The sequence below is a fragment of the Triticum aestivum genome, chromosome 4D (assembly GCF_018294505.1).
Source record: "Triticum aestivum cultivar Chinese Spring chromosome 4D, IWGSC CS RefSeq v2.1, whole genome shotgun sequence".
In the NCBI taxonomy this organism is placed as follows: Eukaryota; Viridiplantae; Streptophyta; class Magnoliopsida; order Poales; family Poaceae; genus Triticum; species Triticum aestivum.
The window spans coordinates 277474182-277618360 of record NC_057805.1 but is presented as its reverse complement, the minus strand read 5'-3'; the positions used below and the strand labels follow the sequence as shown (position 1 = coordinate 277618360).

Here is a 144179-nt window from a genome sequence, read left to right as displayed (position 1 = left end):
GTTTTCGGTTAATACAATTCGAGCGTAAATAATAAACATTTATCATGATATAAGGAAATATAAATAACAACTTTATTATTGCCTCTAGGGCATATTTCCTTCATTCTCCCACTTGCACTAAAGTCAATAATCTAGATTAGATAGTAATGGTTCTAGCACCCATGGAGTCTTGGTGTTGATCATGTTTTGCTCGTGAGAGAGGATTAGTCAATGGGTCTGCAACATTCAGATCCGTATGCACCTTGCAAATCTCTATGTCTCCCTCCTTGACTTGATCGCGGATGGAATTGAATCGTCTCTTGATGTGCTTGGTTCTCTTGTGAAATCTGGATTCCTTTGCCAAGGCAATTGCACCAATATTGTCACAGAAGATTTTCATTGGACCCGATGCACTAGGTATGACACCTAGATCGGATATGAACTCCTTCATCCAGACTCCTTCATTTGTTGCTTCCGAAGCAGCTATGTACTCCGCTTCACATGTAGATCCCGCCACGCCGCTCTGCTTGGAACTGCACCAACTGACAGCTCCACCATTCAATATAAACATGTATCCAGTTTGTGACTTAGAGTCATCCGGATCAGTGTCAAAGCTTGCATCGACGTAACCACTTACGACGAGCTCTTTGTCACCTCCATAAACGAGAAACATATCCTTAGTCCTTTTCAGGTATTTCAGGATGTTCTTGACCGCTGTCTAGTGATCCACTCCTGGATTACTTTGGTACCTCCCTGCTAAACTAATAGCAAGGCACACATCAGGTCTGGTACACAGCATTGCATACATGATAGAACCTATGGCTGAAGCATAGGGAATGACTTTCATTTTCTCTCTATCTTCTGAAGTGGTCGGGCATTGAGTCTGACTCAACTTCACACCTTGTAACACAGGTAAGAACCCTTTCTTTGCTTGATCCATTTTGAACTTCTTCAAAACTTTATAAAGGCATGTGCTTTGTGAAAGTCCAATTAAGCGTCTTGATCTATCTCTATAGATCTTGATGCCCAATATATAAGCAGTTTCACCGAGGTATTTCATTGAAAAATTCTTATTCAAGTATCCTTTTATGCTATTCGGAAATTCAGTATCATTTCTGATCAACAATATGTCGTCTACATATAATATCAGAAATGCTACAGAGCTCCCACTCACTTTCTTGTAAATACAGGCTTCTCCAAAAGTCTGTATAAAACCATATGCTTTGATCACACTATCAAAGCGTATATTCCAACTCCGAGATGCTTGCGCCAGTCCATAAATGGATCGCTGGAGCTTCAACACTTTGTTAGCACCTTTTGGATCGACAAAACCTATCCATTAAGGAATGCAGTTTTGACATCCATTTGCCAAATTTCATAATCATAAAATGCGGCAATTGCTAACATGATTCGGACGGACTTAAGCATCGCTACGGGTGAGAAGGTCTCATCATAGTCAACTCCTTGAACTTGTCGAAAACCTTTCGCAACAAGTCGAGCTTTGTAGACAGTAACATTACCGTCAGTGTCAGTCTTCTTTTTGAAGATCCATTTATTCTCTATGGCTTGCCGATCATCGGGCAAGTCAACCAAAGTCCATACTTTGTTCTCATACATGGATCCCATCTTAGATTTCATGGCCTCAAGCCATTTTGCGGAATCTGGGCTCATCATCGCTTCCTCATAGTTCGTAGGTTTGTCATGGTCAAGTAACATGACTTCCAAAACAGGATTACCGTACCACTCTGGCGCGGATCTTACTCTGGTTGACCTACGAGGTTCAGTAGTAACTTGATCAGAAGTTTCATGATCATCATCATTAGCTTCCTCACTAATTAGTGTAGGAATCACTAGAACTGATTTCTGTGATGAACTACTTTCCAATAAGGGAGCAGGTACAATTACCTCATCAAGTTCTACTTTCCTCCCACTCACTTCTTTCGAGATAAACTCCTTCTCTAGAAAGGATCCATTCTTAGCAGCGAATATCTTGCCTTCGGATCTGTGATAGAAGGTGTACCCAACAGTTTCCTTTGGGTATCCTATGAAGACACATTTCTCCGATTTGGGTTCGAGCTTATCAGGTTGAAGCTTTTTCACATAAGCATCGCAGCCCCAAACTTTAAGAAATGACAACTTGGGTTTCTTGCCAAACCACAGTTCATACGGTGTAGTCTCAACGGATTTAGATGGTGCCCTATTTAACGTGAATGCAGCCGTCTCTAAAGCATAACCCCAAAAGGATAGCGGTAAATCGGTAAGAGATATCATAGATCGCACCATATCTAATAAAGTACGATTACGATGTTTGGACACACCATTACGCTGTGGTGTTCCGGGTGGTGTGAGTTGCGAAACTATTCCGCATTGTTTCAAATGAAGACCAAACTTGTAACTCAAATATTCTCCTTAACGATCAGATCGTAGAAACTTTATTTTCTTGTTACGATGATTTTCCACTTCACTCTAAAATTCTTTGAACTTTTCAAATGTTTCAGACTTATGTTTCATCAAATAGATATACCCATATCTGCTCGAATCATCTGTGAAGGTTAGAAATTAAGGATACCTGCCGCGAGCATCAACACTCATCGGACCGCATACATCAGTATGTATTATTTCCAACAAGTCTGTTGCTCGCTCCATTGTTCCGGATAACGGAGTCTTAGTCATCTTGCCCATGAGGCATGGTTCGCAAGTATCAAGTGATTCCAAAAGCCCATCAGCATGGAGTTTCTTCATGCGCATTACACCAATATGACCTAAACGGCAGTGACACAAATAAGTTGCACTATCATTATTAAACTTACATCTTTTGGCTTCAATACTATGAATATGTGTATCACTAGTATCGAGATTCAATAAAAATAGACCACTCATCAAGGGTGCATGACCATAAAAGATATTACTCATATAAATAGAACAACCATTATTCTCTGATTTAAATGAATAACCGTCTCGCATCAAACAAGATCCAGATATGATGTTCATGCTTAACGCTGGCACCAAATAACAATTATTCAGGTCTAAAACTAATCCCGAAGGTAGATGTAGAGGTAGCGTGCCGATGGCGATCACATCGACTTTGGAACCATTTCCCACGCGCATCGTCACCTCGTCCTTAGCTAATCTTCGCTTAATCCGTAGCCCCTGTTTCGAGTTGCAAATTTGAGCAACAAAACCAGTATCAAATACCCAGGCGCTACTACGAGCATTAGTAAGGTACACATCAATAACATGTATATCAAATATACCTTTCACTTTGCCATCCTTCTTATCCGCCAAATACTTGGGGCAGTTTCGCTTCCAGTGACCAGTCCCTTTGCAGTAGAAGCACTCAGTCTCAGGCTTAGGTCCAGACTTGGGCTTCTTCACTTGAGCAGCAACTTGCTTGCCGTTCTTCTTGAAGTTCCCCTTCTTTCCTTTGCCCTTCTTCTTGAAACTAGTGGTGTCGGGGATATACCCCACGGCGTAAACCGGCCGGAGGTATAACCCGGCCGGACTTGGCGGTTTACTTCAGACCCGGCTAAGACTTGACGATTCACTGAAACCTGTTTGGACCTGGCGGTTTACGATTCATTGGTAATCCGGCAGGCGGGTCAGAGGAGCGACAAGACCCGGTGGCCCAACGGGCGGTTCATGAAGGCCGGTTCATACTATGGTGGGTCGGTTTAAGAGGAAAGGCATGAGGAATATTTACCTTACAAGGAGTTAAGACCAGGACTTGTATTCGGTTTGTATTAGAGATAGACTAGTCCGAATCCTAGCAGGACTCCACATGTAACCCGCCCCTTCAACTTATATAAGGAGGGGCAGGGCTCCCCAAAGAGGGACAAGAGACAAGCAAAAAGAAACAATCTCTAGGGCTAGACACAAAGAGCCGGTTTACCGGTGACTCCCTCGTGATCATAATGAGACCTAGCCTCAAACAGCATGTAGGGTTGTTACCGGATGATGTTTCCCGGGCCCCGAAGCTGTCTAAATCCTCGTCTTGTGTTGCGTCTCTCGATTCCGCTCAACCCCTCTCAAGCTACTACATAGATGCGTTGGCCTCACGACTAAGTCCTGACACTAGGACATCTGCCGTGACAAATCCACGACAAGTGGTCTTGTTGACCATCAACACTTGATGCTCCTTCTTGATTTCTACATCTGCAGCCTTTAGCATCGCGAAGAGCTCGGGAATTGTCTTATCCATCCCTTGCATATTATAGTTCATCACGAAGCTTTTGTAGCTTGGTGGCAGTGATTGAAGAACTCTGTCAATGACACTATCAACCGGAAGATTAACTCCAAGCTGAGTCAAGTGATTGTGGTACCCAAACATTCTGAGTATATGCTCACTGACAGAACTATTCTCCTCCATTTTGCAGCTGTAGAACTTATTGGAGACTTCATATCTCTCAATCCGGGCATTTGCTTGAAATATTAACTTCAACTCCTGGAACATCTCATATGCTCCATGACGTTCAAAACTTTGTTGAAGTCCCGGTTCTAAGCCGTAAAGCATGGCACACTGAACTATCGAGTAGTCATCAGCTTTGCTCTACCAGACGTTCATAACATCTGGTGTGCTCCTGCAGTGGGTTTGGCACCTAGCGGTGCTTCCAGGACGTAATTCTTCTGTGCAGCAATGATGATAATCCTCAAGTTACGGACCCAGTCCGTGTAGTTGCTACCATCATCTTTCAACTTAGCTTTCTCTAGGAACGCATTAAAATTCAATGGAACAGTAGCACGGGCCATTTATCTACAAAAACATAGATATGCAAAATACTATCAGGTACTAAGTTCATGATAAATTAAAGTTCAATTAATCATATTACTTAACAACTCCCACTTAGATAGGCATCCCTCTAATCATCTAAGTGATCACGTGATCCATTTCAACTAAACCATGTCCGATCATCACGTGAGATGGAGTAGTTTTCAATGGTGAACATCACTATGTTGATAATATCTACTATATGATTCACGCTCGACCTTTCGGTCTCAGTGTTCCGAGGCCATATCTGCATATGCTAGGCTCGTCAAGTTTAACCCGAGTATTCTGCATGTGCAAAACTGGCTTGCACCCGTTGTATGTGAACGTAGAGCTTATCACACCCGATCATCACGTGGTGACTCAGCACGACGAACTGTAGCAATGGTGCATACTCAGGGAGAACACTTATACCTTGAAATTTAGTGAGAGATCATCTTATAATGCTACCGCTGTACTAAGCAAAATAAGATGCATAAAGGATAAACATCACATGCAATCAATATAAGTGATATGATATGGCCATCATCATCTTGTGCCTTTGATCTCCATCTCCAAAGTACCGTCATGATCACCATCGTCACCGGCTTGACACCTTGATCTCCATAGCATCGTTGTCGTCTCCCCAACTATTGCTTCTACGACTATCGCTACCACATAGTGATAAAGTAAAGCAATTACATGGCGGTTGCATTTCATACAATAAAGCCACAACCATATGGCTCCTGCCAGTTGCCGATAACTGTTACAACACATGATCATCTCATACAACAATTTATATATCATCACGTCTTGACCATATCACATCACAACAAGCCCTGCAAAAACAAGTTAGACGTCCTCTACTTTGTTGTTGCAAGTTAGACGTCCTCTACTCGTGCATATAACATCTACGCATAGACCTGGCTCGGATGCCACTGTTGGGGAACGTAGTATTTCAAAAAAATTCCTATGATCACGCAGGATCTATCTAGGAGAAGCATCGCAACGAGCGGGGAGAGTGTGTCCACGTACCCTCGTAGACCGAAAGCGAAAGCGTTTAGTAACGCGGTTGATGTAGTCGAACGTCTTCGCCAACCGATCAAGTACCGAACGCACGGCACCTTCGCGATCTGCATGTTCAGCTCGGTGACGTCCCTCGAACTCTAGATCCAGCTGAGGCCGAGGGAGAGTTTCGTCAGCACGATGGCGTGGTGACAGTGATGATGAAGTTACCGACGCAGGGCTTCGCCTAAGCACTACGACAATATGACCGAGGTGGAAAACTGTGGAGGGGGGCACCGCACACGGCTAAGAGATCAACTTGTGTGTCTATGGGGTGCGCCCTCCCCCGTATATAAAGGAGGGGAGGAGGGGTCGGCCGGCCTCAAGGGGCGCGCCCAAGGGGGGGGAATCCTACTCCTACTAGGAGTAGGTTCCCCCCTTTCCTAGTCCAACAAGGAGGGGAAGGAAGGAGGAAGGGGAGAGAAGGAAGGAGGGGGCGCTGCCCCCACCCTTGTCCAATTCGGACTGGGGGGCACGCGCCACCTCCTGGCCGGCCCTCTCTCCTCTAAGCCCCATGGTGGCCCATTAACTTCCCTCGGGGTTCCAGTAACCCTCCGGCACTCCGGTTTTATCCGAAACTCTCCGGAACACTTCCTGTGTCCGAACAACGTGGTCCAATATATCAATCTTTATGTCTCGACCATTTTGAGACTCCTCGTCATGTCCATGATCTCATCTGGGACTCCGAACAACCTTCGGTGCATCAAATCACATAAACTCATAATACCAATCGTCATCGAACGTTAAGCGTGCGGACCCTACGGGTTCGAGGACTATGTAGACATGACCGAGACACTTCTCCAGTCAATAACCAATAGCGGAACCTGGATGCTCATATTGGTTCCTACATATTCTACGAAGATCTTTATCGGTCAAACCGCACAACAACATACGTTGTTCCCTTTGTCATCGGTATGTTACTTGCTCGAGATTTGATCGTCGGTATCATCATACCTAGTTCAATCTCGTTACCGGCAAGTCTCTTTACTCGTTCCATAGTGCATCATCCCGCAACTAACTCATTAGCCACATTGCTTGCAAGGCTTATAGTGATGTGCATTACCGAGAGGGCCCAGACATAACTCTCTGACAATCAGAGTGACAAATCCTAATCTCGATCTATGCCAACTCAACAAACACCATGGGAGACACCTTTAGAGCATCTTTATAATCACCCAGTTACGTTGTGACATTTGATAGCACACTAAGCGTTCCTCCGGTATTCGGGAGTTGCATAATCTCATAGTCATAGGAACATGTATAACTCATGAAGAAAGCAATAGCAATAAACTAAATGATCATAGTGCTAAGCTAACGGATGGGTCATGTAAATCACATCATTCTATAATGATGTGATCCCGTTCATCAAATGACAACTCATGTCTATGGCTAGGAAACATAACCATCTTTGATTAACGAGCTAGTCAAGTAGAGGCATACTAGTGACATTCTGTTTGTCTATGTATTCACACATGTACTAAGTTTCCGGTTAATACAATTCTAGCATAAATAATAAACATTTATCATGATATAAGGAAATATAAATAACAATTTTATTATTGCCTCTAGGGCATATTATTTCCTTCACAATGCATGTTTGATGACGAACGGGAGATAGCTTCCTCTTATGGCCTTCAAAAAATTTCCTACGTTTAACGTGCACTAATACAACTGTCATGTGAAAATTTGGAAAATTTCAGGGGTCATTTGACCTTTTAAAGACATTTAAGTGATATTCTAACCATTTAATGACCGTAATTAAAATTTGAACTACATCTACATGCAACGCCTAATCATAACGGTTTGAAAAATCATATTTTTGTGTACTTGTGTGCGAGTTAATTCCATGTGCAGTAAATTAGAAGGAATTTTCAAACATATTGGTCTCAAGGCATGGGCACATGCATGGAGTGCCATGGCATTTTAATTCCAAAAAATAAAAAAATGATGAGAAAAACATGAAACCTTGGTTGGTTTAATGTCATGCCACCAAGATGATGTGGTAAAGAAATTGGCATGTTTGACGAACGTTTGGACACACACTCCTCACAAACCGGAGCAACTCGCTAGAAGGTTCATGGTTCCGAGAGGGAACAATGCATGTTTGATGACGAACGGGAGATAGCTTCCTCTTACGGCGTTCAAATTTTCTCCTACGTTTAACGTGCACTAATACAGCTGTCATGTGAAAATTTGGAAAATTTCAGGGGACATTTGACCTTTTAAAGACATTTAAGTGATATTCTAACCATTTAATGACCGTAATTCAAATTTGAACTACATCTACATGCAACGCCTAACCATAACGGTTTGAAAAATCATATTTTTGTGTACTTGTGTGCGAGTTAATTCCATGTGCAGTAAATTAGAAGGAATTTTCAAACATATTGGTCTCAAGGCATGGGCACATGCATGGAGTGCCATGGCATTTTAATTCCAAAAAATAAAAATGATCAGAAAAACATGAAATCTTGCTTGATTTAATGTCATGCCACCAAGATGATGTGGTAAAAAAATTGGCCTGTTTGATGAAAATTTGGACACACACCCCTCACAAACCGAAGCAACTCACTAGAAGGTTCGTGGTTCCGAGAGGGAACAATGCATGTTTGATGACAAACGGGAGATAGCTTCCTCCTACGGCCTTCAAATTTTTTTCCTACATTTAACGTGCACTAATACAACTATCATGTGAAAATTTGGAAAATTTCAGGGGTCATTTGACCTTTTAAAGACATTTAAGTGATTTAATTCAAATTTGAACTGCATCTACATGCAACGCCTAACCAAAACGGTTTGAAAAATCATATTTTTGTGTACTTGTGTGCGAGTTAAAAAATAATCTGAAGATGTAAACATCTGGTGTTCAAAAAAGAAAATGTAAAGATCTAGCAAGGCAACCGGCCCCCACACGATTGGCACTCTATCTCGCGGCTCAAGGTTTGGTAGGTGAGTGGCGGGGATCATTAATCAGACATGGTTCTGTATTGGAAACCGTCAGCTATTATGTTCACACACGGATTTTGCTGCGGGAATCGTGTGTAATTCGAACTACAGTACTCGTAAATTCCGGCGATCGGCGTGTGTACTGTCGCCGTCGATCTAGATTTCGCTCGCCAATAAATACTACCTTGCTCACGTCGTCCCACCTGCATTCTCATTTACATCCTCCCCTCGCTCGCCCTCTCTCTCTCTCAAATCTCTTCCATGGCGCCGTCGGTCTGCCCATGCGCCGACGAGGAGTCGCCGCCCCCCGAGGACGCTCACTCGATTAGCAGCGACGAGGACCCTACGCGCCGCCTGACGAGGTTGCACCGGACCCCCCAACTTTTGATTGGTTTTCGGGCCAGTACAATCTTTGTCTGTGGAAGTCGCTGCCGCCGGCTGCGAAAGCCAGGCAAGTGGCATTCAAGAAGGAGATGGCGGAGGAGGAAGCCAGGTACCAGGCGGCCTGTGAAGCCCGTGATGCCGCCTGGAAAAAGGAGACGGCAGAGCTTTGGGGGCGGGCGTGTCGTTGTGCCGAGGAGGTGTACGAAGATGGGTACTTCGCGAGGAAGGTCATAGGCGCTGGGCACCTCATCGCTGCATGGAGGTGGGCCGATAAGCTCCAGCGTGCCACCGACGAGGAGCTCCAGTGGGCACCCAATGATATGGCAAGATCAGCCGTGCGCGTCCGCCCACAAGAAGCAGATCGGTACGTCAAGCACTGCGAGGTGGAGGAGGCGGAGTACTGCCTCCGCACTGGGAAGACGCCGCGCACCAGGGAGCTGCTAGCGAGGGGCTCCGGAATACTGGCCCCAGGAGGGATTATTAGTTTTAGTATTGTTCGTTTTCAATTTTATGCATTGTACCTAGTAGTTAAGTATCATCACGTATATGTGATGATATTATATATATATATATATATTCTGTGATGAACTAATGAACAATTAATATATATATATATATATTATGAATTCCATTTTCTATCTGTTTTTGTATACTAATTTGAATCTAGCTGTTATCATCCACATATACAGAATGGAAAGCGTATATACACACATTGAAATAGAACATATAAGAATGGAAAACAGAGTACACACATTGAAATAGAGCAATAAGCAGAGCAATACTATGATTGCTGTGAATACATCGCTATCCACGTTGAAACGACTTCTCAAAATAAAACGCGTCCATGAGACCATGACCAGCAGCCCTTGCCTACGGTAGCTCTTGGCTCTGCCTGAACTCGTGCAGGCGTTCGTCCAAGCGGTCGACACGCTCGCGGTACATCTGGAGATCACCAGCTCGAGGATGCGACATCGTGGGCCAATACAAGATCTGGGGGAGCAAGGAGCATGAGAAGGACTCACTGGTTCACCTCGTCGAGGCCATCATCGACCCCTACTACAGAGACATGAAGGATTCCTGCAACAAGGACTAGCGTGTCTGGCACTCGGCCTAGATGGAGATACTCGACAAAGCTCACGTCGTGTATGCAGCCAAGGAGACGTACACGAGCTACGACATGTACAGGCGGATTGTTGACATGAGGATGTGCCTCCTTCCCCAAAACGGCCAGGGATCCAGCCAGAAGCAGAGCAATGGCAAGTGTCGTCGCAACAATAAGTAGATGATTAGATCCTCGTTTCTCCTAGTTTAGTATGCATGTAATTGCTTACTTTGGTGTGTGGAAATGTTATGTGTGTTGTCACTTGTGTAATTGTATGCTTAATTTGGTTATGCAATGCTGTCTTTTTAAGTATATATGTTGATGCTCTGTAGACAGAGCGTAGATGTTGTGCAGACAAAGAATATCACATCGCACACAGACTAAACAATGGAACCCATCGGTGATGTTTTCATTAATCACTCACAAATGTATACCAGAAATCATTTGCTCACACCACACACGGCTTGTTAACAGGAATCGTATGTGTTGTTATAGGTCTTCCCACACGTTTCCGATTACAGACCTGTTTGCTGCGTATCACACACATCTTGTTATATTGAACCATTTCTGTTCTTTTAGCTCAAAGCAAACAGTTCATACGAGTGAACCGCATGCCGTATATCGCACACATCTTGATCTAGCTGACCGTTTCTTTTGTGTTGCCTAATCACAAACAGTTCATCCGAGTGAACCGTATGCTATGTATTGCACACACCTTCACCTGGCTGCCCGTTTCTTTTGTTCCTCCTCATTGCAAACAGTTAATTGAACTGAATCATATGCCTACATCACGCACGCAACTAAAATCTAAACCGTGTTTGATGCATCCGCCATCGCAAACGTTTTGCACCTTTCTTGATGGGTTTTTTACGCCACCTTTTGCGATTATTGCATCGCACATAGTTTCATCGAAGGGTCTCTGACCGTAGTGTCGCATTAGCGGCATCCTATAGTAGTGCTCCTACTTATCCACTAGAACAATATTTGCTAGACCATGAAAATGATATGCATATGCATGAAAGAAATGAAATAGATAAAAATTTCTTTGAACAATGACCTCTGCTCAAACACAATTTGTCTATTGAAACTCTAGGAGGTCTTTCTCCACCTAAAGGTGATCCTGTGTTTGAATTAAAACAATTGTCTGACACTTTCAAATATGCTTATCTCGATGAGAAAAAGATATATCCTATTATTATTAGTGCTTACCTTTCAGAATAGGAAGAAGAAAGATTATTGAAAATTATGAAGAAGCACCGTGCTTCTATTGGATATACTCTTGCTGACCTTAAGGGCATTAGTCCCACTCCCTGTTAACACAAGATTAAATGGAACCTGATGCTAAACCCGTTGTTGATCATCAACAACGTTTGAATCCTAAGATGAAAGAAGTGGTAAGAACTGAAATATTAAAACTTCTCGAAGCAGGTATAATCTATCCCATGGATGATAGTAGATGGGTAAGTCCCGTTCATTGTGTCCCTAAGAAGGGAGGTATTACTGTTGTTCCTAATGATAAAAATGAACTTATTCCACAAGGAATTGTTACTGGCTATAGAATGGTAATTGATTTTAGAAAATTAAATAATGCAACTAGGAAACATCATTACCCTCTGCCTTTTATTAATCAAATGTTGGAAAGATTATCTAAGCACACACACTTTTGCTTCCATGATGGATATTCTGGTTTTTTCTCAAATACCTATTTCACAACCTGATCCAGAGAAAACCACCTTTACTTGCCTTTTTGGAACTTATGCTTATAGATGTATACCTTTTGGTTTATGCAACGCACCTGCTACCTTCCAAAGATGTATGACTCCTATATTCTATGATTTTTGTGAAAAGATTGTTGAGGTTTTCATGGATGATTTTTCTGGTTATGGAACTTCTTTTGATGATTGCTTAAGCAACCTTGATCGAGTTTTGCAGAGATGTGAGCAAACTAATCTTGTATTGAATTAGGAGAAGTGCCATTTTATGGTTAATGAAGGTATTTTATTGGGGCATAAAATTTCTAAACGAGGTATTGAGGTGGATAAAGCTAAAGTTGATGCAATTGAGAAAATGCCATGTCCTAAAGATATTAAAGGTATTCGTAATTTCCTTAGCCATGCTGCTTTCTATAGGAGATTTATTAAAGACTTCTCTAAATTTCTAGGCCTCTTACAAATCTTTTACAAAAGGATGTTCCATTTGTTTTTTATGATGATTGTGTAGAAGCCTTTGAAACACTTAAGGAAGCCTTAACTTCTGCACCTATTATTCAACCACCTGATTGGAACTTGCCTTTTGAAATTATGTGTGGTGCTAGTGATTATGTCGTTGGAGCTGTTCTAGGACAGCGATTTGATAAGAAATAAAATGTTATTCATTGTGCTCCCAAAACTCTAGACAGTGCCCAAAGAGATTATGCTACTGCTGAAAAAGAATTTTTAGCAGTTGTGTTTTCTTGTGACAAATTCAGATCCTATATTGTTGATTCCAAAGTAATAGTTCACACTGATCATGCTGCTATAAAATTTCTTATGGAAAATAAGGATGCTAAGCCTAGACTCGTTAGGTGGGTTCTCTTGTTGCAAGAATTTGATTTACATATTACTAATAGAAAAGAAGCTGAGAAACCTATAGTTGATAACTTGTCTAGGTTAGAGAATATTCTTGATGACCCACTGCCTATTTATGATAGTTTTCCTGATGAACAACTAGCTGCAATAAATGTTTCTCTTAATACTCCTTGGTATGTTGACTATGCTAATTATATTGTTGCTTAATTTATACCACCTAGTTTCACATTCCAGCAAAAGAAAAAAATTCTTCTATGATTTAAGACATTACTTTTGGGATGATCCACACCTTTATAAAGAAGGAGTAGATTGTATTATTAGACGTTATGTACCTGAGCATGAACAGGAACAAATCTTACAGAAATGTCACTCCGAAGCTTATGGAGGGCATCATGCGGGAGATAGAACTGCTCACAAGGTATTGCAATCTGGTTTTTATTGGCCTACTCTCTTCAAGGATGCTCGTAAGTTTGTTTTATCTTGTGATGAATGTCAAAGAATTGGTAATATCGGTAAGCGTCAAGAAATGCCTATGAATTATTCACTTGTTGTTGAACCATTTGATGTCTGGGGTTTTGATTATATGGAAACTTTTCCTTCCTCTAATGGGTATACACATATTTTGGTTGCGGTTGATTATGTTACTAAGTGGGTAGAAGCTATTCCAACTAGTAGTGTTGATCATAACACTTCCATTAAAATGCTTAAAGAAGTTATTATCACAAGGTTTGGAGTCCCTAGATATTTAATGACTGGCGGTAGTTCACACTTTTCATGGTGCTTTCCGTAAAATGCTTGCTAAATATGATGTTAACCATAGAATTGCATCACCCTATCATCCTCGATCTAGTGGTCAAGTTGAACTTAGCAATAGAGAAATAAAACTAATATTACAAAAAACGGTTGATAGGTCCCGAAAGAATTGGTCTCGGAAATTGGATGATGCACTTTGGGCCTACAAAACAGTATATAAAAATCCTATGGGTATGTCTCCCTATAAAATGGTTTATGGAAAAGTCTATCATTTGCTTCTTGAGTTAGAACATAAAGCATATTGGGCAATTAAAGAACTCAACTATGATTCAAACTTGCTGGTGAAAAGAGGTTATTTGATATTAGCTCATTAGATGAGTGGAGAACCCAAGCTTATGAAAATGCCAAATTATTTAAAGAAAAGGTTAAAAGATGGCATGACAAAAGAATCCAAAAGCGGGAATTCAAAGTTGGAGAATATGTTCTTTTGTACAACTCTCTTTTTAGATTCTTTGCAGGAAAACTTCTCTCTAAATGGGAAGGACCATATATTATCGAGGAGGTTTACAGCTCTGGAGCTATCAAGATTAATAATGTCGAAGGTACTAACCCGAAGGTGGTCAATGGGCAAAGAATTAAGCACTATATCTCAGGTACGCCTATTAATGTTGAAAGTGATATTATTCAAACCGTGACACCGGAGCAACACATAAAAGAAACCTTTTGGAACACTCCAGAATCTTGAAAAAGAGGAGGTACATGATAGGGTAAGTAAACGTACTCCGAAAAATCCGCAAAAATATTTTTTGTCAGTTTTGGAATATTACAAAAATTGGGAAAATAAGAAATAACCAGGAAGGCAACCAAGGAGGGCACAAGACACCAGGGCGCGCCTGCCTTGCCTGGCGCACCCAAGTGGGTTGTGCCCACCTCAGGAACCTTTCGGACTCCGTTTTTCTCTCGTTTTCTTGTTTCCCAAGATAAAAAATCTTTATATACCCCATGAACGTATTGACCACCGTATCACGGAGAAATCTTCTGTTCTTCTTTCTTGTTGTTTTCTGTTAGATCAGTCAAGCCAGGAATCATGTCTTCTCCCTCCTCCAACAAAGTAGAAGACGGTTCTTGGTTGATGAAGATAGAACTAAATAGAGAGGAACCAGAGGAAACCATCAAGGGTGATAAGGTCAAGAAAGTTGAGGGAGATCAAGCTCCAGCAGTAGGGCAGGCCGTTCCAGCAGCAGAAGAAGAAGACATCCTTCAACCATACTATGGTCATCTTACCCCTACTGAAATTGAAGCTTTTAGGACCATTGAAACGGTTCATGCACAAAATAAATATCTCGCTCGTGAAAATATTTTGTTGCAATAGCAAGTCATCGCCCTCTGAAGCGTCATTCGTAGATTGGAGTACCTCGCCTGAAGTGTGACACTACCTCATCACCACCACCACCATCAACTTCCCCACCAAAGGATACTTGAGTACATGGTATGGGCACTCCCCTTGGCTTGTGCCAAGCTTGGGGGAGGTGCCCCGGTATCGTATCACCACCACTATCTTTGCCTTTATCTATTTTTAGTTCAATCTTTAGTTATCCTATGATCTAGTTGAATAAAAGTTTAGTTCGATCTATTTTCGAGTGCTTGCTTAGTGATCTATCTATCTATGTAATCGTGTGCAAGATACATAATAAAGAGTGGTTTGAGTTTTGTTTCTTTACTCTTATGTTTCAATAAATAGAAAGGAAAATAAATGAAAAGGATCATATGCTAATTTTACGATAAGTAATGGCATCGCATAAGGAAAAGTATAAGTGGTCAAATTTATTGGAGATTGACAAACATAACATTGGTCAATGATACAATTCATGAAAGAATTAATAAGGGAAGAGAATATTCACATGCAAATACACTATCTTGGACATCTTTTATGATTGCGAGCACCCATTAAATAGTATATGTCAAAATTGTTGACGTTGGACAAGGAAGACAACGTAATGATTTATGTTTGTTCATATTCACATAGAAGTTATATTGTCATGGATCCTTCAACATGTGGTGCTTGCTCAATATCTTTGCTAGCCAAAAACTCCGCACTAAGTAGATATACTACTTATGCATCCAAAACCCCATAAACCCAAAAAAAATATTTTGAGAGTCCACCATACCTACCTATGGATTGAGTAAGATCCCTAAAGTAAGTTGTCATCGGTGCAATAAGGCAATAAAAAATTGCCTCTAAATGTGTCGGATCATTTAGTGTAAGAGAAAATTGAGCGTTGTACAAAATTGTGATGGCAAACTAATAAAAGCGATGGACTACATAATAAAGGTTGCTATCATAAGGGTAATAAAACGTGACGTTCTTTTGCATTAAGGGATTTGGCATACAAACAAAAAGTGCATGGCAACCTCTGCTTCCCTCTGCGAAGGGCCTATCTTTTACTTTTATGTATTTACTTTTATGCAAGAGTCAAAGTATTCTTTCCTATTCCTTTTTATTTTCTCTTTTTGCAAGCATCATGTGGTGAGGAAAGATCTAGGCACATATATCCAATTGGATATGAGTGAGCATGAGTTATTATTGTTGACATCACCCTTGAGGTGAATATGTTGGGAGGTGAAACTATAAGCCCATATCTTTCTTTGTGTCTGGTTGAAACTTTTTGCATATGGGTATGCTATGAGTGTTAGCAATCATAGAAGGTTAAATGATGGTTGAGTATGTGGACTTGCCTAAGGGCTCTTGACCCTTCCTGAAAATATGATGAATTGTAGTTGCAAAGTTGGCTGAGAACATAGTTTGTTGGTTTTCAATAGAGTTTATGCTTTATATTTCAATGTTGTAACAAATTGTTACTTGTTCATGAGAAGTTATATGATAAAAGTTGTGTGATAAAGTTTTGTTAAAATTCTTTGCTGTTATAATAATAAGCATGATGCTTCTATGTCCGTATTTTGTTTTTATCGACACCTCTCTCTCTCTCTAAGCATGTGGGCATGTTTTCCGATATTGGTTTTTCGCTTGAGGACAAGCGAGGTCCAAGCTTGGGGGAGTTGATACGTCCATTTTGCATCATGATTTCATACTATTATTTATAATGTTTTTATGCATAATAATGCTTTATGGAGTAATTCTAATGCCTTTTCTCTCATAATATGCAAGGTTTACACAAAGAGGGAGAATGCCGGCAGCTGGAATTCTGGACCTAAAAAAGCTATGTCAGAGTTACCTATTCTGTACATCTCCAAATGAGCTGAAAATTTACAGAGAATTATTTTGGAATATATAAAAAGTACTGGAGCAAATAACTATCGAAGGGGGGCCACCTGGTGAGCACAAGACACCAGGGCATGCCAGCCCCCCCCCCCAGGCACGCCCTGGTGGGTTGTGCTCAGCCCAGCCCACCTCCGGTGCCCATCTTCTGGTATATAGGTCATTTTGACCTAGAAAAAATCAGGAGAGGACTTCCGGGACGAAGCGCCGCCGTCTCGAGGCGGAACTTGGGTAGGAGCACTTTTTCCCTCCGTTGGAGCGATTCCGCCGGGGGAACTTCCCTCCCGGAAGGGGAAATCGAGGCCATCGTCATCACCAACAACCCTCTCATCTTTGGGAGGGCAATCTCCATCAACATGTTCAACAGCACCATCTCCTCTCAAGCCCTAGTTCATCTCTTGTGTTCAATCTTTGTACCAGAACCTCATATTGGTACCTGTGGGTGACTAGTAGTGTTGGTTACATCTCGTAGTTGATTACTATATGGTTTATTTGGTGGAAGATTATATATTCAGATCCATTATGCTATTTAATACCCCTCTGATCTTGAGCATGATTATCATTTCTGAGTAGTTACTTTCGTTCTTGAGGTCATGGGAGAAGTCATGTTGCAAGTAATCATGTGAACTTGATATGTGTTCGATTTCTTGATGATATGTATGTTGTGATTCCCTTAGTGGTGTCATGTGAACATCGACTACATGACACTTCACCATATTTGGGCTAAGGGAATGCATTGTGGAGTAGTTATTAGATGATGAGTTGCTAGTGTGACAGAAGCTTAAGCCCTAGTTTATGCACTATTTCGTAAGGGACTTATTTGGATCCATATGTTTAATGCTATGGTTAGATTTTATCTTAATACTTTTCTTGTAGTCACGGATGATTGCGAGGGGGTTAATCATAAGTGGGAGGCTTGCTCAAGTAAGAACAACACCCAAGCACCGGTCCACCCACATATCAAATTATCAAAGTAGCGAACGTGAATTAAACCAACATGATGAAAGTGACTAGATGAAATTCCCGTGTGCCCTCAAGAACGTTTTGCTTTTTATAGGAGACCGTTTTGGCCTGTCCTTTGCTACAAAAAGGATTAGGCTACCTTGTTGCACTTTATTTACCGTTACTGCTACTTGTCTATTACAAATTATCTTGCTATCAAACTACCTCTTGCCGACTATTTCAGTGCTTGCAGTCGGGTGCTAGGTAATTAAATCGCAAACGTTTTTTATTAACCGTATGTGTACGTGTCATTTCATCCTCCTCTTGCACGTCTTGTCACCCCGGTGCCATAGAAGGCTTCGAGTGCAAGCTTGAGCACCGCACAGGCATTCTTTCGACCAAATGGTGGCTCAAAGAGGCGCCAATGAATCGTTGGTGAGCCTGTTCCCGCGCAACCACGCAGGTTCCCGCGCACAGCCGCGCAAACTTTCCGCTCGACTCGGCGAAATCCCCCAAAACCTCAATGCTTACCAGCCTGCTATATAAACCCTCACGGCCGGTGAGTCCTGTATCGCATTTCCCCTCCCTCCCCGTAGCTTATCTCGTCTGCTTCTCAAACAATCGCCAATGCCACCGGTCCATCATCGTCGCTCAGACACTCCGCCGTTATCAGAGGACAGCTCCAGTTGGGAGTCTACACCGCGGCGGTAGAGCAGTCCTCGGTGTCGTGTACTGCATGTAGCGTCCCTATTGGGTGTGCGCACAACACCCACCACACGCTCCGCCGCGCTACCCATCAGCAGTTGTTGCCGCCACCCCACCGACAGTCGTCGTGGCCGCCACACCACCGTCGAAAGCCAGGGCCATCACCCGCTCCGCCACCGCGACCTGAAAGTGGGAGGTGGCCATCATGGCCGCCACCCCACTATCGACCACCATGGCCATCACCCACTCCGCCAGCGCGGCCTGAAGGCGGGAGGTGGCTGTTGTGGCCACCAGCCCACCATCGACTGCCAGGGTCATCACCCGCTCCGCCTCTGCGGCCTGAAGGCGGGAGGTGGCTGTCGTGGCCACCACCCCACCATCGACTGTCGGGGTCATCACTCGCTCCACCACCACCTCCCGAAGGCGTGAGATGGAGGTGGAACCCTGCATGTGCGTCAGCGACCTTGCGCGCTACATCGAGTTCCTCCGGGAGGAGGAGGAGCGACTGGTCGAGCACACAAAGAGTCTTACCGCCGCTGTGGCTGCAGCACACGGCACCGCAGAGGCACAGAATGCTGATATCTACGAGGAGTCTTGCTGCTTCAAGAGGAGTCTCGTTGCTTCATGGGCATCTTCAAAGGTGCAGCAGCGACAGGCACCAGATTACAGTTCTCCATCTCGTCGGTAGGCTCCTCCTCTGCCTCTTACTGAGCGCGCTCGGCGGAGGAGAGGCTGCTCGAAGTAGCACAAAGCCCCTCCATAGTAGTACTGTTTAGGGATTATTTTGTTTATTTCATCTAACTATACATATGGTTGAACTATACTATGTACTTAAAATTAGCTAGTATGTATAGTTGAACTAGATATTTCAGTACGTGGTTGGCAAAAATTCGGGGAAATTTTGTTCAGTTTAGGTGTCGAGTTGAACTATTTGTATAAAGAACGACTACTTAATCTATGAATGAAATCTATGCTTACTGAATTTCAGTTGCAAATTAGACAGTGCTAGTGATTTTTAGCTGCAAATTTTGAAACATGGCAGTGTTACAAGGTGGACAAATGACAATGTTACTAGCTCGACAAATGCTAATGTTTCCAGTTTGACAAATGGCAATATACCCAATATGACGGATGCAAATCTTACCAAATTGTGTGTACGTGGTTGCACACGGTTCATCATAAAAAATCGTTCACGATGAATGGATGTACAAATCCTACGTGCCAGATTTTCTCTTGGCTTAGTGGCGAAGGAACCATAGCTCTCGCTTTGCATATCGTGTTCACTTTGAACTGTTTATGATGAAGAGATGCACAAATCCTGCGCGGCAAATTTTCCCTTGGCTTACTGGGGAAGGACCATAGCACTTGCTTTCCATATGGGTATTCTATCTAAAATGTTTACGATGAAGAGATGCACAAATCCTGCGCGGCAAATTTTTCCTTAGCTTGTTGGGGAAGGACCCTAGCTCTCGCTTTGCATATGGGTGTTCTATCTAAAACGTTTGCGATGCGTGTTTTAAATTTAAAGAACATTGATGTTTTAAAAAAATCCTTTGATAAGTCTGTACATTCATAGAGAAAAAAATGCAAGTTTGTTCAAACCATAGGTTTCATTCTGTCACACTGTGACTTTGCACTCATATGATCGAGATACAATATTAAACCCAAAAAAACTAATTGCGGTGGCGGTGGAGGCGCAGTGTTGCGCCGGTGTTGTCGCCCTCCGGGACGCCGGTGTTGTTGCCCTCCGGGACGCCGTTGTTCAAGTCTTCAAGCTAGGCCAGTTTGTTTTTGAGTTGGAAATCAAATACCCTGTCATCGCGTGATCGACGGGCGGGGCGCGGGAGGACGGCGGCTCACAGCGCTGCGAGGTAGCGGTCGACGGCACCGTCCCATGACGCTGAGGGGGGCGCTCACAAGAGCACGGGCGCGACGGGTGGCGAGATGCTTGCCAAGTATAGTGCGATGGATGCCATGAAGCCCCTTCCCCAGGAGATCGTCGGGCATGAACGGGACATGGAGGAGGTGGCGAAGATTGACGAGCGCCAGCCGGAGTAGTACTCTTTGTTTAGAGCGTCGGTCGTTTGTTAGAGTAATGTCTAGGTCAGCTAGCTCTGTTTAATTGCTGAACTTGCCCGATTAAGAAGTGTGGGTGTGTTGTAGGCTCTTTTGTGTAGCCAAATTATGCAATGACGTGGATGACCACTATAACCAGGGAAATTCGGACCGAAATTTGCGTGTTCAAACTCATCATGCACGGTGTCGTGGAATTGTCACGGCAGATGTCCTAGTGTGAGGACGTAGTCGTGAGGCCAATGCATCTATGTGGTAGCTTAAGAGGGGTTGATCGGGATCGAAAGACGCAACACACAAGACAAGGATTTAGACAGCTTCGGGCCCCGGGAAACATCATCCGGTAATAGCCCTACATGTTGTTTGTGGCTAGGTCTCATTATGCTCATGAGAGAGACGCTGCATAAGCCAGCTCTCCTCTAGTTGTGTCTAGGCTTAGCTATTCTTTTTTTGTCCCTCTTGGGGTGCCCTGCCCCTCCTTATATATGTTGAAGGGGCGGGTTACATGACTAGTCCTAGTAGGATTAGGATTACTCTATTACAAGTGGAGTCCTATTCCTGCTTCCTTTGTAGGAGAATATTCCTTATGCCTTTCCTCTTAAGCTGGCCCACCGTCATACGAACCGGCCTACTGGGCCTTGGGCCTTGTCGTCCATCTGACCCGCCTGCCGGGTTACTAATGAGCCGCCAAGATCGGGTGGGTTACCGTGAATCGCCAAGCTCCGGGCAGGTCACCAGTGAGTCGCCACGCTCCAGTCGGGTCATACATCCGACGGGTTACACCGCGGGGTATATCCCCGACACACGGGGTATTGGCCAGTGATGCAATTCATGAAAGATTAATAAGGGAAGAGAAGATTCAGATATAAATATACTATCTTGGAACTCTTTTATGATTGTGAGCTCCCATTAAATATTTTATGTCAATTAGTTGACGTTGGACAAGGAAGACAACATATTGAGTTATGTTTGCTTATATTCACATAGAAGTTATATTGTCATGGATCCTCCAACATATGGTGCTTGCTCAATATCTTTCCTAGCCAAAAATCCGCACCAAGTAGAGATACTACTTGTGCATCCAAAACCCTTAAACCCAGTTTTATATCTACCTATGGATTGAATAAGATCCTTCAAGTAAGTTGTCATCGATGCATAAAGCAATAAAAATTACTCCTAAATATGTATGATCTTTTATTGTAAGGGAAAATAAGCTTTGTATGATCTTGTGATGGTAAAGAAATAAAAGCGACAAACTGCATAATAAAGGTTGCCATCACAAGGGCCAATATAAAGTGACGTTCCTTTACATTAAGAGCTAGGCACGGTTGGATATGAGTAATCATGAGTTATTATTGTTGACATTACCCTTGAGGTAAATAAGTTGGGAGGTGAAACTATAAGCCTGTATCTTTCTTTGTGTCTGACCGAAACTTTTGCTCCATACATATGCTGTGAGTGTGAGCAATCATAGAAGATTAAATATAGTTGAGTATGTGGACTTGCCAAACAAAATCTCTTATATAATATTCTTCCTGAGAATATGATGAATTGTAATTGTTTCGTTGACTAAGAACATAGTTTGTTAGTTTTAAAGAAAGTTTATGCTTTATACTTCGTTATTGTGATGAATTGTTACTTGATCATGAGAAGTTTTATGATGATATATTGTTGCTATGATAATGATCATGATGCTACTATGTCTGTTTTGGTTTTTATCTACACCTCTCTCTCTCTCTCTCTCTCTCTAAACATGTGGTCATGATTATCGATTTCGGCTTCCGCTTGAGGACAAGCGAGGTCTAAGCTTGGGGGATTTGATACGTCCATTTTGCATCATGTTTCCTACTGATATTTATAATGTTTTTTATCATTATAACACTTTGTGATGCAATTCTAATGCCTTCTCTCTCTTAATTTGCAAGATTTACATGAAGAGGGCGATTGCCGGCAGCTGGAATTCTGGACCTGGAAAAGATACATCAGAGATACCTATTCTGCAGAACTCCAAATGACCTAAAATTTCACGAAGAATTTTTATTGAATATGTAAAAAATACTGGAGCAAAGAAATGCCAGAGGGGGGCCACCAATTGCCCGCAAGGCAACAAGGCGCTGGCACCCCGTGGGCGCGCCCCGATGCCTTGTGGGACCCGCAGCTAGCCTCTGGCCCCCATCTTCTGCTGTATGAAGGGTTTTGACCTAGAAAAAAAATCAAGAGAGGACTTTTGAGACGAAGCGCCGCCATGTCGAGGTGGAACCTGGGCATGAGCACTTTAGCTCTCCGGCGGAACAATTCCGCCGGGGACACTTCCCTCTGGGAGGGGAAATTGAAGCCATCGACATCAGCAACAACCCTCTCATCATGGGAGGACCAATCTTCATCAACATCTTCACAAGCACCATCTCATCTCAAACCCTAGTTCGTCTCTCGTATTCAATCTTTGTCTCAAAACCTCAAATTGGTACCTGTGGGTTACTAGTAGTGTTGATTACATCTCATAGTTGATGCTAGTTGGTTTATTTGGTGGAATATTAGAGCAACTCTAGCAGACCCCTCAAATCAGGCGAACCCGCAAAATTCCAGTGAGTATACGGGCTCGGCCCAATTTTCTGGCCAGAGCAGAGCCCGTATACCCGCCCGGCCTATAAAACTATTTACGGTGGCCCGCAAACCGCCCTTGAAGTGGTATATGTACGGCTTTGCGGGGCAGATAAGGGTCAGAACCCTATCCCCCTGCCACCACGATTCCCCAACCCCACCTCCCATTTGTCGCCGCCGGCGAGCCCAATCCCGCCGCTGAACACTACCATGTGGGGCCGAATGTGGAGGTCCGACCGCAGCTCCGGTGGGAGCGACGACCTCGAGCGCCAGAGGTGTGTCCGTTCTGACGACGCAAGGAAGCGCGCGGCCAGGAGGTACACCAACAATGGCCTCCAGCCGCCGGATTCGCTCCTCCGCCACGAGCAGAGGAGTACGACCACCGGCACGGGCGTATCATGAAGCGAATTCAATGATAATATGCAGCATAAGATACGTCAGCCTGTGGGGAGAAATAGTTATGAAATAGAAGCAACATATATAGTAAACATAGTTACCAAATTTCATCGTACCGAAAGTAATTAACTAGAGCGCAGCACCATTTACATCTAATAGTTTCGCCGTACTGAGACATTTGAAGTTTCGTTGTACAGAAAGTAACAAGTAACTAAACATACACATTGTTTTTAAGTAGTGCACTCTTCCCATCTGTCCATATCCGGGAGGGTGCACCCAAGCTTAGTGAAAGGCGCCATGCCCTGACGCTGTAGGGCTATGTGGGTTCGGACGTTAGCTCATGATATTGGGCCGCCGTAGAACATCCCATCCTCTTCGAGGACATCTTTCATGATTATGGACGCAATTTCCTGCTGGATCCGGTAGAAATCATTTCGAAGTTGATTATCTGGCACGGCTCCAAAGGCTTCAGCCCATCTCTGGATATGAGTATCAGATGAAGATTTCATGCAAAGTGATTGCACATCCCTTCTGTACTCCATCATTAGATGGATGACGTAGAATCCATCATTCTCACTTCTTGCCGGTTGCTGGATGCAACAGAAGTGAGTCTTGTGGCCGAAACACAACCCGGCCATATTTGTTTCTTGCATTGGATGTAGCCACCCCGCATGCTGAAGCCCAGGAGATCTTTGTCCAGAACATAATTTATGTGTGTGTAATCTTTCTTCTATATGTTCTTCGACGGGTCCAAATATAGAGCGCAGGAGTAACGCGGGTAAAGAACGATGAGAACGGCACAACACCCCCCGCTGCACAAAATACACGATCAAGTTAGCCTCCATGCGTGCAAAGTAATTATTGAAATGCATGAAAGGATGTATGTGTTATAGTGGCTATCCGGGGATGACTTACCCGGGATGTTAAGGTAGGAGAATCATTTCTTTGTCCTTATTGCTGACCAAGAATTCTTCGATGTACTGACTCGCATGTTGACAGTTGGCTTCGTTGATTGACAAGAAGCCCTCGTGCATGTAGTATGGGTCCGCGACCGCAAGACCAGTGACTTGCTCTGTCCTGACGATGTAGTTCATGTGTAGCGCATACAGGAGGACGAACGTAAAATCGAGTGTCCTCATTTGAAACATCTGGAAGATGTAATCAAATCGCAGGAAGAAGAGGTCCGCGGGGCATGTGTGGACGTACATCTTGCAACTACTCGACACATGAACCATATAAAGTGGGTATCCTGGATCATCCGAGGCGAGGAGGCTTCCCTCTATCAAAAGCACATGGTCATGGAGTCTCCTAAGATCCCATGTTATGGCAGCTAGCGTATTCGCCGGTACCATTGGCTTTCCCACGACATGGATTAATGGCGCATGTTTCATCGGTACACTGTCAACCTTGGTCGAAGGCGGTTGGCTGCTAGAACCAACATTGGCAAGTTTATTGGATTTTCTCGCTGGTCTCTTCCTCTACTTCTTCTTGGTGGGCTTAGGTGCTGGTGGGTCTGTCAGACCCTCCCTGAGCACCACCCCTAGTGTTGTCGGGCTTAGCATTGGACGACTCTGGCTAAAATGGTGAGCTAGGGTGGAACCAGCATCTGGAGGCGTGTCCTGTGAGGATTGCATGAACAAAGACTTCTTGCACTCCCGAGGACGTTCTGGCTCTGGTACATGCATCTCATATTCATATGGTTGACTCATTGTTACTTCATTGTCAAAGGCGGTATTGAGATACTGGAGAGGGTCATCCTCCTCCATGTCATGATCCATATCCTCTTCCATGGGGCAGATGGCATCATCTGCCGGAACGGTTGGCCTCCTTCCTCGTGTCTCTCAATCTCACCAAGCAGCACAGACGATGGTTGTAGTTATGTAGGTGGGCTTGTGGTCATACCTTCCTGAGGTCCCGTTGGTGTGCTCCCGGCCACCTCAACACGAAGAATATTTTTCGGCCACAGGATCGGCCAATTTTTGCATTGGCCAAGCTGCGTGGGGGTCTTATCATCCTATCCATCGGTTTGTATCGGACGAGGAAAACCCTCATAGCCCGCTTTCACACTCGCCGACCCTTAAGGCGTTACCAAGGATCTGTCGACGGTGGAACAATCAATCCTTGGGCTTCACTATAGTACCCTTCCCCACATCCACCAACCCTCCCTTCATGTGGTAAAGGAGGGTGCACGGAGTGGAGTCGGCCTGCGAAGATATTTACGTGTTGCGTCACAGATCCAAAAAGAACGGCAACTGAAGATTAATTAATTAGTTGTGTTGATGAGGGTGCGACACGTATTTACCATGAGGGCATCGAGCTCAGCCAATGTCGGCGGCCCGACATTCAAGCCAAAGACGGAGCTAGGGCTACTGTGAGAGCTGGGTGCGGGAGCAGGTGCTAGAGTAGGTGCGGGTGCGGTTGCCACAGTAGGTACGGGTGTGGGTGCGGTGTTCATTGAGTTTCTCCCGGTGAAGCTGAGCATGGGAAAATCAGTTGGTGCCGCGTTTGGATTTTGTTGCACCCAGCTGACCACAGTTGGAATCAAGCTTGTAAAGGCAGCTGTCATATCATTTCTACAGGAAGCTACCGCTTCCAGGATTGCCTCGGCTTTGGTATTAGGTCTTGTTTTCTCGATTGCCCGCGCCACCTTCTCGTCGATAGTCACTTGATTGAACTCCTTTCTCTATGTTTTGGCCTCGGGGTCCTTGTTATAATAGTACTTCCACGTGGCGGCGTCCCCGACGCCATGCACACGTCCATATTGTGGCCGCTGGCCCGACGGGTGTCCCATCATTATGTTCATGGCCTGGTTTAAAGCAGTGTCCCACTTGTACTTCGTCGACGACTGAGTCGACGAGTCGCTTTCGGCCGCAAGCTTGTGTTGCTCTCTCTACAAAATGGAGCGTGAATCGTTTACGAATGTGACTAGAATGTAGTAGACTTCATTGATCAAAAGCTAATATATAAGGTGGTAAAAGGATAATTACCAGTAATCTCATGAATTGCCTAGTCGGCCCGTTGGTGAAAAAAATCTTTTTTGGGTCCCACAAGAGCCCTGATGAAGTTGTGCTCCTGCTGGTCGGTGAACTCAGCCAATGGGTCTGGGATCCTTTGATGTTCACGTTCTGCGTCCTCCTTACCCACACGGGCCTCTTTCCCGTGTAACCACGACTTCCAAGGCGGTGGTTCCCCATGTTCTTTGCCTGCAGCTGCTTGCCTCTCTCCGACTTGGCCTTGGTAGCTTCTTCATTGCAAGTCTCCTTGAACTTTTCAAAGTCCTCTATCGTAATTTTTTATTGTCTGCAACAATCTCGGTGTAGATTTCATGGTCTACTTCAATCGCCTTTTTCATCCTAGTTTTCCAAGCACTCAATGCATTGTTGAACTTCCCTAGGGCTTTGTTGTTGATTTTTTTCATGACATCATCTTCCCATGGGTCGACATCGTCATTCTGACCGAGGAACAGAAATCTTGCGTGCAACCTAGTTAGGAGCAGCTTCTTCAAATGTTCATTCTTCCGTATTTTTGTGGTGTTGATGTTAGCGGTATCCTGTATGATGCATGCTAGTTGGTTGCCGTAACACACTGCACTTCCCGCGGCTCTGTTGGCTCGAACTCGCCAGGGTGCACCGCCGTGACCACCCGTCTTCCGTTGTCGAGCTCATTTGGGCGTCGTGTCCTCTTTGCCCTCTTTCCTTCACTGGCTTGGGAGGTCCCACCTTCCGTGTTGTCGTTAGCAACATCATCAGGGCCCGTCTTAGTGCCGGTGTTGGTGGCATCAATGTTGGCGCCGGCGCCACCGCCGTCGTCATCCGTCATGACAAGGGGGTCCTGACACCCAGCTTGTCTCTCCTGATCCGCCAGAATGTCGAGGTAGGCGTGTGCTCGACCTTCTTGGGACTGAGAACCTCCGGCCTCATCAGTGTCGGTCATGTTTCCAAGGGTTCAATGTCGTAGTCGTTTAATTATCGAGCTTTATATAATAAAGTGAATAATGACAAAAAAGTGACCTTTGTTTTGCCTGAATGTGGTTTCATTCTCGTCGTGACAAATCTCGAGCACTCGATATGTCCAACTTCCTAGCACAAGTCATGCCGAAATTCACGAAAAATTTCAGCATGACCTATGCTAGAAAGTGCACATATAGAGCACCTGAAATTTGTCAGAATGGAAATGAATCAACATTTCTAGCAAAACATAGGTCACTTGCAATTGGTTTCCCTGCAAATGACAATAAGCACTATGTGCTGAAGTAGCATTTCACTAACAATCACGAAGATGCGGCCCTCACAAGAAAATTTGATAAGTCCAGTGTAAACAAGTGTGAGCATGAGCATACTCATCTGCATGTCAAGTGATATGTGTCATCACATGCATGTTAGGGTCGGGTTCGCCGGGGCTGAGGAGGTCGGCATCGTCGGTGTTGAGGACATCGGTGTCATGGTCGGTGTCGCTGGGGCTGAGGGGGTTGAGGGCGTCCTTCTCCTCCTCGCCGAGCACCTTGCGGATGGAGGGGGTTGAGGGCATCCTTCTCCTCCTCGCCGAGCACCTTGCTGATGGAGGGGGTTGAGGGTGTCCTTCTCCTCCTCGCTGAGCCTTATCGATCTGCAGACCAAATTTGGTCAGAGAGAGAGAGAGAGGGAGGGAGAGAGACCTGCCGGCGGTGAGAAGATGGCGCCGATGGTGGGGAATGCACGGGGGAGCGGCGGCACGGGGGGAGGGGGAGGGCCGGGGGACGCCACAGGGGGTGGGGGTGACGGGCGGCCGGTGGCCGGTGGCCGTCGTCGGGGTCGGGGTTGAGGTCGAGTCTAGCGTCGGCGGCGACATGGGTGGTGCAGCGTCGGCGGCGGCGTGGTGTGGGAGAGAGAGGGGGATTGACAGAGTGATAGGAAGAGTGTGGCTCGACAGGGCCAGCCGGGGCTGTAGGCAACTTAGCTATAGTGTGGCTGCACAACACGCGCTATAGCTAAGTTAGCTATACTGCGGCGACGTAGAAAACGCACTACTGCTACAACATTTTTTATTTTAAAATTATGTGGTCAGTTAGCTGTAGCGCTTGTTCTCCCGAAAAGCGCTACTGATAGATTTTTGTTTTTCTTATTTCTTTTTCTTTATCTTTCATTTGCATTTTTCTTTTCTTTTTATTTTTCATTTTTCATTTTTATCTTTCATTTGCATTTTTCTTTTTCATTTCCTTGTTCTATAAGTTGTAGCAGTGTTATAGCTAGGGTTTGGTCTGTTGGAGCAATAACACCGTTTACCCTCCGGATAATAATTAGTGTATAATATATATTACATCATTTGACCGCTAATAGCGGTATACAAAATAGATACACACAAATTATATGGATTAGTTTGTCAGCTTGGCGACGACGACGCTTCAGACTGATCTTCTTCCCTCTTTTGTTTGTTGTGGAATAATTGAGCCCATGGTCATGACTTTTCCTTTTCCAGGGATTACAATCTTTCGTAGGTAATGTAGTCTTCATTCTTATTTTGACGTATGTTTCATCATCAGCAGCATCATTTTCCCTCATCGGATCACCGTACTGGTCGTAGTCTTCCCTGTTGGCGACTCCATCCATTCCGATGATGCTCCTTTTGCCTCTCCTCACGACAACATGGCTGGGATTGCTCGGGTCGGTTATGAAGAAACATTGTGTCACATGTTTAGCGTGTACCCATGGCTCATTTTTGGCGGCGGTGTTGACAGTACCGCTATCAGAGTCGGGTATGCACATGGTAGTGAAATGTCGGTTTTCTCTTTGTACGTTCTTAGCCCATCTGACACGGAACATCATCGCGCTATGAAATCCAGAGAAGTTAAGCACCCAGATCTCTTCGACCCTTCCATAATATCTTTCGGTTACGTTCCCGGTCATGGCTTCCATCATCACCCCTGAGTTCTGGTTATCACTATTTATATCTTTGTCCTCTGTGTAGAATCGTGTATCTGTTGATATTGTATGCTTGATAAGTCACGAGGTTGGTCGACGGGCCATGTGCTAAGGCGTATATGAGCATTCCGTCCAGACAGCCCTCTTCCGGGGGATTAGCCAGTCGCTCTTTGAACCCATGCAAGAAAGTGGAGTTGTGCTCTCTAATAACTTCAGCGTCCGTCCTGTGCACCCCACGGTCACTGTACTTCTTTGTGATGGTCTCTTTGTGCAATGTCACAAAATCTTCTAGCACATCTAGGTGTTGTAGCACTTCTAAGTTTGCCCTCTCAAAGTCGTTTTGTCGGCCCGAGCAGACCACATTCACATCCCTATGACCGTTGGTGTGACCTTCGCTTCGAGCCTTCCACAGTGCTTGTTGACGGGCAGACCAACAACAGGGTCTCCGGTGCCTGCTAGATAACTCTCACAGAAAGAGATGCACTCTTTGGTCAGATAACCCTAGGCTATGCTTCCATCCGGATGGGACATGTTACGAACGAATCCTTTGATGACCCCATTCATCCTCTCGAACGACATCATGTTGTGTAGGAATGTCGGCCCTAGGTCGATGATGTCGTCTGCTACCTCTTGAGCACTGCGTTGGTTTTCCCTTGAAGAGGAAAGGGTGATGCAGTAGAGCAGCGTAAGTATTTCCCTCAGTTTTTGAGAACCAAGGTATCAATCCAGTAGGAGGCCACGCACGAGTCCCTCGCACCTACACAAACAAATAAAATCCTCGCAACCAACGCAATAAAGGGGTTGTCAATCCCTTCATGGTCACTTACGAAAGTGAGATCTGATAGATATGATAAGATAATATTTTTGGTATTTTTATAATAAAGATGCAAAGTAAAATAAAAGGCAATGAGAATAGCTAAGTGTTGGAAGATTAATATGATGGAAAATAGACCCGGGGGCCATAGGTTTCACTAGTGGCTTCTCTCGAGAGCATAAGTATTACGGTGGGTAAACAAATTACTGTTGAGCAATTGACAGAATTGAGCATAGTTATGAGAATATCTAGGTATGATCATGTATATAGGCATCACGTCCGAGACAAGTAGACCGACTCTTGCCTGCATCTACTACTATTACTCCACACATCGACCGCTATCCAGCATGCATCTAGAGTATTAAGTTCAAAAGAACAGAGTAACACTTTAAGTAAGATGACATGATGTAGAGGGATAAACTCATGCAATATGATATAAACCCCATCTTGTTATCCTCGATGGCAACAATACAATACGTGCCTTGCTGCCCCTACTGTCACTGGGAAAGGACACCGCAAGATTGAACCAAAAGCTAAGCACTTCTCCCATTTCAAGAAAGATCAATCTAGTAGGCCAAACCAAACTGATAATTTGAAGAGACTTGCAAAGATAACCAATCATACATAAAAGAATTCAGAGAAGATTCAAATATTGTTCATAGATAAACTTGATCATAAACCCACAATTCATCGGTCTCAACAAACACACCGCAAAAGAAGATTACATCGAATAGATCTCCACAAGAGAGGGGGAGAACATTGTATTGAGATCCAAAAAGAGAGAAGAAGCCATCTAGCTAATAACTATGGACCCGAAGGTCTGAGGTAAACTACTCACACATCATCGGAGAGGCTATGGTGTTGATGTAGAAGCCCTCCGTGATCGATGCCCCCTCCGGCGGAGCTCCAGAAAAGGCCCCAAGATGGGATCTCACGGGTACAGAAGGTTGCGGCGGTGGAATTAGGTTTTTGGCTCCGTATCTGGTAGTTTGGGGGTACGTAGGTATATATAGGAGGAAGAAGTACGTCCGTGGAGCAACGTGGGCCCCATGAGGGTGGAGGGCGCGCCCAGGGGGGTAGGCGCGCCCCCCTACCTCGTGCCTTCCTGGTTGATGTCTTGACGTAGGGTCCAAGTCCTCTGGATCACGTTCGTTCCGAAAATCACGTTCCCGAAGGTTTCATTCCGTTTGGACTCCGTTTGATATTCTTTTTCTGCGAAACTCTGAAATAGGCAAAAAACAGCAATTCTGGGCTGGGCCTCCGGTTAATAGGTTAGTCCCAAAAATAATATAAAAGTGTATAATAAAGCCCAATAATGTCCAAAACAGAATATAATATAGCATGGAACAATAAAAAATTATAGATACGTTGGAGACGTATCATCGTCCATGATGTGGACACATAGATGCACCATGACATCAAAGAACGCGTGCGGGAAGTACATCTCTAGCTCATTTAGTATGACAACGATCTCTTCCTGTAGCCTATGGAGTTGCTTCACGCTGATCGACTTTCGAGAGATAGCATCAAAAAAGTGGCATAGGTCAGTAAGCGTCTCACGGACGTGTGTGTCCATAATCCCTCTAAGTGCAACCGGGAGTAACTACGTCATCATCACATGACAGTCATGAGACTTCATCCCGCTGAACCTTTTTTTCTTAGTGTCTAGATATCTGCTTATCTTCCCACAGTATCCGGAACTAACTTTCATTCCGGCAAGGCACTTGAACAATTGATCAACCTCCTTCAGATCTAAGGTGAAGCAAGAGGGGGGCAATATTGTTCTTCCTTCTTGTTTACTTTTTTGCCCCTATCTTCTGTCTCCATCTCCTCTGACAACTTTTTACCGGGCATTTGGAGATCTTTCCTGATTTTCAAAAATTCCAAGTCTTTTCTTGCCTTCGGCCCATCCTTGGTCTTCTCCGGCATGTTCATCAATGTTCCAAGCAAACTCTCGAGGATATTTTTTGTGATATGCATTTGATCAAGGCTATGAGGCGTGTCGAGTTTGGACCAGTATTCCATGTCCCAGAAAACAGATCTCATCTTCCATACCTTCAGCAGCGACTCCGGCGCCTTTTTCTTCGTCTTTCCCAGTGAGGGGCACTCTTCCCAGTTCTTCAATAACTCATATATTTCTACACCGCTCTGCTTACGTGGAGGACCTCGATGGTCAGCCTTACCATTGAATAGATGTCCACGCTTTCTCCACGGGTCATCCTTCTCGAGCCATCTTTGATGCCCCATGTACACGATTTTCGAAGACCCGCCATCTTTCGATAGCTACAGAGAAGTTGTATCATCCATGCACCTGGTGCATCCGCAATATTCGTGGCACACCTGGCCGGAGTGATATCCATAACCGAGATAGTCCTGCACCGCCGTGATCAACGTGGCTCTCATGTAGAAATACTCTCCTTTGCTTGCGTCCCATATCTTGGTCGGTGTTGTCCATAAGGTCTGTAGCTCCTCTTTCAGTAACCCGAGATACAGATTTATATCATTTCCCAGTTGTCTCGGCCCTTGAATAAGCATAGCCATGTGTATGTATTTTTCCTTCATGCACTTCTAGGGGAGGTTGTACATCCATACAAACACGGGCCATGTGCTATGATTGGTGTTCTGGTTGCCAAACGGATTCATGCCATCACTACTAGTGCCAAGCATGATGTTCTTGCGAAAAAATCAAATTCAGCGTTTAATGCTCTCCACTGGCTAGCATCTACGAGGTGTCTCAGCTTCGGATCATCTCCACCATCTGGCTTCACCCTCTCCGCGTGCCAGCGCATAAGCTTTGCTTCCTTAGGATCTACGAAATACCGCTGCAGATGCGGAGTGATCGAAAAGTACCATACAACTTTCTGTGGAGCTTTCTTTCCGGCCTTCTTATATCGTGAAGCATTGCACTTTGGACAGATGTTTTTTTCCGCATGCTCGTTCTGATATATGATGCAATCGTTGATGCATGCATGATATCTAATGTGTGGCAGATCAAGATGGCACACGATTTTCTTTGCCTCCTCGACTCTAGTAGGACACAGGCTTCCCGCATGAAGAACCTTCTTTAGATACTTCAGAAGATCATCCAGGCTTGCATCCGTCCATTTGTTTTTTGCCTTCGTCTTTAGAAATTCTAGCGTGAAACTCAAGCGGGTCACCTCAGGATCGCAACCATCATGCAAAGGAGTCATCGAGTCTACCTCCAGTTGCGCCAGTTTGGCCTCCTCTCTAGAAGCAGCTCTATCACTAGTCATCTTCTTGTGAAGCAGGCCTCTAACATGCGGGCCCCGCATGGCTAAACTTAATAGCGACGAAGATGGCGGCGTGTCCTGTCTTCTCCGCCTTGTACTGCCTCTTCGCCATCGCCATTTCCGAGGTCGTCTTCTTCTTCGGGCCCATAATCGGTCATCTCTTCGTCTGGCCCCATGTCGTTATTTCCTGCCCCCGTCAATGTCCTCATCATCATCATCATCTTCACTTATCCACTAAGCATGGCCATCCATGAAACCATGCATGAGCAGGTGCGCCTTGAATTTACCACCCTTAAAGGGGTCGAGCCTGACTCCTCCTTTGCATTTTCGACACGGACATCCAACATCCTTCAGTCTTTTTTCATACATGTCGTCCACCGCGGATTGCCAGTATCTTTCCACCATCCTTCCATTGACCTTCATGATCACCTGCGCGCGGAGCAAAATATTATACCTTCCCTAACCATAGGACATACTGAGTTTGCCGGAAATTCCCCGAAACGGAATTGAATTGACATTTTGGCAAAACATAGGCAACTCATGTCACCCACATTTCAACAAATACACAATATAGGCAACTCACATGCCACACACAATTTGGTATATTCTCATATCACGCATATATATATATATATAGTTTCGGTCCTATTGCACACACACACTTTTTTTTGCTCACCTGTGTGTCGAGAGGGATATCGAGCACCTTCTTAATTAGCTAGTAGCTCAAGATATAGCTCTAACTAGCTAGGGAAAGAGAGGGCTAGGGAGAGAGAGGGAGGAGAGGGAGGGCATTAATGGAAGGGGGTGGTGGAGGGGCAAAGAAGAGGGGGGAGGGCATTAATGGAGGGGGTGGTGGAGGGGCAAAGAAGAGGGGGAGGAGGGGCAAAGAAGAGGGGGTGGAGGGGCAAAGAAAGAAAGAGGGAGGAGGGAGTGCATTAATGAGGGGTGGTGGAGGGGCAAAGAAGAGGGGGAGCATTGAAAGGAACAAGCAAGTGCAATGAGAGGGGGAAAAGGAAGGGGGAGGAAGAAGAGGGGAGGAAGAAGGGGGTAAAGGTGGTAGGTATTTTGGCTGGCGACCATAGTAGTAGTGCTGGTCACCAATGTGCGCTACTGCTATGGTCGCCAGCCAAAATATCTACTGCTAAGTTATACTAGCTATAGCGCGGGGTGAAAAAACACGCTACTGGTAAAAGTGTACACATAGAAGAAATAGCAGTAGCGCGTTTCTTACAATAGGCGATATAGATCCTGAAGTAACAGTAGCGCTGGGTAGACGACCGGCGCTGCTAATATTTATTGATCTGGTGGTGTGGTGTGGCACACTTACCAGTAGCGTGCTCAAAGGAAACCACCGCTGCTGCTAATCATACCAGTAGCGCTCTTTCTACCCAGCGCTACTGGTAACTACTAGTAGCGTGGGGGCATAAACAAAAGCTATTGGTAAACTTCTATGTATAAGCATTTTCCTAGTAGTGGGAGGAGGAGAAGCGGCGCCGGTGAACTCTTGCCGAACTCCACGACGTCCTCCTCGAGCAGGGGCTCGCGAAGGAGAAGGAGTTCCTCGGCAACGAGGATGCGAGGCACCGCGAGAAGAAGGCGCAGGGTGTCATCTACGTCGACCTCATCTCCGATAACGGCAACTGATGATGTCCGCCGCTGCAGCGTCACCACCGCACCCTGATGGCTCCGATGAGCCTAATTTTGGCTTTAGGGTTACGGTGGCCATCGCCTATCCTCGTCTATTTAGTGTAATTTGTAGTGTATGTATGAACTATGTATGCTGATCGCTATGTGAACAAGTTCTATTTCTCCCGCGAAGTCTTGAATTCAAGTTTTATAGTTTTGTTTACGGTTTCTGATCTTTCGCGGTGGTTTTTGGTCCGTTTCCGAGGCAGTGAGCGGACTATAAACTGAGTTTACAGGTCCGCGATTTGAGGGGTCTGCTAAAGTTGCTCTTATATGTTTAGATCCTTGATGATATTCAATACCCATTTGATCTTGAACATGAATATGATTTGTGAGTACTTACTTTTGTTCTTGAGGACATGGGAGAAGTCTTGTTATAAGTAATCATGTGAATTTGGTATTCGTTCGATATTTTGATGATATGTATGTCGTTGCTTCCTTTAGTGGTGTCATGTGAACGTCGACTACATGACACTTCATCATACTTGGGCCTAAGGGAAGGCATTGTGGAGTAATGAGTAGATGATGGGTTGCTAGAGTGATAGAAGCTTAAACTCTAGTTTATGGGTTATTCCATAAGGGGCTGATTTGGATCCATATGTTTCATTCTATGGTTAGATTTATCTTAATTCTTCTTTCGTAGTTGCAGATGCTTGCGAGAGAGGGTAATCATAAGTGGGAGGATTGTTCAAGTAAGAACAAAACCCAAGCACTGGTCCACCCACATATCAAATTATCAACGTAGCAAACGCGAATCAAACAAACATGATGAAAGTAACTAGATGATAATTCCCATGTGTCCTCAAGAACACTTTGCTTGATATAAGAGAACCTTTCGGCCTGTCCTTTGCTATAAAAAGGATTGGGCTACCTTGCTACTCCTTTGCTACTATTATTACTTGTTACCCGTTACGAATTACCTTGCTAGAAAACTATCTGTTATTGATAATCTCAGTGCTTGCAGAGAATACCTTGCTGAAAACTGCTTGTCATATCCTTCTGCTCCTTGTTGGCTTCGACACTCTTACTTATTGAAAGGACTAAGATTGATCCCATATACTTGTGGGTCATTAATGGATATTTATGTTGGGTGACATTCATCATATAGTAGTCATAACCTCGAGCGATACACAATAGCTCCAATTCATCAATGTAATGTAGGCATGTATTCCGTATACTGTCATACATTATAATAAGAAATTGCATGACATCTTTTGTCCTACCCTCCCGTGGCAGCGGGGTCCATAAGGAAATCTAAGGGATATTAAGGCCTCCTTTTAATAGAGAAATGGAACAAAGCGTTAACACATAGTGAATACATGAACTCCTCAAACTATGGTAATCACCGAAAAATGGTCCCAATTATTGTCACCTTGGGGTATGTAGATCATAACACATAATAGGTGCATACAACTTGCAAGATAGGATCAAGAACTCAAATATATTCATGAAAACATAAAAGTTCTGATCTGAAATCATGGCACTCGGGCCCTAGTGACAAGTATTAATCATAGCAAAGGCATAGCAACATCAATCTCAGAACATAATGCATAATAGGGATCAAGGCCTAACAAATTGACTCAATTACATGAAAAATATCATCCAACTTCATCACCGTCCAGCAAGCCTATGAAGGAATTACTCACTCCCGGTGGTGAGCATCATGGAATTGTTGATGGAGAAGGGTTGATGATGACGAAGGCGATGATTTCCACCCTCTGGAGCCCCGAACAGACTCCAGATCAGCTCTCTCGATGAAGAACAGGAGGTGGCGTCAGCTCCGTATCCTAAAACACGATGATTCCTTCTCTCTGATTTTTTTCTCCATGAGATGGTACTTATGGAGTTGGACTTAGGGTTGCCGGAGGCTCCCAGGGCCCACAAGCCTGGGGGCACGCCTTGGGGGGGTAGGCGCACCCCCTGAATTTGTGGCTCCTGGGTGGGCCCCTCCAGTAGTTAACTTTGCCAATATTTTTTATATATTATGGAAATATTCTTCGTAAATTTTCAGCTCAATCTGAGAACTTTTATTTCTGCACAAAAACAACACCATGGCAGTTCTGCTGAAAACAACGTCAGTCCGGGTTAGTTCCATTCAAATCATGCAAATTAGATTCCAAAACAAGAGCAAAAGTGTTTGGAAAAGTTGATACATTTGGGACATATCAGCAGCCTGGGTCGATGTCGTGGAGCTTTAGACGTTGATCCATTGCTGCTTGCTTCTTGTCTTCTCAGCTGCAACTCCTTTCCCGTGTCCCGACGGTCATCGGCTTCGTCTCTGGCCCCTCTTTCTCCTTCTCATAGGTCCGACCTCGCCTCCGTTTCTCTGGTGCAAGCCATCGGCCATGGCGCCCCGGGCAGCCCACCGTTCTCACCGGGGGGTCCCCTAGCGAGGGGGGCCAGTTTTCCTTCCCCTTCACCCTTGGTCGGGGGAACGATCCTCACCATAACACCGGATAGGACCACAGGGGCCGTCGGGGCGGGTTTGGCCCCCCTGTCGTGCCGTTTATTGTGCCGATGCATTAATGGGCCTGGCGACCCCCTCGGATGCATGTGCTCGGGCCGCTGCCTCGCTACCCCGTCCATCTCCGTGATTTCTCGCAACCACGGGCTTAAGGGAGATTGGTCGTTGACATGCACCAGGGGATGTAGGATGAAGGCATGGGAAGCAGCTAGGGTTGAGGCCGGGGTCATACGCCCGACATATGTGCAATCGACCGAATGTCCGGTAATTGGAAGTCGGTCAGGCTGGGGATGCCACAGTTTTCAGCATGGCTACCCCCCTCAGGCGGGGGTAGCCCGAATCCTCTATCGAGTGGGTAGTGCCTAGCCACCCCTTGCCAAATCTGAAATTTGGGTGAGCTGATTCCTAAGCCTTAGCCCCCTACCTGGCGCGCCAGATGTCGGAGGGCGATCTCTAGACACCAGGGATCAAGGATGCCCCGTATTTGTTAGTTCGACCAGGGACTAAAACACCAAGCCCATCAACTCTCAAATGTAGCAAAGGAGGGCACGAACACAAGAAGATTTATACAGGTTCGAGCCGCCCTTATGGCATAAAACCCTACGTCCTATTGGTATTTCATATAAGCTCAAGGATACAAAGTGTTTGGGGTGTACAAAAGAGGTGGTCGTGGAACTAGCTAGAGTGCCCGAACACCTTTTTATCTTCTCTCTCCACCCTCTCTCTTCTACCAGTGCTCGTATGAGGGAATGGGTTGCTAGAGTATGCAAAGGTTGTCCTTCTATTCGACCACGGCCCTCCCCTTATATAGATCCGGGGGTGGCACACTTGGTCATGTTAATAAATACAATACACTGTACAAAGGAGGATATTCATCGCGCTTCGTCCACTTGCCTCTGTCGGTCAGTCAGGAGCCTGACACTGTGCCGGATCAGGCACGTAAGTGCCTTCCCCGACGTGACGCACTGCATCGCCCTCATGCCTTTATTTATGGCCATCGACTCGTCTTGTCTCGTGCCTCCCAGGTCATCATGATGATGGCACTGAGCCTAGCCCTGCACCAGGCTAAGCTAGTAGCCTGGCCAGGCATTCAAAGCCTGGTCGGTGGAGTGTGCCGCAAGGCCAGCTTCGCTGGCTGACGCATGTCCTGCCAGCTCGGGGAGGCAGCCCCCGTGTGCATCATGGATGATGCCAGGGCCCTCCTCAGGGATCTTCTGTGACAACTACTTCATTGTCACCTATAAATTTTACATCTTTGGGTTCACCTTTTTATCATGACATCGTGACTTTCTTTTTATTGAACCACATAATGTATTCAGGGTCGAGCGGGCACATACGTTCAATATATTGATCATACCCTGTATTTTAATACTCCGTCAGAATTCACCCATCGAGATGTGCTTGTTACAATCCGAAGTGGGGGATGTGTCCAAATAACATCTTGACCGACACTGGTCCTGATTGTCCTACCGCAGGCCCTATCCGTCGCGCAGGGTTGCCTCGATAATTAAGATAATGAAATCAGACAAGAGCTTTGGGCGTGACTACACCTCATGAATCCCCAATGATTGGATCCATGTTACCCTACTGAACCTTACTGTCACCGGTGTTCGGTAACACTTCATGTTCTCCTTGCTCCTAGCCTCATCGGTGCTCGATCTCCATGATCTTGGGTACCTGCAGGGATAAAGATCGCGGACAAGACAAGATACATCTACGAAACAACTTTATTTCACACACATAGGATGTTAATTCAAAGCCCTTCCATTGATTCCCACAACAAATACAGAGGGTTGCAAGGCTTATGCCTCAACTCATACCTTACCAAACTACTCACACATGGAGATCAGATCACGAGAAATAAACGTTGAAGAATACATCTTGAAGATATATTGACTACAAATATGTCTTACAATGGATGCCTTGTGTGATGTGCAATTACAAGTATGAACTAGATGAGGAAGCATATGGTGGTGATGGTGGCTATGGAGATGGAAATGGCGGCGGCTAGGGTTTGTGAATGATGATTAAGATGGTTCTATTCTAGCTTTGTTCGACTCTCTCCTCTTGACATTTCGATGGGGTCCCCTTTATAAAAGTTGCCCAGGTATATGACCTACCTTGCTTACGCCCGTATGGAACACCGTCTTTTGCCATGACTTCGTAGGTTCGCCTCCTGGTGATTTCTTATTTCTTCATCTCCATTCCCTTGCATATTCCCACATGATTTCTTCCCTTTTTAGCCCATTTTCCATGGAAACACATCAAAGATAGGATTTGTGGAACCTTTGCATTCATTAGTCATTAGTAGCAATATCGGAGTGAATATCTCTTTTTAAATGAAATATCTCGGTTTAAACAAGGGTGAATGAGTGTAAAAATATCACTCATCAATGTCCAACGTGTATAACCATCATCAAAAATCCTCTTCACCAAATGATATTTCAATTCTTCTTTCATTCTGGCCATTCTCATGTTGTCACATCTATGACATGGACAACACGACATTCATTTGCCATTCACCTCCATGTGTTGGATGGTGAACTGAAGAAACCATTCAACCTTCTCGACAAAATAATCCATCGCCTACTCTCACACATTAATCTTCATTCATTTTACACCAAAAATAAAAATTAGCACTTCCATAGGTAGAACAATATTTACATGGAGAAAAATGACGGTGCCATGACCGACCTTCGACGCACATGCAATTTTTGTTTCTGAGATAATGCACTAATAAAATTAACAAGCTTCCATCAATATGTTTTGGAGAGGCCTTCTGAACCAAGAGTACACCAAACTAACGGGACACAATAACCTAGACAAGCAACTCACCTCCTTAGGAGCTGGTAAAACTGGTCCGAATACACATGGATGTTCTAGAAAGACACACACACACACATAAAGGCTGACTAGCAAAATACATAGTCAGAGATAACATTAGTCACTCCAACATTTTGACAGTTCACCCATCACGTACTGACTTCAAACACATGCACTTATAGTGATATAATGTATAACATTGTCTAGTCAGTGTGAGCACATGACATACTATGACTGACCCCTTGGCTCATCACGGACCGGCCAAAATTTATCTGTGATAACTACCAAGCCAAAGCTTCAAAGCCTTATCACTGACGCACCTATCGTGGCTTCTCAGTGAAGAGCTTCATCTCTGGTTGGTGGCTACGTGTTAGGTGGTGATGAGGGGTTAGTGCAATTCATGCGCTACAGTAGTGCGCAAACCCCATCCACACACTTCTCCCCCACAACTCCACCGCCGTGGCATACCACCACACATCCACTCGCAACAATTGGCAAGAAGACAAATGTCGAGAAGACCGGGGCGTGGTGGCTACCATTCTGACCAGTCGCCGCCACGCTAGGATAATAGATCTGGGTGGCGCTCTAGATCCAGTTTGCACTATCTCCCATGGTCGCGGGACCTTCATTGTCCACGACTTCACCCCCCGTGAAGGCGAAGCTGATCTTGTCGAACGACGAGGAGCAACAACCATTGTTACTCGCCAGAGCTGCCCGATCGGACAATGAGTTCACAAAACATATGGAGGATGTTGTGCTGATCGTTGATCGACCAGGATCTAGCGTTGCCATCCTCTTCACGCAACTACGACGTCTAGACTGGACGTCGCATCAAGGAGGAGCCACCGCCCCCTCCGCACAACCATGGCATCCAGATCGGAGGTCGCGTTAAGGAGGAGCCACATCCCCTCCGCATCATCAGCCAAGCATGCAGTGGCGGCCGGCCCTCCTCTCCGTCAAGAAGGAGGAGCCATCCTCCTCGCCGCCGAACGACCACCTCACTTGCACTACTAGCTCAAAGGGACCGGCGCTGATGGCGTGTCGTCGTCGAAGTGCAAGTCCAAGGCAGAGGAGTCTCACCAGAGCGGCGCCGGGCGCAATGCAAGGCACCCAGGTGGCGCAGTCTAGGTGCTTGCGGACCTCGCGCCCATAGAGGCATGGCCCTCGGTCGGTCCAAAACCACCATCGAGTCTGACGCCCGTAGACGTCGCTGTCTCAACACCCATCTCTTCCAAGCGGGGCTCGCAGATTTTGAGGGTGCCATCCGCTTCCAAGCCGAGGACAAACGACACAATGCGGTAGGGGACGTGGCCGGGCGGCTGCGACATGAGCGCGCTGCGACAACCCGGGAGGGATGCTGCAACGCGTGGCGGGTCTTCTGCCACCGGCGTGACGACGATGATGCTAGTTTGGACGACGACCGAGGTGCCCGTGGCCTTGGATGCCATGCCCACGGGGTCGCCATCCACTACTTGAAGGAAACATGCCCTAGAGGCAATAATAAATTTATTATTTATTTCCTCATATCATGATAAAATGTTTATTATTCATGCTAGAATTTATTAACCGGAAACATAATACATGTGTGAATACATAGACAAACATAGTGTCACTAGTATGCCTCTGCTTGACTAGCTCGTTAATCGAAGATGGTTGAGTTTCCTAGCCATGGACATGAGTTGTCATTTGATTAATGAGAACACATCATTAGGAGAATGATGTGATTGACTTGACCCATTCCGTTAGCTTAGCACTTGATCGTTTAGTATGTTGCTATTGCTTTCTTCATGACTTATACATGTTCCTATGACTATGAGATTATGCAACTCCCGTTTACTGGAGGAACACTTTGTGTGCTACCAAACGTCACAACGTAACTGGGTGATTATAAAGGTGCTCTACAGGTGTCTCCTAAGGTACTTGTTGAGTTGGCGTATTTCAAGATTAGGATTTGTCACTCCGATTGTCGGAGAGGTATCTCTGGGCCCTCTCGGTAATGCACATCACTATAAGCCTTGCAAGCAACGTGACTAATGAGTTAGTTGCAGGATGATGCATTACGGAACGAGTAAAGAGACTTGCCGGTAACGAGATTGAACTAGGTATTGAGATACCGACGATCGAATCTCGGGCAAGTAACATACCGATGACAAAGGGAACAACGTATGTTGTTATGCGGTTTGACCGATAAAGATCTTCGTAGAATATGTAGGAGCCAATGTGAGCATCCAGGTTCCGCTATTGGTTATTGACCAGAGACATGTCTCGGTCATGTCTACATAGTTCTCGAACCCGTAGGGTCCGCACGCTTAAAGTTTGGTGACGATCGGTATTATGAGTTGTTGTGTTTTGATGTACCGAAGGTAGTTCGGAGTCCTGGATATAATCACGGACATGACGAGGAGTCTCGAAATGGTCAAGACATAAAGATCGATATATTGGACGACTATATTCGGACACCGGTAGTGTTCCCAGTGGTTTCGGAGAAAAACCGGAGTACCGGGGGGTTACTGGAACCCCCCGGGGAGTTAATTGGGCCTCATGGGCCTTAGTGGGAGAAGAGGAGGGGCGGCCAGGGCAGCCGCGCGCCCCCTCCCCCTCTAGTCCGAATTGGACAAGGAGGGGGGCGGCGCCCCCCTTTTTCCTTCTCCTCCTCTCTCCCTTCCTTCCCTCTCCTACTCCAACAAGGAAAAGGAGGAGAGTACGACTCCCCCCTTGGCGCGCCCTCCTCCTGGCCGGCCGCCTCCCCCTTGCTCCTTTATATACGGGGGCAGGGGCACCTATAGACGCAGAAGTTGATCTATTGATCTATTCCAGCCGTGTGCGGTGCCCCCCTCCACCATATTCCACCTCGGTCATATCGTAGCGGTGCTTAGGCAAAGCCCTGTGTCGGTAACTACATCATCACCGTCATCAGGCCGTCGTGCTGACGGAACTCTCCCGTAAAGCTCTGCTGGATCGGAGTTCGCGGGACGTCATCGAGCTGAACGTGTGCTGAACTCGGAGGTGCCGTACGTTCGGTACTTGGATCGGTCGGATCGTGAAGACGTACGACTACATCAACTACGTTGTGCTAACGCTTCCGCTTTCGGTCTACAAGGGTACGTGGACAAACACTCTCCCCTCTCGTTGCTATGCATCACCATGATCCTGCTTGTGCGTAGGATATTTTTTTGAAATTACTATGTTCCCCAACACTACTATGCCTATTTTTAGCTTAGTTTAGGTTAAGTTTATTTCAAACTTAATAAATTCCTTTCGTTTGCATCTGAATTATCAAAAATTGTTAATTTGGCCCACATTCCTTGTCCTATCCGTTTAAACCACACAGACGTTTGGTGACTCCAGGTGGATGGCCGGCGCCTCCACATCATTTGTCAGCTGATGAATAAAATGAGAAATCCAAAGATTTTGTCGAAAATTGCTCGTTTGGAAATTTGCAGAGGTAATCTGCATTGGAGATGCCAACATTAGAGCATCTCTAGCAGTTCCTGCGACTGGCCGTCTTACAAAACTTTTTTACAGTACCGCGAACCCTCCAACGAAACAGACCCCGTAAACCGCGTTTTACAAGATTTGTTCCGCGCCGGAGGGCTGGTGGTACCGCGAATTTTGCATAACTTCATAAATTAGAGATTTGAACAAAGAAAACTGAATGGAATCATAATATAAATTAAACAAATGAATATAGATGGTCTGAAAAGCTATTCACAATACAACAATTGGTATCATTACAACAAACGTTTGAGTTCGAGTTATTATTACAACACCAAATTATTTAATCACACTAATAAGAAGGGAGAATGTACCCCCCATAGAGTTGCCAACGATGCTCAATAAGATCATGCTTGAGTTGGTTGTGTGAATCACGGTTCTTGATCTTCCAGTAGGTGTCAAGAAATGCAGTGATCTCACCTGTGTCCCTAGCAGGCTTCACACGGCTATCAACATAGTCATAATTGTACTCCAAGTTCAAATCTCTCTCATCCTGGACGATCATGTTGTGTAAAATTACACAAGCATTCATGATGTTTCTGAAGGATTTTTTATCCCAGAAGCGAGTAGGACCTCAAACAATAGCAAACCAAGCTTGCAAGACACCAAATGCCCTCTCAATATCCTTTTGGCAAGCTTCTTGTGCTTCAACAAAAAAAATTGTGTTTGTTGATTTTGGGATCACTAATAGTCATCACAAATGTTGACCAAGAAGGATGGCCATTGATGGTATAGTTGTAAGCTGGAACTTTGTTACTAGTTAGCAGAGCAAATAGATGAGACTGTTGCAGGACATTGATTTCATTGAGAGACCCCGGCAAACGAAAGAAACAACGCCAAATCTATAAATCATGTGAAGCCACGGCTTCAAGCACAATGGTGGGTTTTCGTTGTGGCCGGTGTATTGCCCTGCCCAAGCCACCCGACAGTTCTTCCACCTTCAATGCATGCATCAATACTACCTAGGATGCTCGACCATCCCCTTTGTTTGTTCATTGCCATGAGCTTCTTTGTGTCTTATTCGTTTGGAGCACGAAGGTACTCCGAGCCAAAAACTCGAATAATTATCTTGGCAAATACACGGGCACATATGATGGTGGTATCTTCTCCAATGCGGAGATATTCATCCGCGTAGTCGACCGGAACACCATATGCAATCATTGTCGGCGTTGCCAATATTTTTTGATATGCACTAAAGCCAAACAAACCGGCAACATTCCTACGTCGAGTGAAAACGACAATTTTGCTCGCAAGCTTCAACGATGCGCATGGATAGGGACCTACGCATTCGATATTGCCTACAAAAGAGGTGAGCCGGATATGTCAGTACCTCAGCGAAGTAGTCCTTCATGAGCATCTTGTCGCCGAGAGCTGGGTTGGCGGGAATGCATAGCCGGTCGACCATGGAGCCGTGCCGCTTTTTCTTCAGGCCCGCGTCAATTTCATCCACGAGATGCACCAACACAGGTTGTCGACATCGTTGCCGAGGAACATCTCTTCTATGTCCAAATCATCAAACGAAGATGACGAGGATGAACTCCAATCCATCCACAAAATGCACCCGAATCGCCCATGAATTTCACGCGAACCTCAACTGAGCCAAATCGAACACAATTCCACTGGCGTTGGACATATCTCGCTCGAAGCCGTTCGCCGAAGCAAAGCCGTGCCGCCCCTTCTCCCCCGCCGGCCAAAGCAAAGTCAGGCCACCCCTTTCTTCTACTCGTCACCGAAGCAAAGCCGCGCCGCCCCCTTCCTCCGGTGCGCGCGGGCGAGGCCCACCGATTCGGAGGCTCTCCGGCGCCGGAACCAACCTGATGCGCCTGCTACAAGGCCGCCTGCGAAGCTCCAGGGTGGATCCATGGCGTTGGCGCTGGGCGCGAGGCCCCAGACACAAATGGGCACCCCCACGCTGAAACTTGGTGTAATGGATGCTGCGTGGGGCGAAGGAGCTTTCAGACGATGGGGGAAGCCATGGGCAACAAGAACGAGAGGGGATGTGCGGCGGCGGCAACAACGACGAGTAGTGGAGGCGCGAACAGAAGCGAGCGGAAACTGGCAAAAACAGGCGCTTCTCCCGTAGTTTTGGAGGATCCCACAAAAAAATTACTGGAACGACCGAATTTGCAGGATCTGTTCGGACCGGCAAAACGGTTTACGTCCCACAAACCGATGGTTTTTTTGTCGGATGGCCCGGGTTTGCGAGATCTATTGGAGAAGCTCTCACACAATTTTTTTTAGTGTTTTAGAGCATCTCCAGCCGTTGGCTCCCCCAGGACGCATAAAAATCGCCCCCTGAGGGCGAGCCGGCGATACAATCGGCGTTGTGGGCGGTTTTGCGTCCAGCCGTCGCCCCAGGCGCCGATATTGGCCCACTTTTCGGCCCACTTTCGGCGAATAAAGGGCCCATATGGGCGAGAATAGGCCCATATTCGGCGTGGTTCGTCGTGGCTCGGCGTTCAATTATCAACATAAATATTTTTTATCACATAGTTCATCACAGAAAATCAAATAGTTCAACAAAATAGTGCAACAAATAAAAACTCACATTTCATCACACGTCATGCCCGGCGTCGCCCTTGAGCCTCCATAGGTGCTCCACCAGATCCTACTGCAGCTCATGATGCACCTGTGGGTCTCGGATCTCCTGACGCATACTGAGGTAGGCAGTCCAGGTTGCCGGTAGCTGGTGATCAACTTCGGCTAGAGGACCCTGCCTGTAGTATGGTTCAGTGTCAAACACTGGGTCTTCTTGCTCGCTCTCGATGATCATGTTGTGCAAGATGACACATCAAGTCATGATCTCCCACATTTGATCTTTCGACCAGGTCTGAGCAGGGTACTGGACAACAGCAAATCGAGATTGGAGCACACCAAAAGCCCGCTCGACATCCTTCCTGCAAGCCTCCTGACACTTGGCAAAGTAGGACTTCTTGCCTCCTGGCACAACGTTTGAGATAGTCTTCACAAATGTAGACCATCTCGGATAGATGCCATCAGCTAGGTAGTACCCCTTGTTGTAGTCCCGCCCATTGATCTCGAAGTCCACCGGAGGAGAATGACCTTCAACAAGCTTGGCAAAGACAGGGGAGCACTGCAACACGTTGATGTCATTGTGAGTTCCTGGCATACCAAAGAAGGAGTGCCAAATCCAGAGGTCCTGTGTGACCACCGCCTCAAGTACCACACTACAACCGCCTTTGGTGCCTTTGTACATCCCCTCCAAGCAAATGGGCAGTTCTTCCATTTCCAATGCATGTAGTCGATGCTTCCAAGCATCCCAGGAAATCCTCTTGCTGCATTCTGTGCTAGGATCCAAGCAGTGTCTTCCGCATTGGGTGTTCTCAAGTATTGCGGTCCAAACACTGCCACCACTGCCTGGCAGAACTTGTAGAAACACTCTATGCTGGTGGACTCGGCCATGCGCCCATAGTCGTCGAGTGAATCACCGGGAGCTCCGTATGCAAGCATCCTCATCGCTGTCGTGCACTTCTGGATCGAGGTGAATCCAAGTTTGCCGGTGCAATCCATCTTGCACTTGAAGTAGTTGTCGAACTCCCAGATGGAATTCACAATCCTGAGGAAGAGCTTTCGGCTCATCCGATAACGTCGCCGAAATGTTTTGTCGCCGTGAAGTGGAGCATCGGCGAAGTAGTCGGAGTAGAGCATGCAGTAGCCTTCGAGACGATGCCGGTTTTTTGCTTTCACCTGCCCCAGCGCCGAGCCACCTCGCCGCGGCTTTTCATTGCTCGCCAGCAGCTGGGCGAGGGCGGCGAGCACCATGAGATGCTCTTCTTCTTGGACGTCGGCCTCGGCTTCCTCCACCAACAGCGCAACCAGCGCATCCTCGTCATCCGAGTCCATCGTCGGGGCAGGCGAAACGCCGAACACCTTGCGCCCACCACCCGCCGCTAAACTGCCCCTCCACGGCCGGAAACGGCGGCCGAAAACAGCGGCCGGAAACGGCCAGCTGCTGGTGGAGGGGCTGCCTCGGCGAACCTCTGCTATTTTTTCGACGGGGATTGGCTTATCTAGCGGTGAAGGGCGGTGGGCGGCGTCGGGATAGCTAGTGGCGGCCGAGGACGCGGGGGGTGGGAGGCGAGTCGGGGAAGAAGAACTTGACTTTTTCACCTGACGGTGTGGGCCAGCCGCGCTTTTCCCTTGCGCCGGAGCCCCCGGTCGCCCCCAGTGTGCTGGGTTCGGCCTGCGACCGTTGGACCCAAAAACAGACAGAATCGGCGCTTTTCAGCGTCCTGCGCGACTGAGGGGTGGCGCGGCTGGAGATTATACTCGCGGCACGGGAATGAAATCAGGCTCCATGCGTCCGCCCCCCTCTGGGCGTGCCAAGTGGAGGTGTCGCCATGACCCGGCTGCGCAGCCGCCGTGCGCTCAGCCGCGGCCTTCCCCCCTCCCCGCGAGGTGTCGCCGGAGATGGTGGGCCTGTGCTTCCGCTGCTTCCAGGACGGGCACTACAGGAAGGATTGCACCAACGACATCGTCTGCTTCAGGTGTGGGCTGTCGGGTCATGGATCTCGGGACTGCAAGAGGCCCCGCAGCCCATCATCGCCGGAGGAGCTTCGGAGGCTCGTCGTCGAGAAAGTGGCTCGCCGGGGCATGGGCTCTGCTCCTGCTAACCGCGGTCTTGGGGGGGGGGGGGCGCGACACCTCCCTCGCCGCAGCCTCCTGCGTCTGCTGCTGTGCCGCCGGTCTGGCCTCGCCTCCCTTCCCCGCCTCCGTCGTCGCCCCTAGGCCTCCGGTCTGGCCCCGTCATCACCCGGTGCCGCGTCCGGTGCTTCCCGTGGACGAGGAGTTCGACCCGTCGGAGCTCTGCATCGTGCGCCGCTCTCAATCCATGGAGGGGCTTGAAGGCCGGCTGCAGCTATCCATGGTGCCTTACGCGGCGGGTGCAAGGAAGGATATCTCGCCGGAGTTCATTCTCGAGGTGCTGAAGGCAAGGTGGGCATTGAGCCGCAGTGGGTGTCTGTGCATCGTTTCCGGCCGGAGGATTTTCTCATTTTCTTTGCGCGCCCGGAGCATAGGAACAGACTCTGCGCTATGCCGGTGGTGGATCATCGTGGGGTCAGATTGTTCTTTCGTCAGTGGAATCGGCAAGCCCAAGCTGTGCATTCGGTGTTCAGATCCAAGGTGTGGATTGAGTTGGAGGGCATCCTGCCGCACGCGTGGGAGCTGGAGGTGGTGGAGCGGATTCTGGGATCGTCCTACCTGGTGGATGCGATGGCACCGGAGACAAGCTCTTGTGCGGACCTCTCCTCCTTCAAGGTCACGGCGTGGACGGCCGACCCGGAGGCGATCCCGACGCTCCGGTGGCTGGGGGTGCCCGAACCTGGCCTAGGGGTGCGGCCCTCCCAGCCGGTGCTGCTGCAATACAAAGTCCTCGTTCATCTCGTGCAAGTTCAGGATTTCGCGGAGGCGGAGGAGCCATGGTTTCTTGGGGGCGGGTCTTCTAGCAGTGGTCAGAGCGGTTTGCCGGAGTCTGAGGGCAGCATGGATGGGGGCGGTGGAGCCGTCGCTCGCCGCCGGTCATGGCAGTTCGGTGTTCGAGACTCACGGGGTGGTCCGAGCTCGAGGCGTGGCGGCTTCGGAGTGAGTGCTGCCGGCAACGGCCGTGGTCCGGCAATGGCGGCCACGGAGTGGAAGCTGCTCGCCATGGAGGATTCGCCGGTGGTGGCCCCGGCGCGTCAGCTAGGCCACGTAAGCGACCGTATTGCGGTCAGGACCTCAGCCTTTGACCGTTTGACTGGGCTGGCTCAGGATCAGGATCAGGTTCAGGATCAGACAGGCGCAGCTCGCTCGGGGCCCAGAGAACTTTCGCCAGACGCTTTGGTAGTGGATCGTGGCTCTGCGCATGTGGGCGTTTCGGTTGTGGAGGAGGTAGAGGGCCAACGGCAATAGCTGGCTTCAATTATGGTGGTACCCGAGGTGACCTAGAACATGGCCCCCGCCTCGGATCCCAAAGACGCGGTGGTGGGAGCAAGCACGATTCAAATCCCTGTCCAGGCGGATGCGACCAACACTGGGGGCGAGGAGTAGGAGCCTATCCAGTGCACTCCACAGTCGCAGGAGGGCCCGGCCGCAGTGCTGGCAGATTCGGACAGGGACAAGACGGAGGATAAGGTCGTGGATAGGGACCCATTGGTGCATGCCCCCTCTGCATGCACCGGATAGCATCCATGCATGGTGGGCCAGGACGTGATCGGCCTATCACCCCTGTCTGGCAATGATTGCCAGCATGCTTCTGCTGGAGGCGCAGACCCACCTGCTGGCTCATCGAGGTGCGAGGTAGAGATGGCTTCACTCCCATTGGCGCATGCCCCTGCATGCCTGGAGATGCGGGACGTGGCTGTCTTATCACCCATGCATGGCGCTGGTTCCCACCATGCAAACGCACAAGGAGGGCAAGTTGAAGCTCAGGGCGCTACGGATGTGGCTCTGCAGTCCGCGGTGCATTTGGAGCAGGACTCCTCGAGAGCCAAGGGAGTTTTGCAGCAGGAGGAGGTTGCGTATGGACGGATGAAGACATTCTGCTCTAACATAATCAAGAGGTTAGCACCACCCATCCTAAAGGAAGTTCATGCATCGTCCCTTCGATCGGAGGCGGAGCCTTTCACCCCCCGTCCCACGACCAGAGCTGCCAAGAGGGCCGGGATGCATGCTACATCAAAGGCGACGCCGGCGGAGAATGTACTGTTGAGGGCACTTGGCTTGGTTCCGGAGGACCTGGAGCCAGATGAGGCGGTTGTGGAGGAGCTCAAGGAGCTGTCTGACTCACCACTCCGTGAGCAACATGTGCGCGTGATTGCTGCGATCTTCGGCAAGATGTTACCACCACGGCCCGAGCTTGAGGGAGGCAACACGTTGGCATTGGCTGTGTAGTCTTGTCCAATCAGGCAGATGGAGTTTCCACATGCTTTTGAATGGATCCAAGCCCTTCGATTACATGTTGGAACGTGCGAGGCCTGAATAACCCGGCGAAAAGGAAGGCGGTGAGGGAGTTCATCTCATCGGTCAAGTGTAATATGGTGTGTCTCCAGGAGACGAAACTGGATGTTGTAGACCAATTTACTATCATGCAATGTATCGGACCATCGTATGATGGCTTTGCTTACCTTCCGGCGACTGACACCCGTGGGGGTGTGGTCTTGGCGTGGGATTCGACCGTGGTGCAGGTTGATCATGTTGTGCTGGATACACACGCTCTAACCGGTCAGGTGCATAACCTTGACGGGAGCTTATGGTGGATCACAGTAGTGTATGCTCCGCAAGGAGACGATCAGAAGCTAGAGTTTTTGCAGGAGCTGCGGCATCGAAGGACGGCATGCCCCGGTCCCTGGATGCTTCTGGGAGACTTTAACATGATTCTCAGGGCCTCGGAGAAGAATAACTCTAACATTAATCGGCGCACCATGAACTACTTCAGAGCTTTCGTGGATGATCTAGAGCTGAAAGAACTGTACATGCATGGGAGGCGCTTCACGTGGTCTAATGAGAGGGACAACCCTACTCTTACCAAAATCGACCGTGTCCTAGTCTCTGTGGATTGGGATCTTGCGAACCCGGATTGCTTTCTCCAGGCGCTGGGAACAAACGTCTCGGACCACGCCCCACTTCACTTATGTATGCAGGCCATGTGCACCCCCAAGCGGAGATTTAGATTCGAGATGTATTGGACTAAGCTGGACGGGTTTGAGGATGCTGTCCGAGAGGCCTGGGTGTGTGATGAGGCCATCGTGGATCCCTTCAAAAGACTTGACGCCCTATTTCGGAACGCGGCCATGTCTCTGCAATCATGGGGGCAGAGGAAGACGGGTAACATCAAAGTCAGGTTGGCAGTTGCAAACTGGGTGATCTTAAGGCTAGAGCAAGCGCAGGAGTCACGCACCCTCACCGCGGAAGAGCTATGGTTGCGGAGAACCTTGAAGATGACTGTGCTTGGGCTGGCATCGCTTGAGAGGACGATTGCCAGGCAACGCTCGAGGATTAGATGGCTGGGTGCTGGCGATGCCAACACCAGACTTTTCCAGGCGGTGGCTAACGGTAGGCGCACCAAGAACTACATTGCGCATGTCAAGGAGGGCGATAATATTATCACTGAGCAGCATCAAAAGGAAGAGGTGTTCACCACTGAATTCAGGAATAGAATGGGAAAGTACCAAGCCAGGGATTTCACCCTTGACCTTGATTACCTTGAGATGGAAGCTGTGGATCTCCATGAACTAGACGCCATATTTACGGAGGAGGAGATTTGGAATGTAATTAAAGACCTTCCGGCTGATCGCGCGCCGGGGCCGGACGGTTTTATTGGCATGTTCTACCAGAAGGCATGGCCTATTATCAAGCATGATATTATGGCTGTCATCATGAAGCTTTATGTCGGAGACAGCCGCGGGTTTGGCAAGTTAAACAAGGCGCTGATCACTCTCATTCCTAAGCGCGCGGATGCTGATTCTGTGGGAGATTTTCGCCCGATTAGCCTGACGCATAGCTTTGCGAAACTCTTCGCCAAGGCGCTGGCTCTCAGGGCGAGGAGACGAATGAAGGAAATTGTCCAGGCAAATCAGTCAGCTTTCATCGCCGGAAGATGCTTACATGACAATTATCTCCTGGTCAGACAGATCGCGAGGAAACTTCACGCAAGAAAAACGCCCGGAGTGTTCCTAAAGCTCGACATTACGCGGGCGTTTGATTCCTTATCCTGGCCATTTTTGTTCCAAGTGTTGAGAAAGAAAGGCTTTGGGGAGGCGTGGATCAGGTGGGTGGCCATTCTGCTTCAGACAGCTAGCACTAAGGTGGTGGTGAACGGATGTCCGGGACAGAGCTTTGTTCACGCTTGCGGCCTTCGCCAAGGGGACCCAGTTTCACCACTACTGTTTGTCATCGCGATGGAAGCCCTAACGGTGATGTTCAGGAAAGGCGCTGAGGAAGGTGTGGTCAGCAACCTCACTGGGATCTCCCCGACTCAAAGGTTATCAATCTACGCGGATGACGTTGCGTTGTTCATCAAGCCAATGGAGATGGACTTGATTTTTGTCAAGCAAGCGCTAGCAAGCTTTGGACATGCATCAGGTTTGGAGGTGAACTATAGGAAATCTAAGGCGATTTCGATTCGGGGCTCGGAGGACGACCAACGCAGAGTTGCCGCGCATCTGCAATGTGACTTTGGGCAGTTCCCTTGCAAGTATTTGGGCATTCCCTTGGCGATCCATCAACTGTCCAGAGCGGATTGGCAGCCTCTCGTCGATCAAGTGAGGAGTTTCTTCCCATCCTGGCAACGAGGTCTTATTCAACGGCCAGGGCGTCTTGTTCTCATCAAATCAGTGGTGGCGGCGAGACCCATCCATCAACTAATGGTGCTTAATGCTCCTGATTGGGTGTTTGAGGAGATTAACGCCTGGATGCGGTCGTTCTTTTGGGCTGGGAAGGACAAGGTTAACGGCGGGCAATGCCTTGTGGCGTGGAACATCATATGTCACCCAACAAGGTTTGGAGGCCTCGGTGTTAAGAATCTGAAGCTGCAAGCTATGGCACTCCGGGTGAGATGGGAATGGTTGAGGCGAACGGACTTGGATAGACCCTGGCAAGGCATACCGTTCTTGGTCGATGAAGAAGCGAGGCAGCTCTACAACCAACTCGTGCAAATCACGGTGGGTGCTGGCAACAGAGTGCTCTTTTGGAAGGATCGATGGATGAACGGCTTGGCGGTTGCAGACATTGCGCCGGCCATCTTGCCTTTGGTTCCCACCAGAGTGCAAAACAAGCGAACAGTCGGTCAGGCCATGGTGGATAGCACGTGGGAGATGGATATCAATGGAGAGCCACCTTTCATGGCCCTTATACAGCTCATGCATCTCAGAGTGGCTACTATGGATGCTTATCATGACCCTCAAGCGCCGGATACGTTTACATGGCCTTGGGACGCTTCGGGGCAGTACACAGCTCGGTCCGTGTATCGGGCTCTGCATCTTGGGCTTGCGACCTCTTCAACGTATGAGTGTATTTGGAGGAGTGGGGCGATCCTCAAATGCAAAATCTTTGCATGGCTAGCGGTGCAATATAGACTTTGGACCTCGGATCGGCGAGCTAGGCACGGCCTGCAGGATAGTACGGCTGCTTGCTACACATGCTTACAAGAAGAAGACACGGTCGATCACATACTTCTCCATTGCCCCTACGCTCGGGAGGTGTGGCATCTATGCTTCACACAGATCAGTGTCACCGTGAGGCAACCGCAACCTGGTGATTCACTTGAGGCATGGTGGCTTCAAGTGAGGAGTGCAATTGTGACAAGGGATAGAAGAGGTTTTGACACTATTGTCATATTCGTCGCTTGGTCATTATGGAAACAAAGAAATGCCAGAGTCTTTGGGCGGCTGGAGCAACAGAGGAGGCCGAGCCAATTGGTGCATCAAATCTTCGACGAGCTTAGAGAATGGGACGAGGCCGGAGTCGGAAGAATACACCGTTTTGTGAGAAGTTAGATCTTCTTTTTCCTTTAGGTGTTGAGTGGGTTCTGCTAGCATGATGTTCGCATCTATGCCTAGCCTCCTGTAATTATATTTGCTCTCTTTTATAAAAATATGGTACCCATTGACGTACTCTTGAAAAAAAATCAGGCTCCATGCGGCGGCCACTCCTCCCCCTCCTCCCACAACCCAACTCCCATCTGCTCCGCCTCGCCGCATCCTCTCCAGTCCTTGCCTCCGCCGCCCCCGGCTCCGCCCGCCTCTCTGCGGCCGCGTCCAAAGACGGCCACGGTTATTACGACGCCGATATGACCATCATGACTCCCGCCCCTCTCGAGGTACGCGCGCATTCACCCCCACCCTCCTTGCCATTGCCCGATCTCCCTTCCTCGCGGCTGCCCCGTGGCCCCGCCATCGGGTGGGGCTACTGCGCCTCTAGGGTTTACCTAACCCGACTTGCCGTTGTTTCTCCTACCTCGCAGGAGAACGACGAGATGCTTGTTGCCCACCAGGAGCTAGCCACCGCCGATGCAGACACTGCCCAGCCCATGGAAGGTATCATGTGCTTTGCTTCATCCTGATTCGTAGCATGATTCGGGAATGTGTGGTGCTGGGTATGCCCGTTTGGATTGTTCGTAATCCGGGGCTTCTGATGTCTATGGTAGCAGTGGTGGCACAGACGGAAGCGGCAAGCACAGCCGAGAGCCAGCCTTCTGAGGACCCACAGACATCGCGGTTCACTTGGACAATCGCAAGTTTTACCCGGCTCAACGGGAAGAAGCACTACTCTGATGTGTTTGTTGTCGGTGGGTACAAATGGTGAGCTCCTATGTCTCTTCACGTATTCGGCTGTGTTGGCATTGCGGTGTATTATGATAACCCAGCCTACCCAACCAGCTTTTGCCTAGTTTGGTGTTTGTTTAACTAACTTATCTCTAGTTCCATGTATTTTTTGCACAGCCGATTATAAAATACGCCCAGTTCAGCAACCACAAACCGAGCCTTATACTAGCTGCAGCTGCTGCGACTTTTCAGAATGTTTTAACTTGGTAACGTCTGTGGCTTTGATGCAGGCGTGTTCTTATTTTCCCCAAGGGGAATAACGTGGAGCACCTGTCAATGTACTTGGACGTCGCTGACTCGGCCAATCTCCCATATGGTTGGAGCCGTTCTGCCCAGTTTAGCTTATCTGTTGTAAACCAGATTGATCAGAAGTATACGACACGAAAAGGTGCATTCCTTCATGTTGTACATAACCCTGCATTACGTAGATTTACACTTAAACTTGAGTGAACTGTAAAGGAGTGCTAGCACTATTCTAGTCTCCACTAAACTGTCTCTGTATGCAAAACTACTACTCCTATTGAAGAACTTCAGGGTTTCGTAGCATAAAATAGCAATCAATCTCATTTAGACGCTGTTCTGTCTTAAACAATGAATTCCTCACAGGCTCACAGTTTCAATTTTAGTCTAGCTTTGTTTAGGTTTACTGTTTGAACACTCGGTCACATGTTGCTTCACTCCCCAAAATTAAGTCTGGGTTGTGACCCCCATGCTTTTAAATGCCATGTGACATCTTTGTTTGTTCATCTTCATAGCTGAAAATAAGGTGCATCAGTTATCGTGCAAGTCAAACTTATATATGTTTGACAAATTTTATAGAATAAAATATCAGCATTTACAGTACAAAATAAATAAAATATGAAATACTTTTGTGATGGATCTAATAGTTTAAATTTGGTACCGCAGATATCGATACTTATTTTTATAACTTGGTCAAACATGCATATGTTTGACTTCTGAAAAACCTAATACACCTTATATTTTGGAACGGAGGGACTAATTAGGAAGGATATTTGAACTTGATCTACTGATTCTGAGTACTGCTGCTTGCTCTTCTTTCTGTTTGCCAATGTATAATTTCTATGGTATAAATGCATCTCTAATGCACTATTCTTCTCTGTCTGGCAGATACTCAACATCAATTTAGTGCACGTGAGAGTGATTGGGGTTTCACTTCTTTTATGCCTTTGAGTGAGCTATATGATCCAAGTAGAGGTTACCTTGTGAATGATACTATTGTTGTGGAGGCAGAGGTTGCTGTCCGCAAAATGGTTGACTATTGGACATATGACTCAAAAAAGGAAACAGGTTATGTTGGTTTGAAAAACCAAGGAGCGACCTGCTATATGAACTCTCTTCTACAAACATTGTACCACATACCATACTTCAGAAAGGTCTGGTTTATGCATTGTAACGTTCTAGGCATTATTGTTTTCTGTACTAGTCGACTAACTGAGGTTTTCTCGCAGGCTGTGTATCATATGCCAACCACCGAAAACGACATGCCATCTGGAAGTATTCCCTTGGCGCTGCAAAGCCTTTTTTATAAGCTCCAGTACAGTGACAACAGTGTAGCTACAAAAGAGTTGACGAAATCTTTTGGATGGGACACATATGATTCCTTCATGCAGCATGATGTACAAGAGCTCAACAGAGTTCTCTGTGAGAAACTTGAAGATAAGATGAAGGTAATGAATTTAGTGTAAGGCTTCCTATTTGGAGCACACGGGCTTCTATTAACTTAGCTTTCTCCCTAGGGAACTGTTGTAGAAGGAACAATCGAGCAATTATTTGAAGGTCACCACATTAATTATATTGAGTGTATAAACGTGGACTATAAATCTAACAGGAAGGAGTCCTTTTATGGTACGTAACTACACATTATCTTGGTACCAGGTTCCCATTAGCTGTGTTTAGCTGAGATAATGCTGTATTATTTCCTTGCAGACCTTCAACTTGATGTCAAAGGTTGTCGTGACGTGTATGCATCGTTCGATAAATATGTTGAGGTTGAGCGTCTCGAGGGCGATAACAAGTATCATGCAGAGAATCATGGTTTACAGGTACACACACCACATATTGTTTTTTCCATTAAGCTGTAATCTGAAACTTGAATTGGTGCTTTTACGAAGATCTTGATTGGAACTGTGTCATGTGAATCTGCATACCATACACAACCTCTGTTCAGAAATAGATGACGTTTTGGAAAGAATGCATTTACTTGTCTCTAACATACAGAAATTATTTAGATTGTTCAGATGGAAATAGTAACTATATTTTTCATAAAATATGTTCATATTTTTTTATAGTTTTGTTAACATATTCACATTAAAAGAAACTGAAAGTGCGTTATATCGACTAGAGGGGGTGAATAGGCGATTTTTATGAATTTTTCACTGAGGAATTTGCGGGTGAGGAAATTCCTTAGCGAAGAACTACTTGCAGCGGAATAAGTACTCAAGAGTAAGCATAGCAGAATATAGGCATGGTCATCATGATGAAATGAAGACAAACACAGAGTATAGAAAGCGTAAACACAGGATAGCACAGGATGAAGACAAACAGACTGAAGAAATTGAACTGAGGAAATTGAGAAAGTCTTCAGTCAAAGTCTTCAAACACAGATATGAACAATTGCACAACACAGTTATGAGGAAATGAAAGAGTTGAGGAAATAGAACCAGTTGGCTTGGTGAAGACAATGATTTGGTAGACCAGTTCCAACTGCTGTCTCAGTTGTACGCCTAGTTAGGGCGGCTAGATATTTAAACTTGAGGACACACAGTCCCGGACACCCAGTCCTGAACACGCAGTCCAGGACACTTAGTCCTCACCGTATTTCCCTTGAGCTAAGGTCATACAGACCTCGCCCAATCACTCGTGGTAAGTCTTCAGGTGACTTCCGAACCTTCACAAACTCGGTCATTCGGCGATCTATAATTTCCTCTTGGATGCTCTAGACCATGACGCCTAACCGTCTGGAAGAAGCATAGTCTTCAAAGGTAACAAGCGTCGGATCCACGCAAGATCAACCTCTTCAGTGATGCTCAATCACTTTGGGTTTGTAGGTGTTTGGGTTTGGGTTTTTCCTCACTTGATGATTTTCGCTCAAAGTCCTCGGAGGATGTGATGCTCTCAAATGACAAGTGTCAGTTTCTCTCGGAGCAGCCAACCAGCTAGTGGTTGTAGGGGGCGGCTATTTATAGCCTAGGGAGCAGCCCAACATGATAAGACATAAATGCCCTTCAGTGATATGACCGTTAGGTGGGTAGATATTTTGGGACAGCTGGCGTATAGCACAGAAATTTGAGTATCAAATTCCTTAGAGCTATAATGTTTCTCACTGTGTAGGCAATTCGCACTGGCGAATTCCTAACTCCTCAGTCAGAACAAATTCCTCAGAGACCAGAAGAACTTCGTCTCTGTCACTGAAGAATATGACTGAACTGTATGAGATTTCCAATGGCTTCACTCGACGGGATTGGTAGGTGTAGGATTTTGAGTTGAGCATCACATGGAAAGTTTTCCTTAGTATTTCCTCGACCCCCTTTAACAGTACGGTGTTTCCTATGACTCAAGAAAGAGAAAATGAAACTACGAAAACAAAAGTCTTCACGCTTCATGTTCCTCAAATGAATACCAAGTCTTCAAGGTCACACCAATTTCTTCACTTTCAAAGTCTTCAGAAAGTCTTCAGAAATCCAAAATCTTCAGTCGAAGAACTTCATTTTTAGGGGTCGACTTTCTCTGTAAATATCAAACTCCTCATAGACTTATAGACCTGTGTACACTCGTAAACACATTAGTCCCTTAACCTATAAGTCTTCAATACACCAAAATCACTAAGGGGCATTAGATGCACTTACAGAAACAGCCACAATCTCATGTTTGAGACACTTCATATGTCTAAAATGTCATCTATTTATGAGCACGGGGGTACCTTCCATTAGCTTGAGAAGTGCAGTTTCTCTTCTTCTCTAATTTATTTTGGTATTGTCTTTCTTGCTCTATCAATCACCATCTACATTAGATATATCTTCTGAAACTTTTTTCAAATCCAAAAGTTCAGTACCTTCCTACAAATTAGTAAGGGGGTGTTTGGTTCAGGGACTTTTTAGTCCCAGAGACTAGAAAAAGTCCCTAAAAAGTCCCTAGAAACCAAACGGGAGGGACTTTTTTTACAGGGACTAGAAAAAGACTCTACTAGAGAGTCTTTTTTGATTAGTCCCTGGGACTAGAAAAAGTCCTAGGACTTCTGAACCAAACACCCCCTAAATTAGGAGAGGGGCTCTTTTGTGTAGAAAAATAAAAAGCAGGGCAATCTTTCAAACTTGCATCCGAAATGTGAAATATTTATACAGGTGACTGGATTTCAATCTTGATATTTCAGGATGCAAAAAAGGGTGTTCTCTTCCTCGATTTCCCCCCTGTTTTGCAACTTCAGCTGAAGCGTTTTGAGTACGATTATATGAGAGATACCATGGTTAAGGTTGGGACTGTCATATCTTGCTGATTCTTTTATCTATTATTTTACTTCTATAGTTTTCTACGTATTGAAGCGGTTGCATATTCTTTACATTATTTATGTACATAATACCTGCTTTGTGAAAGTAACAAATGATGTGGTTTGGATATTTTTTATGGAAGACTGGAACCGTAATAATCACCAATTGTTTCCATAAACACATTATCTTTGAAGCAGCACAAGGTTGTGGAGCAGCTCCTCCACCTTTGTTGCTAGAAAGTGCACATCACAAGTGTTGAAAGAACTACTTCAACTTGGTGCACTAGATATCCCTCTAGAGGTGAATATAGTCTGATATGGCAGCAGGTCAATAAAAAACTCCCAAAGCACAAGATGTAGTCCAAGATCTTAGACAAGAACACATAGTTCTATTATAGGTAATGGGTACATAGGCCGAGTTATTACAAACTAGAGGTGTGGACCTCTATTTATAGGGCTTTGGAAGCCTTCACATCTCAACTTCTACTTATAGCTAGAAAACATTACGTGAGATTCAACATTCTACTCATAGCTAGAAGACTCTAGAAAACAATAGCCAGGGCTAAGAAAACAAAAGCAAATACTAGACAGAGGAGTAGAAGTATCTAGAAGTAGTCAAACAGATTTGACTTCTATTTTTTCTTCTTCTTTTACTTCTCTCTATTGTTCCTCATCAATCTTGCATTAAATTGTTTATGCATGTTCATGTGTTTTCACCCTATTGCTGTACTAAATACTTTGGAGCTATTTTCACACAGGGCTGCCAGTGTGCAACATTTGAGCTAGGTCAGGTAGACTCAGCTTGAGCTCGAAACTATACTGACTTCGATCTTGAGCTTGGCTTGGTAACTCACATATACTAGTGGATACCCCAAGCGTTGCAACAAAAAGTTGAGCAAAGATTTTTCTATAAGAATAACAGCTTAACAAATATACCACAAACATGATTGAAAGAAAATGAGAACATGATGATTTAGGTTATGCACATATCATTTTTTATACAACGGATGCATAACAACACATAAATGAATGTCTCCACTGTTGACATTTTGCATGTACATCTTGGCAGTGATTAAACACTGTTCTGAGTTAAGAACCTTTTTTACCACCTTCCCTAGTCTCCATTAGGTATGAAGGTTATACCAAAAACAAATTGCAAAGGAGAAAAATTGCAAGACCTAGTCATGCTAACCTCAACCTGTAGGTGCCCCTAAAATCAGAGGTACAATCGGCAGGTTGGATACTTGAGTGTCATAGACACATTATCTAAAGCACCCAAATAACCTAACCAATTTATTTTCACTGCCTCCAAATTTCTTGTCTAAACGCCGCACTAAATACGAAAAGTAATTAGTCAGAGTTTCGTAATCAAGCAAAAATTAAAATGTTACCAGCAAAGTATTTGGGAAAAGCTTCCTCTTATAGTATTTCCTTTGGCTGCTACTTGTGTCTCCTTCAATTCAGCTTATGGTTGCTGCATACTCCCTCTGTCCGGAAATACCTGTCCTAAAAATGGATAAAATGGATGCATCTATATAACTAAAATAAGTCTAGATACAACCATTTGTAAGACAAGTATTTCCGGACGGAGGGAGTATACCCATTTGAAAAATTTGATGAAACAATATGTTATGTGATGGGCCTTGGAGAAACACAAAGTCCCAACAAAGTACATGAAGAAGCACAAAGGTTGTGGAGGAGCAACTCTTTGCTGCTACAATATGTACATCACAAGTGTTGAAGGAACAACTTCAACGTGCTGCGCTAGATATCGCTCTAGAGGCGAATGTAGGCCGATATGGCAGCAAGAGTTCAATCCAGAACTCCTAGAGCACAAGATCTATTCCAAGATCTTAGATAATAACAACAAGTTCTATTATAGGTAGGGGGTACATAGTCTGCCTACAAAGTAGAGGTGAGGACCTCTATTTATAGGGCTTTGGGAAGCCTTCACATACTTCTACTTATAGCTGGAATACTCTAGAAACATTATTTAAGGTTCACCATTCTACTCATAGCTACTCACAACTAGAAGACTCGAAAACAGTAGGTAGGATAGAAAAGAAAAGAAATACTACACTAGAGTGGAAGTATCTAGAAGTAGCCAAACAGATCTGGCATGTCTTTTTCTTTCTTCTCATCTAGTGTTTCTCATCATTCTCCCCTGGTTGTTTGGAACTCGCCCTCGAGTTATCTTCATAGAGCGCTTCTTCTGGATGGTAGAGAGTCAAGTCCGCAACATTGAAAGTGTTGGAGATACCCATATCGCTTGGAAGATCTATCACATAAGCATTATCATTTATCTTCCTCACGATAGAGAAGGACCCATACCTTCGCTGCCTAAGTTTCCCTTTAACACCTAAAGGCAGCCTCTCTTTTCGGAGGTAGACCATCACCTTAATCACCGGCTTGGAATGATTTTGGCCTCCTTTTGCAATCAGCAAGTTGTTTATATTTCTGATTTTGTGCTTCCAAAGCACCGCGAATCTCTTCAAATAACTTGGTGTAATTATCAACAAAGGACAATGCTGATTTTGAGTTTCTCCTTGATGGTAGCTTCACCAGGTCCACCACATGTGATGGAACTTTAGTGTAGACAATGGAAAAAGGGCTCCTTCCTGTGAATCTATGCTTGGAGTTATTGTAGGAGAACTCTGCAAGAGATAAAGCCAAATCCCATTGCCCCTTTCTTTCTCCACAAATGCAACGGATCAGATTACCCAAATACGTGTTCACCACTTCCGTTTGTCGATCTGTTTGTGGATGAGCAGTGCTAGAAAATCTCAATTCAGTGTTGAATTGCTTCCACAAAGTGAGCCAAAATGCAACAAGAAACTTGCTATCACGGTCCGAGACGATGGACCTTGGAGCTCCATGAAAGACTGGCCACTTCTCGAAAGAATAGGTTTGCCACATGATGAGCATCCGTTGTCTTGCGGCATGGAATGAAATGAGCCATTTTAGAGAATTTGTCCATGACCACAAACACAACATCACTTCCTCATTCTATTCTTGGCAAACCAAAGACGAAGTCCATAGTGATATTCTCCCATGGAGCAACAGGAACAGGCAAAGGCATGTATAATCTTGTGTTCTGGACTTGTCCTTTGTAGGTTTGACATATGGGGCACCGCTGAACAAACTTTCCTGCACCTCTCTTTAGTTGTGGCCAAAAGTAACGAGCCTGTAGGCTAGCGATAGCCTTGTCGTGTCCAACATGGCCACTAAGATCACTTGAATGGAGCTCTCTAACCAGCTTGTCACGTAGAGAACTTCTTGGAATGCACAAACGATCATTTTTGAAGAGATATCCATCTTGCATCAAATAGTCATCACCTAATGGTTGGCCCCTTGCGTGCTTTACCCAAACATGGCCAAAGTCTTCGTCACCCTCATACAACTCCTTTATTTGATCCATGCCCGGAAGTTCAGCTTCAAAAGTACTCCCTCTGTATGCTCTTATATTATGGGACAGAGGGAGTAGTCAAGAGGCATGCACGACGACTCAAAGCATCGGCCACTCCGTTAGTTATTCCAGATTTATGCACGATGAGATAGTTAAACCTCTCCAGATATGCTGCCCATCTTGCTAGCATGTGGTCAACATGCTTTTGATTTCTAAAATGCTTCAAGGATTGATGGTTGCTATAAACAATGAACTCTTTAGGCAGCAAATGGACTTCCCAAGTTTTCAACGCTCTGAAAACGGCATATAATTCTTGCTGATAGGTACTCCATTTCTGTCTAGTTTCACTTAACTTCTCACTAAAGAAAGCAATGGGCTTCCTTTCTTGAGATAGGACAGCTCCAATGCCTACTCCACTTGCATAACACTCCAACTCAAAAGTCTTGTTGAAATCAGGTAGCACCAAGACAGGAGCTTGTGAGAGTTTTTGCTTGATCTCATTGAAACTAGCTTCAGCCGCTTATGTCCATTGGAACTTGCCTTTCTTCAAGCACTCGGTAATTGGTGCCATGATAGTGCTGAAATTCTTCACAAATCGTCTATAGAAAGATGCAAGGCCATGAAAACTTCTTACCTCAGAATGGTCTTCGGAGTTGGCCATTCTCGGATTGCTTCAACCTTAGAATCACCAACACGAATGCCGTCACATGTTATGACGAATCCTAGGAAAAGAAGTTGTGTTTGCAGGAAAACACATTTATTCAAGTTGACGTAGAGCTCATTTTCCCTTGGTACTTCTAGCACCTTCCGAATGTGATCAAAGTGTTCATCCTCATCCTTGCTATAGATCAAGATGTCATCGAAATAGACCACAACAAAGTGGGATAAGAAGGGTCGAAGGACTTGATTCATTAAGTGCATAAAGGTATTTGGTGCATTTGAGAGTCCAAATGGCATGACTAGCCATTCAAACAACCCTTCCTTTGTCTTGAAGGCGGTTTTTCATTCATCCCCGGATCTGATACGGATTTGATGATAGCCGCTTCTTAAATCTAGCTTTGTGAACACCCTTGCTCCACTAAGCTGATCCAACATATCATCCAGACGGGGAATCGGGAATCTATACCTTACGGTGATCTTGTTAATGGCTCTACTGTCCATACACATGCGCCAAGATCCATCTTTCTTTGGCGCGAGTAGGGCTGGTACAGCACATGGGCTAATACTTTCTCGAATGTGCCCCTTTTGCAACAATTCCTCCACTTTCTCCTTCAATATATCATGCTTTTTTGGGCTCATTCGATAGTGTGGAAGATTAGGAAGACTTGCTCCCGGAATTAAGTCAATTCTATGTTGAATTCCTCTCATCGGTGGCAAGCCTTGTGGCTCTCCAAGTATGTTCTAAAATTCTGCCAATAAACCACGTACGTTTGCTGGAATTTCAACAGTCAGGTGCTCTTCTCCCTTTATAACAAGTGCAACACACAAATCTACCTCCTTCAAGTCTTCCATAAACTTATGAGAGGTATGGGAGGTAGTTAACATAGTTTTCCCCTCCTCCTTAGAGGTATTACCTTCGGTTTTGTTTGGTAAGATAATGATCTTCCTCTTGTTCCAAATGAAAGAGTAAGAGTTTTCCTTGCCCTTGTGTGTAGTATCCACATCAAATTGCCAAGGTCTCCCAAGAAGAACATGGCTGGCGTCCATATCAACTACGTCACACAACACATTTGAGCGATAATGCTTCCCCAAGGAAAGTGGCAGGTTGCATTGTTTGGTGATCCTCATATTCACTCCTTTCTTGATCCACCCAATATTGTAGGGGTTTGGATGATCATGAGTATCAAGCTTTAAATGGCTTACCAACTTCTGGGAGATAAGATTCTCGCAACTGCAACTATCAATCACTAACTTGCATACCTTGCCATTCACTGTGTATTTGCTGTCAAATATTTTCTTCCGTTGTGTGTCGTCAGGTTGTGGTGTGGAACATAGGAGACGCTGGACCACACATACCACCTCTTCACCTTCTTCTTGACAAACCTCTTGTCCCTCTACATCTTCAGATTCGTATTCTTCCTCATCGCCTTCACCATCATGGATAGTTGTGTTAACAAATTTCCTTAGTGGGCAGCCGCTGGATATGTGTCCCTCTTCACCACATTTATAGCATTTTGGGCCTTCATTGGACTTGCCCTTGCCTCTAGTTTGCTTCTGGATGGGTCGTTTTGCCTTTGGTGGAGCCGTCTTTTCTTCCACTCTATTAGGCTGACTCCTAGACGAGCCTTCGGTATGAGGATATGGAGCTTTAGTTGCCTTTCTTGTCCTCACAAACCTCTCGGCCTTTAAGGCTAGAGCTTGTGCTTGATCAACGGACCAGATTTGTTGCATCATCAATCGATCTTGAATAGCATCATTGAGACCATTGATGTACCTTGCAACTTGTTGATCTTCAGTTTCAGCAAGGTTGCACCTCACTTGTAGCCTACACACTCCGTGTAATCTGAAACAGTCCTATTTCCTTGAGCACAATTTTGAAATTGGATAAATAGGATCTGGTCATAATCAGCGGGCAAAAATCTCCCTTTCAAGAGACTTTTCATTTGCCGCCAAGTTCTCACACGAGGTTCTCTTCTCAGCCTGTGCTCTTCTTGAACGCGATGCCACCATGCACCGGCTCCTCCTTTCAGCTTGTATGCGACCAAAGGAACTCTACGATCTTCGGAACCTCCATGACTTCACAGTAAGTCTCCGCTTCATATAACCAATCTAGGCACCCTTCAATATCAACATTTCCATTAAAAGTTGGGATCTCAGCTTTCACCTTGTATGTATCCCTTGCATATGTAGGGTTGGGTACTCTCGGATATGCATAGAGATCGGCTTCTTCAAGGGCTCCATCATATTCTTCACCTTCAGAAGTTTCAACATAAATTGGCCTTCTTGAAGCACGTTGAACAACACGTTGTTGTGGCGGTCTTGCTCCAAGATTACCTCTCTTCTTTGACGAACATCTTCCTTTTTAGATGAATCTCCTTCATTGGTAGCAGGGGGAACACCCTTTCTTATCATCTCAACCAGCTGATCAAATCTTTGATTAAGATTGTCACGCAACTCTTTGATTTGTTGTTCTGCAGCATCCATCCTTTTCTCCAATTGCTCCGTTGCTTGCTGCAGCTTGCTCTTGAAGAGGACAACAAGAACTAGTATGGATCAACGAGGCTCTGATACCACCTGAAGCAGCACAAAGGTCGTCGAGGAGCAACTCCACTTTGCTGCTACAATGTGTACAACACAAGTGCTGAAGGAACAACTTCAACGTGCTGCGCTAGATATCGCTCGAGGCGAATGTAGGCTGATATGGCAGCAAGAGTTCAATCCAGAACTCCTAGAGCACAAAATCTACTCCAAGATCTTAGATAAGAACAACAAGTTCTATTATACGTAGGGGGTACATAGTCTGCCTACAAAGTAGATGTGAGGACCTCTATTTATAGGGCTTTGGGAAGCCTTCACATACTTCTGCTTATAGCTGGAATACTCTAGAAACATTATTTAAGGTTCACCATTCTACTCATAGCTACTCACAACTAGAAGACTCTAGAAAACAGTAGGTAGGATAGAAAAGAAAAGAAATACTACACTAGAGTGGAAGTACCTAGAAGTAGCCAAATAGATCTGGCATGTGTTTTTCTTTCTTCTCATCTAGTGTTCCTCATCAGTACATTACCCTCATCAAGGATATGTACGATAAGGTTGTGACAAGTGTTCGAACAAGTGATGGCGTCATCGATGACTTCCTGATTAAAATTGGACTGCATCAAGGGTCGGCTTTGAGCCCTTACTTTTTTGCTTTGGTGATGGATGAGGTCACAAGGGATATACAAGTAGATATGGTGGTGTATGCTCTTTGTGGATGATGTGGTGCTAGTCGATGGTAGTCGAGCGGGGGTTAATAGAAATGTTTTAGGCTTAGTAGAACTAAAACCTAGTACATGAGGTGCGGTTTCATTACTACTAGACACGAGGAGGTTAGCCTTAATGGGCAGGTGGTACCTCAGAAGGGCACCTTTCGATATTTGGGGTCAATGCTTCAGAAGGATGGTGATATCGATGAAGATGTGAGCCATCGAGTCAAAGCTGGATGGATGAAGTGGCACCAAGCTTCCGTCGTTCTCTGTGACAAGAGAGTACATAAAAGCTAACAGGCAGGTTCTATCAGACGGCGATTCGACCCGCAAAGTTGTATGGCGCTGAGTGTTGGTGAAGCAGCACAAAGGTTGTGGAGGGCAACTCCACCTTGCTGCTACAATGTGTACAACACAAGTGTTGAAGGAACAATTTCAACGTGCTGCGCTAGATATCGCTCTAGAGGCAAATGTAGGCCAATATGGCGACAAGAGTTCAATCCAGAACTCCTAGAGCACAAGATTTACTTCAAGATCTTAGATAAGAACAACAAGTTCTATTATAGGTAGTGGGTACATAGTCTAGCCTCCAAAGTAGAGGTGAGGACCTCTATTTATAGGCTTTGGGAAGCCTTCACATACTTCTACTTATAGCTGGAATACTCTAGAAAACATTATTTAAGTTTCACCATTCTGCTCATAGCTACTCACAGCTAGAAGACTCTAGAAAACAGTAGGTAGGGTAGTAAAGAAAAGAAAAGAAATACTATGCTAGAGTGTTAGCATCTGGAAGTGGCCAAACAAATCTGACATACAATTTTTATTTTTTTCATCTAGTGTTCCTCATCAGTTGGCCGACTAAAAAGGCAATATGTTCAACAATTAGGTGTAGCGGAGATGTGCATGTTGAGATGGATGTGTGGCCATACAAGGAAGGATAGGGTTCGGAATGATGATATACGGGAAAGAGTTGGAGTAGCACCAATTAAAGAGAAGCTTGTCCAACATCGTCTCAGATGGTTTGGGCTTATTCAACGCAGGCCTTCAGAAGCTCCAGTGCATAGCAGACAGCTAAAGCATGTTGATAATGTTAAGAGAGGTTGGGGTAGACCAAACCTAACATGGGAGGAGTACATAAAGAGAGATTTGAAGGATTGGAATCTACTATTCTGAAATAGTTCATCCCCACTACAAGTAATTCTCTCAACATGCAGCCTTCCACCTCATCAAGCGTGCCATGTCAGCATCCACTAGCACTATTTTTCAGCCATGCACCACATCCATTACCTTTAATTGAAGAGGGCAATACATGCATACAAGTATTGGCTAGTGTGTCTTCTACACATAAATACTAAAACATTTTTTCTTGAAAAACTCTACAATGCTACAAGACTTTTCGGTGATGAATTTATTGAAATGGAAAAAGGAATACCAGATATTAATTTGATAGTATAACTTGAGATGTTTTTTATTAGAAAAATTAATTTAATTTATTTCAAAAATTTCGCAAACCCTTAAGTTGCTAACTTACCAAAATAAATGTTAGGATACAGTAATAATATTTTGTAGCTACATGTGTTTTAGTGTTTCCACAACAATGCGTGGGAAATCATTTAGTATCATCAAAGAACTAGCCATGGACAGTGGTGCGTGGAAGCTAGCTATACATGTGTCAGCACCATGATTTGGTTGCGAGATCTTATGGGTTTCAGCTCTAGCCTACCTCAACTTGTTTGGGACTAAAGGCTTTGTTGTTGTTGTTGTTGAAACACACAATCTATACTTGAGTGAAATAGACCATTCGTGAATCTTATTGAATCATTGCATTGTATTTGTTGACATAAATTTATTGGGTAGACAGAGAGTGAATCTTATTGAACCATTGCATTGTGTAGTTAACAGAAATTTATTGGATAGATACAAAGCTTTTCAACCTCAATTTCCGGGCAAACAAGATGCCAGAAGAATGGAGGTGGAGTATATTTTACCAATCTTCAAGTACAAGGGGAATGTTCAAAGTTGTACTAGTTACCATGGAATTAAGATGATGGCCATACAATGAAGCTATGGGTGAGAGTCATCGAGTAACGCTTAAGAAGAATGACAGGCGTGACCAAAAATCAATTTGTTTTCATGCCTGAGAGATCGACCATGGAAGCCATTTTCTTGGTACGACAACTTATGGAGAGATACATGGAGCACAAGGACCTTCATATGGTGTTCATTGAACTGGAGAAGGCCTACGATAAGATACCGTAAAATGTCATGTGGTGTGCCTCGGAGAAACACAAAGTGCCAACAAACTACATTACCCTCATCAAGTACGTGTACGATAATGTTGTGACAAGTGTTCGAACAAGTGATGGTGACATTGATGACTTTTTGATTAAAATAGGACTGCACCAAGGGTTAGTTTTAAGCCCTTGTCTTTTTTTGCTTTGGTGATGGATGAGGCCACAAGGGATATACAAGGATATATCCCATGGTGTATGCTCTTTGCGGGTGATGCAGTGTTAGTCGTTGGTAGTCGGACGGGGGTTAATAGAAAATTAGAGCTATGAGGACAAACTTTGGAATCAGAAGGTTTTAGGCTTAGCAGAACTAAAATACAAGAGGTGTGGTTTCAGTACTACTAGGCTTGAGGAGGAGGATGTTAGCCTTGATGGGAAGGTGGTACCTTAGAAGGGCACCTGTCGATATTTGGGGTCAATGTTGTAGAAGGATGGTGATATCGATGAAGATGTGAGCCTATCAAATCAAAGCCAGATGGATGAAGTGGCAACAAGCTTCTGGTGTTATCTGTGACAAGAGAGTGCCACAAAAGCTAAAAAGCAGGTTCTATAGGACGACGATTCGACCCACAATGTTGTATGGTAGTGTTGGTCAACTAAAAGGCGACATGTTCAACAGTCAAGTATAGCGAGATGTGCATGTTGAGATGGATGGTGTAGCCACACAAGGAATGATCGGGTTTGGAATGATGATATACATGATACAGTTGGGGTAAGCACCGATCGAAAAGAAGCTTGTCCAACACCGTGTGGGATGGTTTGGGCATATACAATGCAAGCCTTCAGAAGCACCAGTGCATAGCGGACTGTTAAAGCGTGTTGATAATGTCAAGAGAGGACGGGTAGACCAAACTTGACATGGGAGGAGTCCGTAAGGAGACATCTGAAGGACTGAATATCATCAAAGAACTAACCATGGATAGGGGTGCGTGGAAGTTAGCTATCCATGTGCTAGAATTATGATTTGGTTTCGAGATATGGGTTTCAGCTCTAGCCTACCCAACTTGTTTGTGACTAAAGGCTTTATTGTTGTTGTTGTTAAATAGACGAAACCAAAATATGCATGTATTGTCATCCTTATGCAAGTGCATGTATTGTCAGATGCCTAATTAATATTGTCAGATGCTTCGTAGGTAGCATGTGGAGGGAGCAAAATCTAAAGAAAATTAGAGATGGAAAGGTCTTTAGTGAGAGAACAACCGTTCTACGATTGGACACCATTGAGGTCATTGGAGGCAGAAAGAGTATCTGCAAGTGGTGTGTATGGTGGCACGACATCCAGCTTTCGCCAATTGATGACACGACGTTGGTTCTTTGTTCAGGGATCTCGGTGATATGGATTCAAATCAACTGGTGGGTTAAGCAAATCCAAAACAAAGAGAGGAAATCCATAGACTCATGTATAGCTTGTAGTACATTGACATCAATGTGCAAGTGGAGGTCGTCAAAGACTCTTATAATGCACCTAATTAATTACTCCCTCCGTTCCTAAATATAAGTCTTCTTAGAAATTTTAATATAAATTACATACAGATGTATATAGACATAGTTTAGAGTGTAGATTCACTTATTTTGCTCCGTATGTAGTGAATATTGAAATATCTAAAAATTCTTATATTTAGGAATGGAGGAAGTAGTTCCAAGGTCTTGGTAATGCTCCAAGTTTGAGACCCTGAAAAGCTATCTTGCATGCAGAGGCTGTATAGAAAAGTTGATAGGGTATGTTTTATTCAACCAATTGTGAGTTCTCCTCGACACGAAGCCGACACGGAAGCCTTGTACACACAACCAACCATCTGCATGCCACAACTAGTCGGGCGCATCCCTCTGATCGGCGGGCAGGTGTTCGAGACGATAACTGACACGCTCTTAGGCGCATGCTAGGTGATGTAGGGCAAACCCTAAGGTGTGGCCCAATCTTCACAATTGGAGGTGAATTTGGGGAAAATCATGAAGAACACGAAGAACACATGGGGAAAACACTATCGGACAAGATCCACACCAAGATACTGCTCATATCATAAAGTCAACACAAGATACACATGAATCCAACAACAACAAAGGAAATAACTACGTAGTTTATCCAAATCTCTAGGAGAGATGGGTCTTGAGTGGTGATTAGATCTTCCCCAACCCAAAGGATGTGGAGGTCTTGCTAATCCAAAGGGATTCTTCTCCCTTAGGAGGTCTTCACAACAATGCAAGGTTCTCCGTTAGTAGGTCTTGATCAATGGAGGGGGTAGATGAACAAAGCTCTATCAAGTTTAGTCTAGATGCTTTGCTCACCCTAGAGAGGAGGTGGGGAAAGGTATATATAGTTCTAGTCATGAAGAGGTAGGTGGGAGGATAGAGATACATGGGCTGGGCCTAAATCCGTGCGTGCGGTCACAAGTTGGTTACTCTGACTGGTGTCGGACATTTCAACAGGTTGGACGCTCCAATGATGGGAGTGTTCATCTCACTTGGGGTGCCTCCGAAGATGGAGTGGTCACTCTTCCTTATAGTTGGTGGTCGAGTTGATGTAGTCACTGGAGCTTCTTGTCGGATGGTGTCGATGCCGGTGTGATGTTGAAGAAGATGGTAGCTTGGAAGCATGTGCACTAGATCATCGTCTTGAAGGTGATCTTGGAGATGAAGACGACTTCCATTTGTTGAGCATGTTTTTGATGAGCTCTATTTGTGCGTCCATCTTGGCGTTGATGTAGTCCCACTTGGCATCGAAGTGATCATTGTAGGCTTAGACCGGGTGTGATGTGCCTTCCCTATCCATATTGACACTCAGAGCTCGGTGTGAGTAGAGAAGGGCTTGAACAATACCAAAGTTACCTCCTTTTGATGTTGGTGAAGGATCGAGCGATCTCACAATTGACAATATGAAATGAATGCACTTGGTAATGAGCCTTGTCCAACCTCACACCTACACATATGGCTTATAGTGGAGCCCGGTAGGGATTAGTAGCACGGAATCAAGCAAATTGAAATTTAAGATGTTGTAGAAGTTGGAAGCAAACCACAATGAACTCCAAATGTTATGCTAGTGTTCACAAAAGTATAGATAGAATAAAAGAAAATCACACAAATATAATCGGGCTTGTGCAACTAAGAAAATGAGCATACAAAATTGCCCTAATGAAGACTAAGCTCGTGTTGCTCAAAAACCCAAGGAGAGATGCTAGCTTGGTTACGTGATAGGGCAAGATTTGAGAACTTGGCACCAATCTTACAAGACAACCACATATGCAAGACAATATCACAAGATGATGCACAACGTAACTACACACACGTTATGATACTCACACAATCACTAAGGTGCTCAAGTTTACGAGGCCTGGCAACACTCGGATAACTACTTTCAATAGGTTCGAAGGTATCTGCAAAGAACGGAGGGCTCACAAGAGTAATGGCAAGGAAGGTAAAGTTTGTGTGATGGAATGATATACCTCGTCGACACCTCTACCTTAACAAAATCGAACAAAACCGGGGAAGACCGGCCTTGCTTCCGGTGTTGGTGTCAAAAGGATGGATGGATCGTGGTCGTTGGCGTGCACATCGGGTCTGTGGATCAAATCCGACAAAAACTCAGTAGAAACGACAAATCAATCAAAATCCGGTATGGCCAATTTTGGTGGGGATTTCGAATTAGGCAAGAACAAAACAAAATTAGGCTAAATAAGTGAGGGGGAGGGGCTCCAAATCGTGGCAACTTGCTCATGATACCAAATGATGTAGGGTAAACCCTAAGGTGTGGCCTGATCTTCATGATTGGAGGTTGATTTATGGAAAATCACTAAGAACATGAAGAACACATGGGGAAAACACTATTGGACAAGATCCACACGAAGATACTCATACCATAAGATCAACACAAGATACACATGAATCCAACAACAACAAAAGAAAGGAAATTTGTTTCTATGTGACTGGTTTCTATGCAATTTGTATAGCACCTGTTCACTGACATGAGAAAATAGATTTCACATTTCCTTTCATTTCCCTTGTTAGACCTGATTGAGAAGAAGCTAGCATAGTGTTAATTCAAGAAGACATTACTTAAATTTAACTTTGGAGATATTAAACATTAAGATGCTCTTGAGTCTTGATTCACTTGAGAATGAAGAAATATGCAGCCGACTAGCTATTATCTTCTTCCACATGTTAAAAGATTAAATTTCCAGTTCTGAGCTTGTCATGCCTGCTTTTGCAGATTAATGACCGCTACGAGTTTCCTTTGCAACTTGATCTGGATAGAGATGATGGCAAGTATCTTGCTCCAGATGCAGATAGAAGTATAAGAAACCTTTATACTCTCCACAGGTGATTACTTGAATGTTATGCATTCAGTTGTAGGAACTCTGGATTGTTTGAAGTTGAAGTTGAGTAATTTTTCTATCACAGGTTCTTAATGGTTTAATATAGTAGTCTGGGGACTCACATTACAAGAGACATTGTAATAGTAATTTCTGTTTCTTTCATCTAGAACCTATTGATGAGCATAGGTTATTAGTTGCTATGCTTTAGTGCACAGGGACTTTGAACGGAGGCAAATGCTTTAGTGTTCCTGAATGATGATTCATACTTAGTCAACTATAAGAATCTGTCCACTGAAGCGCCTCCTGAGAATCTGCCAGGCATAAAAAAAGATCTCCTTGGCATATGAATTTCATATTTGTTAGTAATGTTTGTCAAAATGTGTTTGTGCAAGTTTTACAAATACGAATTTAAGTAATTACTCCCTCTGATCCATATTACTTGTCGGTCAGACGCATATATCTAGACGTATTTCAATGCTAGATACATCCGTTTGAGTGACAAGTAATATGGATCAGATGGAGTACTAGTTACTGGGCATGGAGTTTTCTTGGAAACCAGGCGGTAGTTCTTTTTTACAGAGCCAACAAGTCCAGTCCTGGTAAAAGCAAATTTAGTTAAATTGTGTTCCTAACCAGACAGGATCTTAACTATCTTAAGAAAATCTGGTTTGGACAATACTTGGGATCCAAATAACCTGTTGATTTATTTGTATAAACCAGTTTCTTGCAGACCAACCTATTGTGTCTAATACTGGTGTGCAAATAGGTATCATGAATTCCTTGCTACATCTTCCTTCTGTCCTAATCTTGTTTATTTGCTTTCTCAGCGTTCTTGTTCATAGCGGAGGAGTACATGGTGGTCACTACTATGCATTCATACGGCCAACGCTAGCAGATCAATGGTTATTTCTCTAATGACTTTTGTGGTCTTCTAGTACCACAATTTACTCAATTAGTTGCTTCTTGGTTTCTTATTCATGGCCACTTGATGGTAGCTGAATGTACGTGTCTCAACTTGACAACATAAACTAGCTTACTAGGACATGTATTTGTTAGATGCTTCACTACCATCCCAACCTATTATCCAAAGTATCATGTGAATTGTTGTGCTTACAGATGAGAATAATGATAATCTTGAGTATAGTTTGTAAATTTGTGCAAGTATTTGTTAATTGGACCAAGTTGCTCTCTTTCCATCTCCCTCATCCAAGTTTTCATGAGATAACTGTTTCCAGGATTTTCTGTAAGCTATGACCAGTCAGCTAGCATGAACTCCATTAACTTTCTTTAGAATACATTGTCATGACATGTTCCAATAGGTTTGGTTATGAGATTCACTTGGCAAATTACATACTTTAGGCACTCTGACTGCACCCAGACATGATAGACTCGTAGTAGACTGTGGTATCCTAAGTTACACTTCTGGTGGAATTCGCTGCCACCGCGTGAATTGAGAGTTAGAGAGAAGAATAGTTTTGCCAAGAATAAATGAGATTTGTGTATCATTCAATAGACGAAGATAATTTTACACGGATAAGGTTTTATTCGGGTTTGTTCCCTTGTAGGCTTAAGTATTTGAGACCAAGGGTGTGTTTCAGATATTTTGTTGATGATGCCTAGCTAGGCAAGAACTTCTAGCTAGCACGAGGTAGAGCCCACAAGAGCAAGGGAAATTATTTGGTTCGTTTTACCATCGACAAGTTAATTATAAAGATCTGAGCATATGTTCAAGGATGGCTTTGTTTTATTTGTTAGCATGACAAAGTTTATGTAGCATTCACTTGATTCTTGTTGACCCAGTGTTATGTGGTCTAGCCCATCAAACTTGATCCTTGTCGTTTAATTAGAGTAATACGGGCAGTTCAGATGGGGCTTATGGGTGGCGGCCAAAATAAGCTGCCCCCTACCCAGCTTATTTTGGTAGCCCAACCTAAAATAAACTGCCAGAATAAGCTGGGTAGGGGCAGCTTATTTTGACAGCCACCCATAAGCCCCAAAAGAACTGTCCCCTAGTTGATTAAGCAAGTTTGTGAGGAAGGAATCCGGTTAGTTTAGAGATATTATTAGAATTTGAGTAGATTTACCAGCTTGTCGGTCAGGTCTTGTCTACTATATAAAGGGCTGACCCCTCTCAATAAAGCAGAGAAGAATATTGTCATTTACTTTTATCAGTTTTTCAATAATTAGGGTTATGTCAGTAGTAGATCCTTTCAGTTTGGTGTCAAAGATGAAGACCGTGGAGCAGATGAAGATCATCATGAAGCATTTTGGAGGCCTTCACACGAGCGGATGACCGGGCGCTCCTCGCCTAGCTGGTGCAGCGCTTGAGGGTGCTTGAGCAACTCTTGCTGGCTCTGCCCCCACCACTAGATTCCATGGCTGCAACAGCCGACCACGATGCCAACTCCCCATCCCAGGCCCTTCGCCCGGTGATGACGTTCCCCCGGTGCTTCCCCTCTCCAGCAGTGCCCCTGGTGCCCATTCTACAGCGGGGGAATCGCCACCGCAGCCGTCGGCGGGCCTCCACCTAGCAGCTGACTGCCCATCCCACCACCTCGCTTTCCCGCCTTCCACTGCCTATCTGCCAGCGCAACACAACCCTGTGATGACTCCTAACAACCATCACCAGCCGCCACCCCCCTTCTCTTTGACCATCTCCAGCCATCTCCTTACTCCCACAGCTGCCCCCTAACGTCAATCTGGGCCATTTCGCACTCCACCTTATAGCTCAAATCCCGCTCCAAATTCCTCCTACATTATAGCTGTTAGGAATAAGCAACTTGTATTCCCATGAGGCCATAGGCCGATATATATACACGTACAGGTGTGGTACATATGCAGGAAACCCCTTATACTACGGGATAAATACAAAGGGGTATACATGACTTCTATTATAACTCTAACACCCCCCCTCAAACTCATGGTGGAGGAACAACACTGAGTTTGGAGAGATAAAAGCCATGTTGTGCTCTAGTCTGGGCCTTCGTCAGGAAATCCGCCAACTGTAACTCGGAAGGCACATACTGAAGAGCAACGACCTGATCCTGCACAGCAGCGCGCACATAGAAAGCATCAACACCAATATGCTTGGTGAGCTCATGCTTCACAGGATCACGCGCAATGCTAATAGCACATGTACTGTCAGATAAGAGCATAGTCGGTGTAGTGACAGAAACACCAAAGTTCTGAAGTAACCACCGTAACCAAGTCACCTCTGCCGTCAAAAGAGCCATAGCTCGCAACTCAGCCTCAGCACTCGAACGGGAAACTGCAATCTGTTTCTTCGTCTTCCAGGCAATGAGAGAACCGCCAAGAAAAACACAGTAAGCAGAAAGCGAACGGCGATCAGAAGGATCACTAGCCCACGTAGCATCCGCATAGGCCTGAAGCTGTAAAGAACTGGAGCTAGGAAAGAAGAGACGGTGAGAGATCGTGCCTCGAAGATATCGGAGAACACGAAGGAGATGACTATAATGAACCGATGTGGGAGCAGAAACAAACTGACTCAGAATATGAACCGGATAAGAGATGTCCGGACGAGTGACAGCTAGATAGACAAGACTGCCAACGAGATGACGATAACGCGTCGGGTCAGGGAGAGGATCACCATCAGTAGCACAGAGGTGAACATTGAGCTCCATAGGAGTCTCAACGGTGCGCTCGTCAGAAAGAGCAGCACGAGCAAGAAGATCCTGGATATACTTTTCCTGGGATATAAAAAAGCCATCAGAGGTAGAAGAGACTTCAATCCCAAGAAAATAGCGAAGAGGTCCAAGATCAGACATAAGAAACTGCTCACTAAGACGGGCCTTTACAAAGGCAATATACTCGGGGTCATCCCCAGTGATGACCATATCATCAACATAGAGAAGAAGAAGAGTCCGGCCACGAGGAGAAAGGTGAATAAACAATGCGGGATCATGAACACTTGCTGAAAAACCAGCAGTAGTGACCACAGAAGCAAAACGCTCAAACCAGGCACGAGGGGCTTGCTTAAGGCCATAGAGAGAGCGACGAAGACGACACACCATGCCATCAGGAACAGAATACCCAGGTGGTGGCTGCATGTACACCTCCTCACGCAGCTCACCATTAAGAAAGGCATTCTTAACATCAAGCTGAGATATAGACCAGTGGCGTGCAGAGGCAACGGCAAGAAGTGTACGAATAGTGGTCATATGGGCCACAGGAGCAAAAGTCTCGTCATAATCACGACCATGCTCCTGCTGAAAACCACGAGCCACGAGACGAGCTTTGTGACGCTCAAGAGAACCATCGGAGCGAGTCTTAACCTTGTAGACCCACTTACAAGTGATGGGACGGACTCCGGGAGGAAGAGCAACAAGATCCCAGGTACCGGTGCGTTCAAGAGCAGCAATCTCCTCCGCCATCGCAAACTGCCATTCAGGATGAACAACAGCCTGACGGTAAGAAGTCGGCTCAAGAACAGCAGCACCAGCGGTGGGAAATCCAAAGCGATCAATAGGCGGACGAGGACGAGAACGCAAACCATAAGTAGGCTGAGAGGAAGAGGACGACTCATCCAAGGAAGCATCCACAGGTCGTGAACGACGAGTGTAATGCTGCGGAAGAGATGGAACAAGAGAAGGAGGAATCGCCAAGGTAGAATCAGGGGGTGGCGACGAAGAAGTCACCGGAGATGAAGGTGTAGAATCCGGTGACATGCTAGGTGAGGAGACCGGGGAAGATGATGGCGGTGAATCGACGAGGGGTGGAGAAGCAGAGGGAGTGGGACGAATAGGCACAGGCGCGACGGGAGGGAGAGGGGAGTCAGGAAAAGTGAGAAAAGAGATATCCTCCACTGAAAAGACCGAGGAAGATGGTCGTGGGTAAAAAGGACGAGACTCATCAAAAGTCACATCTCGAGAGATACGCATCCGACGACCGACAGGATCCCAACAACGATAGCCCTTATGCTCATCACTGTAGTCTAAGAAGACACACTCAACAGACTGAGCGGTCAGTTTGGTGCGTTCGCGAGGGGCAAGAAGAACATAGCAAACACAACCAAACAAGCGAAGCATCGAATAATCGGGAGAGCGATCAAACAGACGCTCAAAAGGAACACCACCCTGCAAAGCAGCAGATGGCTGAAGGTTGATGAGATAGACAGAAGTGGAGATAGCCTCGGCCCAAAAATGAGGCGGAAGAGAGGCGGCGATCATCATAGCACGAGCTGTCTCAAGAAGGTGACGATGCTTGCGCTCAGACACACCATCCTGAGCATGAGCACCAGGACAAGAGAACTGGGCAAGAGTACCCTGCTCAGCAAGGACACCACGCAACATCGTAGAGATATACTCACCAGCGGAGTCAGCACGAAAAACACGAATGGGTGAAGAGAACTGAGTATGAACCATGGCAGCAAAACGCTTATAAATAGACAACACCTCACTACGTGAAGTCATGAAATAAAGCCATGTGTAACGAGAAAAATCATCGATGAAAATAATATAGTATTTATGACCACCTTTCGAAGTGAAAGGAGCCGGACCCCATACATCAGAATGGACTAAATCGAAAGGACGCTGAGACACTGACTCACTATGAGAATATGGTAGCTGAATCTGCTTGCCAAGACGACAACCCTGACACTCTAAAGAGACATCTCCTGAGACAGACCCCAGAAGGCCTCGACGAACTAAAGACGATAATCGAGAACCACACAGATGACCAAGTCGATGATGCCACTGCTTGAAGGAACCAGTAACAGAAGCGACAGCAGCGGAGGAACTGGCGATGGTGGTGGCAGCGGAAGGAACATGAAGCCAGTCCAACTCCCAAAGACCTTGAGAATCACGGCGGCGAGGGCCAGCCCCAACCAGAGTGTGCGTGCGACGATCCTGGACAGAACAAGAGTCAACATCAAGGATGACACGACAACCAGAATCAGTAAGTTGACCGGCAGAAAACAGATTCATGGTAAGTCGAGGAACATGAGCAACATCAGGAACAGAATAAGGAGTAGAAAGATGGCCTCTACTAGCAACAGAAAGTGGAGTACCATCAGCAGTGAAGACATGAACAGGAGAATCCAGCGAGCGAAGAGAAGACAAAGCGGAAGAATGAGAAGACATATGAAAAGAAGCTTCAGAATCCAGAACCCATGGGGATGTACCTGACTGTGTAGAGGGCGGGTGCTCAGTGCGGGAAGCATCAGTCACAGAACCAGCAGTACCCGTCGAGGAAGAACCTGAAGCCGCGAGCAGACGCTTAAGTCTCAGAATATCCTGCTCGGTCAAAGCAATGGCTGAAGCTGGCGAGGGAGATGACGCAGTCCCTGATGATCGCGCCTTGCGCAGGTGTTTCCGCTTGGTGTAGCACTGGGACTCAATATGACCATCATTGTTGCAGTAGTCACAATGTGAACGGGGGCGACCTGAGCCTCCAGAAGGAGTGGGCAAGAGCGGCGGAGCACTCGAGCGAGAATGGGGCGGTGCAGCAGGTGGAGTGGAAGAAACCCGAGTAGCGAGCACAGAGGGAACCTCCAGCAAACCAGCACCACGTAGGCGAGTCTCCTCAGCACGAATCTCTGAAAGCGCCTCCATGAGAGAAATACGGCCACGAGCAAGCAACTGAGCACGCCGGGGCTCAAACTCCTTACGGAGCCGAGACAGGAACTCGTAAACGCGATGAAACTCCAAATCGGCCTGGACAGCCTGGCAACAGGGGCAAGCACGACAACCAGCACTGCGGAGAGAATCAAGCTGGCGCCAGATGGCAGAACTCTGTGCATAGAAGTCATCAACAGTAGAGTCACCCTGCTGAAGAGCATGCTCCTGACGAACCACAGAAAGGTATAAGGCATCACCAGAGGGCTCATAGCGCTGACGAAGACGGGTCCACATCTGGAAGACAGTAGGAAGACCCAGAAACTCAGAAGCAAACTGAGGCAGAACACTAGCAGTGAGAACGGCTGCAGCACGAGCATCATCATCAAGCCACTGGGTGTAAACAGACAAAGCACCATGATACGTCTGAAGAGCCTCCTCATAAGCCAAAGCCCTCTCATCATAGGCACGATCAGCAGCCTCATCAGCAATCTTAGCCGCATCCTTGGCGGCCTGATTAGCATCCGGAGGAAGAACCAGGGGAGTCGGCGGAGTAGGGGCCACCGGAGGAACCGGACGGGGCGGACAGCAGACCTCGCCAGAAAGAACGCCCCAGAGACGGATGCCACGCATGTGAATGCGCATGAAGCCAGCGAACTCGGTGTAGTTAGTACCATCGAAGATCACCGGATAGCGAGGGACAGCAACATAGCCCGACGCAGCAGACATTTTTTTTTTCTTTTTTTGGAAGAGACCCGACGGCAGGCGGAAGACCACGGGAGCGGAGTCCTGACGGGAGGGGCGCCTGAGAGCCTGAGAGCTGCAGACCACGGGAGCGGAGTCCTGGCGGGAGGGGCGCGGGAGGAGCGGAGTACTGGCAGGAGCGGAGTCCTGGCGGCAGCGGCGCCTGAGAGCTGGACCAGCGGGAGCTACCGCGGAGGCTGGCGAACAGGAGCAGACCACGGGAGCGGAGGCTGGCGAACAGGAGCTGGCGGGCGGGAGCAGCGCCTGAGAGCGGGAGCGGCGCGGCGGAAGCAACCGCAAGCCCTGGCACCTGGCGGCGGCGGGAGCGGGTCGTCGAGACGAGCGGGATCGAGGCGAGGAGCTGCACACGGCGCGTGACGAGAAGGCCTTCGGGCGAGGATGCTTCGGCCGGATCGGAACAGGGCAGCCGGGATCTAGCACGAGTTGCGGCGTGCGAAAAAGAAACCCTAAAGCTCTAATACCATGTTAGGAATAAGCAACTTGTATTCCCATGAGGCCATAGGCCGATATATATACACGTACAGGTGTGGTACATATGCAGGAAACCCCTTATACTAGGGGATAAATACAAAGGGGTATACATGACTTCTATTATAACTCTAACAATAGCAGCCGCCTTCTCGCCTCCACCTGCCAACCGACATCATACGTTTGTTACGGCCACGCCCCTCCCCCCTAACCCATTTGTTCATTCACCCCGCCCATCACCTCCCTTCCACCACTGCCTAGTCCTCACCTTGGCTCATGTTCGGGTTTTGGTGTTCCCCGCTTCCACAAGCTCGACTTCCTGACATATGATGGCTCAGTCGATACTCTTGGTTAGCTCAATAGGGTGAGCATTTTTTTTGTGGACAATGCACGGACAGCCTACCACCTCATCAATGACGGTCAACTCTAGTACTTACAACTCAAGTGTGATTTTTTGGAGTGCGATTTTGGCATGCTGACATGGGAGTAGTTCAAGGAGGCTTGCCATGTTTAGTTTGGTCCGTTACTTTGCGCAAATCCCTCGGGCGAGTTGACACGTCTGCTATTCACTTCCTTGGCCTCTGGCTATATCAGCATGTTTCTAGCGCTCATGTGCCGCAATAATGAACCATTAACACCGTCTTAACAATGGTTTCTGTACACAACATGGATTCTTGATGGTCTTAGCGTTGATGCCGAGCTTCAACGACCGTCTAACCTCCACACAACCATCTCCAGGTCCCTCCAACAACGTCACCGCACTAGCCTTCTTGGCCTACGGGGCTGTTGTGCCCCTCTGATCCTCCTACGGTCCACACATTCCTCACCCGCACCACTAGCACATGTTCTACCGTCAAGCACTCCAGAGCCAACCCTGACACAATAGGTTCGGGGCCCCACCCCAGCTGAGTTGGCACAACATCTTTGTCAGGGCCTCAACTGCGATGAGATTTTTGTTCAGGGGGTGTGCGCAGTTCTTTATTGAGGCTGATGACTCCGACCACTCCCTCCTACTAAAGCAATGAAGAATATTGTCATTTACTTTTATCTACTTTTCAGTAACTAGGGTTATGCAATAGCATTGTTCAAAACATGGACTGATAAATCAATTAACTGCCCGATAAATCCCTTCTCAGTGGGTCACTTAGTAGCCCATTAATTGGCTGACTCGCCTATTAATCCTCTATCGCCATTCGACTGTGCCCAGTTAACGATTTCTACGGGAGAGCCAGTATAGCTCTCCTGGCAAGGCAAGGATCTTGTAGCCCATTCTGCTAGTTTGCTTGGCAAAGCTAGTAGTTTATTTTCTATTCCATCCTGCATAGATGGCGTATAGTTTGAGTGATTTCATCCTGATTTAATTGGCATGTATGTAGATACTCTGTAATCTTTCCGATTTACCCCTCATGCGCTCGGCCGAGAGTAATTATTGGCATTGCATGCGAGGAATTAAAGTGCCAACCGAGCGCATGCATACATGAAGGAGCACAAGGTTGTGTTGGAGTAATCCCACTTGGTTGCTAGGAAGTGTACAACACAAGTGTTGAAGGAACTACTCTAATGTGCTGCGCTAGATATCGCACTAGAGGCAAATATAGGCCGATATGGCAGCATGAGTTCAATTCAAAACAACTAGAGCACAAGATGTAATCAAAGATCTTAGATAAGAACACCAAGTTTGTTACAGGTAGCAGGGACCTCTATTTATAGGCTTTGGGAAGCCTTCACATCTAAGATGTATTCTGGTTCCAAAATAGAGGCTTTGGGAACACTAAGATGTATTCTGGTTCCAAAATAGAGGCTTTCGGAAACCAAGATGTAATCTGCTTCCAAAATAGAGGTGAGGACCTCTATTTATAGGCTTTGGGAAGCCTTCACATCTAAACTTCTACTTATAGCTAGAACACTCTAGAAAACATTACTTAAGATACAATGTTCCACTCATAGCTAGAAGACTCTAGAAAACAGTAGCTAAAGCTAGGAAAACAAGCAAATACTAGAATAGAGTAGAAGTATCTAGAAGTAGGCAAATGGATTTGACTTCTGATTTTCTTTTATTTTCCTTCTCTCTATTGTTCCTCACCATTCTCCTCTGGTTGTTTGGAACTCTACCTTGAGTTATCTTCATAGAGCGCTTCTTCTGGGTGATAGAGAGTCAAGTGCGCGACATTGAATGTGTTGGATATGCCCATCTCGCTTGGAAGATCCATCACATTGGCATTATCATTTATCTTCCTCATAATAGAGAAGGCCCGATACCTTCGCTGCCTAAGCTTCCTTTTTACTCCCTCTGTTCCTTTATATAAGGTGTATTTGTTTTTTGATAAAATTCCACAATGTAAGGTGCATTTCTTCTAAATCCTCATAATTCCCTTTTTATCCCTCCAGAAAGCAAGTATGTCTCTTCTGATTTCCTATATCCCTCCTTGTATCAAAAGAAGGAAACTATATCTCTCTCGATTGCATGTATCTCTTACTTTCCTGGACTCACTGATTTAATTGCCACTAACCAACAAATTTGCCGTTGTCCTAACATCTCTATAATTATGCGCCTTGGTCACCGTGCCAAAAATAATACACCTTACATAAAGGAACGGAGGGAGTAACACCTAAAGGCGGTCTTTCTTTCGGAGGTAGACCATCACCTTATCAACAACTTGAAATGATTTCAGCCTCTTGCAGTCAGCAAATTGTTTATATTCCTGATTTTGTACTTTTGGAACACAAGAATTTCTTCAAATAACTCGGTGTCATTATCAACAAAGGACAATGCTGATTTTGAGTTTCCCCTTGATGGTAGCTTCACTGGGTCCACTGCATGTGTTGGAATTTTAGTGTAGACATTGGAAAAGGGATTCCTTCCTTTGGATCTATGCTTGGAGTTGTTGTAGGAGAACTCTGCAAGTGATAAAGCCAAATCCCATTGTCCCTTTTTTTCTCCACAAATGCAACCGATCAGATTACCAAATAATTTGGTCACCACTTCCGTTTGTCCATCTGTTTGTGGATGGGTAGTGCTAGAAAATTTTAATTCAGTGTTGAATTGCATCCACAAAGTGAGCCAAAATGCAATAAGAAACTTGCTATCACGGTCCGAGACGACGGACCTTGGAGCTCCATGAAAGATTGGCCACTTCTCCAAAGAATAGGTTTGCCACATGATGAGCATCCGTTGTCTTGTGGCATGGAATGAAATGAGCCATTTTAGAGAATCTGTCCATGATCACAAACACAACATCACTTCCTCATTCTGTTCTTGGCAAACCAAAGACGAAGTCCATAGTGATATTCTCCCATGGAGCAACAGGAACAGGCAAAGGCATGTATAATCTTGTGTTCTGGACTTGTCCTTTGTAGGTTTGACATATGGGGCACCGCTGAACAAACTTTCCTGCACCTCTCTTTAGTTGTGGCCAAAAGTAACGAGCCTCTAGGTTAGTGATAGCCTTGTCGTGTCCAACATGGCCACTAAGATCACCTGAATTGAGGTCTCTGATCAGTTTGTCACGTAGAGAACTTCTTGGATGCACAAACAATCATTTTTGAAGAGATAGCCATCTTGCACCAAATAGTCGTCACCTAATGGCTGTATGTGCTTTACCCAAACATGGTCAAAGTCTTCGTCACCCTCATACAACTCCTTTATTAGATCCATGCCTGGAATTTCAACCTCAAAAGAAATAAAGAGACATGCATGACGACTCAAAGCATTGGCTACTCGATTGGTTGCTCCAGATTTATGCATAATGAGATAGTTAAACCTCTCCAGATATGTTGTCCATGTTGCTAGCATACGATCAACATGCTTTTGATTTCTAAAATGCTTCAAGGTTTGATGTTCAGTGTAAACGATGAGCTCTTTAGGCAGCAAATAGACTTGCCAAGTTCTTAAAGCTCGAAAAACTGCATACAATTCTTGTTGATAAGTACTCCATTTCTGCCTAGCTTCGCTTAACTTCTCACTAAAGAAAACAACGAGCTTCCTTTCTTGAGATAGGACAGCTCCAGTGCCTACTCTACTTGCATCACACTCCCAACTCAAAAGCCTTGTTGAAATCAGGTAGCACCAAGACAGGAGCTTGTGAGAGTTTTTACTTGATCTTATTGAAACTAGCTTCAGTCGCTTCTGTCCATTGGAACTTTCTTTAGACACTTGATAATTGGTGCCGTGACAGTGCTGAAATTCTTCACAAATCGCCTGTAGAAAGTTGCAAGGCCACGAAAACTTCTTACATGTCCACTCCTTTCTTGATCCACCTGATAGTGTAGGGATTTGGATGATCATGAGTTTCAATATTTAAATGGTTCACCAAATTCTGGGAGATAAGATTCTTGCAGATGCAATTATCAATCACTGACTTGTGCATTTGCCCTAAAATATTCTCTTCTGTTGTTTGTCGTTAGGTTGTGGCATGGAACATAGGAGACGCTGAATCACACATACCACCTCTTCACCTTTCTTCTTGACAAACCTCTTCTTACCCTGTACATCTTCAGATTCGTATTCTTCCCCATCGTCTTCATCATCATGGATAGCTGTGTTAACAAATTTCCTCAGTGGGCAAAATTGACTTCTGATTTCCTTTTTCTTTTCCTTCTCTTTATTGTTCCTCATCAATACAACATTGCCTCCTCTCGCTGCATGCAAGGAATTAATGACCAAACCGAACAGTTGCTGTGGAGAGCCTCACACATGCAGGAGAGAGGAAGTGCGTTCCTCGTGGATCTAATAGACTCATAAACTCGAGATTTTCACTGCATCAGTTACAGTTGGATAGTGTTGTTCTCGTCCAACATTGTATTCATCGGCTCCCTCTTTGGCCTATGTGCAAAAATTCCTGCGCCACGTATTGTGGGACGAAGGGAGTAGCAAACACCCATCCTTGCTAAGCAACTCTAGAGTTAGGCTGGCCTAGAATCCAAACTTACCCAAGATTGTTCCGTAAGGGTCTGGGTATTGTCAATGAGTCAAGAGCGACGACTTGGTCTTTCTCGTCCAAAATGCCTAACCCATAGTCTGTCTCCCCTTACCAACGCCATAATCCTCTTTAAGTGTATGGGCTTTTTCCAAATGGTAGTTGTCCTGATGGCAAGAATGTTTACACGAGTATGTTTGTGATTTTCACATCTTTGCAAGCAGTTTCCAATTGTTTACACATTTTGGAAAATATTATTTTGTGTAACAGGTATAAATTTGATGATGAGCGTGTAACAAAAGAAGATACTAAAAAGGCCTTTGAAGAGCAGTATGGGGGTGAGGAAGAGGTATGTTCTATTTCACACCGATATTGAACGATTAATGTTTGTTCTACTCATCACCATCATCTACATGGCTCTCTCTTTTTGATTATTAAGTTACCTCAAATAAACCCTGGATTCAACAACACTCCATTCAAATTCACGAAGTATTCAAATGCCTACATGCTTGTATACATCCGTGAGAGTGACAAAGAGAAAATAATGTGTAATGTTGATGAGAAGGACATTGCTGAACATTTAAGGGTATGTAGAATATTATATTCTCCCCTTCATTTTTGAAAACACTACTTCATTGTGGTATATTTGAATGATGAATGTGGATTCACAGATAAGGTTGAAGAAAGAACAAGAAGAGAAAGAACATAAGAAGAAAGAAAAAGCTGAAGCCCATCTCTATACCATCATAAAGGTCAGAATCTGCTTATTGTAGTGTTCATCATAGCTTGGATTTTCCTTTTGAGTTTGTTGCTCACAGAGCTTTTTTTGAAATTGTATCCAGATTGCCCGGGATGAGGATTTAAAGGAGCAAACTGGTAAGGACATATATTTTGATCTGGTGGACCATGAAAAGGTCCGTAGCTTCCGAATACAGAAGCAATTGCCATTTAGTACTTTCAAGGTAACATGTCCCTGGGACTCCATGCAAGTTGTTATCGTTGCTAAAGATTAGTAATTTGTAATCTAACTGCTACAAACTGTTTAATAGGAGGAAGTTGCAAAGGAATATGGCATCCCAGTACAGTTTCAGCGCTTCTGGCTGTGGGCTAAGAGGCAAAACCATACATACAGACCAAATCGCCCATTGAATCCTCATGAAGAAATGCAATCTGTAAGTTGAATTGTTGGAAAGTGAAGCTTTAACCTGTTATCTCATTTTGGTTGGCTTAGGTCCAGTTGACTGTTCTGATCGCGGGCTTAGATCTACTATCAATGCAGTATGCTTTGCTGTGACACAATATAGAACTCTTACGAGGGGAATAACATAAACAATGTGAAAATCTTTAGTCATTCCAAGGACTCGCCCAACTTCCAAATGGCGCTCATTTTTTGGATTTACCACCAACCAAACTTAAAATTACAGCAGTGTGTAGTGTGCGGATACTTGGGAAAAAGTAAGACCTTTATAGTTTGGAGTTGTTGAGTGTACAGCACTGTATAGTTTTTCTTCAGTGTGTTCTATTTTATATTTGTTCATAAATTTTGTTGCGCAAAGCTGGTTATTTCCAAGAACCATTTCAGTAGCTCAATCCAGTGTGCTTAATTGTTTAGATTACTCTAGAAAAAATTGTGAAGAACAATGTAGAATCCTGTTGTGTTGCTTGTTAGGAAAGCAACTTTATTGAAGGCCCAAGGGGCATATATATATTACACATGACTTGAGGTGTAAGGAAGCTAAACATAGACTAATAAGGACTCCTAGACCAATACTAATACTCCTTAACACCCCCCCCCCCCCCCCCCCCTCAAATGCAAACGTATGCAATAGCATTGCATTTGAAGAAGTGAAATACTAAAAAAAATGATAATCCAAATCCGCATCTTGAGTGTCGTCGTAGCATGAAGAGTCTTCAAAACCTGTCGAGTCGCCAAAGAGGATAACAAAGAGATGTCACATCAGAGGAAGACACCGCATGGATAGAAGATAGAAGAGAAGTATCGAGAGAAGATGGGTTGTGAAAAAAAAAGATGGCACATCAAGAGAAGAAGCATTGCTTAAAGAATCATGGCCCATGAAAACCGACGGCGAAAGAAGCTCGGCGGCAAGAGAATGGGCTTAGATCAACAATGCAAAGAGAGGCCACAGAAATCCTATTGAGAGGACAATGACCAGAAAAAGGCTGACGGACAAAAGTTATGTGGGACTCGCATGACATGAGAAACACGAAATATCAACGGATTTGGTGGACGCAGCGGAAATTATGAAAAACTAGGAAGCTAAGAAAAACACATACGGAACGCAAGCATCGGCATGTGAGCAGCGGTAGTAGCTACAGAAAGGAGCCAGCAAGCAGCACATGATAGCAGCAGGAGAGGAGCACACAGCACGTAGCCATGCAAGCAATGCACTAGGAGCCCATGGAGAGCTGTATGAACGCAGCAGCACACATGCAGCGGCCAGCAGAAGTCAACGGGACAGTCCGATCTGGATTGCAACGGGGCGTCCTGATCTGGCGCACGGGTGGGTGAACGCGGCGCGGTAGCCAACCAGGTTGAGGCAGGGGGTTGGATCGGGTCGGCAGCCTGACATGCAGGCGAGCACGGGCGACAGGAGGCGCAGGAGTCAGCCGATAGGAGGTGCGGAAGGTGGGAGGCGAGGGCACATGAATCAGATGGAGCAGCAGCCGGTCGAGAGAGGAGCAGCGAGGCAGCGACGGGCCTGCGGAGGAGAGGAAGACAGCAGCGGCCGGTCAAGGAGGCATCGGTGGCGCAAGATTAGATCGGATCAGCACGAGCTGCGCGTGCGAAAAAAAACCTAAAGCTCTAATACCATGTTAGGAAAGCAACTTTATTGAAGGCCCAAGGGGCATATATATATATTACACATGACTTGAGGTGTAAGGAAACTAAACACAGACTAATAAGGACTCCTAGACCAATACTAATACTCCTTAACATTGCTTACATTTTGTTATCTTTCTATCAGCTTTGCTTCAATATGTGCCAATAGTCCAATCACTATGTTTTCTTCTGCACAGGTGGGGCAACTGAGGGAGATATCAAATAAGGCACAGAATGCTGAACTGAAGCTGTTTCTGGAAGTGGAATTTGGACTGGTAACTGGAGTTGCTCGCTTCCTTTTCTGTATGTTATTTATTTTAGAGTGTGTCGTGGACAGGATTCAGGTTGCTTAATTACATCTGATTACTGCTGTAGGATTTGCAGCCTCTTCCTCCTCCTGAGAAGAGCAAGGAAGATATTCTTCTTTTCTTCAAACTGTACAATCCCGAAAAAGAAGTGCTTTGGTAAATTCTCTTTGAATTGCCCTCTTCACCATCCTTTCATATATATAACTGTAAATTTCCTTATGCTTACATGTTACATTCTTCAACCGGTGTAGTTTTGTGGGGAGGCTCTTTGTAAAGGCCTTGGGGAAACCTTCAGATATTCTGAGAAAACTAACTGAAATGGCTGGGTTTACCCCGGATGAGGAGATCGAGCTATATGAGGCAAGTGTTAAATCGATGATTTGATACATTTATACATTCAAAGTCAAGATGTCAAAGCTTAAAGTTTTCTCTGCTTTACTTACAATAGTCATTTTGAGGTTTCTCAAGTTAAATGGTGATAACCTTACATGACGATTGTACTTGAGTCTGTTCAATTTTTAATGCAGGAAATTAAGTTTGAGCCAAATGTAATGTGCGAACATATTGACAAGAAGCTTACTTTCCGTGCTAGTCAGGTTTGTCAACAGTGTTTCTTTGATTTGAGAAATGCAGAGCTCGAATTAAAATGCTTACTTATTAATTCCCCAAATTTCACAATATTGTTAGCTTGAAGATGGGGACATAGTCTGTTTCCAAAAGTCACCTAAAGCAGACAGTGGTACTCAAGTGCGCTATCCTGACATCCCTTCGTTTTTGGAGTATGTTCATAATAGGCAGGTATAGCATAATATGCTCAACTCAATTTCTGTTTTATATATATGCTATTATGCTATGTTGGTCATTCCCATGAAAGCTTTCGAGTTACTTGCAGCTTTCTTTTTCTCTTCACTTTGACTAAGATATAATACTCCCTCCTGGTTTATAAGGCTCACCCCCATCCCTAGATCAACAATTCGACCAATGTAATACGAATTGTATATCAGGTGGGCCTTACAAACTGGAAAGGAGGTAGTAATACCACTGTTAAGTTCCTTTGGGACGGGGATCACCATATGCCATAAAGTTCTTGAACAATAGGTAAAACTGTGTCTATCATAGCTTGCCACAGAACTTGTTTAGGCTCGCTATATATATTGGCAATTTAGACCATTGCTGTCATGGTGTCCTGGCGAGAACAATCAATGTGAATGCCAGGGTGCCTACGCATTACTGGAGTTGCTTATGTCCCTTGGTAGGAAGGGAAGGGGTGTGTAGAAAGAAGCAAAGGGTGGAGGTGTTGGAAGAGAAATCTGTGACGTGAAGGCGTTGCTGGGCCAATGAAATTCCCAAAGTAAATGTGTCTCTCTCAAACTGATGCCCCTCCTGTAATAGCTGCAGGGACACACAGTTGGTGAGCTGGTGGTGCTGTGACAAGAGTCACACGACTGCTTTAGACGATCTTTTATTGATGCAACACCTGAAGGGAAAGTGATGTTGGCATTCTAACCTTCTGTACTCGCTTTCATCAAGAAAATACTCATATGGCATGTCAACCTCTTAATCCAGTCAGCCCTAGCTGTTTCTACTCTATTGATAGAATTCCCTCAAATATTCTTAGCCAGGAAGTTATTTCTATATGAGAAAGTTATCCTGTAACTGGCCTTAGGCCAACTTGAGACAAGATATCTACTTAGAGATGATATTTATTTAGATTTGGTTGATAGGGCACATAACTTTTTTGTTATGGAAGAATAATTGCAATCTATCTCCCGTCTACTTTATCCTCCAGGTAATAGCTGATCCTGATCAGCCGTGCCGCCTTCCAGCATTTTGACATAATATGACTTGCTATTGTTCAAGGGAAAGAAGATGAGACCATGGTGCTATTACCTCTGATCTGTTGGTCAAGGGCATTGGCTGCGCTGTTTGGTTGAGTTCTGGTGGATAGTGATGGTGATGTGCAGATCTGCAGTGGATCAGATTTCGCCAGTCTTAGGGCAACTCCAACGCGGATCACCAAAACGTCCGCGGACAGGGATAGGGGTGGAGGCCATCCAACCGCGGGCACCAAATGTCCATTGCCAGTTTTTTTTCTGTACCCATACTAAAACAATTAAAGATAAATAGCACAATCTTAAGCAATGGAAAGATAAATATTCTAATGCAACAATAATTCAAATAAAAATAGTACAATCCAAACATAATGTTTTGAAATCGGGAGGCATGTGCTTTCGGTCATCCGGAGGTACTCGTCCCACGAATCTGCAACTGTGCCATAGGCAAGCATCCTCGTTGCAGCCGTGCACTTCAGCCGTGCACTTCTGGTAACCAATGGTTCCAATGGCATCCACCGAAGACGACTCCATGAACTCCTCATCCGACGAGGACAAACTCCATGCACTCGTTGTAGAAGTCTTCTCGTCCGAATCCATTGTGTTTGCTGCTTCAAAGTAAGAGATCGTAATTTTTTTTGGCAATGGCATTTGGCCGAACACTTGCCGAGCGTGGTGTCCACCATGGACGGCGATGACGTATCCAGGGTGGATTGCGGCGCAGTCCAAGGCAGAAGGCACCTGGGTGAGTTGCATGACATTAATCTTGGGCCCGACTACATAGCAGCGCTGCATGCGTGCCCTCCTGTGTGGCGGCGACCAACCACTCCAGCAAATCGTTTTTGTGCGTGCGTGTACCCGCGATTGAAAATAGTCAGTGCTAGTACGCCTCAGCCCTCAAGTGCTACATGCTTATTATTACAAACAGGATACATCTCCTTTTATAGGACCATACAGACCAACTATGCTACCATTCTTAATAGCTAAGCTAGGACAGCTCACTGCAAAGCTTTTACTACCGTCTAGGTCCTACTGCTGTCTGTCTACATCTCAAAGTCAAATCAGACTTTGCCTTTTACTGCTGACAGCAATATCCTGTATCCTGAAGAGTCTAGCTGCTGCTCCTTGCTGACATATGCATACTAAGCTAATTTCTCATGCCATGATAGAACATCTACATAACTGATCATGACAAGATTAATACTAACATTCTCCTACCTAATCTTGTCATATCAGTTCACTGGTACGGATCTTCTTTGCTCTTGCATATTTGGGATGGTTTTCTCATACTGCATGATCACATCTGCTGCGTACGTCATTCCCTTGACGATTTGGCATGCATTTTCTCGTGGGGAGAATATGACATGGAAACCAACATTCAAAGAAAATTTCGTGGAAACCATGTTTGAAAGGACAGACCCAGTGCATAGAAGCTCCCACACAAGGTGGGGGTCTGGGGAGGGATTATAAGAACCTAGTCCTACCCCTGCGAAGTGCAATGCAGAGAGGCTGGTTCGAACCCAGGACCTCTTGGCGCAAGTGGGGAGGACTTCACCACTGCGCCAGGCCTGCCTCTGGAAACCGTTTGGAAGTTTCAAAAAAATCTGAGAAAAATACGGGGTGTTATGGTGATGTTTTATTGCCACGTGAAATTCCAAGTTGAAACACATTACGAGATGTGAACTATGAAAAGCAAACTCAGCAATGAATAGTGACATTACTGTTCGGCACTATTTCAATGCTGATTTTGTTATTTTCATAGCTCACATCCCATAATGTGTTTGAACTTGGAATTTCACATGGCAATAAAATATCCTCTTAACATCCCGTATTTTTCTGAGATTTTTTTTTGGAACTTCAAAACATCTTTTCCGAATGTTGGTTTCCATATGATATTCGCCCTTTCTCGTGGAGACAAATAACGAGAGAACTCAGCTTCTTGTGGACGAAAGTAACACAAGAAGTATCTTGTGGACACACCAACACAGTTAACACAAGATCTTGATCGCACATGCGACTTTGTGGACACATCTAGCACAAGAACTCATGAAACCACATACACACAATCACTAGCGGAGCTTCCAGCAAAAGATTGGGCGGGCCACAGTGCAAAAGAATAGCAATATCTGATTTTTCTGGGCTCATGGGCTGACTTCCATAGAAGGAAATGCTACAAAGCTGGGCGGGCCATGGCCCATGTAGCCTTGCTGTAGCTCCGCCACTGCGCACAATGTCTCGTGGACACAACTTACACGAGAGCACATAACTTTCGCTACCGGTGACTCCTACTAGGAGTACTACCTCCTCATTTCCAGCGACACACCTTGTCGGGCAACATCTCCTTGCTCAATCAGAATTACCTCTTTGGCACATGCTGGAGCAAGATGTACCTCTTCATTGCCTTCTTTCTTTGGCCTACAACATTCCTAGGAGAAATGCCCATAGTCATCAGAATTATAAGAACGAACATTTGCCTCATTGAACTTGCGGTTTTTCTTGCCGGAGCTTTGACCTCCTTCATTCCTGTTAAACCTGGACTCCCGTTCAGTGCGGGTCAGCAGCAAGTGTTCCTCGCCAGCATCACCGATTTCTCCTAGACGCTCCTCATGTGCCTTAAATCGTCCAATAACCTCTTCCACCGTCATGGTTTTAAGGTCACCAAATTGTCCAATAGTCGAAGCAATTTGGAGAAACTTGTTGGTGACGGCGCGAAGGAACTTCTTGACTGCAGAAGTCTCCTCAAACTTCTCACCAAGTGCCCTGATCTTGTTGATGATGGTCATCAACCGGGCAGCAAAATCGTTAACCGACTCCGACTCCTTCACGCCTCCCAAATCACCTTGGTCGTCTCCTTTTTGGACACCAGGAAGAGCATGCCCCCTGTATCCCTTGGTAATGGCAGTCAATGCCATTTGATCCTTCTCATCCGTGGGCACTTTTAGGATCTTTTGTCTCACAGCATCCCAAACCCTTTGGGCACACATGGACACCTTCATCTTGATTGACCATGCCAAGTAGTTGCTCTGTGTGAGCATAGGGTATTGAAGGGAAACAAGATCTCCTTTATCCATACCTCACTCAAGCAAATAAACCTGGCTCTCACACCAATTGTTAGAACCACTAGCTCTAGCTCTAACAGGACTTGAGCTCTAAAGGGATCTGCTTCACACGCACGTAGACAAAGAGCTACTACTAGTAGGAAACTTTATTAGATATCTTAAGTGCTACAAGCTTAGTATTACAAGCAGGATAATTGTCGTTTTATAGGACTATACAAACCGGCCATGGTAGTACCTTTCCTAACAGCTAGCTGGGACAGCTCAGTGCAAGCTTTTACTACTGTCTAGGTACTACTGCTGTCTGTCTGTAGCTCAAAATCAAATAAGACTTTTCTTTTTACTGTTGACAGCTATTGATGAGGAACACTAGGTGAGGAAAAATAAAAATAAAATCGTATGTCAGACTAGCAAACATGCCCGTGCGTTGCACCGGGAGAAAAAATGACTCTTACACACACCTGACGACATCAACAAATTCCTTGAAATCTTTCACGATGTTGCACGACAAACAACAAGATAATTGGTGTTGTGCAAAAACATAAAGTTGGAATGATTTTTAGTGCACTCAAGGTGTTTCAATTTATTAGACAACCAAAATATCTACCTAGTCGCCGTTATCTTTTTACGCCTTTGTTGTCGTTCCTCCATAGTGATTCCCAACAAATATTGCATTAGGATAAAAATAGAGAAGTACATTTTAGTATTCAACGATAACTTGTGCATACGAGCATTATTTTTTCTTGCTGATATATGTGTTTGCAATTGTAATCTAAGTCAAGATTCAATTTAGTTGCAAACATATTAGTAGTTTAGTGTACATCATTGTATCTGGTTGGAATCAACATCCCCTATGATGCTAATAATAGCTTTTGTGCCATTTTAAATGGTATAGGAAGATATATAATAGTCATTTTCAAAATACCCCATATAAAGAAGGTATTAATTAAGATTGCATCCTAAATCAAATTTTAGAAATGATTAACATGCAAAATGATAGCATATTTGGAATCTACACAATTTTTTGAGAAATTTCCATATATAATATGTTAGATTTCGAGTTAGGATTAAAAATATATAAATATTTAAAAATATATTTGAATATGCTCGATAAAAAAATTAAACAAAAAAGTGCACTCACCTGGGATTGAACCCAAGTCTATCGGGTGGAAGGGTCGCGCCCTAGCCATTCGACTGCTTGCATGCTAGTAGCAGTTTTGTGGGCCGCTGGCTAATAAACCTTGTTCGGTGCATCGACTTGAAAAAAGAAAATGAAACATTTTTTCTGACTTATGGGTGGGATAGTGGGTAATTCATGGCAACTTCGGGGGCAATTTTCATGACGTACCGCCAGAAGCAACAGCCCCTTTATTATTAGGTAGAGATTTGTTTGGCTACTTCTACTCTAGTGTAGTCTTTCTTTATCCTACATGCTGTTTCTAGAGTTCTCTAGTTATAAGTAGCTGTGAATAGAATGGTGAATCCTAAATAACGTTTTCTAGAGTGTTCCAGCTTTAAATAGAAGAATGTGAAGGCTTTCCAAAGCCCTATAAATAGAGGTCCTCACTTCTACTTTGTAAGCAAACTATGTACCCACTACCTATAATAGAACTTGTTGTTCTTATCTAAGATCTTGGAGTAGATCTTGTGTCCTAGGAGTTTCGGATTGAACTCCTGCTGCCCTATCGGCCTACATTCGCCTCTAGAGCGATATCTAGCGTAACACGTTGAAGTTGTTCCTTCAACACTTGTGCTGTACACATTGTAGCTGCAAGGTGGAGTTGCTCCTCCACAACCTTGTGCTGCTTCAAGTGGTATCAGAGCCCCGTTGATCCATACTAGTTCTTGGTGTTCTCTTTGAGAGCGAGCTGCAGCAAGCAATGGAGCAACTGGATGATCATGGGAAAATTGAAGGTAATACCTCTAAGGAGGAGGGGAAAACTATGTTAACTATCTCCCATACCTCCCATGAGTTTATGGAAGACTTGAAGGAGACAGATTTATGTGCTGCACTTGTTGTAAAAGGAGAAGAGCACCTGACTGTTGAAATTCCAGCAAAGGTAAGTGGTTTATTGGCAGAATTTCAGAACATACTTGGAGAGCCACATAGAATTGACTTAATTCTGGGAGCAAGTCTTCCTGATCTTTCACACTGTCGAATAAGCCCAAAAGAGCATGATATATTGAAGGAGAAAGTGGAGGAATTGCTGCAAAAGGGGCACATTCGAGAAAGTATTAACCCATGTGCTGTACCAGCCCTGCTCGCGCCAAAGAAAGATGGGTCTTGGCGCATGTGTATGGACAGTAGAGCCATTAACAAGATCACTGTAAGGTATAGTTTCCCTATTCCCCGTTTAGATGATATGTTGGATCAGCTTAGTGGAGCAAGAGTGTTCACAAAGCTAGATCTAAGAAGTGGATATTATCAAATCCGTATCAGACCCGGGGATGAATGGAAAACAGCTTTCAAGACAAAGGAAGGGTTGTTTGAGTGGCTAGTCATGCCATTTGGACTCTTAAATGCACCAAGTACCTTTATGCACTTGATGAATCAAGTATTTCGACCCTTATTCCACGTTGTGGTCTATTTCGATGACATATTGATCTATAAGAAGGATGAGGATGAACACTTTGATCACATTCGGAAGGTGCTAGAAGTACCGAGGAAAAATGAGCTCTACGTCAACTTGAAGAAATGTGTTTTCCTACAAACACCTTCTTTTCCTAGGATTCTTTATAACATGTGACGGTATTCGTGTTGATGATTCTAAGGTTGAAGCAATCCGAGAATGGCCAACTATGAAGACCATTTCTGAGGTAAGAAGTTTTCATGGCCTTGCAACTTTCTATAGGCGATTTGTGAAGAGTTTCAACACTATCATGGCACCAATTACCGAGTGCCTGAAGAAGGGAAAGTTCCAATGGACAGAAGCGACTGAAGCTAGTTTCAATGAGATCAAGCAAAAACTCTCACAAGCTCCTGTGTTGGTGCTACCTGATTTCAACAAGACTTTTGAGTTGGAGTGTGATGCAAGTGGAGTAGGCATTGGAGCTGTTCTATCTCAAGAAAGGAAGCCCATTGCTTTCTTTAGTGAGAAGTTAAGTGAAGCTAGACAAAAATGGAGTACCTATCAGCAAGAACTGTATGTCATTTTCAGAGCCTTGAAAACTTGGGAAGTCTATTTGCTGCCTAAAGAGTTCATTGTTTATAGTGACCATCAATCCTTGAAGCATTCTAGAAATCAAAAGCATGTTGATCTCATGCTAGCAAGAATGTTGCGGACTTGACTCTTAACCATCCAGAAGAAGCACTCTATGAAGATAACTCGAGGGCGAGTTCCAAACAACTAGAGGAGAATGATGAGAAACACTAGATGAGAAAAAATAAAAATAAAATCATATGTCAGATTTGTTTGGCTACTTCTAGATGCTTCTACTCTAGTGTAGTTTTTCTTTTCTTTACCCTACCTGCTGTTTTTAGAGTTCTCTAGTTATAAGTAGCTGTGAGTAGAATGATGAATCCTATATAATGTTTTCTAGAGTGTTCCAGCTATAAGTAGAAGAATGTGAAGGCTTCCCAAAGCCCTATAAATAGAGGTCCTCACCTCTACTTTGTAAGCAGACTATGTACCCACTACCTATAATAGAACTTGTTGTTCTTATCTAAGATCTTGGAGTAGGTCTTGTGTCCTAGGAGTTTCGGATTGAACTCCTGCTGCCCTATCGGCCTACATTCCCTCTAGAGCGATATCTAGCACAGCACGTTGAAGCTGTTCCTTCAACACTTGTGCTGTACACATTGTAGCAGCAAGGTGGAGTTGCTCCTCCACAACCTTGTGCTGCTTAAGCTATTCCCTCTTATATTATGGGACGGAGGGAGTACATTCTATATCCTGAGAGTCTAGCTGCTGCTCCTTGCTGACATGCATTGTTAGCTAACTTTGCATGCCATGATACAACATCTACATAACTGACCATGACAAGATTAATGCTAACAATGTTGGCCAACTCATGGGCAAGGAAAATCTCAACCAAAATCTTGGCTAGTCAAATTTTTATAAGGAAAACTTTGGGCACATACCGAGCACACCCTTAGTTCACCTGGAGATTTTGCTTGCTTTTGTTCTCTACCTGTTTTTCTTGAGTTATTCTCTTTCTAATGCTTGTTTACACTTGATTTGTCACAACATGGTATGGACCTGGACGGCATGACTAGTTTCTCTGACAACTTCTGTTTACCGTGTTGTATTTTATATTTCTCTGAGTAGCTATTCTGTTTATTGCAGGTTGTGCACTTTCGGTCGTTGGAGAAACCAAAGGATGATGAATTTTGTTTGGAATTGTGAGGGATTTTCCAAACCTGTTTGTCTATTTATTTAAAATGTCAATTAACTCATATTTTTATTTATTGTTTTCTCACGCGTTAAGGTCAAAGCTTCACACATATGATGATGTTGTTGAGAGAGTTGCCCGCCAGCTTGGGTTGGATGATCCAGCGAAAATTCGCCTTACATCCCATAACTGCTATTCGCAGCAGCCTAAACCGCAACCCATCAGATATCAGGGTGTGGAGCATTTATTGGACATGCTCGTCCACTATAATCAGGTTAACCCTTTCACTTGCTTTTTTTTCCAGTATGAGCATGTTCTCAGCATAACGATAATGCAGAATGCATATCCACTAAAGATACTTACTGTATGATACAGACGTCTGACATCTTGTATTACGAAGTATTGGATATTCCATTGCCGGAATTGCAGTTCCTTAAAACCCTTAAAGTTGCATTCCACCATGCTACAAAGGAGGAGGTTTTTTCACTGAAATCATGAGATATTGTCTATTTATCCTCGGATGCGAAATGAACTTTCTTATGAGATATTTTTGTTTAGGTTGTCATTCACAGCATCAGGCTTCCTAAGAACAGCACCATTGCTGATGTGATAATTGACTTGAAAACTAAGGTTATTACTTATACAGCCCTTTTCTGTCCTTTCCTGAGTTCTTTTTTAGTTTCTTGTTGCACATTTACAATATTGGAAGTGAGATACACCAATTGTCCTTTCCTGAGTTCTTTTTTAGTTTCTTGTTGCACATTTACAATATTGGAAGTAAGATACATCAATTGATTGTTCTTGGATACATTCATAAGGAGTCTTTTGGGCTTTGGGGTGCATGTAACCTCCTGAGGGGTAGGGGACATCGGGAGATCACAATCATTCATGATTGGAGGCTGATTTTGTTTAGCAGGAAATTTAGCCAGCTGCATTTTTTGCTGCAGATTCAATTTGGGTGAGATTACTTAATATATGCTCCCTCTATTCCAAAATTTGTGAAAAAGTATATGAATCGAGCATGTAAGAATAACATTGTTGTATTTGTCTTGCAAAGTGTTTTATGTTGTATAGTGTCCTAGTCCCTCCGTTCACTATTATAAGATGTTTTGGATATTTCACTATGTACTAGATACGGACTGAAATGAGTGATGTCTACATACATTCGATTTAGAAAAAGTTATAACATCTTATAATAGTGAACGGAGGGAGCACTAATTTGTAGGCATATTATAAATAAAAAATTTAGTCAAAATCATGAATTAAAACTGTGAAAAGTAAAAGCACTTAGATTTTGGAACCTTGGGATTATGCAGTTAGATGTCTAAAGACCTCCTACATATATACCTTTAGTAGACGTCTCAGTTAAGTCAAGTCTAGTCATACTTGCTTCTGTCCCTCGAACACATGGTCACGCCTATTGGATTTTCTGGTTCTCACTTAAACCTTTGCCATTTAGCTTCTACAAGAAAGGGAAGTTGCCTTTTATCTTTACGACCATTGCAATCTACTCCCTCTGTCCCAAAATAAGTTGAGACACTTATTTTGGGACGGAGGGAGTAGGTTATACAACTGCAAAGTGGTGTGTTTCCGTGGATGGTTTGTGCAATAAGAACCATTTCTAAACCTTGTACTACTAATCAACAGGTTGATCTATCCAGTCCCACTGCCGAGCTACGCGTGCTAGAGGTCTTTTACCACAAGATCTATAAGGTATGCATTTGAAATCATGTGCTAGTCTTCTATTTCATGTCTAACTGAAGAAAGAGCTTTATTGTTCTTGAGGTTTCTTTAGCCTTCTAGAGAAGTAAAATCTTTGAACTACTAACGAATGCCCTTTGAAAATGCTTCAGCAGTTAAATACTCCCTCTGATCCATATTAATTGACGCAACTTTTGTACAACTTTAGTACAAAGTTGTACCAAGGCTGTGGCAATTAATTTGGATCGGAGGGAGTATAATTTTTTCCATATATCATTGTAGCTATTACTGATTATGTTTTTGTAGATCTTTCCACTTCACGAGAAGATAGAGAATATAAATGATCAGTACTGGACGCTACGTGCTGAAGAGGTCTGTAAGACTAATGATGTAATATGTCGTGCCTCTTTTACATCTTTGATATCATATGTTTACACTTGGTGATTGTCATCTTGTGAGAACTTAGGGCATCTCCAACGCGGTTCCTCAAACAAACCACATCAAATGTCCGCGAACATTTGGCTGGGCAGCGGCCATCCAACCCAATCCCTCAAACAAGACGATCACCGAGCGGAATCATCACTAGTTCGTAGATTTTTACACCAAGCGGAATCATACAACATAAAAGATCCCTAGAAAACAACTAACAATTACTCCTACTCCCTGACGATGAGGTCGATAGCCCCCGTGCCTGAGCCGCCGACGTGTGCTTCTTTGGCATCGTTGTCGTGCTGCTCCGGTGCCTCATTGTCCTCGGTATCGAGCTCCTTGAAGAGCCAGGCCCGCTGTGCTTCGTTGATGCGGAGCTGGCGGGGCTCACGGTCGATCGTGCCAGCACTTTGCACGGCAAGCACCGCCTGGTTCTCGTCAACGACTTCCGGTTTCGTGAGGAGCTCCACCATGGCTGCGGCATCCGCGCGCTTCACATTCAGCTGATCGACCACCGCAAGAGCGCCTAGTGGAACTGCTCCTCCGCATGCCGCATGGTGAAGAGGCCGTCCGCCACGTTGCTCGCGGCCTCGATGCCCATCGCCTCCTCCGCTGCTGGCTCATCTCCGTGGTCCTCTACCATCTCCATGCTAGAGCTTGGTTCGGACAGCTTGGAGGTTGGCCCGCCGCAACGCGGGCTCTGTAGCGACCAGACCTCAAATGGTCTGTGCTGCTATGCACCAGTGTCATCCCTGGATCAGTAATGCTGACACGCACAGTACAAATGGAGGATTTATAACAGAGTAGCAATCACACACTTATTACATCGAATATCTCCGAAGAGATTAAGTATGATAAACATGGCTTAAGGCCATCTAAAACGATAACAGCGGAAGACTTGGAAGATAAGTGAGTCCATCAACTCCAGCGGCATCACTGAGTATAAGACCACGACCTAAGGCACCTTACTCGTCGTCTGAAAAGTCTGCAACATGAAACGTTGCAGCCCGAGAATGGGTCAGCACATAGAATATGCTGGCAATGTAACACATAGAGAATAATGTACAATAATAATGCTATACTACATGCATATATGGCTGGTGGAAAGCTCTATGGTTACAGTTTTGCGAAAAGCCAATTTTATCCTACTTCAAAGGAATAAATTTTATTTAACTATCATGGTGGTTGTGAAACATTGAGATGGTTGACAGCATCTCAATCCCAATTAAATGTCATCAATAACCCAACAAAATTAATTAGAAGTAACATGGCGATGAGATTCACATGATAATCCAAGTACTAGATACTCAAGTTGTCCATAACCGGGGACACGGCTAACCATGATTAGTTTGTACACTCTGCAGAGGTTTGTGCACTTTTTCCCACAAGACTCGATCTCCTCTGTTGGATTACTCGCACTACATGGTGTTTGAGTAACGGATGACCGAGACACAGTCTTTCAGAAGTGTTTGCACCTTACGTATGGGTAGACAGTTACACCTACTTTCCCCTACATCTGCTAGTCTACCACTGTAAGAGTTCACACAACTTAGTCAACTATGCTAGAGCCCATAATAGCTTGCGGCTGCACACGGAAGTTTCTAGCATGAATAATCTCATGATCCCTTTGAGCCTGGGTGGCGGTCCAAAGAAAAACAGGCAATCCTGGAATACCCAGGTACCTCAATCCACCCAGATGTGAGTTTTAGTTGCCACCTTAAGTAAACCATTAATTAACAATCTCACATCTGTCATGAATATCTCTCAAACCCAATCCACGTCTACGAGCATAGCATGGCGATATAAGCAAACGTAGAAGTAACTCCCAAAGGTTTGATAATAAACAGGTAATAGGTACTATCTCAACTACTTCCCAATACGCACAATTTAATTAGATCCTAATCATGCAAGTGTTTGAGGAAAATAGATCTAATGCAATAAAAACTGGGTATGGAAGGTATATGATCAAAGTGTTACTTGCCTTGCTGATGATCCGCAAAACCTAGCGATTCGAAGTAACAAGCGGCACACTCCGGGTACTCTATCGCAAACAAACAAGCATACAATCAGTACTCATCTAATGCACAGGTAAAACTCGAATGAAAGATCCAACCAGAAAGTTCAACTTAAGAACTCCGGTTTGCAAAAAGAATCAACTCGAAAGAAGCAACGAAAGTCAAACTGCGAAAGAAACAAGCTTCGTTTACTAATCTGGATCTAGGTCAAATTTTACTGTAGCAAAAACTTGTTTGAGTAGGTTAAACGGAAAGAGAATTTCGAGACGAAACTCTAGGCGCTTGAATCGCCTGATTCCGATAATCGAGCGAGAAGTTAAACAGAAACGAAGATTCGATCAGAAATCGAATCTGAGAAAAATAGCGGAAAAATCCGACGAAAAAGAAAAACGGACGAACGGTTAAAGAACGGACGTTCGTTAAAAGAGAAAAACCGACGAACGCGTTCGTTAAAACGAACGGTTCGGTGAACGCTCGCAAAGTAATAAAACCGAAAAAAAACCGATCTAGGGTTTTTTTTTAAAACGAATGGTTTTTTTTAAAGAAAACCGGCAAAACGAGGCGAGGCAGTACCTCGTCGGGGGCGGGGCTCCGGCGGGGCTTGGCCGGCTCCGGCGAGAGGCGGCGAGGGCGGCGGGGTGCTCGGGGAAGGGCGAGGGGCGGCAGCAAACGGCGGCGGCGGCGGCTCCCGTGCGGGCGGCGGCGGCGGCGGCGGGGGTGAGGTGAGAGGAGGGGGGGGGTGCAGGGGTATATATAGGATGGGAGGGGGGCTCCGGTGGCTTGGGGGGAGGGGCAAGCCGGGCGGGGCGGCTCCCGTGTCCATGGCGGACACGGCGCGGCGGCGCGCGCTCGTGCGCGAGGAGGACGGCGCGGGTGGGCCGGCCTGCGGCTCGGCTGGGCTCGGCCCAGTCGGCGCGGCACAGTTTTTTTTTTAAAAATACGTTCTGCGGAAAATAATTCGTAGAAAAATAAATAAAAGTCCAAAAAATATAAAATAAATTTTCCCCGTCTAGTTAGAAAATCTAGAATAGGGTGAACATTTTTTTAACACAAAATAAATATTTTGAAAACATGCAATATTTTAATGCAATAAAAATTGCAAATAAAATCCGAATAAGATCCAATAAATGATTTTAACATTTTTCCTCCAGTATTTCAATTGTTTTGGAGAAGTCATATTTTCTCCTCTCATTTATTTTGTTTAATGAAATATTTTTCCGGAGAGAAAATAATTAAAACAAAAATCCTCGTCTTATTATTTGATGAAAATCAAATATGAAAATTCGAGAAAATCCCCAACTCTCTCCGAGGGTCCTTGAGTTGCTTAGGATTTATCGAGGATTTGTCAAAATGCAATAAAACATGATATGCAATGATGATCTATGTATAACATACCAAATTGAAAATTTGGGATGTTACAGGCTCGCTGGTGTTCGTCCACCGTGTGGACCTTCGCTGTGATTTTGGCGCGGCGCTCCATTGTCAGTATCTTGTACCCAGTGATCTTGGTGCGGACCATGGCGACAACGGCCGTCGGGAATGTTGATGTGGAGGTTGAGGGCTTTGCTATGGGCGGCGGCACGGACGAGTTGAAATGAGAGGAATGGGATGCTGGCTAGGGTTTGGATGATCTCCGAGTGGCTTTTAATAGCCGGGGTAGGCTTCTTGGGTGGCTTGCCAGCTAACTGGCCATGATTGCTGCAGGCGGAGCGGCAAAGGATCAATGCGGGTAGGCGGGTGGCCGGTGAAGCCGGTGTGAATGTGGAGGCTTGTAGAGTCTGATAGGTTTTTTTTGGGGTGGGACCGGGTTGTTGGATGCCGACATGGCGGACGTTCGGATTCCCTCGGAGCTCCCCCTGATTTGGGGCTGGCCTTTGGGATTTCGGACGTGCGGACTGGCCCGGCCCGATTTGGTGAGTTGCGTTGGAGGACTAAAAGTGTCTGGACCGTTCGGCCTGGACATTTTGGTGGTGATTTGGTGAGTCGTGATGGAGATGCCCTTAAGTTCCAAGTGTCTTCCATTCCCTGATTTCTTACTGTACATTTTCCTGTACCTGCTGTGATTAATTTATGTGCTTTTTTTAGTCCTCATATCTCTTTATACCCATTTTCATAGGTTCCAGAGGAGGAGAAAAATCCCAGTCAGCATGATCGCTTAATCCATGTTTATCACTTCACGAAAGATCCTCTTCAGAATCAAGTATTGCACTTTCATATTAATGACAGCATATATTTATGATATTCTTATCCAATCAGGTGACACCGTTGTTGTGACCAACAGCAGATTCAGAATTTTGGAGATCCTTTTTTTCTTGCTATCTGTGAAGGTGAGACTTTAGCAGAAGTAAAGGGCCGCATACAGAGAAAACTCCAGGTCCCTGATGAAGAATTCTCCAAGGTGGTCTTATTTGTTTCTTAGATGCGATATGAAAGCTTGTGTTTTCTTCCCTTCATACTGATAGGGTTTTTAATCTTGATATAATGCTGATATTGTAAATTAGACACAAATGTTAGAACCAGCACCGATTTTGTAGCCAGTTGGTTGTGCTATAGTGAGCTGAGAATAGTTTACGTATCTTACTTTACTCTCAAAGTTGATTAGTAATATGCTGAATCAATAAATAAAGCACTGCTGTCTGCTATCATATTAAAATTGGTGGTGATTGGCGCTGAAAGCACTGTAGATCTTAATCTTATAGAAGGGGATTGCTTAAGCTTCATGTCCTGTCTGCATCCTTGGTTTTACTGTCTACCTGGAGTTGCATTGCATCTTGGTATGAATATATAGTACAGCTACTGAACTAATATACCTATTCATGCTTATGTCTTCAGTGGAAATTTGCATTCATATCTATGAATCGGCCAGACTACCTACAAGATTCTGATGTTGTATCTGCTCGTTTCCAGGTAAACTGTTGATTTTGCCCTACATGCTTCTATAGTTCTGCCGATACATTTGTTTTCGGTCTTTTGGTTTCTACAGAGGAGAGATGTCTATGGAGCTTGGGAACAATATCTTGGGCTGGAGCACACTGACACTGCACCGAAAAGGGCCTATACAGCCAATCAGGTATGCAGTTGTTTTGCTGGGAAGTGAACTTAGCAAACTTTGGATGTCAAGTTTTACCTTTAGTCATGCTTGGGCTTAATATGCTGCAGCCATGCTTTGTTGTCTGTGTATCGGAGCTTCCCTTGCTATTACAGGATTCTGTGCAAGCTTTGCATTGTTGTCAAACAGTATTTCTTAATTCTCACTCATGCTTGGGCATAGATATGCTGCCACAACCCTATACTTCTTGGTACCAGGGCCCGTCCTGAGATTTCAGGGGCCCAGGGCGAAACTGTAATCTTGGGCCTTTAATGTAAACATCAATGTATTAATCAATATATGTATGTATGAATTGTTACCAGTAAACACCTAGAGTGCATCCAAAAGCAACATTCATATCAAATAATTTACACGCGCTTAAAATTTGGTACCCATTAAGACTAGCAGTTTCTGTAATGAATTAAATATGTGATTATGATCACTCACATTGTTATTGTTGATTTGATTTTGTCAACTCATCTAGTTTTTTTTTCCTTTCTCATGGCCGGATGCATACTTTATAGATGGCATGGCTGCGCTGGAATTTAGAGCAATAAGTAATTGAAAACTGGCGCAAAGCTAAAGTCACAAAGTTAGATTAAACCAGTAAAATCTTACCGATTAATCATTTCGAACTCACAGATGATAAATCACAAATCGCAATGATATCTAACCCTAAATATGTAAGAAAGAAATTAGCTAGCTAACTAAAGTAGGAATTAAGGAGTGGGATGATGATGGAGGCAAGACGTGCACTTATGGATCGTATCCCAGTTTAGCTAGCAGCTCTTTTATGATAGGCTGGGTATACTCTGTTGGAAACTCAAGTATTCCAATTTTGGTCTCGTAGTGGCAGCACAACCCAGCCGGCTAGCCAATCAACCAGATCTCCAAAAGATGGTGGTAGGTCGATTGGGGTATGAGCTAGACGTGGTATTATTTCAGTCTAGAAGATCGCTAGATGCACACGCATTAGCTTGGTGGCCGGCTCGATCGAGCTTTTGCATTGTGCGCCATGAATGGCTATAGGAAAGGACATACGGCATACCTGAGGGGCTCCTTGGTTTCGGGGGCCCGGGCGGCCGCCCCCTCCCGTCAGGGCAGGGCCTGCTTAGTAGCAGATCTTCCTTGATTATTGCGTGATTTCGTGCAAGCCTCACCTAATTCATTCTATTTCACAAGGACATGTATCTTATATATCCTTGCTTTTTCTGGTGGTTTTATACACCTGCAGAACCGTCACACGCATGAGAAGCCGGTGAGGATATACAATTAGTATGCCTTAAAACTGTGTTGGTCCCCTGATGAAGGCGTTGGTCTGGGAGTGGAAGAGTAGGCTGCAACAGGTGAAAGCAGCAGCATGTTTGGCCATTTGGGTGCTACGGCATATCTATCGCTTGCTACAGTTTTTGCTCTTGATGCATGGCCATGACGATTTTTTCAAGGTTCATCATCTTGCCTTTCAGGCAAGGGTGCATGATATCAAGTTTCTGTAAATTGGGTGTAAAGGCCACCCTCCTAAGGGTAGATGTTGGATGTTGGTTCATTTTTAGAGCAAAGTCGAGTACATATGATTTTGGTAGTGGGCTTGTATACAAGGGTATAGTTTTGCGACTTGATATTGGCATTTGTTGTAATCTGGTAATAACGGAAGATTAATGGATCTTTTCTTGGTTTAAGTAGCTGCACTAGTAAAAATGTGACTAACAATTCTTATTGCAGCCAGAGTTACATGATACTGAAAATTATGATCAGTTTGCCAATCTTTGAAACAGTCTTATTGACCTCTCTTCCCGTCGACCCCCCTCCCAGCTGTCGATGATACTGCCGGTCTAAGCCTTGCGGCGGGCTCGCCGTGGCCCATTCCATGGCTGTCGATGATACTGCCGGTCTAAGCCTTGCGGCGGGCTCGCCGTGGCCCATTCCATGGTGATTCAGGCGCCCTGGTGGCTTCCCACGTGGGGCAACGGTTGTTTTTGCTCCCCTTGCCTAGCAGCGGCATGGCGTAGTGTCTGCCGTGACTTGTTAGCGCGTATGGAGGATTTAAAGAAATTGTTGGATACTCAATACGCCAATATTCAAGAGATGATTGATTGAGCGGCAGAGATAAGATTGGCATCAGCCCAATGTCTGCACCTACCTTTGGGGATCAATCCAAATGAATATGGATGGAACTACCCTAAACCATCACCTCAAATCCCTAAATATAACTTTCAAGGAGCCTGCCCTTTGTATGATGCAAAGGGGAAGTTCTTGATGTGGAAAATTAAGATGTAGGATCATACCAAGAGCACCTCCTATGAGTTGTGGAAAATTGTGGAAGAAGGCTACTTTGACAGCCAAGAGTAACCCTAATTATTATATATGCCTATTGTTATTGTGCATCATCATGACATCATCAACATTGCATTGAACATGTTGCCTTCATACCGGATTATTCGGGAGTTTTTATTAAACCTATTGCCATATTTTATTTCGCCATTTCTGTTAGATGGTGAATAAGTACCCTCCCTTCCCTTTTGCACATTTCTCCGAGACTCACCAGACGCTTTGCACATGGCCGCAAGACCACATTTAAAATTATTTGGTAAATGGGAATTGAATGTTCTCAATATGAGTTGGAAGTTCGCGTGTGGTTTTGTTATATTATATTGAGGCTGCACGTTGAATTTTGTCTGATTCGGAGTCCGTTGGGTACTGAATGTTTGAATATGAGGCGATATTAGCTGGTCTAAAAACAATATACGTTTTCAAATAAAACTTGCTAATGGGCCAACCAACTTCCACTACGTTTTCAAATAAAACTTGCTAATGGGCCAACCAACTTCCACCTCTTCTAAACATCCCACCTAGACCCTTCTAACCCCTGCCTATTTAATTAACCTCCCCTACCATTTTTGGAGCAAACCTAACCCTAAACTAGAGGTGACCAACCTCCTAAAATTTAATGCCCAACCGCCACTTTCCTTCCTCCTTGGGATCCTCCCAAACACAACCTTCAGTCTCCACCAACCGGCGCTGCCAGCATGCACCAATCCATCCAACCATGCACCCCCATCAGATCTGAACCATGAGATCCAGATCTGATGGATCTCGTGCACCCCAGCCTCCCAACCGCAACCGCGGTAGTGAGCGCCTCGCTCATTGCCGAGCCCCTCGCACACCGCCTTCTCTACGAACGGCGTGCCCCCCACATCTTCAGTGAGGCTCCTGCGAGCCGCCACCAAACCAGTAGCCCCAACGCCGAGCTCTCCCGTGTTTCCGCCCTATTTCTGTCTTCCTCTTACTCGCCTTTCTCTTCCCTTGACCGCCTTGACACCACCAATGTATGTCCATGGCAATGCCGCCTCTTGTGCCGCCTCGACTTAATCATGCACTAATCATACACGCAAATGTGCACGATCAAGAACAGAGACTCACGGGAAGATATCACGACACAACTCTAGACACAAATTAAAGTCATACAAGCTTCATATTACAAGCCAGGGGCCTCGAGAGCTCGAATACATAAGCTCAAATACAAACGAGTCAGCGGAAGCAACAATATTTGAGTACAAACATAATTAAACAAGTCTTCCTTAAGAAGGCTAGCACAAACATCTACGATGATCGAAAAGGCAAGGCCTCCTGCCTGGGAGCCTCCTAACGACTCCTGCTCGTCGGCGGCCTCCACATAGTAGTAGGCACCCTCGGGGTAGCAGTAGCCGTCGGTGGTGGCATCTGGCTCCTGGGATCTGTCATCTGATCACTGCAATCGGGTATAGGGGAAAAGAAGTAGAAAAGCAACCGTGAGTACTCATCCAAAGTACTCGCAAGACTTACATCAGAACTATGCTAAGTATGCATCGGTATCAAAGGAATGGGGCTATATCTTTGGACTGAACCGCGGAAATGCCAGAAGAGAAGGGAAAGCCTAGCCCATTGAAGACTAGCATCTTGAAGCATCTTGCAACATTAGAAGAGTGCAGATTATCATAATATAAAGTAGTAGTATGTTGTAGTAACCACGCCTAGAGATCCTTTCTCGACTCCCTGCGAGAAAGCAATCACTACTAGGGAAAAGGCTAGCAGTAGTGCGGGGTTTTACCCTAGCAGGAGCGCGGGCTCCCGCGCTATAGCTAAACTTCTGCAGTAGCGTGGGTTCACCCACGCTACTGCTAACCATACATAGCAGTAGCGTGCTTGACAACCGCGGTGCTGCTAATAGCAGCAGCGCCTCTTTCGAGAGCGCGCTACTGATAAAAGCACGTTGCTGCTACGTGCATGCCACACTACTGCTAAATTTTCCTGTATTTTTTTCTGCAGCATATTGGCGTTGTATTTGTACATGTTTTATACAATAGTCTTCATCATATGATTTTATGATCATGCTGAGTTATTATATCAGTGGGTGAAAGAGACGTGGATTAGATCAAGTGGAGGCAACATGATGCAGATCCAAAGTACTACTAATCCAAACTTGATCACTTTAATTTGGATTAGTAGTACTTTTGATCTGCATCATGTTGCGTCCACTTAAATCTAATCCATGTTTATTTCACCCACTGATATATATATATATATATATAAAATAACTCATCATGCTCATATAACAACTCAGCATCATCATCACAATAATAACTCATCATCGCTATCATAATAAAAAGTCATACTCATCATCATCATAGTCATCTAACAACTTCTACTCGTTATCATAATAACAAGTCATCCTCATCATTATCATAGTCATAACCAACCCTAGTTAATTGTTCTTAGCACATGATCATGAGTATTAGCTAGGACCTGCTACCCCTCTCTAAGGTAAAATAGCATAAAATAACATAGCCCCTGACTCTCCATTATGGAGAATGGAGATTATCCTGTCTCCAAGTAGCTCCATACGATTATTCATAACTTTTTCCATTCTTTGATTGTGAGGTCTTCATCTGTTCGAGAAATCTTGTATGAACAGCGGTGACCCGTAGGCAGACTTGGCCGTAAGCTAACAACATCAATGTGACCTTTCATATGCATCAGATGAGGCACACAATCCTTCGGGATTTTCTATTGAAGAGCATAATAGTAACGTAGTTAGCAATGTAGTTTAGCTTTAGAAGAATGTATGCAAAAGATGCACCGGTGTCGTAATAATAAAAAATCTTACCATGCCATTTCCATGTATGTTGCCGTAGTTCAATACGTGAACTAGTGGCACGTATTGACCATAATGTGGAGGAGTTCCATAATTCTTATTGAAAGTCTCAATATCAATAATAAAGGAGACAAGATGATCTTTCTACTCGTAAGTTAGTTCAGAGCCATCAGTGTAGTAGGTTTTGTCTACTACTTTCTGAACATTTTTTGAAGAATGGAAATAAGCTGTCAATGGAAATAATAAGCTGTCAACTATTTTTATAAAAACAATATAAATTACTTAGTAAATATGTTTGAGAAACTCACATAGAGGTAGAAGTGGAAGCGTATCAACATCGACCCAAGTGTCGATATTAGCTTCATCGATATTATCTTCGTCGACATTTTCTTCGTCGATGTCATCTTCAGGATCACCCAGATCAAAGGTGACATGCATACCCTCCTGAAAACCATACGCCTTGCATAGTGCTGCCCAATTCGAGCAACCAAAATGGGAGTAGGTCACACATTGTATAGCTTTACATCAAAAGCATAACCATGATGGGTCTTGAGGTGAACTCTCTTTATTTCCATTTTCTCATGATCTTCAAAATTCAGCTTCTCCAAGACATAACGTCTTGCATGGCAGGGGATGCACTAGTCAAATTGTAGAAAACGGAAATTACATGTTGAAGAAGCAGAAGTCATGCTTAATTACGAAAAAGGACTTGTTGTCGTTGCATACCGTATAAACATCAAAGGTCTCGTTGAGCTTAATACTGAAGCACCGACAGTCTTGCAACTGAGGCCTATCGCACATACCCCGGTCGTCGCCGCAATAGTCGCACTCAGGGATCCTATCATCGTCAGGCATTTCCTATGTTCATAATTCAAAGATTAAACTTCTGAAATTCAATATATGTACTACAAAAACTAAATTAGATCATTATTATTCATGACGGGTTGACTATCGATCTGTCGTCGTGATTCTTCCTTTCTTATATTTTTGCGACCGTTGGTGATGGAAGCTCCTACATTCATTTGAAGGTGCATTACACCAAAATGTCTAGCACCTTCGAATGAAGAAGAAGCTCCCTTCACGACAACTGTCGGGATTCTTCCTCACTTATATGGTGGACACTCCCTCACAGTTATTTTGACCGTCGGTGATGGTTGCTTCCCTTCCAGCTCTCGTGCATTACCAAGGTATATCACGAGCAGAAGAAAGAGGAAGCGACCCCCACGACAATAGTCGGGATTCTTCCTCTCTGATATTTCAGCAGTATATGGTGGATACTCAAGTAGCATCGACAGACTGGAAGTCAACCCGTGAAATTAATCAACACTCCGGCAAAACATAGGTGACTCGGAGTAATAGATAGACCATCTTAATTTACTCACTAGACGACTATCAAGGATGCCGGTGATCTTCTGGTGTCGTCGAGCGGCACGTCGGTGATCTTCCCTGCACACAAATAAAATAACTATGTTAGTTATGCTTGATATGCAAATTAATCTTTATTATTGTTCATCACGGGTTGACTTTTGGTCTGTCGAGTCTTCCTTGAAAACTCTCATCTCACGTGGTGTATATGGTGGGCACTCCCTCTCTGATATATTCGACCGTCAGTGATGGTAGCTCCTCCATTCGTTTCCGAGTGCATTACACCAAAATGTCTAGCACATGGGAACGAAGTGTTGGGGAACATAGTAATTTCAAAAAAATTCCTACGCACACGCAAGATCATGGTGATGCATAGCAACGAGAGGGGAGAGTGTTGTCCACGTACCCTCGTAGACCGAAAGCGGAAGCGTTAGCACAACGCGGTTGATGTAGTCGTATGTCTTCACGATCCGACCGATCCAAGTACCGAACGTACGGCACCTCCGAGTTCAGCACACGTTCAGCTCGATGACGTCCCGCGAGCTTCGATCCAGCAAAGCTTCACTGGAGAGTTTCGTCAGCACGACAACGTGATGACGGTGATGATGATGCTACCCACGCAGGGCTTCGCCTAAGCACCACTACGATATGATCGAGGTGGAATGGTGGAGGGGGGCACCGCACATGGCTGGGAGAGATCAACAGATCAACTTGTGTGTCTAGAGGTGCCCCCTGCCCCCGTATATAAAGGAGCAAGGGGAGGTCGGCCGGCCCCTTATGGGCGCGCCAGGAGGAGGAGTCCTCCTCCTAGTAGGAGTAGGACTCCCCTCTTTCCTACTCCTACTAGGAGGGGGAAAGGAAGGGGGAGAGGGAGAAGGAAAGGGGGCGCCGCCCCCCTCTCCTAGTCCAATTCGGACCAGAGGGGGAGGGGCGCGCAGCCTGCCCTAGGCCAGCCCTCTCTCTCTCCACTAAGGCCCATAAGGCCCACTATTTCTGCCGGGGGGTTTCGGTAACCCTCCGGCACTCCGGTTTTCTCCGAAACCACCCGGAACACTTCCGGTGTCCAAATATAGTCGTCCAATATATCGGTCTTTACGTCTCGACCATTTCAAGACTCCTCGTCATGTCCGTGATCATATTCGGGACTCCGAACTACCTTCGGTACATCAAAACACAAAAACTCATAATACCGATCGTCACCAAACTTTAAGCGTGCGGACTCTACGGGTTCGAGAACTATGTAGACATGACCGAGACACATCTCCGGTCAATAACCAATAGCGGAACCTGGATGCTCATATTGTCTCCTACATATTCTACAAAGATCTTTATCGGTCAAACCGCATAACAACATACGTTGTTCCCTTTGTCATCGGTATGTTACTTGCCCGAGATTCGATCGTCGGTATCTGAATACCTAGCTCAATCTCGTTACCGGCAAGTCTCTTTACTCGTTACGTAATGCATCATCCCGTAACTAACTCATTAGTCACATTACTTGCAAGGCTTATTGTGATGTGCATTACCGAGAGGGCCCATAGATACCTCTCCGACAATCGGAGTGACAAATCCTAGTCTCGATCTATGCCAACTCAACAAGTACCATCGGAGACACCTGTAGAGCACCTTTATAATCACCCAGTTACGTTGTGACGTTTGGTAGCACACAAAGTGTTCCTCCGGTAATCGGGAGTTGCATAATCTCATAGTCATAGGAACTTGTATAAGTCATGAAGAAAGCAATAACAGTAAACTAAACGAACAAGTGCTAAGCTAACGGAATGGGTCAAGTCAATCACATCATTCTCCTAATAATGTGATCCCGTTAATCAAATGACAACTCATGTCTATGGTTAGGAAACTTAACCATCTTTGATTAACGAGCTAGTCAAGTAGAGGCATACTAGTGACACTATGTTTGTCTATGTATTCACACATGTATTATGTTTCCGGTTAATACAATTCTAGCATGAATAATAAACATTTATCATGATATGAGGAAATAAATAATAACTTTATTATTGCCTCTAGGGCATATTTCCTTCAGTCTCCCACTTGCACTAGAGTCAATAATCTAGATTACATAGTAATGATTCTAACACCCATGGAGTCTTGGTGCTGATCATGTTTTGCTCGTGGAAGAGGCTTAGTCAACGGGTCTGCAACATTCAGATCCGTATGTATCTTGCAAATCTCTATGTCTCCCACCTGGACTTGATCCCGGATGGAGTTGAAGCGTCTCTTGATGTGCTTGGTTCTCTTGTGAAATCTGGATTCCTTTGCCAAGGCAATTGCACCAGTATTGTCACAAAAGATTTTCATTGGACCCGATGCACTAGGTATGACACCTAGATCGGATATGAACTCCTTCATCCAGACTCCTTCATTTGCTGCTTCCGAAGCAGCTATGTACTCCGCTTCACACGTAGATCCCGCCACGACACTTTTTTAGAACTGCACCAACTGACAGCTCCACCGTTCAATGTAAACACATATCCGGTTTCCGATTTAGAATCGTCCGGATCAGTGTCAAAGCTTGCATCGACGTAACCATTTACGACGAGCTCTTTGTCACCTCCATAAACGAGAAACATATCCTTAGTCCTTTTCAGGTATTTCAGGATGTTCTTGACCGCTGTCCAGTGATCCACTCCTGGATTACTTTGGTACCTCCCTGCTAAGCTAATAGCAAGGCACACATCAGGTCTGGTACACAGCATTGCATACATGATAGAGCCTATGGCTGAAGCATAGGGAACATCTTTCATTTTATCTCTATCTTCTGCAGTGGTCGGGCATTGAGTCTGACTCAACTTCACACCTTGTAACACAGGCAAGAACCCTTTCTTTGCTTGATCCATTTTGAACTTTTTCAAAACTTTGTCAAGGTATGTGCTTTGTGAAAGTCCTACCAAGCGTCTTGATCTATCTCTATAGATCTTGATGCCCAATATGTAAGCAGCTTCACCGAGGTCTTTCATTAAAAACTCTTATTCAAGTATCCTTTTATGCTATCCAGAAATTCTATATCATTTCCAATTAGTAATATGTCATCCACATATAATATCAGAAATGCTACAGAGCTCCCACTCACTTTCTTGTAAATACAGGCTTCTCCAAAAGTCTATAAATCCATATGCTTTGATCACACTATCAAAACGTTTATTCCAACTCCGAGAGGCTTGCACCAGTCCATAAATGGATCGCTAGAGCTTGCACACATTGTTAGCTCCCTTTGGATCGACAAAACCTTCCGGTTGCATCATATACAACTCTTCTTCCAGAAATCCATTCAGGAATACAATTTTGACATCCATTTGCCAAATTTCATAATCATAAAATGCGGCAATTGCTAACATGATTCGGACAGACTTAAGCATCGCTACGGGTGAGAAAGTCTCATCGTAGTCAACTCCTTGAACTTGTCAAAAACCTTTCGCAACAAGTCGAGCTTTGTAGACAATAACATTACCGTCAGCGTCAGTCTTCTTCTTGAAGATCCATTTATTCTCTATGGCTTGCTGATCATCGGGCAAGTCAACCAAAGTCCATACTTTGTTCTCATACATGGATCCCATCTCAGATTTCATGGCCTCAAGCCATTTTGCGGAATCTGGGCTCACCATCGCTTCTTCATAGTTCGTAGGTTTGCCTTGGTCAAGTAACATGACCTCCAGAACAGGATTACCATACCACTCTGGTGCGGATCTTACTCTGGTTGACCTACGAGGTTCGGTAGTAACTTGATCTGAAGTTACATGATCATCATCATTAGCTTCCTCACTAATTGGTGTAGGAGTCACAGGAACAGATTTCTGTGATGAACTACTTTCCAATAAGGGAGCGGGTACAGTTACCTCATCAAGTTCTACTTTCCTCCCACTCACTTCTTTTGAGAGAAACTCCTTCTCTAGAAAGGATCCATTCTTAGCAACAAATGTTTTGCCTTCGGATCTGTGATAGAAGGTGTACCCAACAGTCTCCTTTGGGTATCCTATGAAGACACACTTCTCCGATTTGGGTTCGAGCTTATCAGGTTGAAGCTTTTTCACATAAGCATCGCAGCCCCAAACTTTAAGAAATGACAACTTTGGTTTCTTGCCAAACCACAGTTCATAAGGCATCGTCTCAACGGATTTAGATGGTGCCCTATTTAACGTGAATGCAGCCGTCCCCAAAACGATAGCGGTAAATCAGTAAGAGACATCATAGATCGCACGTAAAGTATGATTACGACGTTCGGACACACCATTACACTGTGGTGTTCCAGGTGGCGTGAGTTGCGAAACTATTCTGCATTGTTTCAAATGAAGACCAAACTCGTAACTCAAATATTCTCCTCCACGATCAGATCATAGAAATTTATTTTCTTGTTACGATGATTTTCAACTTCACTCTGAAATTCTTTGAACTTTTCAAATGTTTCAGACTTATGTTTCATTAAGTAGATATACCATATCTGCTCAAATCATCTGTGAAGGTGAGAGAATAACGATACCCGCCGCGAGTCTCAATATTCATCGGACCACATACATCAGTATGTATGATCTCCAACAAATCTGTTGCTCGCTCCATTGTTCCGGAGAACGACGTTTTAGTCATCTTGCCCATGAGGCATGGTTCGCAAGTACCAAGTGATTCATAATCAAGTGATTCCAAAAGTCCATCAGTATGGAGTTTCTTCATGCGCTTTACACCAATATGACCTAAACGGCAGTGCCACAAATAAGTTGCACTATCATTATCAACGCTGCATCTTTTGGCATCAATATTATGAATATGTGTATCACTACTATCGAGATTTAATAAAAATAGACCACTCTTCAAGGGTGCATGACCATAAAAGATATTACTCATATAAATAGAACAACCATTATTCTCTGATTTAAATGAATAACCGTCTCGCATCAAAGAAGATCCAGATATAACGTTCATGCTTAACGCTGGCACCAAATAACAATTATTCAGGTCTAAAACTAATCCCGAAGGTAGATGTAGAGGTAGCGTGCCGACCGCGATCACATCGACTTTGGAACCATCTCCCATGCGCATTGTCACCTCGTCCTTAGCCAATCTTCGCTTAATCCATAGTCCCTGTTTCGAGTTGCAAATATTAGCAACAGAACTAGTATCAAATACCCAGGTGCTACTGCGAGCATTTGTAAGGTACACATCAATAACATGTATATCACATATACCTTTGTTCACCTTGCCATCCTTCTTATCCGCCAAATACTTGGGGCAGTTCCGCTTCCAGTGACCAGTCTGTTTGCAGTAGAAGCACTCAGTTTCAGGCTTAGGTCCAGATTTGGGTTTCTTATCCTGAGAAGCAGCTTGTTTGCTGTTCTTCTTGAAGTTCCCCTTCTTCTTCCCTTTACCTTTTTTCTTGAAACTGGTGGTCTTGTTGACCATCAACACTTGATGCTCCTTCTTGATTTCTACCTCCGCAGCCTTTAGCATTGCGAAGAGCTCGGGAATTGTCTTATCCATCCCTTGCATATTATAGTTCATCACAAAGCTCTTGTAGCTTGGTGGCAGTGATTGAAGAATTCTGTCAATGACACTATCATCCGGAAGATTAACTCCCAGTTGAATAAAGTGATTGTTATACCCAGACATTTTGAGTATATGTTCACTGACAGAACTATTCTCCTCCATCTTGCAGCTGTAGAACTTATTGGAGACTTCATACCTCTCAATCCGGGCATTTGCTTGAAATATTAACTTCAACTCCTGGAACATCTCATATGCTCCATGACGTTGAAAACGTCGTTGAAGTCCCGGTTCTAAGCCGTAAAGCATGGAACACTGAACTATCGAGTAGTCATCAACTTTGCTCTGCCAGACGTTCTTAACGTCGTGAGTTGCATCTGCAGCAGGCCTGGTACCTAGTGGTGCTTCCAGGACGTAATTCTTCTGTGCAGCAATGAGGATAATCCTCAAGTTACGGACCCAGTCCGTGTAATTTCTACCATCATCTTTCAACTTTGCTTTCTCAAGGAACGCATTAAAATTCAACGGAACAACAACACGGGCCATCTATCTACAACAACATAGACAAGCAAAATACTATCAGGTACTAAGTTCATGATAAATTAAAGTTCAATTCATCATATTACTTAAGAACTCCCACTTAGATAGACATCCCTCGAATCATCTAAGTGATCACGTGATCCATCTCAACTAAACCATGTCCGATCATCACGTGAGATGGAGTAGTTTCAATGGTGAACATCACTATGTTGATCATATCTACTATATGATTCACGCTCGACCTTTCGGTCTCAGTGTTCCGAGGCCATATCTGCATATGCTAGGCTCGTCAAGTTTAACCCGAGTATTCTGCGTGTGCAAAACTAGCTTACACCCGTTGTATTTGAATGTAGAGCTTATCACACCCGATCATCACGTGGTGTCTCGGCACGACGAACTTTTGCAATGGTGCATACTCAGGGAGAACACTTATACCTTGAAATTTAGTGAGAGCTCATCTTATAATGCTACCGTCAATCAAAGCAGAATAAGATGCATAAAGGATAAACATCACATGCAATCAATATAAGTGATATGATATGGCCATTATCATCTTGTGCCTTTGATCTCCATCTCCAAAGCACCGTCATGATCACCATCGTCACCGGTGCGACACCTTGATCTCCATCGTAGCATCGTTGTCGTCTCGCCAACTATTGCTTCTACGACTATCGCTACCGCTTAGTGATAAAGTAAAGCAATTACAGGGCGATTGCATTGCGTACAATAAAGCGACAACCATATGGCTCCTGCCAGTTGCTGATAACTCGGTTACAAAACATGATCATCTCATACAATAAATATAGCATCATGCCTTGACCATATCACATCACAACATGCCCTGCAAAAACAAGTTAGACGTCCTCTACTTTGTTGTTGCAAGTTTTACGTGGCTGCTACAGGCTGAGCAAGAACCGTTCTTACCTACGCATCAAAACCACAACGATATTTCGTCAAGTTAGTGTTGTTTTAACCTTCACAAGGACCGGGCGTAGTCACACTCGGTTCAACTAAAGTCGGAGAAACTAACACCCGCCAGCTACCTGTGTGCAAAGCACGTCGATAGAACCAGTCTCGCGTAAGCGTACGCGTAATGTCGGTCCGGGCCGCTTCATCCAACAATACCGCCGAACCAAAGTATGACATGCTGGTAAGCAGTATCACTTGTATCGCCCACAACTCACTTGTGTTCTACTCGTGCATATAACATCTACGCATAAACCTGGCTCGGATGCCACTATTGGGGAACGTAGTAATTTCAAAAAATTTCCTACGCACACGCAAGATCATGGTGATGCATAGCAACGAGAGGGGAGAGTGTTGTCCACGTACCCCCGTAGACCGAAAGCGGAAGCGTTAGCACAACACAGTTGATGTAGTCGTACGTCTTCACGATCCGACCGATCCAAGTACCGAACCCACGACACCTCCGAGTTCAGCACACGTTCAGCTCGATGACGTCACGCGAGCTTCGATCCAGGAAAGCTTTGCCGGAGAGTTTCGTCAGCACGACGGTGTGATGTTGGTGATGATGATGCTACCGACGCAGGGCTTTGCCTAAGCACCGCTACGATATGATCGAGGTGGATCATGGTGGAGGGGGGTACCGCACACGGCTGGGAGAGATCAACAGATCAACTTGTGTGTCTAGAGGTGCCCCCTGCCCCCGTATATAAAGGAGCAAGGGGGAGGCCGGCCGGCCCTTTGTGGGCACGCCAGGAGGAGGAGTCCTCCTCCTAGTAGGAGTAGGACTCCCCTCTTTCCTACTCCTACTAGGAGGGGGAAAGGAAGGGGGAGAGGGAGAAGGAAAGGGGGGCGCCGCCCCCCCTCTCCTAGTCCAATTTGGACCAGAGGGGGAGGGACGCGCGGCCTGCCCTAGGCCAGCCCTCTCTCTCTCTCCACTAAGGCCCATAAGGCCCACTATTTCTCCTGGGGGGTTTCGGTAACCCTCCCGCACTCCGGTTTTCTCCGAAACCACCCGGAACACTTCCGGTGTCCGAATATAGTCGTCCAACATATCGATCTTTACGTCTCGACCATTTCAAGACTCCTCGTCATGTCCGTGATCATATCCGGGACTCCGAACTACCTTCGGTACATCAAAACACAAAAACTCATAATACCGATCGTCACCAAAGTTTAAGCGTGCGGACCCTACGGGTTCGAGAAGTGTGTAGACATGACCGAGACACGTCTCCGGTCAATAAACAATAGCGGAACCTGGATGCTCATATTGGCTCCTACATATTCTACGAAGATCTTTATCGGTCAAACCGCATAACAACATACGTCATCGGTATGTTACTTGCCCGAGATTCGATCGTCGGTATCTCAATACCTAGCTCAATGTAACGCCCCGAGACCGACGCTCTAGATGCCTTCCTTGTTTTCCGTTATCGTCGTGTGTATTTATTTGTTTGTTGCATTCATCATCACATCATACGCTTGCATCCGCATGTTTTCTTAAACTCGTGGTCTGTTCGTAGTTCCCGCTTCTCCCTGTTGCCTTCGTTGTCCCTTCGAGACCAACCGTTCTTTTGTTGTCCGACCGTCTGAGCCTCTCTACACAATGCACAAAACCACTTCTCGCGCGCGTCCGAAACCTGTCCCGAACCCGACCCGCTCAGTCATCACCGTTGCATTCAGATCATCTCCTAACATCTATAAAACATCTCCGTTTCATTATTCGGGCTACCTAACCTATTTATTTACGACCGCCCGATTATAATTGGACGGACCGGATTAACCTCTACCCTAATCCCCTACCTATATAAATAGTCCAACCCTAGACCAATCCCTAAAATCTAGCCCCCTTGTCCCATCCATCCTTAGCCGCGCCGCCACCCACTCAGCATCTTCATCGGGATCCCTCCAGATCCACCCTCTCTCCCTCGATTTCCCGATTGGGCCGACCACCTCCTTCCCTCGATCCACCCAATCCCGCAACCGAGGCCCCGAGCTCCTCCCGCTCGATCCCTCCTCGAGCACCTCGTGCCCGACTGCCGCTGCTCCTCGGGTGCCACCACGGCAACCGTACCTTGCCGGAGCTCGTCCGCGAGCAGGACCGCCGTCGCCCTCTCCTTCCTTTTTCCCTCTGTTTACCCTCTTCCCCACCTCACCTCGCCGTCTCTTGTTCTTCAGGACGAACAGGAGCCTCGCCATGGCCACCGGATGGAGCTCCGCCGCCATGGATTATTCCCTCGGAGCCCCGAGTCCCGTGCCCTTCGCCGCCTCCCGTGCGCCTCTGCTCATGCCTGAGCACGGATGCCTCACCGTCTCCCTGCCTTGCCCGCGTCCGCGCAACGACAGCAGCACAGCCCGAGCCTTAGTCCGACCGTCGCCGGCGCGCCACTTCCGGAGCACCAGCAGGACCCTCGTGCTCCCCTTTCTCTCTCCGCCTTCTTCCCCTTCCCCGTTCTCAACTCTATTTCTCTCTGTCTCGTTTTGGACAGGGAACCGCTGGAGGCCGCCATGGCTTTGGAGTTTCACCACCGCCCCATTGCCTGGATCCGTTGCTCCGCGCCCGTCCACGGCCTTCCTCGCCCGGATCCACCCAACTCTGGCCTCCCTCGCCCCTCCCGCGTCACCGGAGCCCCGCGTCCAAGCCCCGGCGACCCCTCCTGGACCTGCTGCTGCCGCCAAGTTCGCCTGCCGCGGCCTCTGCTTCCCCTGCTTCGAGCAGCAGTTCGGGATCGAGCGCACCCGCACGCCCGCGTTGACCTCTCCCCTCGCCAAGCCGCCGAGCCGCCCGAGCACCTCCTCCAGTTCGTCGCCTCGGTCGCCGCCTTGCCAAGCTCCGCTCGCTGCCGGCCATCGTCGGGAGACGCCAGCGCCAAGTCCCCCTGTCTGCTTCCTCTGCATCGAGCGAGACCAGCGCCAGCCATCGGGTCAAGCCCGCGTTGACCGCCCGCTCGCCACGCCGTGGACGCGTCGTCCTGCTGCGTGGGACGCGGCCTCGTCCGCGCCTCCTGGCCCAACCTCCCGCACCGCGGTCCAACGTGCCCTTGCAGGCCTCCCTCTCCGCCGACCCGGGCCTTGGCCCATGGGTGAGCAGCCCCAGTCCTCCCCTGTGCTCCTGTTGGGCTAGCCAGATTCGGTCCGCATAGGTTTTTTTTAGGTTCTACGATTTTAACTATTTTCCCAGGATTTACCGTTTTGCAGACAAACCCTCTTTGTCATGCATATAATAACTTAATAACCATGCATCATTTGTAAAAACATTATATATGAAAAATGCTCAGAATTTCATCTAGTTTCATAATATGCTGCTTACATCCTTGTTTAAAATGTTTAAAATGTTGTTTGTTTAATTTTGCATAAATGCCATGCTAAAATGCTTTATTTCATAACTAATTAACCGTAGCTCCGATTTTAATAAACTTTATATGTAAATGGGGTAGATAAATGCCTAGTTTAACATGGTGCACTTCATTTTGCTGTTTAACAACATTAAAATTGTGTTTAGGGCAGAACAGTACCAAATCTAAAATATGGACATGAGGATTTTCCGGAATTGTTGTTTGTTATTTCCGGCCTCATTTAACTTGCTTAAATAGTTAGTTTACTTATGCTTCACCCCTTGCCATGTTTAATAACATTGAATATTGTTGGGTACATAAACAAGAGCCAACTAAATAACTTGAATGTGGTGTTTCGTCAATATGCAACTTGTTACATATTGAGCTCCACTTAATTTGTAGTATTGTTTGTTGCATTTTGCCATGCCATGCCTCATTTGAACCGGACATGCATCATACTTGTTTGTGCATCATGTCATGCTTATGCTTGTGTGTTTACCATGTTGTTTGCTTCTTTCCGGTTGGCTTCTCTCATTAGCTTCGGTTTCGTTCCGGAGTTGTGAGGATTCGTTCGACTACGTCCGTTTGTCTTCTTCGTGGACTCGTTCTTCTTCCTTGCGGGATCTCAAGCAAGATGACCATACCCTCGAAATCACTTCTATCTTTGCTTGCTAGTTGTTCGCTCTATTACTATGTCGCGCTACCTACCACTTGCTATATCATGCCTCCCAAATTGCCATGAAACCACCTCTAACCTTTGTCACCCTTCCTAGCAAACCATTGTTTGGCTATGTTACCGCTTTTGCTCAGCCCCTCTTATAGCGTTGCTAGTTGCAGGTGAAGATGAAGATTGCTCCATGTTGGATTATGTTTATGTTGGGATATCACAATATCTCATTTTTAATTAATGCATCTATATACTTGGTAAAGGGTGGAAGGCTCGGCATTATGCCTGGTGTTTTGTTCCACTCTTGCCGCCCTAGTTTCCGTCATACCGGTGTTATGTTCCTTGATTTTGCGTTCCTTACGTGGTTGGGTGATTTATGGACCCCCTTGACAGTTCGCTTTGAATAAAACTCCTCCAGCAAGGCCCAACCTTGGTTTAACCATTTGCGTACCTAAGCCTTTTTCCCTTGGGTTCTGCAGACTCAAGGGTCATCTTATTTTACCCCCCGGGCCAGTGCTCCTCCGAGTGTTGGTCCAAACTAGAGCCACTTGCAGCGCCACCTCGGGGAAACTTGAGGGCTGGTTTTAGTTGTACGTAGTGTTCACCCGGTGTGTCCTGAGAACGAGGTACGTGCGACTCCTATCGGGATTGTCGACACATCGGGCGGCTTTGCTGGTCTTGTTTTACCATTGTCGAAATGTCTTGTAAACCAGGATTCCGAGACTGATCGGGTCTTCCCGGGAGAAGGAATATCCTTCGTTGACCGTGAGAGCTTATAATGGGCGAAGTTGGGACACCCCTGCAGGGTATTATCTTTCGAAAGCCATGCCCGCAGTTATGAGGTAGATGGGAATTTGTTAATATCCGGTTGTAGAGAACTTGAGACTTGACTTATTTAAAACGCATCAACCGCGTGTGTAGCCGCGATGGTCTCTTTTTGGCGGAGTCCGGGAAGTGAACACGGCTTTTGGGTTATGTTTGACGTAAGTAGGAGTTCAGGATCACTTCTTGATCATTACTAGTTAACGACCGTTCCGTTGCTTCTCTTCTCGCTCTTATTTGCGTATGTTAGCCACCATATATGCTAGTGCTTGCTGCAGCTCCACCTCATTACCCCATCCTTTCCTATAAGCTTAAATAGTCTTGATCTCGCGGGTGTGAGATTGCTGAGTCCTCGTGATGCACAGATTCTTCCAAAACAGTTGCAGGTGCCGATGATACCAGTGCAGGTGACGCAACTGAGCTCAAGTGGGAGTTCGATGACGACCTTGGTCGTTACTATGTTTTGTTTCCTGTTGATCAGTAGTGGAGCCCAGTTGGGGCGATCGGGGATCTAGTAGTTGGGTTATCTTCTTTTCTTTTGGCTTTGACCGTGGTCGGTCTATGTGTGTATCTTGTATCATGTATGAATTTATTTATGTATTGTGTGAAGTGGCGATTGTAAGACAACTCTTTATCCCATTCTTGTTCATTACATGGGATTGTGTGAAGATGACCCTTCTTGCAACAAAACCACAATGCGGTTATGCCTCTAAGTCGTGCCTTGACACGTGGGAGATATAGCCACATCGTGGGTGTTACAAGTTGGTAATCAAAGCCATCCCCGACTTAGGAGCCCCCTGCTTGATCGAATCGCTGACGTTGTTGAGTCTAGAATAAAAATGTTTTGAGTCTTAGGATTATATATATCGGAGAGTAGGATTCTTTTTACTCCTCAGTCCCTTCGTCGCTCTGGTGAGGTCTCCTGACGTAGAAGTTTTGACTTTCTCTCCTCAAATTTCACTAAAAATTTTTTAGGATCACGCGGGTATCTTGGAATCGTTCCGATGGTTTTGTGACGAGAACATTGTTCTTGGTGCCTCCTGACATTTAGGGGTTGTGGCAGTGTCCCGGGGAGTTGAGCTCCGAGGTGTTGTCGTCACAATTTTATCGTTGCAGTTCTGGAATACCTGAGTTTCGCCGACATCGAAAATCTCTTTTATGCAGTTGTTGGTGAGATCACCTCGACGCCACCCAGTACTGGGGCGGGAGTTCGGGAGTATTGCCATAACTCGTATAACGGATGCTTTTCGAAGGTTGAGGTAATGATTTCCGAAGGTTTCTTGGTTATGTGTTGAAGGATGGATACAGCTGGATCTAGGTATTGTTAGTTTGGGTGAGATATATTGTGTCCCCTGTATCCCCAACACCTGATTGCATAACCAGAAAGTTTCGGGAGTTTATAAGTGGGAATTCAAGTAGCTCCTAGGATATCTTTCCGACAGATGCATGATATGAGATTGGGGTTCGACGTCTAGTGGTCCGCCTTTCCACGGTTGGTTTTACAGTGGTCTCGTAGTGTCTTAAAGAGTCCTTGGCTATGCCGACTCGGGGACGCTTCGTATGTCATGTGCACTGCCTTGTACATGATGGTGCTGTACGATCGAGCCCGTGTGGGCCCCACCATGAAAACTTCGGACGAAATCTCTATCATATGTTTGTTCTGGCTTATTTTGCAAGCCAAATCCTTTGTTTTTTGTTTTGTTTTGTGGTATTCGAGTTGCTTCAATGCGAGGTGTTGATTCCATACCTTCCCTAAACGGTGTTCTCATATTTCTATGTGAATACTAATCCTTCTTGATCATCGAGGTTGCCATGTTAATTCCTTTCCAACTGACATGCTATTTTTCAAGTGGATCCGATCATTTCAACATTCGCGAGATCAATTCTCAGTTCTTTGCAATGGTGTTTGCTTCATCCGTCCCAAGTTGTCTTTGTTTTCCCGCCCTGCCACCCTTTTCTTCAAGGACTCAGATTTCTTAATCAAGTATCCTTTTTATTGATGCGAAGTCTCTTCATTCTTTTCTCTCAATGTTCTTATCCGGTGATTCTCAGGAAGATACTAACGGAGCCTTAACTTCATCATTATTCGTTCTCTTTCTTCTCCAGTGGACTAAATTCAAGCCTTCAATGTTGGTCATATTCATTTCCTTGTTTCAAATGCTTTCTCATGCCGATGCAGCTCGTAATCATTCAGCTCTCGCTATTCATTTGTTCCGGAGTGTTGAACATATCTCAGAAGATTCGTGCTTTCCATTCTCAATCCGTTCAAGGGATTTTGAGGTTGTTATATCATTCAAGCCATTTAATTCAATCGGTGTAATCTCTCTTTCAAGCAAATCTTTCCAACGGTGTATCTTTGAGTGGGCCATAACCCACATGTCTTTTCCCAGGATCTTACCTAACTCTTCTAATTCTTTTCGGAGTTATTCTCAAATTCATTGCAAAGTTTGACGTAAGAATGAATTATCATCAGTCAAATGTCTTTCTCCAAGATCTTTCAAATTCTTTTCATTGTTGGTTCAACCTTTCTAATTTTCATCCCGGAGTATCTCAACAATTCATGGTGGTGTTTCTCGTCATCATTGTCAACATTTGAAGACTGAAGAAGAGTTTCTCTTAAATCTTGCTCCATTCTCTTCAAGATTCATGGTTCTAGCTTCATGCCATCCTCTCATAATTGTTTTCGATTGTGAGAATTCTTTTCACCCATCCGGAGCATTTCAGGAGTCTTTTCAGTTTGATTCTCCGGAGCTCATCATCTCAGAATTATTCATTCAAGCTTTCAGCTCTCGTTCTCCAAATCATACCGGTGCATCATTCAAGTATTATCTAATCAGCTCGGGATCTCTGTGTTCACTTGTATCTAAATTCTCTCAAGTATCTTCGTTCATTTTCTAATTCGTCCCGGTGTTTCTTTATCTTTTCTTCGTTCATTTTCAATTCTTACGGTGGTTCGTTCAAGATGCCTATTCCTTTATTATCGTATCATTTCATTCGTTCTTTCCAATCCTCCCGGTGATTCGGCGAAGAATTCTTCAAGTTGGCACTATATCCCTCTTCAATCCTTGCAAAAGAAATAAGTGGCATGCCAAATCCATTGCTTGTCATCAATTTAAATTGGTGAAGGATATGCATAACATAATTCTTATTCTTGTTTCATCGAGTAAATTCAATTCCTTATTCCGGAGGTTCATCAAAATTCTTGTTTTAATTTGTTCATCTTTCTTTCCGGAGTTCCAAGTTTTCTCGGTTATATCATTTCAAAGCTCCACCCAAATCATTGCAAGGCTTCACCTTGTGTTGTCAACTTCTCTTTCTTTTTATCATCCTTTTATTACCGGAGTTCTTCATGGAGGCTCTACATGGTGCTTCGTCAAGGATTCCTTTCATTCTTCAATTGTTCTTCAAGATTTCTCTCGGAGTCAAGATCCGTCAAGCTATACTCTAAAATAAACATGGTGTTCAACACATGTTCTGTTTTGAGGAGTTCAAGCATTCTTCATCTTGCATTCTAAAGTGCAATTCGTTCTACCTTATCTTTTGAGATGGTGTTATGTCATTCTTGATAATTTTCCCTTCGCGTTTCATGATTCACAAGTTTTCAAGAGTGACATATTTAAATCCATCATTTTCTGTTTGTTCAAGAGATCTTTTCAACCAATCAATCTTTTTGTTGGAGTTATATTGGGTTATATTTCACCTACAACCTTCCCTAAGGAATGTACCTATTTGTGGTGCTTATCTATGATCCAATTTTCTCCTTCTCATCTCGGTGAAGAAGTTTTTCATCTCTTTGGTGCTCTCAATCAAATCAATGGTTTCCATTAGTGGCCAGCTGTCACCTCATAGTCTTGAGATGTTTTTCCATAAGTCCACTACAAGCTTACTCGTTTCGTTGTTGGTTTTCCATCAACTCCATTATAACCTTCTTGGAAGGGTGCTTTCCAAGCTTAGTTGTGGCAGAAGTTGGCATTTTCTTCTCCATTCTGTTATTCCAATGATCTATCTTCTATTTTTTTCCGGAGGCATTGTGATGTTGCTCTCTTCACTCATCATCTCGATTTGTTAGGATCGTGTTCTTTTCATGCTAACCATTTAACCGGAGTGTTGTGTCATCTCCTCAATTTCTTTTCATCTTATCAAGTTTTCCTTCTTGTTTTCAATAGTTCTGGAGGCAGAGTGTTGTTGATTTCATCAAGTATCATCCCATCTTCTCAAGTTCATGTTAATTCCTTCCATTTTCTATCGGAGTGCTGTCCAAATTATGTCATTCTTGTTCCTTGTTTCTCTTTTCTACCGGTGTGCTTTCATATTAATTTTGATCCGTTAAGCTCTTGTTTCCATGTTTTTCAACCTACAAGGTTCTTGTAATGGTCCTTGTTCCTCTTGCTGAACGGAGTGTTTTAAATTTTGTTCGCCTCCGTCATGTCATTTCTTCAGGCTTTGCGACCTCTCAAGGTTCTTTGGTTTCACTCGTTTGTCAACGAAGCAACTTTGTTTTACCTCTTCCTCTTCCGCTTCTCTCCGGTGCCATCCTAGATCTCGGGATGAGATCCTCTTGTAGTGGTGGAGTGTTGTAACGCCCCGAGACCGACGCTCCAGATGCCTTCCTTGTTTTCCGTTATCGTCGCGTGTATTTATTTGTTTGTTGCATTCATCATCACATCATACGCTTGCATCTGCATGTTTTCTTAAACTCGTGGTCCGTTCGTAGTTCCCGCTTCTCCCTGTTGCCTTCGTTGTCCCTTCGAGACCAACCGTTCTTTTGTTGTCCGACCGTCTGAGCCTCTCTGCACAATGCACAAAACCCCTTCTCGCGCGCGTCCGAAACCTGTCCCGAACCCGACCCGCTCAGTCATCACCGTTGCATTCAGATCATCTCCTAACATCTATAAAACATCTCCGTTTTATTATTCGGGCTACCTAACCTATTTATTTACGACCGCCTGATTATAATCGGACGGACCGGATTAACCTCTACCCTAATCCCCTACCTATATAAATAGTCCAACCCTAGACCAATCCCTAAAATCTATCCCCCTTGTCCCATCCATCCCTAGCCGCGCCGCCACCCACTCAGCATCTTCATCGGGATCCCTCCAGATCCACCCTCTCTCCTACGATTTCCCGATCGGGCCAACCACCTCCTTCCATCGATCCACCCAATACCGCAACCGAGGCCCCGAGCTCCTCCCGCTCGATCCCTCCTCGAGCACCTCGTGCCCGACTGCCGCTGCTCCTCGGGCGCCACCACCAGCAACCGTACCTCGCCGGAGCTCGTCCGTGAGCAGGACCGCCGTCGCCCTCTCCTTCCTTTTTCCCTCTGTTTACCCTCTTCTCCACCTCACCTCGCCGTCTCTTGTTCTTCAGGACGAACAGGAGCCTCGCCATGGCCACCGGATGGAGCTCCGCCGCCATGGATTCTTCCCTCGGAGCCCCGAGTCCCGTGCCCTTCGCCGCCTCCCGTGCGCCTCTGCTCATGCCTGAGCACGGATGCCTCGCCGTCTCCCTGCCTTGCCCGCGTCCGCGCAACGACAGCAGCACAGCCCGAGCCTCAGTCCGACCGTCGCCGGCGCGCCACTTCCGGAGCACCAGCAGGGCCCTCGTGCTCCCCTTTCTCTCTCGGCCTTCTTCCCCTTCCCCGTTCTCAACTCTCTTTCTCTCTGTCTCGTTTTGGACAGGGAACCGCTGGAGGCCGCCATGGCTTTGGAGTTTCACCACCGCTCCATTGCCTGGATCCGTTGCTCCGTGCCCGTCCACGGCCTTCCTCGCCCGGATCCGCCCAACTCTGGCCTCCCTCGCCCCTCCCGCGTCACCGGAGCCCCGCGTCCAAGCCCCGGCGACCCCTCCTGGACCTTCTGCTGCTGCCAAGTTCGCCTGCCGCGGCCTCTGCTTCCCCTGCTTCGAGCAGTAGTTCGAGATCGAGCGCGTCCGCACGCCTGCATTGACCTCTCCCCTCGCCAAGCCGCCGAGCCGCCCGAGCACCTCCTCCAGTTCGTCGCCTCGGTCGCCGCCTTGCCAAGCTCCGCTCGCTGCCGACCATCGCCGGGAGACGCCAGCGCCAAGTCCCCCTGTCTGCTTCCTCTGCATCGAGCGAGACCAGCGCCAGCCATCGGGTCAAGCCCGCGTTGACCGCCCGCTCGCCGTGCCGTGGACGCGTCGTCCTGCTGCGTGGGACGCGGCCTCGTCCGCGCCTCCTGGCCCAACCTCCCGCACCGCGGTCCAACGTGCCCTTGCAGGCCTCCCTCTCCACCGACCCGGGCCTTGGCCCATGGGTGAGCAGCCCCAGTCCTCCCCTGTGCTCCTGTTGGGCTAGCCAGATTCGGTCTGCATAGGTTTTTTTTAGGTTCTGCGATTTTAACTATTTTCCCAGGATTTACTGTTTTGCATACAAACCCTCTTTGTCATGCATATAATAACTTAATAACCATGCATCATTTTTAAAAACATTATATATGAAAAATGCTCAGAATTTCATCTAGTTTCATAATATGCTGCTTACATCCTTGTTTAAAATGTTTAAAATGCTGTTTGTTTAATTTTGCATAAATGCCATGCTAAAATGCTTTATTTCATAACTAATTAACCGTAGCTCCGATTTTAATAAACTTTATATGTAAATGGGGTAGATAAATGCCTAGTTTAACATGGTGCACTTCATTTTGCTGTTTAACAACATTAAAATTGTGTTTAGGGCAGAACAGTACCAAATCTAAAATATGGACATGAGGATTTTCCGGAATTGTTGTTTGTTATTTCCGGCCTCATTTAACTTGCTTAAATAGTTAGTTTACTTATGCTTCACCCCTTGCCATGTTTAATAACATTGAATATTGTTGGGTACATAAACAAGAGCCAACTAAATAACTTGAATGTGGTGTTTCGTCAATATGCAACTTGTTACATATTGAGCTCCACTTAATTTGTAGTATTGTTTGTTGCATTTTGCCATGCCATGCCTCATTTAAACCGGACATGCATCAGACTTGTTTGTGCATCATGTCATGCTTATGCTTGTGTGTTTACCATGTTGTTTGCTTCTTTCCGGTTGGCTTCTCTCGTTAGCTTCGGTTTCGTTCCGGAGTTGTGAGGATTCGTTCGACTACGTCCGTTTGTCTTCTTCAATGACTCGTTCTTCTTCCTTGCGGGATCTCAGGCAAGATGACCATACCCTCGAAATCACTTCTATCTTTGCTTGCTAGTTGTTTGCTCTATTACTATGCCGCGCTACCTACCACTTGCTATATCATGCCTCCCAAATTGCCATGAAACCACCTCTAACCTTTGTCACCCTTCCTAGCAAACCATTGTCTGGCTATGTTACCGCTTTTGCTCAGCCCCTCTTATAGCGTTGCTAGTTGCAGGTGAAGATGAAGATTGCTCCATGTTGCATTATGTTTATGTTGGGATATCACAATATCTATTTTTTAATTAATGCATCTATATACTTGGTAAAGGGTGGAAGGCTCGGCCTTATGCCTGGTGTTTTGTTCCACTCTTGCCGCCCTAGTTTCCGTCATACGGGTGTTATGTTCCTTGATTTTGCGTTCCTTACGCGGTTGGGTGATTTATGGGAGCCCCTTGACAGTTCGCTTTGAATAAAACTCCTCCAGCAAGGCCCAACCTTGGTTTAACCATTTGCCTACCTAAGCCTTTTTCCCTTGGGTTCTGCAGACTCAAGGGTCATCTTATTTTACCCCTCCGGGCTAGTGCTCCTCCGAGTGTTGGTCCAAACTAGAGCCACTTGCAGCGCCACCTCGGGGAAACTTGAGGGCTGGTTTTAGTTGTACGTAGTGTTCATCCGGTGTGTCCTGAGAACGAGGTACGTGCGACTCCTATCGGGATTGTCGACACATCGGGCGGCTTTGCTGGTCTGGTTTTACCATTGTCGAAATGTCTTGTAAACCAGGATTCCGAGACTGATCGGGTCTTCCCGGGAGAAGGAATATCCTTCGTTGACCATGAGAGCTTATAATGGGCTAAGTTGGGACACCCCTGCAGGGTATTATCTTTCGAAAGCCATGCCCGCGGTTATGTGGCAGATGGGAATTTGTTAATATCCGGTTGTAGAGAACTTGACACTTGACTTATTTAAAACGCATCAACCGCGTGTGTAGCCGTGATGGTCTCTTTTCGGCGGAGTCCGGGAAGTGAACACGGCTTTTGGGTTATGTTTGACGTAAGTAGGAGTTCAGGATCACTTCTTGATCATTACTAGTTGACGACCGTTCCGTTGCTTCTCTTCTCGCTCTTATTTGCGTATGTTAGCCACCATATATGCTAGTGCTTGCTGCAGCTCCACCTCATTACCCCATCCTTTCCTATAAGCTTAAATAGTCTTGATCTCGTGGGTGTGAGATTGCTGAGTCCTCGTGACTCACAGATTCTTCCAAAACAGTTGCAGGTGCCGATGATACCAGTGCAGGTGACGTAACTGAGCTCAAGTGGGAGTTCGATGAGGACCTTGGTCGTTACTATGTTTCGTTTCCTGTTGATCAGTAGTGGAGCCCCGTTGGGGCGATCGGGGATCTAGCAGTTGGGTTATCTTCTTTTCTTTTGGCTTTGACCGTAGTCGGCCTATGTGTGTATCTTGTATGATGTATGAATTTATTTATGTATTGTGTGAAGTGGCGATTGTAAGCCAACTCTTTATCCCATTCTTGTTCATTACATGGGATTGTGTGAAGATGACCCTTCTTGCGACAAAACCACAATGCGGTTATGCCTCTAAGTCGTGCCTCGACACGTGGGAGATATAGCCGCATCGTGGGTGTTAAACTCAATCTCGTTACCGGCAAGTCTCTTTACTCGTTACGTAATGCATCATCCCGTAACTAACTCATTAGTCACATTGCTTGCAAGGCTTATTGTGATGTGCATTACCGAGAGGGCCCTGAGATACCTCTCCAACAATCGGAGTGACAAATCCTAGTCTCGATCTATGCCAACTCAACAAGTACCATCGGAGACACCTGTAGAGCACCTTTATGATCACCCAGTTACGTTGTGACATTTGGTAGCACACAAAGTGTTCCTCCGGTAATCGGGAGTTGCATAACCTCATAGTCATAGGAACATGTATAAGTCATGAAGAAAGCAATAGCAGTAAACTAAACGATCAAGTGCTAAGCTAACGGAATGGGTCAAGTCAATCACATCATTATCCTAATAATGTGATCCCGTTAATCAAATGACAACTCATGTCTATGGTTAGGAAACTTAACCATCTTTGATTAACGAGCTAGTCAAGTAGAGGCATACTAGTGACACTATGTTTGTCTATGTATTCACACATGTATTATGTTTCCGGTTAATACAATTCTAGCATGAATAATAAACATTTATCATGATATGAGGAAATAAATAATAACTTTATTATTGCCTCTAGGGCATATTTCCTTCATGAAGGAGAAGCTACCCCCACGACAACAGTCAGGATTCTTCTTCCTCTCTCATATATGCTGGACACTCCCTCACTAATTTTTCGACCGTCGGTGATGGTCGCCACTCCTCCTTCCCGTAGTGCATAACAAAGGTCTAGCACAAGGAGAAGAAGGAGAACCGACCCCCACGACAACAATCGGCATTCTTCTTCTCTCATATATTGTGGAGACTCCCCCTCACAGATTTTTTTACTGTCATGTATGGAGCCCAGGCAGACTTAAAGTCAACCCGAAATGTCGTTTAATTCTCTTTCTAGGAAATCCGTGGCAGTCGATGGTTCCTACATATTCTAGCACAAGTCATGCTAAAATTCACGGAAAAAATCCGACATGACCTTTGCTAAAATAGGATATATCGAGCGCCTGAAATTTGCCGGAATGGAAATGAATCGACACTCCGGCAAAACATAGGCCACTCGGATTTTCCCCGCGATACAAATATGTCCATACACATACAACGATTTTTAAACTTGAAATTATACTCGGATTTTCATTTGGTTAAGAAGCATAACTAAATTTTCTTACTAAAAATTTCCATACCTAAATTTTCTTACTAAATATTTCTATTACTACATTTCTCAGATGGCATTCCGATACATTTCTATATTGAAAATTTTCTATACCTAAACAATTTCTATTACTAAAATTTCTATTCAAAAGACCTAAAATTTCCTATTCTATTCAAAACACCTAAAATAGTCAAAATAAACTACACTTACTCAAATGACCTAAACAAATTATTCTATTATAAAACTACATTCAAATTACCTACATTCTAAAAGAACAGATAAGGGATGGAGTGAGGAGGGAGGGAGGGAGGAGGGGGAGGAAGGAGGAAGGGAGGAGGAGGGAGGTAGGAAGAGCTACCTCACTCGCGGTGGCGCGCGGGCGACGACGGGTGGTGGCGCGCGGACGACAGCGACGGGTGGTGGCACGCGGGAGGTGGCGACGGTGAAGGCGGGCGAGCACGAGAGAGATGGAGTGAGAGTGAGAGTGTGGTGAGGGAGAGGAAACCGATGGGCTGGTGTAGGGGATAAGGTGGGGTTACCAGTAGCGCAGGACAAGCATGCCACACTATGGTTAATGGCCTTAGCAGTAGAGCCTGTCTGCAGCCCACGCTACTGCTAATTTGGGCCCACCACCTGAACACGTGCAGATTCAATAGCAGCATGAGTATCCCTACAGGCGCTGATACTAACATATTAGTTGTAGTGTGTTTTGCCGAACCGCGCCGCTACTAAGGCTAGACTCGTGGGTGGCCGTGTGGCCCACTTAGCAGCAGCGCCTGGGCTATGGGCCAGCGCTACTACTATGTGATGACCCACAAGTATAGGGGATCTATCATAGTCCTTTCGATAAGTAAGTGTGTCGAACCCAACGAGGAGCAGAAGGAAATGACAAGCGGTTTTCAGCAAGGTATTCTCTGCAAGCACTGAACTTATCGGTAACAGATAGTTGTGTGATAAGATAATTCGTAACTGATAACAAGTAACAAAAGTAACTAAGGTGCAGCAAGGTGGCCCAATCCTTTTTGTAGGAAAGGACAAGCCTGGACGAACTCTTATATAAAGCAAAGCGCTCCCGAGGACACATGGGAATTGTTCTCAAGTTAGTTTTCATCATGCTCGTGTGATTCGTGTTCGTTACTTTGATAATTTGATATGTGGGTGGACCGGTGCTTGGGTGCTGTGCTTACTTGGACAAGCCTCCCACTTATGATTAACCCCTCCCGCAAGCATCCACAACTAAGAAAGAAGAATTAAGATAAATCTAACCGTAGCATGAAACATGTGGATCCGAATCAGCCCCTTACGAAGCAACGCATAAACTAGGGTTTAAGCTTCTGTCACTCTAGCAAACCGTCATCTACTTATTACTTCCCAATGCCTTCCCCTAGGCCCAAATCATGGTGAAGTTTCATGTAGTCGATATTCACATAACACCACTAGAGGAGAGACAACATACATCTCATCAAAATATCGAACGAATACCAAATTAACATGATTACTTATAACAAGACTTCTCCCATGTCCTCAGGAACGAACGTAACTACTCACAGAGCATATTCATATTCATAATCAGAGGGGTATTGAATAGCATTAAGGATCTAAACATATGATCTTCCACCAAGTAAACCGACTAGCATCAACTACAAGGAGTAATAACACTACTAGCAACCCACAGGTACCAATCTGAGGTTTTGAAACAAAGATTGGATACAAGAGATGAACTAGGGTTTGATAGGAGATGGTGCTAGTGAAGATGTTGATGGAGATTGACCCCCTCTCGATGAGAGGATCATTGGTGATGACGATGGCTTAGATTTCCCCCTCCGGGAGGGAAGTTTCCCCGGCAGAACAGCTCCACCGGAGCCCTAGATTGCTTCTGCCAAGTTCCGCCTCGAGACGGCGGGGCTTCATCCTGAAAGCTTCCTTCTGTTTTTCCATGTCAAAATACATCATATAGCAGAAGATGGGCATCGGAGGCCTGCCAGGTGGCCCACAAGCCACAGGGGCGCGCCCCCACCCTTGTGGTCACGTGGTGGGTCCCCTCTAGTATTTTCTTTGCCCAATATTTTTTATATATTCGAAAATAATTCTCCGTAAATTTTTAGGACTTTTGGAGTTGTGCAGAATAGGTCTCTAAGATTTGCTCCTTTTCCAGTCTAGAATTCTGACTGCCGGCATTCTCCCTCTTCATGTAAACCTTGTAAAATAAGAGAGAAAAGGCATAAGTATTGTACAAAAATAGGTAATAACAGCCCATAATGCAATAAATATCAGTATAAAAGCATGATGTAAAATGGACGTGTCAACTCCCCCAAGCTTAGACCTCGCTTGTCCTCAAGTGGAAGCCAAAATCGATAAATATGTCCACATGTTTAGAGATAGAGGTGTCGATAAAATAAAATACGAACGTGAGGGCATCATGATCATCTTTAGAACAGCAACATATATTGTCATTAATTTCTTATGCTAAAGTAACAATTCGTTCACAAGGTAAAGTTTGAATAAAAAACTTCATTGAAAACTAACAAACTATGATCTCAGTCATTGAAGCAATTGCAATTCATCATAATGTAGAAAAGAGTTAATATAAGATCCTTTCAGCAAGTCCACACACTCAACTATCATTTTGTCTCTCAATTGCTAACACTCACGCTATACTTATGGGTTCAAAGCCTCAATCGGACATAGAGAAAGATAGGGGCTTATAATTTTGCCTCCAAACCCTTTTACCTCAAGGGCAATGTCAACAATAATACTTTATGATAACCTACATCCTAGTGGATATATATATCTGGATCTTTCTCCAACACATAGTGTTTGCCAAAAATAAAAAGTGTGAAAAGGAAAGGTGAAGATCACCATGACTCTTGTATAAGGGTAGAAGATAAAAGTAAAAGATAAGCCCTTCGCAGAGGGAAGCAGAGGTTGTCATGCGCTTTTATGGTCGGATGCATAAAATCTTAATGAAAAGGAATGTCACTTTATATTGCCGCTTGTGATAAAGAAATTTATTATGCAGTCTATCGTTTTTATTTCTTCCATATCACAAATTCATATAAAGCTTATTTTGTCCACACTAAAAGACCATACATATTTAAAGAGCAATTTTTATTGCTTGCACCGATGACAACTTACTTGAAGGATCTTACTCAATCCATAGGTAGGTATGGTGGACTCTCATGGCAAAATTGGTTTAAGGGATGTTTGGATGCACAAGTAGTATCTCTACTTGGTGCAAAGATTTGGCTAGCAAGGGGTGAGAAGCAAGCTCAATGTGTTGGAGGATCCATTATAATATAACTTCTATTCGGATATAAGAAAACATAACCCATTATGTTGTCTTCCTTGTCCAACATCAACTTTTTAGCATGTAGTATTTTAATGAGTGCTCACAATCACAAAAGATGTCCAAGATAGTGTATTTATATGTGAAACCTCTCTTTCTTTATTAATTCCTATTAATAAAACTATGTTTGTCAACTCTCAATAACTTTTGCTCATCATACTCTTTATATGTGAAGTCATCACTCACCATAAGATCATTATATGATCTTCTTATTTCTTTTTATTCTTTCTTTCTTTTTCTATTCCCTCAAGATCATAGCAAGAAAGCAAAGCCCTCAACTCAAAACTACTCTTTATTATATAACTCATGGACTCGATTACATAGATGGATCATAAAGCAAAACTCAAAGCTAGATCATACTAAAAACTTTATTCTACTAGATCAAGATATAACCAAAAGGATCGAACTAAGAAAAACGATAAAGGTAAAGGTGTGATGGTGATACGATACCGGGGCACCTCCCCCAAGCTTGGCAGTTGCCAAGGGGAGTGCCCATACCCATGTATTTAGATCTCTTTGTTCGGAGGTGGTGATGATGGAGTTGATGATGTTGTAGGCTTGTTCTCCATCTTCCTCCGTTGACCACCCAAAGTGGTCAGCTTCACTGTATGCTCGGGTGAGAAACTCGACTCTCCCCGACTGACTCTTGAGAAGATATCTTGCTCCGAATCTGCTGCAAAATTAGCTAAACACAAGATAGGGGATTTCGTCATGGTACGGTGGTCAAAACCTTCGGGAGATTACATAATGAATTTTTACCGACCGAAAGAAGTGTTCCACAAGAAAACGGAGTCCGGAGGGTACACAAGGTGTCCACAAGCCACAGGGGCACGACCCCAGGCTTGTCGCCTCCTCGTGCACTTTTCGAACTACTTTTTATTTTCCTATTTTTTTAAATATTCCAAAATGGAGAAAAATTGCCATTAGAACAGTTTTGGAGTTGGTTTACTCACTGTTGAGGATATAAACCTTAGAGTCACCCGCCCGGAGGGACCGGGTTACTCATAATGGTCATCGCCTGAAGCCCGGCGCCAAGCTGAAGACGGCGGGCCAAAGATGGGCTTAAGACCCGGAGATGGCTTAAGGCCCGTAGTTACAACCGCCATTATGGTAGAACTTGTAGTGTAAGGCAAGAATAGTTGAGAGTCCGAGCCGGACACTCTTATGAGCCGGCCGGGACTCTGAGAGCTGCTGGGCGTCAACCTCTCTATATAAAGGGGCGACCCGGCGGCGGTTTAGGGACAAGAAAGATCTGATCGAGAGCCAGGCATAGCAATCAAGCTCCCTGCTCATCGAAACCCTAATCAATACCACCTCAACTGGACGTAGGCTTTTACCTTCACCGTAAGGGGCCGAACTAGATAACCCTCGTGTTCCTTGTCCCGTTTAACCCCTTTAAGCTTCCTAGTTGCGATGGCTCCACGACTAAGTCCTAGCTCGAGGACATCTGCCGTGACAATTCCACGACAGTTGGCGCCCACCGTGGGGCCAGCGCACGGTGGATTTGAGTTCTTGAAGGGCAGCTTCGAAGGGCTCAAGGGATACGCTGTGGGCCGGATGACCAAGAGTCGTCGCGGCAAGCTCTACATCGATGATGCAAACTGGGCCCCCGACGCCGGCTCAATTGAGTACGGGTACCAGGTCCCCTTCGGCAGAATTCATGTCTTCATTGGAAAGATTGGTGAGCCGGGCCCTGAGCCGGATCTCTGCGCCGATCTCATCGAGACGGCTCAGCGTGCACGACCTGCCCGGGCTCTACCTGCCTTGAGGCATGCTTTTGTGGGATGTGTTCATGGAGGACTCTCTGTAGGGTCTGGATCTGGTGATGAGACGGCCGCCGGTTCTGACGGCAAGTCGTCCACAGATGAGTCAAACTCGTTGTATCAACTTCAAGATGGCAGGCTCAGGGGTTGTTCCGATGGCGACAGTATTCCGGATCCTTTTGAGCCGCCGAGCCGGGTTGGGATCTTCATGGCCGGTGCGCAACCTGTTCAAAACCCTGCCGCTGGGTCAGGAAACCCGGTACCCTCGCCGGCTCAGGTGCTGATGGATCTCACGGACAAGATGACGGCCCTGTTGACCGCCACGGTTGACCCGGTGGATCAAGCTCAGCATGACGCGGAGGTGGCGCAGTTAAAGTTAGATCTAGTGAAAGCCAAGGAGGATCTGGCGGCGGAAGGGATCAGGATGGCTGCGAAGAGGGCGGCTCTCGACGCCCAGACTCAGTTGATTCAGGTGTAGTCCTTCCGGCTCACGATGGATCAGAACGCGTCCAATGAGGTCATGAGAAGGAGGCATCAAAAGGCCCAGTCGCGACTCCCTCCGGTCTACGATCCTCGAAACCTCTTCAACACGCCAGGTGCAGGGTCTAGTAACCCGCCGGGGATCATAGTGCCCGGGTCTGGGACCCCTGTTCAGCCACAAGTGATGGGGCCTCCCCGGGTGAGCCCTGCCCCGCCTCAGTATGTGCCAATACCACCGGGTCATTATGCTAACCCGCTGGAGAACATGGTCGCCGCAGCAGCACGGCTGGCGGCTCTCCCAATTGACGGCGACTCTCCAACGGCTATTGAAACCCGCCGGGTCAGAGAACTCCTTCAGACAGCGCTGGCGCAGCAAGAGGCGTACTCTTACAGCCGGGACAGGATCCACTCAACCCCTCGTCCAGGCCGGAGCCCGAGTTATAGCAGACACATGGTCTCAGCGACCGGCTCAAGTAATGTCCGACGCCATGACCCACCCCCTGGCCATGGCCCAGCTCATAACGGAGCCTTTCACGCAACAGACCAAGACAGAGCGCGGCAAGAGGCGGAGCAGGTGCCTCAGTTGACGGCTTACCAGACACCCCCGGCTTATCCGACGACTTCCGTCGACGTAGGTATCCCTACGAGGACTGGAGGTGTCCCTTGTTTAGTGCCGGCTCTCCGCAATGAACGTCTACCCAAGGACTTCAAAGGGCCTAGGAAGGTGCCTAATTACACGGCTGACTTACAACCCGGAGCCTGGATCGAGAGTTACGAGATGGCCATGGAATTGCTGGAGGTCAGTGAAGCAGCGATGGCCAAGTACTTCACCATGATGTTAGATGGGACTGCCCGCACCTGGTTGAAAGGGCTACCACCAAACTCCATCGGGTCTTGGGCTGAGCTGAAAGCCCGGTTCATCCAAAACTTCAAGGATACCTGTAGGCAGTCTATGTCAATTGTGGATTTGACTAACTGTAAACAGCAGGAGGGGGAGTCTACGACGCATTGGGTTCGCCGGGTCAAAGAGATCATACATTCATCTGATAAGATGGATGCCGGCTCTGCAGTCTTAATGTTGGAGCAGAATTGTCGTTTCCTGCCCCTGAAGATGAAACTCGGGCGGCTTAAGCGCGACTGCAATGATATGGGTACGCTGATGGCGGCTCTCGTCAAGTATGCCGACTCTGATAGTACCAAGGACCCCGCTTCAGATGATGAAAGGACAGGGAAGGGAAAGAAGAACGACAATGGCAAGGGTCCTCAGCATAACCCGGGGAACCAAGGAGGTTGCAAGCGTAAGGCTGACGGCAGCCTAGAGTTCGTGGCCAACGCCAGCTCATAGGGTAATAACCAGCGACGCAAGGGGAGGCCACCTCCCCGAGCCGGCGGGTCAGGCCCGACGCTGTAGCAGCTGTTGAATGAGCCTTGTACAAGGCACGGCTCTAGGGAGAAGCCAGCTACTCATTTATGGAAGGATTGCGCGATCATGAAGGCCTTTAAGAATTCCAATGCCTTTAATGGCAACAATGGCCCGGGCGGCGGCTCAGGCGCTGTCGGTTTTCATGGCCCGGGTGGCGGCTCAGGCGCTGTCAGTTTTCATGGCCCGGGCGGCGGCTCAAATTCTAATCCACAGAGCGGTCAAGGGGGCTTTAATCAGCAGTCTGGCCAGGGTCATCAACAGCAGCAGGGGGTTATCAGACCAATCCAAAGCAGCTTAACGGTGGACAGTATCATGTATTTACCACCAGTCTGTGTAAGCAAGATCAGAAGCTTCATAAGAGGGCTGTGAATGCTGTTGAGCCGGCGGTTCCACGCTATTTAAGATGGCCTGAGCAGCCTATCGTGTGGAGTAGGGAGGATCACCCTCCCCGGGTTGATAATCCGGGTCACTTGGCCTTGGTGGTGGCTCCTCAGGTGGGAGGATATAAGTTCACTAAGGTGCTCATGGATGGAGGCAGCAGCATCAACATCCTCTATTATGAGACTTTCCGTCGTATGGGGTTGATTGATAAGAACCTCAGTCAGTCAAACACTATTTTCCATGGTGTGGTGCCTGGTAAGTCGGCTTATCCAGTTGGCAAGATCGAGTTGGAAGTGGCCTTTGGAGACGAGCACAACTACAGGGTGGAAAAATTGACCTTTGAGGTGGTCAAGATAAGAAGTCCGTATCATGCCATATTTGGTCGGCCGGCTTACGCCAAGTTCATGTCACGGCCGTGTTACGTGTATTTACAGCTCAAGATGCCGGGTCACAATGGGACCATTACGGTTCATGGCAGCCGGAAGGTGGCCTTGGAGTGTGAGGAAGGCGATGCAGCTTATGCAGAATCTGTTTGTGCAACAGAGGAGTTGAAATTTTACAAGGACAATGTTGACCCAACAGATATGACCTCTCTGAAAAAGCTGACTACGGAGCATGAGCCGGCAATGAAATTTAAGTCGGCTGATGAGACTAAACTTGTTGATTTCGTTCCTGGTGATTCATCTCAGCAGTTTAGCATCAGTGCCAATCTGGATCCAAAATAGGAAAGCGCGCTCATCGAGTTCATCCGTGAGAATAGGGACATTTTTGCATGGAAACTTAAGCATTATTTTCAGGGTCATCCCATCACTATCGTCAGTTCTGCCCCTCTTGGTGATATCATTCAAAACAGAGAGGCCACAGGGAGAATTGCTAAGTGGGCTATAGAACTTGGACCTCATGGTCTCAAATACGTGCCACGCACTGCTGTTAAATCTCAGGCCTTGGTGGATTTCATCAATGATTGGACAGAGTCACAGGTGCCCGAGCAGAAGCCGGATAACACATATTGGACTATTTACTTTGATGGGTCAAGGCAGTTGGAGGGCTCGGGGGCCGGAGTCGTGTTAGCTTCTCCTAAAGGTGACAAGTTCCATTATGTGCTACAGTTGCTGTTTCCTTGTACTAACAACGTGGCTGAGTACGAGGCCTTGCTCCATGGTCTTAGGATGGCTAAAGAGATGAGCTTAAGCCGGGTAAGGTGCTTCGGCGACTCATACTTGGTGGCTCAACAAGTATCAGTGAAGTGGGATTCCAAGGACCCTCTCATGGCGGCTTATCGCCGCGAGGTTGATGCCATTGCTGGGCATTTTCAGGGTTACCAAGTGGAACACATCGACCGCAGGAAGAACGAGGCGGCGGATGCTTTAAGCCGGCTGGGCTCTCAGCGAAAGCCAGTGCCGCCTAACACTTTCCTGGACATCCTGTATAGCCCTTCTGTTAAGTTGCCTACAGAGGAAGACTTGGCTGTCCTGACCCGGAGGCACGACTGGTGGCGGCTCTCCATATCATACCAGACTGGACAATGCCGTATCTGGCTTACATGACCCGGGGCGAGTTGCCCGAGGATGAAACCTTGGCCAGGCAAATAACCCGGCGGGCTAAGTCAATGATTGTTATCAATGGGGAATTGCATCACCGCAGTGTGACGGGAGCGTTTCAGCGTTGTGTTTCCCCTGAGGAAGGTCAAGAAATCTTGCGTGAGATTCATGAAGGGGATTGTGGCCATCACGCCGGCTCAAAGTCTCTTGTGGCCAAGGCTTTTCGTCATGGTTTCTATTGGTTGACGGCTCATGCTGATATAGAGGACTTGGTCAGTAAGTGTGATGGTTGCCAAAGGTTCTCGCGACGGGCTCACATACCGGCTCAAGAGCTAAGGATGATCCCAATTACTTGGCCCTTTGCGGTCTGGGGCTTGATATGGTTGGGCCTTTCAAAAGGTCCAAGGATAAGAAGACCCACCTTTTGGTGGCAGTTGACAAGTTTACCAAGTGGGTCGAAGCGGAGCCCGTTAGCAAGTGTGATGCAGCCACGGCGGTTCAGTTTATGAAAAAGGTGATCTTTCGCTTTGGTTTTCCGCACAGTATTATCACTGACAATGGCACCAATCTCTCCAAAGGCGCCATGGAAGAATTTTGTCAACGAGAGCATATCCGACTTGATGTTTCCTCAGTAGCTCATCCTCAATCCAATGGTCAAGCTGAGAGAGCTAATCAGGAGATTCTGAAGGGCATCAAGCCCCGGCTTTTGGTCCCTTTGCAACGGACGCCGGGTTGTTGGGTGGAGGAGTTGCCCTCCGTGTTATGGAGCATCAACACTACTCCTAACAGGTCTACAGGTTTTACACCTTTCTTCATGGTTTACGGGGCAGAAGCAGTCCTCCCCAGTGACATCCGTCATGACTCACCGCGAGTGGCGGCTTATGTTGAGGCGGATAATGAGCAGGCGCGCCAAGATGCTCTTGACTTGCTGGACAAACAGCGTGATGTG

General features: G+C 45.4%; 1 protein-coding gene across 16 annotated transcripts; it reads left to right on the top strand.

Moving 5' to 3' along the window:
- The first annotated feature begins 54547 nt into the window (after positions 1–54547).
- On the top strand, positions 54548–107707 carry LOC123097455 (ubiquitin C-terminal hydrolase 12). 16 transcript variants are annotated; one of them, XM_044519199.1, is made up of 32 exons: positions 54548–54780; positions 54925–54997; positions 55111–55261; positions 55516–55673; positions 56414–56679; positions 56755–56973; positions 57043–57151; positions 57233–57348; positions 59676–59774; positions 73599–73708; positions 74532–74606; positions 86696–86774; positions 86865–87011; positions 87097–87177; positions 87268–87387; positions 87475–87597; positions 89465–89542; positions 89643–89731; positions 89827–89935; positions 90103–90171; positions 90263–90373; positions 98750–98805; positions 98892–99069; positions 99171–99272; positions 99354–99425; positions 100443–100508; positions 100803–100868; positions 105057–105140; positions 105222–105338; positions 105773–105847; positions 105924–106010; positions 107263–107707. In XM_044519199.1, the coding sequence occupies exons 1-32, from the start codon at positions 54598–54600 to the stop codon at positions 107302–107304; spliced, it is 3510 nt and encodes a 1169-aa protein (XP_044375134.1). In that variant the 5' UTR covers positions 54548–54597; the 3' UTR covers positions 107305–107707. The 16 variants fall into 16 exon arrangements, with proteins under 16 accessions (XP_044375134.1, XP_044375127.1, XP_044375135.1 ...); XM_044519192.1 differs by having other exon boundaries at positions 100803–100886; positions 105222–105341; XM_044519200.1 differs by having other exon boundaries at positions 55108–55261; positions 105225–105338.
- Positions 107708–144179: the final 36472 nt, after the last annotated feature.

Bases quoted from the DNA above. Each gene is read 5' to 3' on its own strand.
- LOC123097455 (XM_044519191.1), top strand. From the start codon at position 54,598: ATGCGGCGGCCACTCCTCCCCCTCCTCCCACAACCCAACTCCCATCTG. The intron at 54,781-54,924 runs GTACGCGCGCAT...CCTACCTCGCAG, and splicing joins TGACTCCCGCCCCTCTCGAG to GAGAACGACGAGATGCTTGT. The intron at 87,012-87,096 runs GTATGTAGAATA...GTGGATTCACAG, and splicing joins ACATTGCTGAACATTTAAGG to ATAAGGTTGAAGAAAGAACA.